The sequence below is a fragment of the Nyctereutes procyonoides genome, unplaced genomic scaffold, assembly GCF_905146905.1.
Source record: "Nyctereutes procyonoides isolate TBG_1078 unplaced genomic scaffold, NYPRO_anot_genome, whole genome shotgun sequence".
In the NCBI taxonomy this organism is placed as follows: Eukaryota; Metazoa; Chordata; class Mammalia; order Carnivora; family Canidae; genus Nyctereutes; species Nyctereutes procyonoides.
The window spans coordinates 14965577-15109755 of record NW_026575043.1 but is presented as its reverse complement, the minus strand read 5'-3'; the positions used below and the strand labels follow the sequence as shown (position 1 = coordinate 15109755).

Sequence of the window (144179 nt, the reverse complement as noted above, 5' to 3'; positions counted from 1 at the left end):
ATATACAACTTTTCTATGGGTCCTAAAATTTCACTCTTGCCCTTTTGCAGTTAATCTCTCCCCCTCTCCCCAGCTCCAGGCAACGGCTGACTGATCTGCTTTCTATCACTCTAGTTTAATCTGTTTTAGTGCTCTCTACAAATAGAATTATATGGTATATATTCTTTTGTATCTGGCTTATTTCACTCAGCTTGCTTTTGAAATTAGTTCATGTGGTTCCATGTAGCAATAGTTCTTTCTTTTGGGCTGGTTCCTTTTTATTGCTGTGTAGTATTTCTTTATGCAGCTGTGTTTCTGCTTATCTATTCACCCACTGGTGGGCATTCAGTGATGTCTCTTATAAATAAATATGAACATTCATGTAATAGTGTTTCGGCTGGCCTGTGTGTTCATTTTTTTCAGGCAAAATCTGGGAGGCCAATTGCTGGGTCTTATGGTAAAGGTATATTTAAATTTATTTTAAAAAGTACTCAACTTTCTCACTTCACCATTTTACATGCACGTTCCAGATGTTTCATATCCTGACCAACAATGGTTATTGTCAATAGTTCAAACCTTAGCCACTCTAGTGCATGTGAAGTGGTTAATGAAATGCATTGTGATTTTAATATTCCAGTGACTAATGATCTAGTCCCATGTGCTACTGACCAGTCATATATTTTCATTTTTGAAGAGTCTGCTCATACATTTGACAAAAATTAGATTGTTTCCTTATCATTTAGGTGTAAGACTGGACTTCCAGCTGCCAGCATTGACATCTCTTTACCTGGAGGTTTTCTCTGGCCTCCAGAGCTGCTCTGCTCATGCACAGAGTCTGGAATGGCAGGATGCCCCACACCTGAGGCAGGAGCACTCAGACAATGACTGCTGGAAATTGGGGTACAAACTCTCCAGCTGCCTTGACCTTAGGTGGGATGATTCTGATACATGTCTTACTCTCTGACCGAGAGCACCGCCATGGGCTTGAGCCCATGAATATTTGAATGCAAATATTTTTGTTCAGACTGATATATGTTTTAAGTAGTTGAAATTTTAAATTTTGATAAAGTCAACTTACAATTTTATTCTTTTATACTTAGTGCTTTTTGTTGTTTTGCTTAAAAAGCTTTCAGCCTATTTCACTACATGGTTATGAAGGTAAAATGTGATCACATACATGAAAGAGTTTGCAAACTGTAAAGTATTATACAAGCCTGAGGTATAATAAGAAGGATAATAGCAAAACTAACAATCACAATAAGTAAATCCTTTAGTAAGGTATAACTCTCAGTGATTAGAGAATTACAAAGAAACACTTCCAATATCAAGAGTTATGAAATATACACTAAAAGTCCACAAAAAAGTCCACAACAAAGTAAGATGGCAAATGATATGTGCCATATAATAACACTAGAGCTACTCTTAATTGAATACTTAACACATACTAGCTAAGTTTTTTATAAATATAATTTCACTTAATCCTTAAAGACTCTTGAGAAGTAAATGTTAATATGTCTTCTCTATAAAGAAATCAAAGTTCAAGACGGTTAAGTAGCTGAGAAAGTTTACATAGAATGTGATAGAACTAAAATGAGACACACAGTTGTATCCTGATTATCCACCGGGAGGTTAGACTGTATGCTTTACAGATTCAGAGGACGGATAGAGATGTGTTGACTTGAAAGCTGATGGAATGCTTTCTATAAGACCTTTCTGAAATGGACCTTGAAGAATATTTAAATAAGAGTAAATAGGAATCCAGTTTTATCAAGAAGGGGATTAATTACAGAAGCAAAAAAATAAAGATAATATGTTCTAGGGACATTGAATAGACTGATTTTACTAGTTTATAGGAGTAGGAGTCAAGGTTACAACCATACTGAACAAGATAGTGCTACATTAAAGTATTAATATATTACTTTAATGTCAACATATCTAAGTATAGTACAAGTGTTAGTTATTAATTTTTATTAATAGTACTTCAAAAATTAATAGTAACCCATGCCAATATACTTTCTATATTAAGTGCTTTCCACAAACAATATATCATAATCTCATATTACATAATGTCCATTCATTTCTTTATTGTTTGTGAGTGTCGGCTCTGTGCTAGGCATTGTTCTAGGCGTAGAGAATATAAAGGTAAATCCAATATTGTCCTTGCTTCCAAAGAATTCACAGTCAATTTTTAAGTGAAAAGTTCTGTTAACAGGAAAAAAAAAAAAAAACCCAAGGTTTGAGTTCTGGAAAGAAGTCAGGGCTAAAAATGTAAATTTTGTAGTTGCTGACATGTGCACAAAGCACATGTGCATTTTATAGAAAGAAAAAGAAGGATAAGATTTCAAAGAGCACCTGGGTGGCTCAGTGGGTTAAATATCTGACTCTCGGTTTCAGCTCAGGTCATGATCTCATGGTCCTGAGATCGAGCCCTGCATCCAGCCCCCTCCTCAGGCTCTGTGCTCAATGGGGAGTCTGCTTCAGATTCTCTCTCCCTCACCCTCTGCCCTCTCCTTGCTCACATGCTCGCTTTCTCTAAAATAAATTAATAAAATCTTCTTTAAAAAAAAAAAGGAGAAAGACTTCAAAGAGGAACCAAAAGCAGTTGGAACCTTTTTAAAAGTTTCTGAATTATATATACTTACATACGTGCACACACACACACACACACACGCACACACAACTATTTTTTGCTAATCTTGCAACAAGGAGGTAATGACAGATGTTACCTTGAGGTCACAAAGCAGTTATTATTATAATATGCACATTCCCTTGAATCAGTGGAGTAATGGGTAGCCAGAGAAATGGATATCAGTATTAGACAGGTGATCAATATCTTTTTAAAGCTTATGATAAGCCTATAATTAAATATTTCTTTTTTATGTTCTTAGGGAAATGTGGATCATTTTCTCAGGACCTCCAGTCTTGAGATAGAAGAAAATAGCTCATTCCCAGAGGTAGAGCTGAACTGTACCCAGTATGTTTGGGACTCATTTCTATTCCTTTAGGGAGACAAATATTTTTATGAGGAATTTGTAGCAATATAATCTTACAATCCACATACTGCATAGCCTTGGGAATTATTTATCTAAGCTCATATTGCAATAGATCTGATTATGGAAAGTTTCTGTGTAAAAGGAGATTTTGGAGCCTTGGAAGCAGCAGCATAACGTGACCTTCAGCCAGGGGTCTTGAAGGTCATTATCATTATGCACATCCGATGAGGGAGTGATCCCCACTGAGATGCTGGGTGAAGAGATGCACAGTAGGGAGGAGAAAGTGAGGACAGAAAAAGCTGGGGCCAGAACTCTATGGAAGGCCCATGATTAGGGGGTGGGAAAGTCAGAGAAGATGGAATGGAACAAAAGATGAGCACAGTCTCAGGAAAACATTGAGTCATAGAAGGCGAGAAAAGAATTTTCATCAGAATCAAATAGAGCTAAGTGAAAGAACATGACAAATTTATAGAAGGTCTTAGATTTGGCTTTTCAAAGTCATTAGTAAAATTTTGGAACACAGTTTATGATCTTAACTTTCTAAGATCACCAAGTCATTTTGTTAGCTGATTTTTTTTGTTTTTGGAAGATTCTGAAGAAAAAATATCAATTTACATATTTACACATCAATGAGGAATAGACATATTTACTACTTAAAGATCATCTTGTAGAGATAAACTTCAGAGAAAAGAGATGAAATATGAAGGCATGCCTATGTTTATAGCAACTGGTAACAAGTTCAGCTGCTTTTTCTATCCAGATACCAATGGCTCCCCTTTGTCTACCAACCAGAGCACTCCTCCTTCCTTGTGTAAATCAAAGCTTTGACTTTTGAGCGTTGTCTCCTAGGACTCTATACCTTCCCAAACTGGGCGCCCTGAGCCCACTTATCTTTCCCACCCGTGTACCTCTCTTACCTTCCACATAGACTTTTTTTGATGCATTTATTCCACAAGTATTTAGATGTCTTCTTTTGGCCCTTTAAGGGAGTTACCATGGAAACTAAAATGGCCATGTGAAACTTTGCATCTCATGGGACAGGAAGATATTAAATAATAGCACATCTAATCTTGTACTATGAGCTGTGTGCAGAGGAAATTGATATAATAATGTGATGATTAAATGAAAGAGCTGGACTAACTTGGAGTTAGAGGGGCATATCCCCAAGAGCTGACGGCTCCATAGGAGTTAGTTTGGTAAAAGGTGGAGAAGTGTCAGAGGCAGAGAGAACAGTGTGAAGGCTGGGAAGGGAGACTGGAACACAGAAAATGAGATGATAGAACAAGATAAGATAGTGAAAAAGGCAGGGACCAGACTGGGTCATGAGTTGGGCCAGAATAAGGCTTCTATTTCCTATAGGTAATTGAAATCAATTGGAGTTTCACGGTCAAATTTATGTTTTAAAAAGTCATTCTAGCAAAATAGACATGAATAAAAATTAGTTTTATATAACAGTAACAGTAAATGAAATTACAAGTAATTATAAAACCATGACTAACTGGGGTTTATTCTTCGGATGCTAGTCTAGTTTGCATGGAATCCACCATACTAACAGGTTAAAGGAGAAAAATCACATGGTTATATGAGTCAATTCAGGAAAAGCATTCGACAAAATCCAACACCCATTCATGGTAAAAATGGTCAGAAAAATAGGAATAAAGGAAAACTTCCTCAAACTAGTAAAGGGTGTTCATAAAATACCTGTAGTTGGGGATCCCTGGGTGGCTCAGCGGTTTGGCACCTGCTTTTGGCCCAAGGTGTGATCCTGGAGTCCCGGAATTGAGTCCCACATCGGGCTCCTTGGATAGGGCCTCCTTCTCCCTCTGCCTGTGTCTCTGCTTCTCTCTCTGTGTCTCTCATGAATAAATAAAATCTTTACAAAAAAATACCCATAGTTAACACCAGACTTAATGGTGAAAAACCAATTCTTTCTCCCTCACATCTAGAGTAAGGCGAGGATATCCCTCTCATAGTTGCTATTCAGCATAGAACTGGAAATTCTAGCCAGTGCATAAGGAAGAAAAGGAACTAAAATGCATATAGATTGAAAGATAAGTAATAAAACTGTGCCTATTTGCATATTACCAATGTCCACATAGAAATCCCAAGGTATCTACAAAACAACTCCTACAACTATTGAGTTCACTGCTACTGCAACATCAACATACAAAAATCAATTGTATTTATATATACTATCGATCAACATAGGAAAACTGAAATTAAATATACAATACTACTTATAATCACTAAAGATTGTAACCTAATCACTTAGGTTTAAATCTAAGAAAACATACATAGAATTTATAGAATTTATGTGCTTAAAACTACCAGACGATGATGAATGAAATCAAACAGATATCTAAATAAAAAGGGGATATATGTTCCATGTTCATGGATAGGAAGACTCAACATAGCAGCAATGTCAGTCAATTCTCCCCAAATTGATGTATAAATTTAATGTAATTCTTATTAAAATCCCAGCGAGATTTTTTGAAGATACAGGCAATATTATTCTAAAATATGTATGGGAGAGGCGCCTGGGAGAGGCAGCTGGGTGGCTCCTTCAGTTAAGTGACTCTTGTCTTTAGCTCAGGTCATGACCTCAGGATCATGGGATCGAACCCTCTGTTAGGCCTTACACTGAGTGGGGAATCTGCTTGAGATTCTCTCTCTCTCTCCCCCCCCCAACCCCACTCTCTCTTTCTCTCTTAAATAAATAAATACATCTTAAAAAAAAATTGAAGGGAACTTGCACCAAAGAAAATATACAAATGGCACATAGGCACATTAAAAATGTTCCACACTACTAGCCATTAGCTAAATGTAAACGAAGACCAAGGTGAGAGAACACTACACACACCTTAGAACAGCTTAAAAAAATGATGACAAGGATGCAGGGAAGTAGATTCAGAGAGAGTTAATCTCTCCTACATTGCTGCTAAAATGGCATGGCCAGTCTGGAGGATGATTTGCTAGTTTCTTATAAAACCAAGCATACAGTTGCACTCCTGGGCTTTTCAGAGAAATGAAGACTTACGTCCACATTAACACCTGTACATAATTGTTCATTGCAGCTTTACTTGTAAGAACCCAAACTGGAGGTAGTCAAAATGAATTCATAGGAATTTTCTTATCCATAACATGAATATTACTCAGCAATAAAAAGGGAAAAAACCATTGATTCTTAACAACTTAGAGCTCAAGGGCATTATGTTCAGTGAAAAAAAAGCCAATCTTAGAAAGTCACATACTCTATGATTTTTAAGGATATAGCCTTCTTGAAAAAACAAAATTATAGAGATGGAAAACAGATCAGAGTTTGCAAGAATTAGAAAGTCTTGAGGCAGACAGTGGAGAGAGGTAGGTATGACTACAAAGGGGTAGCATGAGGGAGGTTTCTATGGTGATGGAAAAACCTTGATTGTTGAAGTGGTGGTGACATCAATCTACACACTTGATAAAATACACAGGATTATACTCACACATTGCACCAATGTCAAATTCCTGGCTTTGACCTTGTACTATGATACAAAATGTAACCATTAAGGAAACAGGGTGCTGAATATGTGGGTCCTCTCTGTCCTATCTTTGCACCTTCCTGTGAATCAATAAATACTTCAAAATTAAAGTTAAATAAAAGAGGCCACTTCAGTTGTTATATTAAGAGACTAAGGGAAAAAAATGGTATAATGATTTTGGGTGCAGGGAAGTGACAAGAGACCTGTGGTCATCGCTCTGACAAGGCTAGTAGTGAGAGAAATGAAGTAAATCTAATGGATGTGAGAGACGTTTAGGTAGTAAGATGGAAAATATTGTTTTGCGGGATGCCTGGGTGGCTCAGTGGTTGAGTGTCTGCCTTCGGCTCAGGGAATGATCCTGGGGTCCGGGGTTGAGTTCCACATTGGGCTCCTTGTGGGGAGCCTGCTTCTCCCTCTGCTTGTGTCTCTGCCTCTCTCTCTCTTTCTCTCTGTTCCTCTCATGAATAAATGAATAAAATCTTAAAAAAAGGAAAGATTGTTTTGCTTATTGTATATGGGAAGAAGGAGAGGACATTGTCAACAGTAACATCCAGGTTTCTGGATGATTACTGCAAGGATGGTGGTGCTAATCAGTGAGCTGGGACATGGGAAGAAGAGGATAGGAGCACAGGGGTTTGGGTGTGGAGATTGACTTAGTTTTAGACATGTTGAATTTTGAGTGCTTTTGAGACAACAAGGTAGAGCTGTTGATGGTCAGAATCTCAGAGTTGAATATATGGGAATCTGTAATATAGGATACTTAAAGCCACATCGGATGAGATTGCTTAGGGAAAGTACAGGAAGTAGAAGAATGAAGTCCTAAGATCTAGTCTTAAGAAAATCCAATGTTTAATAGACTGGGTAGAGAAGTGCAAGCAGACAAAGAATATTGAGGAATTGCCAGAGAAACAGGAGAAAAGCCGGCAGTGTATAATATCAGGAAAGCTGAAGATAGAATGTCTTTCAGGGAGAGAATGCCTTACAGTACCTGAAGGTCTGGGAAGCCTTGTTAGATTAGAACAGAAGGTGTCCCTTGGGTTCATGATATAGAGGTGTCCTCATTGAGGGTCTCTTTCCCTCCCCTGGCACGGTGGAGTTGATTAAGGAGGCAGTGGAAGGGAAAACAATACACATGGCAAAGTATATATAATTTTTCTTGAAGTTTGGCTGTGAAGGGATAGAGAGAGCCTTGGAGGGAGATTTTCTTTTGTTTGTGGTGGGCTTGTTTCAGAGAAATGTCAGTGTAAGAGGACTGAAAATACACACAAGTAAAAGCACATGATTCAGTACTTGAGAAGCTACAGGTTCCAGAGCACAGAGGTTGAGGCATCACAGACCATTTTTTTGAAACCAGAGAGAGGCACTTCTCATTCCGTGATGTCAACCTTTGGGTTGGAATGGTAATCATGGCGCTTGGGTTCAGTCTGTATTCTTCATCTGATTAAATATTCTTTCCTTAAATTACAGGTCAAGAAATTTAAATAGGTTAAAGCAGAGTTAGAAGGGAAGTTGGAATCGACCCAGTTCAGAGGCTGAGAGGACTTGCTCCTCCCAGTAATGTGTGGGACTTGGATGGAAGCCACTAGACTCGCTCTCCTCCCCTACCTTCTCCAGCAGGTCAGCACCCTTCTCTGAGCTTAGGCTTTCTCAGGTATAGCACGGACCATGTGGTTTCGAAGAGGAGGGGTCTTTGGGATAATCTACTTTTTTGTCCATACTGCTTTGAAAGAAAAGATTGTATTTTCTCTGCTCACCAGCTTGTCTTAGGACCTGACCGACCTTCCAGGTAAGTCTGGCCAAGCCTCTAGATTACAATGTGCCAGTCGGCACTGTGGCACCCTGTGTTATACTGAAAATGTGAACACCTGACTGGTTTTTGGGTGTCTATTTAAGAAGGATTGGTGGATCCCTCGTATTTGGGTAGAGAAGCCCTGATTTCTCATTACACCCAGGAAGCCCTGTCAGCAGGGCAGCCTGAGGTGACAGGACAGACACTGTGCTGTACTACTGCTGTTGCATCTGCTGAGACCAGAGGCGATGGTTCTGTTCTTCCACTGTATGAAGAAGAACTCCATTTTCTTGAAAAACCATAGGCTCAATAGGATCAATTCTCTTTCCGCATGCCTTTTTTTGTGCTTGGAACTCTGCCAATTTAAAATCTTCATAAAATTCTCTGCATAGAAATGTCTCCCTCTCTGTTATGCTAAGTGAAATAAGTCAGAGAAAGACAAATACCATATGATTTCACTCATATGTGGAATTTAAGAAACAAAACAGACGAATATAGGGGAAGGAAAGGAAACATAAAATAAGATGAAATCAGAGAGGGAGATGAACCATAAGAGACTCTTAACTATAGGAAACCAAGGGTTGCTAGAGGAGTGGTGGGTGGGAGGATGGGGTAACTGGGTGATGGGCATTAAGGAGGCCCTTGATGTAATGAGCACTGGGTGTTGTATGAAACTGATGAGTCACTAAACTCTACCTCTGAAACTAATGATACACTATTTGTAAATTAAATTGAATTTAAATTAAAAAATTAAAAAACAACTGTCTCCCTCTCTTTTTATGTACCTGTCTGTTGGGTTTTTTGTTTGTTTATTCATTCATTTTAGGGATACTTTAAACAATATATTATGAATTAATCTTACTCTATAACCAAGTTGTAAAAATAATCCCAAAAGTTTTCATATACTCTTCTAGCTTCCACAAATGAAACTATTGTACAAGTATCAAAACCAGGGAAGCAAAAATAGTACAGATAATACTATTAATTAATCAACAGACTTTATTCAAATTTTGCAAGTTGCCACACCTGTGTTCTTTCTATAATCTAAGATCCCAGCCAGCATTCCACAATTGCATTTCGTTGTCATGACCCTCATCTAGTACAGATCCTCATTGTCTTTTTGTTTTTCATAACCTTGATACTTTTGAACCTATTTCTCAATGTGGGTCTATCTGATGTTTCCTCACAGTTGAATTCAAGTTTGTATGCTTCTCCAAGCACTAGGTCTTGGAATTTGGGAGCTGGGATTCATGTACTACTCATTCATCATGAGCCTGTGTTCTTAGTGAAAGGCATGTTCATTTAGAGAAAAAGAATCTGCTTCTGGCTCTACCTCTGGAGCTATAAAATTAATCCTTAATGCAACTAGTACAGCACTTATGGTTCACCTCCTGGGTTTTCATGAAATATTTTCTTAAGGAACATGAACTTTAAGTGTTATATTGTTTTAATGTGCTATTTAAAACAGCTAAGTACTTGAGGGTATCAGTTCTTAAATCCCTATCATTAGTCATCATTAATTCACAAGGAACATAGCTAAATCATCAAAAACTAATGCTTAGCCCAATTACTGGATCAATAGAAATTCTCCAAGACCAAAGTCACCCAGGAATAAGTTCACAGCATAAAACTGCCAAGGCCCAATGCACCAGCCACCAATCATGGGGCATGGAGGGGCTGACTTCCTAAGAGATTTGCAGACTGGGTACCATTACTGACATCTCCAAAATGAATATGTGAAGCTGACCCTGGTCAAGAAACTCTTTCAAGCCACATGAAAACTATGAAAACCATACAAGAATCAGAAGCCCAATTCTAGTTCCCTAGCTTACTGCCATGTCACTCCCTCAAGGAACCTGACCTCACTCATTATTTACCCATTTCTTTGATTGATCCATTTTTTAAATTATGGAGGCTCTATGCCAAGCACAGGATAACTTATGTTGAGTCAAAATAAGTTCTTTGGCCCAAAGGGATAAGGAATAGTGTTCTGGGAGTGGGGGGAGAGTGTGAACAGAGCCATTTGACAGAAGAGAGCAAGAGTTTTGCAAAGACACCACTGCAACTAGATGGCAAGCAAAAAGGAAGGTAACTCTAGAGGGTAGGGAACAGTGAGATTTGAGGGAGTACTGCAAGGAAAAACCAACCAAAAATGGATCCTAGAGCTAAAGGTAAAGGCCAAGATTATAAAACCTTTAGAAGAAAATATAGGAGAATTTCAGTTGAGATTCTGAGTTAAGCAAAAATTTCTGGGATGTGATACTAAAAGATTTTCAACACAGAAAAAAAAAGATAAAGTGGACTTTCACAAAATTTAAAACTTCTGCCTTTTGAAAGATAACCCTAAGAGAATAAAATGGCAAGTCCCAGGATAGCAGAAAATGTTAAAATATTTGTAACCTGAATATGTAAAGAGCTCTCATAACTCAATAATAAGAAAACAAACAACCCAATTAAAAACTGGACAAAAGACTTGAACAGATGCTTCAGCAAAGAATATATACAGGTGGCAAAAAAAAAAAAAAGCAGGTGAAAAGATATCTCAACATCATCAGCCATTAGGGAAACACAAATTAAACCATGAAGAGATAACTTCATACCTATTAGAAAGGCTAAAATTTAAGATGTATTTTACCAAATGTGGCAGAAGACGTGAAGAAACTGTAACTCTCACATTGCTGGTGGGAACGTAAAATGGTGCAATCACTTTGGAAAATTTTGGCCTTTTTTTTCTTTGAGAGTGCAAGCATATGAGTTGGGGAGGAGCATATGGAGAGGGAGGGAGACAATCTTAAGCAGACTCTGGGCTGAGTGTGGAGCCTGATGCCAGGCTTGATCCCAGGACCCTGAGATCACGACCTGAGCTGAAATCAAGAGTCAGACACTTAACTGACTGAGCCACCCAGGTGCCCCTTGGCAATTTCTTAAATTAAAATATTACCTCCATATCATCCAGACATTGCACCCTAGGCTTTTACTCGGAAGAAATGAAAGCACATGTCCATACAAAGGCTTATCCATGGATCTTCATAGAAGCACTATTTGTAATACCCCAAGCCTGGACACAACCTAAATGCCCATCAGCAAATGAATAAATTGTGGTATATCTTTACATCGGAATGCTATTTAGCAGTAAAAAGGATTGCTAAACCATTGATCCTTGCAAAAAGCTGAATGTCAAAATAATTATGCTGAGTGAAAGAAGTCAGACAAAAAGTATGTACTCTGTGTGATTCTATTTATGTAAAATTTCCGGAAAATTATTTTCTGTAATGACAGAAAACAGATCAGCGGCTGCCTGGGAAGAGGCGGGAGTGGGAACGGTTATAAAGAAGAATTACAAAGGAGCATAAAAAAGCTCTTGGCAGTGATGAATATTATCACTACTGTGATTGCAGTGATGGTTCTGCAGGTGTTGATGTACGTTCAAAAGTTATCAAATTATATATACTTTAAATATGTGCAGCTTATCATAAGTCAGCTCTGTTTGATTCAGTTATGTATCAGTTCTATTTTATTCAGTGTGTCAATCTGATCTTACTCTATTGTATGTCAATTCTACTGTACTGTTTATCAAATCTATTTTTAAAAAAGCAGGGGGCAGGGGTGAAGTATGGGTGTCTCAGATAATCTCCCAGAAGGCTAGAGAACTTCATCTGGAGGCTTCACAAGGAACGGAGTCCAAAATCATCTTGCAAAATTGCCTGGCAGTCACCTCACTGCTGGGCTCTAGATGTTGGGTCTTGTACTAGCAGCCCCGGGGTAGGATTGTGCTAGAGAGGCTCCCACTTGAATTGCCGTCCTTGCTGCCTCCTGAAAAGAGATGTAGCTGCCGCTTCCAACTCCAGAATGAATCCTGAGTCTTCCTTCCCCTAACTTTTGATTCAGAGTCTGAGGCTGGAGCTGTGTCATAGATGGGTCCTGGGCCACCGAGTCCTGGTGCCCACACCGTAGCTGAAACAGAGGCCGGGTGCGTGCAAGCATTGCCTTAGGAGATTGGAGGGGTCTTCAAATGCTACAAGGGTAGCCGGATGCTGGGTAGCCAAGGACAGCCAACATCAGGAGTCAGGGCCACTTTTAAGCTTACCCTCTGTGCCCTTTGCTAAGAAAGGAGCTTTTATTAAGATTTCTGTGAGAATCTGATGAGATCATATATGTGGAAGTACTTTGCAATTTGCAGTAGAAGTGCAAGCTGTTATTTTTCAAACCCATAAAACTTTGGAACTGAACTTTTTTTTTTTTTTTTTTTTTTTTGGTCAACTAGAGTCTTAAAAGTCTTAAAAGAGTATACAAGAATTAAATAGCTGAGGGAGAAGGCCCCATGAGCAGACAGTAGGAGATGCCAGAAGACAGAGAAAGGCCTGGGCGCCAGGTGGTGAAGCAACCAGCAGAGGGCCCAGGGAGCGCAGCTCAGTAAAGCTGCCTCCTTGAAGGAAATTCTTTCTATAGTTATTTCTGGAACGTTAAAATACAATAAAGATGAGTGTTTTGGCAAAAGCATTACAGTTCATAAATGTGCACACTTTGAAATCTTACACGTACCTGTTATAAATAAGTTGAATAAAAACACCCTTACAGGTGTCATAAAGTATTTTTGTATGAATGTGTTTGTGTCTGTATATAACACATATTACCAATTCAAATCTGGGAAAATGCGATCATATCCATTCTAACTTAACTGTCTGTTCTACGTTGTTTGGTGCATCATCTTGCATCCCCATCCTCAACAAAATAAACATACACACACACACACAGAGTTTGTTAACACCAATTAAACTGACTAGATGCTTTAATTCCATGTATAATGCCTATGACTTGGTCTTGCTTTCAGTTTTTACTACCATGGTCAACATTGAAAATAAGAGCCTTTAGTCTACAGAGACACACAAAGATCTGACAACTGCATTTAGGCGGTTTTATATCTAAGAGCTCCTGTGATATAGTAACATTAATTTCTTCAGATAATTATTTGCTATATGTTTTTATGCTTTTATTTTTTATTTTTTTGCTATATGTTTTTAAATAGACTTTTGTATTTTAGGATAGTTTTAGAATTCCTGAACAGTTGCGAAGACAGAACAGAAAGTTCCTGGATACTCCACACCCAATTCCTCCTATTGTTAACATCTTATATTAGCATGGTGTATTTGCTAAGATGGATAACGAGTATTGATAGATGATTAACTAAGGTCCATGCCTGATTCAGATCTCTTCAGTTTTCACTAACCTCTCCTTCTGTCCCAGGATCCCATCCAGGGAACCATGTCCGTGTCTCCTGAGGCTCCTCTTAGCTGTGACAGTTTCTCTGACTTTCCTTGGTTTTGGGTGACTTTTACTGTTTGAAGGTTTACTGCTTGGGTATTTTGTAGACAGTCATTCAGTTGGGATTTATCTAATTTTTTTTGTCATGATTAGACCAGGGTTATCTGCTTGTGGAGAGAAAAATCACAGAGGTGAAGTGCCATTCTCATCACGCCATATCAAGACACATGCTATCTACAGGACTCATCACGGTTGGTGTTGACCTTGGCCACCTGAGTTGGATGTGCTCTGCATTGTGCATTGTTCACTCCGTGCTGAAGCTGTCCTTCTGCCATTTATTTTTTCATGATTTTTCCAAAACTTTCTTATGAGAACTTGAAAACACACAGCAAATTTGAAGTTTTAGGTTTTTATAATATTTACATATGTCCCCAACATAGATTCTACAACTGATCTTTTGCTATACTTACTTTATTACATACCTGTCTATCCATTCTGCCATTTTGCACATCAGTTTATCTTTTTTAAACAAATGTTGCTATTTATTTTAGATTCTACCGATTCTGCCCCACAATATGAGAGGAAACAGAACAGACTGTGTTGCAAAGAAACAAAGGGAGAGAATCATACTGGACGTTAAAATCCAAGTGTTAGAGATGTGGTGGCAGGAGCACACCAAAGAGAATAGTAAAGGGTAGAAATTAGCCTGCAATTTAGAAACATGTGGAAAGTCCTTTGACATTATGAAGTGTGTCACTGCAACTACAAAGATTGCCAAGCGATTGCATGGCAAGAAGCTAAGGAAAACTATGGCCCAAGGCCTGTGTGACTTCAGAGCATTTGAAGAAAGTGGAAGAGCATTTGCCAGTTTTGGATAGCAGGAGCGTGTCTCCAAAGGCACTGTGCCAGAAAGACCCCAATTGCATTCCCATTTCCTGGATCCCATCCCCAGCACTAAAGGGGAAATGCTGGGGTACCATATTTTAATGATCTATTCCCCAAGGCAAAGAACGACACAATGAATATCCCTTTACGCTTCTCCTTGTCCATCAGTGTGAGGGTTTCTCCAGAAGAATGGTCTTTGTGTTAGTTTGCTAGAAATGCTGTAAAAAGGCGCCACAGACTACGGGGGGGGGGGGCGGTGTGGGGGGCGTGGGGGGGTGCTTAAACAACACAAATGTATTTCTTACAGTTCTGGAGACTCGAAGTCTGAGATGAGTGTCTGCAGGAATGGTCCCTTCTAAGTGTTGTGAGAATCTGCTCCTGGCCTCTCTCCTTGGCTTGAAGATGGCCATCTTTGTCCTATGTCTCTTCACATGTATTTCCTCTGTCCTGTGTCCAAACTTCTCTTTTTATAAGGGCATCAGTCATATTGGATTAGAGCCCACCCTAAGGACCTCATTTTAACTTGATTATCTTTATAAAGGTTCGATCTCCAAATAAGGTCATATTTCAAACAACTAGGCTGAGAACGTCAACTCATGAATTGGGGGATGGGGGCACAATTCAACCTGCAACTCTTCAGATCTATTTCTTGCATAACCCTTAAAAGAATTTGGAAAAACTATGTACCCGTTACACAGCTTAACACTGATATTTAAGAATTTAAATCATAGGTTTAAAATAGTTCCAAAGGATAAAATTGCTGGCATTTTGTAAATATTAACATTTTAAAATAAATGGCTACTCTTTCAAGTGTATCCAAGAGATTCTAAATATCATAACAATTTGATTCATGATAATAATCATTAAAAATGGGGGATTCCTGGATGGCTCAGCAGTTTAGAGCCTGCCTGTGGACCAGGGCGTGATCCTGAAGCCCGGGGATCGAGTCCCACATTGGGCTCCCTGCATGGAGCTTGCTTCTCCTTCTGCCTGTGTCTCTGCCTCTCTCTCTCTCTCTGTGTCTCTTGCGAATAAATAAATAAAAGCTTAAAAAAATAATCACTAAAAATACATGCATAATTCCCTATGGAATTTTTATATCTTTCCTTTTTCCCCTTTACATTCCAATTCTCCCAGAGTTCTATCTTCATGGAATATATTTTCATGCCAGGAAGTCCCATTTTTGATCACCCTATTATATTGCCTTTTGATGAAATTACGAGTGGAAATTAAAATTTTAAAATGCTTTATTTCCTGGGATCATAAGGCTATAAGGGTTTAAACCTTCTTGTTGCTATTGTTATATAATCGATCAAGAAAACAAAACTGTATTATAAAATAATTGTCCTTTTATAATTTATTGAGCAGAAAAAAATAAAATATTGAAAATGCTTCTCTAGAAATAATATAAATAATGCTTCTCCCTCTAATTAGTTCATATATCTATTGATGAATGGTTTTATACTAGAATACAGATTTCTGTACTGATTTTATTCCTGTCCTCCACTCCATTTTTACAGAAGTAACTGCCCAGAAAACATATTCATAGTAATAAATAAATGGGAATGAAAAGTGTTTGTTATAGCAATATTATCTAATTCTTTGAATTCCATTCAAGTTACATGCCAGATACTATCTGGTCATTTACCATCAAAAATTATTTTTAGTATTCTTCTTGCTAAAAATTCTATTAAATTCTTCTTCAGATTAGTGAGAATTGAAAACCACCTGACATGTGCATGAGAGCTATTCATGCTTTCAAGTTTCAAGAGGGACACCTAGTTACACCAGTTGCTCTTTTACCTAAAGCACCTTGTGTAGAGCACATTAGAGTTCTCCAAAAAAGCAAACTCTAAAATGAAAATGGGTTATCTGAGAGTTGATCCTAGAAAGTATAGCAGAGTGGGAACTTCCTGAGTATCATGTAGAAGGCACCTCAGAACTGTCCCATCAAAGGATGGGATGTGAGGTGTTCATGCCCTTTCATTACCTGCCCTTGTACATGGGTGAGTACCAGAGACTTCCTTAGGCAAAGACTTGGGCCCTTACCACTAGAAAGTGCAGTGAATGCACAGGTGGGCCTTAGGATGCCCAGTGCAACATCAACAGTGTCTGTAATAACTGAAAAAAAAGGTAATGTAACTTTCATTACTGATAAAAATATGTATCTTATCACATTTTATTTTTTTATTTCTAAAAATATTTTATTTATTTAATTGAGAGAGATAGATAAATAGAGCACGTGAAGCAGGGGGAGAAGCGGTGGGAAGGGGGCAGTAGAATGCACACTGAGCAGGGATCCCAACCAGGGCTTGATCCCAGGACCCTGGGATCATGACCTGAGTGAGCTGAAGGCAGACACTTAACAGACTGAGCCGCCCAGGCACCACACTTACTACATTTTAAAACATATTTCATCAGAACCCTGAAGCCGGACATTTATCTCATTTAATTTATAAAAAATATCCTCCATATATTGACAAAACCAATAACCTTTGTCAAACCTATCAGAAAAATACAACATTTTCTGACAACAATAGTTTAACTTCATTTTTGGTTCAAATAAATGTTAATATAGGATTCAAATATCTCATTAGCTATTCCTTGAATTAAATTTGAATTTAATATTGGATAAATATGAAACACTAGCAAACCACTGAGAAATAAATTTCAAGATGCATATTGTAAAGAGATGATTTACATGGTGTAGAGATAATTTATTCACTTTACAATAAGTCATCCAAACAAGAAAAGGAATTGACATGTTGTTTCTCATTATTTAATTTATAATAATGTAACATACTATTTAGCTAATATTGTAAATTATGTTTGGAATGGGGTATATGATTTAAAAAAGCATGGTATTCCTTTGGTAGGTGTGTTTGTGTGCATATATGGATCATTGGTATTCTGCTATGGGGAATAATTAACTCAGAAACCAGTATAGATGTCATAAGTAATGTCATTAATTTTTAGATCTCAGGATAAAACTTGTATTTGTATTTAAAGGAAGAGAAAGGTACTGCTGAAACTCATCTGTGTAAAAAAATAATATAATTTTGTTTTTTTGTTGTTAACAGTAATAAAAAAGAACATTAGGTGTTTATAAATAAAATTAGATGGGAATTAATTTCAACTAGAATAGATGTTTAATGATATGCTGTTATTTTTTTAAAGCTTGCTTTATTTATTTATTTATTTATTTATTATTTATTTATTTATTTACTTACTTATTTGAAAAAGAGAGAGGGAAAGCTGAGTGAGAGAGTACACAAGCAGAGGAGAGAGGCAGAGGAAGAAGAAGACTCCCCACTGAACAGGGAGCCCGATGTGGGACTTGATGTGGGATTAGATCCTGGGACACTGGGATCATGGCCTGAGCTGAAGGCAGACACTTAACCCACTGAACCAACCATTCACCCCAATGAGATGCTTATATAATGTGAATTTTAGCTGCTTTATTAAAGAGCACACACCAAAAATAAAGAAATGATGAGCACATTTTAGTTGTGGATTTTTATCTAACTTACATTAGATAATGAGCAGTTTGGGATTTCCAGAAAAACCTGGCGGACCCATTTAAAAAATCAGAGTCACTAACATATAGTTCTCTGGTTATTTAAAGGTGCTTTTCTTTCTTGCTAATGAAACATTTTAGGCACAAATATTGAGGATGTAAGCTTAACAGAAATACCTGTACCTAAATATGTGAGAAAAGTCATAATTTTAAAATAATTTTAAAATTTTAAGTAATTAAAAATTTTAGCCATGATTTGCTCTCATGAACTCTCCCCACCACACAACTGCAAATAGAGTGGCAATTTTTGACATTAGTCTGGAAATAACAGAGGCAAAATGGTTCAATGAACATGATCATCTCTTCTACCTCTGCACAATGTAACCCATTCTCTCCTTTTAGACCAAGGCTTCACTCTTAACAGAAATATGTATATAAAGACTAGAAGATCGAAGTCTCCATGGTGTTCTAAGGAGTCCCTAAGGAGGCTGCTCTTTTGTTTGGTTACACTTAGGCTTTTGAACTCAGGAGCCATGTCCTGAAATAAGATTTGGGATGGATGTGAGAAGGGCTTTTGTGAACACTCGTAGGCCCTTAGGTCAGTCTCACAAAACCCTCCAAACTGATGAACCCTTCGAATAACCCTGGTGTAAAGACCACCAGATTCCTGGACATGCACATATTCAATGTTAATACATACTGACAAATTGCTTCCCATGGTGTGGTGCCAATTTATACTTCTACCACTTGTGTGTGAGATTTCCCACCACTCTAGCTACCTGCTGACATATGATACCATCAGACTTTGAAAGTTGCATGAGCTTGGAAGGTGGATTTTGCTTTACAAAATTTCCAAATAATTATAATGATTTCATGGGTTTTGCTTTACATGTTCCACATTATTAGTGAGTTTTGGCTTATAGGGTTGTCAGCTGAGTTTTTATGGAAGTAAATCATCCTTAATTCTTTGCCTCATTTTTTAATTTTAAAATTGAATTTTGGAGGTTTTTATATATTCTACATGCTAACCCTTTGTCTGGTTTAGTGTTGAAAATGTGGTCTCTCAATCTGTCCCTGTATCATGACTTTAATTACAGAGTCATTGTCTTCATCGTTATCATTGTCATTTTAATACCACGACTACCACTAATATAATCAAAATACATGGATTGCTTACCTTGTGCCAAGCCTGCTTAAATACTCCATGTGTATTATCTCATTTAATTCTCACAGTAGGCTTATGAAGTAGGGCTTATTATATACCCATTTTATAGATAGAGTAACCGAGGTATACCAAGGCCTAAGGAAACCAATCAAGGTTGTTCGGTCAGGGGCAGAGTCATCCTTAATCACTACACTATCTCATATAACTACATCTTAATATGATAAATACAAAGAGTATTGCAGTGTTCAAGACTTAACTTTGGTATGGCATAAATGGTTTTGAGTTTTATAGTCAAAAGCTATAATTTGCTTCATTTTGATTGACAGTAAGTTCCCACAATGGGTTACACATTACATGAGACCTGTGGATTACAAAAAGGAAAAAGAAAAAGGCATAATCCTTGCCCTCAGAGTGCTGACAATGCAGGAAGAAACACAGGCAATTGGAATACTGCGTGATGAGCACTGTAGTAGGATACAGCAAAGGTTGCTGATAGAGTACAGAGGAGGGGGTTCTAACATGCAATCATGTGTGGTTCTATAAATAATCATATGAATGACATATTGAATGTTCAGTCAATAAAATGGCCTCGTCTCTATCACGTGGACTAATCTTCCCTTATCTTATCCATTCATTTAGACATAAATGTCCTAATGAATATGGTGATCTGCTTGTTGAGATCTTTGGGACTCTGATTTGCCCATGGAAAGTTTAGGCTAGCGTTTCTACCAACATGCCATTTACAGTTTGCTGAGAATGTTGTTGATGTCCTGCAAGCCATTTACCCTCAAGGAATTGGTTAAGTGACATAGGACAGATTTTGGAGCAAGCGAGTCACTGATCAGCACTCTGAAGCTGTTTGTCCAGTTTCCTCTTTATGTCCAGAAGACAGAAGGGTAGTGTGGGCGAGGGGAGCACAGAGCAAGGTGGTGATAAGCAGCTATGGCCACGGAGGTGCGGGGGACTGCAGTGGCTGTCCTGGTGCTTCTTATCGTTTGCCTTTTTCTTCCCTCTTCTCCCCACCCCAACGCTCCATCAAAAGCTGCATAATCTCCTCAAGAAATTAGTGAAGCTTTAAGTTTTCATTTGAGCTGAAAAATGGCAAGCTATTTCATAAAACTGCTGGCACCTCAATTTATTCCTCTTTAAAATGGGAAAAAAAAAGTACTGCTGGACACTAAATGAAACATTTTAATTCCTTAGTGCATTTTGAAGGGAAGAAAGATTAAGAAATGCAGGAGATTACTTTTGCTCGTAAACATTTGTGGTGCAGAAGGGAAAAAGCGCATCCAGCGGTAAAGACATTTGTGACCTCATTCGGGAGCAAATGTTGTTTGATTTGGATTTTTCCTATTATGTCATTCCAGATTGGTTATTTTTAAGCACATCAGCACAAATATTTATTTCTTGGCTGCTAGTTTTTGGTCTCACCTCAGTTGCTATTTTAGCAATTGTCCTATAAAGGGCCAGCTTTGTGATCTCACAGGGTGCTGTGAAAAAGAGAGGCAAGAGTGAGGAGGTAGGCATGATGGCAAGACGAGGAGGGCGGAGGGTCTGCTACCAGGGTTGTTAGCAAGCGCAGGTGAGCGGGGAAAGCAAGCAGAAGCAAAGCCCATGACACTGCTACTGCAGGGGGCTGTGTTGTTTGCCATCTATGGGAGAAGTGTGAGGTTCCTTAAAATGATGAAGGAGTGAGGCTGAGTGATGTTGGCAACAGTAGCAAACAAACAAGAAGGAGCAAGTAACCTTCTTCTCTGGTCATTCCCTGTTGGAAGAGGCAAAGGTGAGGGGGAACTGGCAAAACAGAAACGGGGGTTTGCAGAACCAATGCCAGAATCACAAAGCTTTCACAAATCACCAATCATTCAAGCATGCGTTGGAGGCTGAGAGAGAAAATCTTAATAGCTGGCTCCCTAACGAAGTCCACTAGGATGGAGCCATAGCGGCCCTATCATTTAGTATACCCAGAAGGCACGGTGAGAGTCAGGACAGTAATTAAGGAAGTAGGAGAAGACATATACTTTCCTCAGGAAAGAGAATATTATTTAGTTTCCCTATGAAAATGTTGATTTTTTTAAAAAAAATGCCTCTGTGGGGTGACTCATGCATACTATTGAACATTAATTATTAGCGCATGCAATTATTTAACACGTGTCAGGATGTACCTTCTAGGTTTGCGGTGTTTGCAGCCTAGGGATTCTGTCGGTGGAAAACAGGGCTCCTTTAAAACTAAGTTTTCCACTGTGGCCCAGCAAATCTGTCTAACACTGGCCAGGTCCCTACGCAATTATCTTTTACCATGGCCCATTCTTTATGATCAGATTAGAGACAGAGAGAGAGAGAAAAAGAGAGAAAATTAAAAATATTTTAAAATATAAACACCACATCATCACTGCTACCTAATCCATTTTTGCAATCTCTCAAGAAATTTGGGAGAGGAAGGAAGTTGGAGTCTCTGTCTTTAGGCACTGATTATATAAGGTGAGATTAATTTTCCCATATGTGCATGAAATCCAACTCACGGCTCTGCAGGCATACTTCTGCTTCACGTAAGTCTATTTGCATCTAGCTAAGCACCTAGAGTAGGGTGTTGCTTAGAATAGAAAAAAAAAAAGAAAAAGAAATGGGAAGGTAAGAAGAGAGGTAAAAAAAAAAAGAGTGAAGGGTGAAGGGAGACATATGGGATGATTTAATTCTAGGTTCATCCTTCAGAATGGGTCAACCTATTTGGGTCTAGTCATTCATTCTATCATGTACTGTTTATTGTCATTACATGTCAAGTGTTGTAGGATAGAGCCCGTAGACAACAGGCAGAGAAAGACGAATAAAACATGACACCTACCCTCAAGAAGCTTTCTGTCCCTTGGAGGAGCTGCCTGAGTGAAATAAGTCAAGTGTGATGATGTAAGAACTCTAATGAGATGTACTCAGCGTATGAGAGAAGAGACGAATGGCATCAAAGTCACACTGGAGGTCCGGAAAGCTTCCTAGAGGAGATAGTACTTTTAGTTGGTTGAAAATAAAGGAGATAAGATTTGAGGAAGTGGGATCAATATCTTTTAAGGCACAGGGACAGGAAACAGGTCAGTGCAACCGGAGCATGGGATGAGAGATGGAACGAGAGATAGGAGGAGGTGGGGCTGTCAAAAACTGAAAGATATGGAATTTTCCCCCTACTTACAGCCTAACAAGTTGGCATTGTGGCAGATGACACAAGACTCCTGGGTCAGAGACAATGCACTTTATTATTAATGGTATAGCAAGAACATGAGCTTCAGCATATTTGCACTGATTTCCTTTTTTTCCCACATCTTGCATAAGTGATGTGATAGATCCAAGTGGATGCTATACATCCCTTGAGTTTACTTTGCAGCTGAGGAACACAGATCCAAGGGGACAGCCCTTTCAAACAAGTAGCCAGCTATCAAGTCCCCCACTCCAAGGGAGCAAGCCGAGAAGCAGTGACCATGCTGCACTGGATCTCCTTGGGTCCCTATGTGACTGGTTGCAGGTACATCTCAGTGTCAGGAGATGGATAAGTCTTGCAGTCTGGCCCACTTGGCAAGAGTGTGCAGAGACACTTAGCACCCATCGTTGACTTCCTCTCCCAATGGGGCTGGAGAGCTAAGCAGGGGCCATCCCATGAGGGTGTTTTCAATGATGCTGAGGAATTTGAACTTTGCCTGAAGGGATGTTGAGCCATGGAAGACTTGACTAGAGAAATGTGACGACGATAGTTACACTTGGAAAAGATTACTCTTGTAGCTATGCCTGGAGAGGATTGGACAGCTAGCTGAGACAAGGAAGAAAAGCTAGTTAGGAGGCAGTTCCAGGATTCTATGTGTGAAGTGAAATACCCAAAGTCAAGGTAGTACAGGTAGGGGTGGGGAAAAGTGACAAGTCCAAGGATATTACGTAAAGTAGGATCTGAAACATTTCTGTGGGGTTAGTTTAAAAAGAAAAAAAAAGAAAATGTGAAGAATTTATTTATTTATTTATTTATTTATTTATTTATTTATTTATTTATTTATGAGACACAGAGACCAAGAAAAATCACGAGTGGGGTGGGGCAGAGGGGGTGGGAGAGACAATCTCAGGCAGACCACCCAGGGGCTCAGTCTCAATCTCATCACGCTGAGATCATGACCTGAGCCAACATCAAGAGTCAGATGCCTAGATGACTGAGCCACCCAGGTGCTCCCAACACTTGACAAAAAAGAAAATTAAAAAAAAAAAATCTAACGGGCAATATTACTGATAACTTATTTTGTGTTCTGCATTTCATTAGCATTTTGCATATGGTAGCTCATTTGATCTCATTCTCTGTGAAGTAAATACTATTAATATTGTTATTTTACAGATAAGAAAACACCGCTCTTAGGTGACCGCTTTTAGGCAGCTGGTCAGGTGGTGCTGTTCTCCACTGAGATGAGGCACAGCAAAGGTGGGGCAGGTCCAGCAGGGAAGACAAGCCATTTGGTTTTGGCCCATATTATGAACTAAATGGTTGTGATCCCCCCGCCCCATAAATTCATACATTGGAGTGTTAATCTCCAAAGTGATGATATCAATTAATTAATTTGTTTATTATTTTCTTAAATTTTTATCTATTTATTTGAGAGAGAGAGTGCACGTGTGAGTGGGGGGAGGGGCAGAGGGAGAGAATCTTCGAGCAGACACCCCACTGAGCATGGAGCCTGATACAGGGCTCCATCTCAGGATCCATGAGATCATGACCTGAGCCCAAACTAAGAGTCAAACTCTTAACTGACTGAGCCACCCAGGAGCCCCGATGATATTTAGAGATGTGATCCTCGGGAAGATGGCTAGGGTTTGATGGGGTAGTGAGCATGACATCCTCATGATGAGGTCAGTGCTCCTCAAAGAAGAGGAAGACCAAGAATTCTCTCTCTGTCCATGAGCATGCCCTGAATAAAGGCCCCATGTGAGCACACAGTGAGAAGTTGCCATCTGCCAGCAAGGAGGAAGGGCTTCACTAGGAACTAAATTGCCTAGCCCTTTGATCCTGGACTTCCTAGCCTCTAGAACCGTGAGAAATAATTTCTATGTTGTTTAAGCCACTCGTTACATGGTGTTTTATTATGGCAGCCCAAGCACACCAAGACAGCACAGCTGAATGCATGATATCTGGGAAACATCTGAATGGTGATTCTTAGTAGATATTTGAACACATAAATCTGGACTCCAGAAGGGAGGTCTTTGCTGGGAAAATAGATTTAGAAGTAGTCATTGAGTGGGTGGTAAGTGAAACCATGAATTTGGATGAAGTCATCTGGAAAAGTGGGAAAAATAAGAGGAGCAAAGGGTTATAGGATGAAGCTGAGACAAAGAAACTGAAGGCATCCCATGCAAAACTGCTTTTTTTTTTTTCTCCTTTCCCTGCTTTTATTCTTGCTATGACCTACACCTCTGCCTCGCACAGGCCTTGTAGAACAGGTAGTGTGGGCAGCCCAGGGGGTTCAGCAGTTTAGCGCTGCCTTCAGCCCAGGGTGTGATCCTGGAGACCCAGGATCAAGTCCCACGTCGGGCTCCCTGCATGGGGCCTGCTTTTCCCTCTGCCTGTGTCTCTGCCTCTCTTTCTCTCTCTCTGTGTGTCTCTCATAAATAAATAAATAAAATCTTAAAAAAAAAAAAGAACAGGTAATGTATGCCCTCCTTGTAAAGGTCAAGGAGTTACTGATTTGTTTAGAGTCTTCCAGCACAGTAGAGAATATCTAAGGAGTGGGGTTGTCATAAACATTTTCTAAGACCTCTGGAGATATATGTGTTAAGTGAGGAAGTTACCTCGATGAAACTTTACAGGATGTTCAATCTGTGTCGAGTTGGATGGATATGTGAAGCAGAAATGGCAAAAAAAAAGTGGAAAAAAATGGGGGAAAAAAGTTTTTTCTTTTCCTAAAAATGATGTGGCTCTATATTTCCCTGGAAGAGAATACTGTGGACTTTTAAGATGATCACAGCAAGAATATGCATTCCTCTTGCATATATTGGAAAAATAAAGTGGGCACATGTCCCAGATATTCTAGTTGTGTTTTCAACAGGGCTGGGATTCTTTTTATTTATTTTTTTCATATTTTTATTTGTTTATTCATGAGAGACACACAGAGAGGCAGAGATATAGGCAGAGGGAGAAGCAGGCTCCCTGTGGGGAGCCTGATGTGAGACTTGATCCTAAGACCTTGAGATCATGATCTGAGCCAGAGGCAGATGCTCAACCATTGATCCACCCAGGCACCCCCAGGCCTGATCTAGCATCCCTGGGCCTTGTTCTCCTGAAAAAAAAAAAAATTGAAAGTGAGGGGTTAAGAGAACAGAACTAGCTATCTTTTTGGTCATGCTAAATGTACTATTGTTTTTTTTTAAAGCCTTAGGACTTTGTAAGATAGTAGGAAGCAGGAACAGACCAAAGAGACCAGGCGTGAAGATCCCTCTTATCTTTCACTGCAGTTAATTAACCAGCTCAGGGAAAAGATAAAGGAGAAAGAAATGCTTAAAAAATAAATAAATAACACATGGGCATAGGGTCAAGCAGAGTACTTGTTACAGAAGGAGGTGATTATTATAATTAATGGTGATACATATGGATAATGTCAATTTGTGAAAGCCGTGGTGATCTCATATTTCTTCTATTCTTCTCTCTTCCTCCTCTGGCCGCCTTAACAGGCCTCTGCTAACTCAGCTACTCTTCCCGTTAACCTGGTGACCCTGCTGCTATCTTTGTATTTCTGGGGTGTGTGTGTGTGTGTGTGTGTGTGTGTGCGCACACACACACACATGCATGATTTTAAATAGCTAGATATAAAGCTATGGTGAGAAGTTCTATAGACGACAAAAATCCCAAAATAACCAAAAGGGTTGGATAATGTTCTTAGTTGAATGTAATCCAAAATGCAATCAAGTTCATGGTCTCTTGTGATTAATAGAGATAGCCCTCTCATCTAAGATGAAAGAGGAGGATGCTCTTCCCTTAATATTGACTATTGCACATTATCTAGCCTAGGGAAGGATTATTAAATTTTAAGGTTGGAAGGGTTTTTTGGAAATCAAATTGTTTAACTTTTTATCTCTATAGATGAGAAGGTTGAGGCTTAGAGAGGCTAAATTATATCTCCAAGGTCATAAAGCTGGATGGTGGCTGGGCCAGGATCTGCACAAAGGATTTCCAGGAACTTTACTGTTCCTCATTTCCTGTGGCATACATGTGAATTTCAGAAGAGGTTGAAGACATTATTATGTGTTCAGGCATATTTGAATATTTTTAAGACTCTGCTCTCACTACTATACACTCTTTTTCATGCACAGACGTGGGTTCAAAGACTTATTTAGCTTTTACTTGGATATTCTTGGACAACAAAATTTTGTTATTTGTAGACTATGTATCACTGAGAACCTTACCCCTTTTATCTTTCTATATCCTAACTTTAAAAAAACTTTTTAGGGAGGGGTGCCTGGTGGGCTCAGTCAGAAGAGCCTGTTACTGACTCTTGATCTCAGGATCTTGAGTTGGGGCCCCACAATGGGTTTAGAGATGACTTAAATTAAATTTAAATAAAAAAAAACCTTTTTGGGGGACATCTTCAGGATGATGATGAAGGAAATAATATGGTTAGTTTGATATAAACTCGAGTTCCCGTTGATAACCATGTCGAAGGAAAGATTCCTTGGGAGACAGAGTGATCTCCGAGCTGTGAAGTGGAGAAGAGGAAGCAAAGAACATGCAGGGGGACTAGCTCGACTCTAGAGAAGACTGCGAGGTCTCGGTGGCAATGTCTCTAGATCCTGCTTCATTTTTCTGGAGACCTTTGGTACCTCGCATATTCACCTTTGAAACTTGTTGTTAATTCCTTCTTTTAAATATAGCTATCATGTCCCAGATGCATGTCACTCTCTCTGACATCAAACAGACAGCTCATGTTCTTTGCTGGCATTGTTTCCTACAGCTCAAGAAGGGCCTCCCGTAGCAGGCCATGGGCTCATTAGTCATAATTTCTCACCTTCACTCTTCCTTTCTTCTTTCCATCAGAACCTATAGCACCAAGCATCAAATAATTTATTTTCATGAATGTTTATGTTTGGTACTATTTATTTCCATTTACGTTCGGAAAGAACACAGCAGAAAGTTCTGACGTCAACCACTTCTTAACACTGTGGCTAGAACCAAATCACTCCAGCTTCTCAGAAATTTTTTTTCCTCTCTAAAGCTGGAAAATTTTTACCTGATCTGCTGCTCCGATGAGATAAAGTGAGATAAGCAGAATTCAAAGATGGGCCTTAAGATTCCCACCTACTGGTTTATATTATATACCCTGTTATATATAATCTTCACTCCTTAAGTGTGGGCAAGACCTGTGACTATAATAGGATTTTGCTGCTATGAACCAATTACAAATCAGTTGACTAGGAGTTAATCAAAAGGGTGGGCATGGCTTAATCAGGTGAGCCTTCAAGAGAAGAACTAGAGTTCTCCTACAGGGAGAGGATAAAACCAGAAAGATACTCTTACTAGCTCTGAAGAAGTCAACAGTCATGCCATGAGCTATCCATGGAGGGTGGGCCTGTGGACATGGCAAGGATTTGAATGTGGCTCCAGGGAGCTGACAAAAGTCCCAGCTGGCAGCTACCAACAACACAGGGGCTTCAGACCTACGACTGCAAATAAAAAATTCTGCTGTCATCTAAGGGAGCTTAAAAACAGATTCTTTTCCAGGCGAGCCTCCTAATGGGAATGCAGCCCAGTCAACACCTTGAATACAGTCTAGTGAGGCCATGACCAGAAATCTCAACTAGAGGCTATACTGGAATTGTCACCCACAGAAGCTGTGAGATAATAAATTAGTGTCATTTTAAAGCTAGTCGTTATTATGCAGCAATAGAAACTAATACAGCTAGTCAGTACTGAACACCAAGGGGTGAAGGGTGAGGGGAATGAAGACTCTTTCTTCTCTCCCACTGCCCCCTGCTGCCCCAACAGCAAGGGCACAGGTGTGGTCAATCAGGTGTGCTCACCTGGAACTTTGGATCTGGAGAGAGGGACACAGCCTCAGAGACTACTAGAGGTCAACCCCTGAGGCCAGTGGCAGTGATAGCAGAGCCTAGCACAGATTCCAGACAAGATGTGACCATGGTATGACTGGTTGTGCCACTTGGAACCAGGTCCCTTTCTTTCCTGACTGTTCTCCATGCTTTGAGGCTCATGTAAATTCTGTGAACTGTACCCTGTCCTTCTGATGCATTCCTTTTGGCTGCAACCATCCAGAAATAGCTTCTGTTATTTGCCACCAAGAACCCGGATTATTATAGATCATATATGTAAAAATACGTTGTAAACTATGACAAATACCATAAATGTAATCTATTATTTGAACTGTGTCTCTGCCTTCACTTTTTTTCAGGCTCATACATATGACCTGTCTTCTCTGAGCTGCTATAATTTTTGGTGTCATTCTTCTGCATGTTGATATTCCAATAAATAAGTGTGCCTTCATTCTAATAAATAAATGGAGTAATTTATATGTCAGTCTTTGTGAAAAGGAATGGACTTTACAAAAAAAAAAAACTGAGGCAGAACATTTAGGCACTCAGGGACCATTTCCTGGGAGCTTGAGCAGCTTGTTTAGGTTTAAAGCACTTGCTTCCAGTTGAACTTGAAGGTCAAATGGAGCAACAAGCATCTGCTACTGTGGGGGTCTCCAGGGAAGATGTTTCCTTGACCATTCCTCAGAATGGGCTGGAATCTCAGAAACATATATTCCAATTGGTTCACATTCGCATCTAGGGTTTACATCCTCATGTGTAATGGACTAGAAGTTTGTGCCTTTTTAGACTCCCTGCATTCTTGCCACTGACAGATTGGGAAATCAATGAAACGAGAAATGTTATTTTTGAAAAGAAATGATAAGAAAGCATAGTTAAAAAAAAAAACCACAAAAACCATAAAACACAGGCGTGCCTGAGTGGCTCAGTTGATTCAGCGTCTAACTCTTGATTTAGGTTCAGGTCATGATCTCAGGGTCATTAGATTGAGCCCCACATGGGGCTCCATGCTCAGTGTGGACTCTGCTTGAGATGCTCTCTCCCTGTCTTCCTGTACCTCTCTCTCTCTTTCATTCTTTCTCTCTCAAACAAATAAATCTTAAACACACACACACACACACACAAACACAAAACCACTGCATCCATCAGAGTTGTCTCAGGGGCCTCTGGGAATGGCTGGGGAAAGGGGTGGGATTGGGTGCCCACCATATTCAGTCCTCACCACTATGTTCTTGGATGAAATGTTGGGGTTTGAGGCTATAACAAGTTTGGGAGCAGCTGATCACGAGTCTATGTGTTTTGACTAGCTAATCCCAGGGCCCTTCAATCAATTTATATATGGCCAGCGGGGCTCTGAGGACCCTTTGCCAGAAAGGCCTCTGCATTTTAAGGAAAAAGACTACTACAACCATGACCTCCTCCACTTACCATATTTGCATCTAGTCTCCTGCAAAGGGAAATAAAGTTATTTCCTGTGATTTCCTGTGATCACGAGTCTATGTGTTTTGACTAGCTAATCCCAGGGCCCTTCAATCAATTTATATATGGCCAGCGGGGCTCTGAGGACCCTTTGCCAGAAAGGCCTCTGCATTTTAAGGAAAAAGACTACTACAACCATGACCTCCTCCACTTACCATATTTGCATCTAGTCTCCTGCAAAGGGAAATAAAGTTATTTCCTGTGATTCCCGGTAAGAGATCTCTGGTGAAGTGGAAGTCCTATTTGGGGCTAGAAGCAATCAGGGAGTGAGTGTTGACTGCAGAGCACAGAGTAGGTGGAGGGAGAAGAGGAGTTGGGTGTGGTGCTGTGATGATTGGCTTCCCAGTATGCCGACCTGAGGACTTCATTTAAGTTCCTAAATAAAGAAAAAGCTGTCAATGTGACCTCAATAGAGAAAGCTATAAAAGTATATCAATTTAGCAACCTTGGGTAGCAGTTTATCTGTAACACTTGGAACAGAAATGGGGAGTGTGCCAGAAAGTCAGTGGCCAAGTGACAGTGGGAGGGGCAGAGCGCATGGGTGGTAGAAGCAGCTGCTGCAGGAGGAGCTTAGCGAGGATGGGAAACAGGCCCAAGCACCTCATTGGCTTCAGGCCAGATGGGCTGGGAGCAACGTAAGGGCCCGACTCTGGGCAGGGTCGCATCTGTCCTGACAGATCCTGTTAACCTGAGGTTCTTCACATTGACTAGACATTGATGGTCCATCCGTAGGAGAAGTAAGAGAAGGCAGCGTAGGAGAAGGCAGGGCATAGTCAGGGGACTTGGCAGCGTTTGAGGGCCATGGCATCTATGTGGTCACTTTGTTTGACAGGCACAGGCTTGGCTGAGAATAGGGTTGTGTGCCAATTGCTGTCGTAGAACCAACCTGGCCACCAACCCCTTATGTTGCCAGGAGGTCAGAAGGACTGTGAACATGGCCTGTGATTCAGTGAGGCCTTGTAACTTGGAAATTCCCTATGAAAATGATGCTTTCCCCGAGGATAATATAATTTCAGTGTTTCAAGGCTCCAATGATAACTAAAAAGAGCTAAACAAAGTTTAAATTATATTTCCTGGTTTCTATTTCTATAAAAATGAATAGAGTTGTAAGTGAGGGACTTTACTTTTAGAAAAATTGATCACCTTTTACTTTGTTCATATTACCAAACAGTCAGAGCTATAGCTTTTAAACTAAAAACTTGAAAGCTTCCACGAGAGAACAAAGCATGTGGTATTTGAAAATACTTGGACAAGTTGCTGGAACCTGATGTGATTGGCACCAGATACTTTTCTATCGGACATTCTGATTAGTGGCTCTGGGCAAACCTTTGGTATGGCTGAGAAAGGGAAGATTCTGATTAAGAGCCCACCAATCTACCAGGAGTGACCAGCTGGCCAGGAATTTAAAGAACCAAGGTGTGAACAAGCCACGGGTGATACAATATACATCATGTCTTTGAATTGCCACAACATGATGGTAGGTACTGGTATCCCCTTTTTACAAGTTAACCGTCATATACCTGAGTTAGTAGGTGGTCAAACAGTGATGATGATGATGATGATGATGACGATGAGGATGAGAGTCTACCTATCATGCTTTTCTGTTTATGGAATAAATTATCATTAAGTAAATTATCGTATTTGATCCTCATAGTACATAGATGATGCAAATTTTGTTATGATCATTTTTATTTCTGGTATAAGAAAACTTGGACTGAAACTGCTTTTTTCAAAATAAGCATTGAAATAATACTTATTAAAATAACAAATCAAAATCCCTCCTTCATATACATGACTGGTCTACTGATTTCTGGCTGGGTGACATTAAGCAAACTCCCAAACTTCTCTAAACCTTGATTCCTGGCACTGACTTTCCAGAGTACAAGAAATGAATGTGATTATCCTTGTAAATTGGTTTTTACATTGTTAGGGCTCAATAAATATTAACTACTTAAAATTATCATTAGAGAAAGTTATCATTAGAGATTCCAAAGTCCTTGGGCCTTTTTCATGGGATTTATTTTCCAAAATTGTCAAAAAGGTGGTCATGTCCTTGAAATGTACCATGGCATAATCAAGATAAGCTGGATTGAAGACAAATTGTCTGCTTATACATTTTGTGTTTTTTTATATTTCTCCTCAATATATTTACTCAAGAAATACATAGTTAATGCCTTCTGTATACCTTTCATTGTGCAAGGTATCAGAGATAAGCCAATGAACCGAAACTGGTCCTGCTTTCAAGAGCTTATAGTCCAATGGCAGGCACTTTTATGAATAATCCCAGTACCATGGGGTGAGAGCATTTTGATTCAGCAATTCCACTTTTAAGTATTTCCCTAGGAGAAAAGAGAAAATGCCTCAATATGTATCCACAAAAGTACTTGTATAGGACTGTTCATAGCAACTTTATTTATAATGACTCAAACTATAATTGACCCAAATGTCTAACAGTAGGAAAATGAGAAACCAGATTGCGTTATATCCATACACACTCAAAAGCAACAAAAAAGATGAAATCTGGATGCAAAGACATGGAAATCTTGAGAACATCATGTCTGTGCTGAGGCTAAGAGGCCAGACACAAAAGAGTGCATTCTATATAATTTATATGAAATCCCGTATAGATAACACTAAACTACGGTGAAAGGAATCAGAAAACTGGTTGTCCGGAGTTGGGAGGTAGAACAGGTATTGACTGAGATGAAGGAGCTTTCTGGAGTGATGGAAATGTTTTCTATCTTGATGGATGGAGGTGTGGAATATGATACACATTTAGATGCATTTGTCAGAACTCATCAAACTGGATGTGTAAGATGTGTGCATTTTACTGTATATACCTTCCAGTTTAATACAAAAAATTCCTAAGACCTTTATGTTTTTACACTATTATAAATGGTACTTTTAAAAATCTTATTTTCTGGGCACCTGGGTGGCTCACTGGTTGAGCATTTGCCTTCAGCTCAGAGCATGATCCCGGATCTTAGAATAGAGTCCTGCATCGGGCTCCCCACGGGGAGCCTGCTCCTCCCTCTGCCTATGTCTCTGCCTCTCTCTGTGTGTGTCTCTCATGAATAAATAAATAAAATCTTTTAAAAAATATTATTTTCCAAATATTTACTACTAACATATAGCAAGACAATTGCTTTTTGTATATTGGCTTTGTATTGTCTAGCATTGATAGATTCACTCATTCATGCTGGTGATTGGTAGTTTATGTAATTTTCTCTGGGTCTTGCACATGGTAAACCTCCTTCAACCTTCCATTTCTCTAACTACCCACTTATGTTTCCCATTTGTGTCTACAGTAGGAATAATTTCTTTTGATCTGTCTTTTTGTTCTCTGTAGCTTTGTTGATTCTGCTCTCAAACTCATCCATTGAGTTTTTAATTTGCATTTTTGTGTTTTTCATTTCTAGATGTTCCATTTGGTTATTTTTCAAATCTGTTAGGTCACTCTTTCCCTCCCAAGTTCCTGTTTACTGTGGATATTTTTAATTCTCATTTCTTTAAACATAGCTATTTTATAATTTGCCTCTTGATATTTCAAGAACCTGAAGTCTTTCAGGATCTACTTAGATAGTGGGGTGTTTTTCTTCAGCTGTTTTTTTTTTTTTCCTGCTGTTTATAACTTCTTTTCTTGTGGCTTAGTTACACCATGACTTTGTACTGCTCACTATCTCTGAGACATGATTTTTTTGTGTTTACCATGGCTTGGGTGAAAGAACTCTTCTTCAGTTTTGCATTTGCTTCTGCCAGACATTTGTGCCCAAATGTCTACCTCTCTGTAACCAATTCAAATTAAGTCATGGCTTAAAGTTTTCTGACTCACCCTGGGTTTTTAAGTTAGGTTATAATTTTGCAGGGGGCTGGTGTCTACTAATCAGAGACAGATTATGTGTGTGTGTGTGTGTGTGTGTGTGTGTGTGAGCGTGTGTTTACCCCTCTCCTTTGCTCTATTCAAAATTAAGATACTTATATCTTGGGAAGTTTTTTGAGGGGAGAGGAATAAGTAGTTATCTTCAGCCTGAGGGGTTCTTCTTTTGGGATTCTGGGTTAATACAAAAGAGGTATCTAATATTAGCTTTTTGACCCAGTAGACACTAAGATTTGACTGCTGTCCTTCTTACCCCGTAAGGTATTCAAAAAAGGTTACATATGTCCCCAGCATATGTCTTCAGGACAAAAGGATTTTTTTCTTTTCTTGCCTTTTTAGGTTCTTGGAGTCTCTTAGGCCTTGGCATGATAATTTCTTATTATCTTATTGCTTTGATGTTTTTAAAGAGATTAGAAAAATATTTTTCCATTATTTTTAGTTGATTTTAGCAGGAAGTTTGGTTTAAATGGCCCGACCCTTTATTGTTAGAAATGGAGGAAAATGAAATTTGAAATACTGTTTAGTAGGCTCTTTTTAGTAATTTCTAGGTATTAAAAATCATCCTCTAAATTGGTAAGTTTCACTATGTAAAGATTTAAAATTCTGCATGGCAAGAAATAAAGAACATAAAAAAGAAAGACATCATCAGGAAGAAGAAAAATAGACATTCAACGAATAGGGAGAAGTATTTGTGACTTATAGTCTTAATATATGTAGAGCTCTATATTTATGATTGATTGATGAATAACAAATTACCCCCAAGTTTACAAACTTAGAACAACAACATTCCTTACCTCTCAATTTCTGAGTTTTTCAGAATATAGGAACAGCTTAGTTGGGTGGTGTGGCTCAGAGTCCATCATAAGATTACAATCAAGGCTGCAGTCAGTTAGGGCTATGGTCTCATCTGAAGGCTCAGCTAGGGCTGGAGGGTCTCCTTCAAAAGTCGTTCATGTGATTTTTGGCAGGAAATTTCAGTTCCTCACTGGCCACTTGCTGAAGGCACCAGTTTCTCATCACATGGACTTCTCCATCAGCAGCTGGGTGACTTTGCAGCTGGTTTTGCCCCAGAATAAGTGACTCAAGAGAGGGAGTCACCAAGAGAAGCCAAATGTATTTTACAAGCTAATTTGAAAATGACATACCATCATTTCTGTCAAATACTACTGGTCAGTGAGACCAACCTGGTATAGTGTAGGAGATGGCTATGAATGAAGGTGGATACCAAGAGGTGAAGGTCATCCAGGGTGTCTCGGACGCTATCCGCTACAAAATCTTAGAGTTCAATAAAAAAACCCCACATAGAAATATAAACAAAAGATATAAAAGTCTGTGCATATAAAATACATATAGATAATACCTATTAAGAAACATCTGAAATGTAAAAAGGTGTTCAGTCTCATTCAAAATAAGAATAATACCAATTAAAACTATATCAAGATGCCATGTCTACCCATAAGATTGCATAACCCACTGTAGTGTTGAAGATTTGGGGAAATAGGCTCTCATATTTTGTCAGCAAAGGTAGACACTGGTGAAATCTCTATGAAGAGTAATTTGGCAATAACTATCAAGAGTAAAAATACACATTTCCTTTGATCTGACAATTCGACTTCTAGGAATTTATCCCAAGTATATTCAGGCAATGTGTAAAATGATGCCTGTATGAGATCTTTATTGCAGCATTGACTTATAATAGTAAAAGATTGGAAACCATCTGAATTTCCATCTGAAGGGAACTGATTACATAAATTATGGTAATATACATATAATGGAATTCTACGCATTTCTTAAAAAGGAAGGAGGTAGGTCTCTACACTGACTTAGAATTTTCTCCATCATATACTGAGAGATGTGAAAGGAAGGTGCAGAACAGCATGTTGTCACTTGTGAAAAAAACATATATGTATGTGCTTGCACATGAAGACAATATCTCTGGGAGTATATGCAAGAAATTGGAATTATAGTTGCTTATGTAGAGGGGAACTGGATAGCCAGGGAATAAGAGTATGAGAGAGATTTACTTCTTACGTGTTCATTATTGTACATTTTGAATTTTATAGTGTGTGCACTGACCACTCAAAATAACTTTTTATTTTTTTAAATTTTTTTAAAAAGATTTTATTTATTCATGAGAGACACAGAAAGAGCTGAGAGAGAGAGAGAGAGAGAGAGAGAGAGAGAGAGAGAGAAGCAGGCTCCATGTAGGGAGCCCAGTGTGGGACTCGATCCTGGGACTCCAGGATCACGCCCTGGGCTGAAGGCAGGTGCTAAACTGCTGAGTCACCCAGGGATAAAATAACTTTTTAAAAGCATATTGTATCAACTGAAATGATGGTGCCTTAAACTAAGCTAGTGTCAATAGAAACAAAAGAGGGTATTGGTAGGACAAGGTAGATAACTGCATTGATGAGGGAGAGAAGGAAGAGTTAAGAATGGTGCTCAGATTCCTGGTACAGGCACCCGAGTGGATAGGAGAGAGAGAACCTAAGAGAGTATCTCTTAGAAGAAATTTCTGTAGTTGATAAAATTATCAAGTTTTATTAAGAAAAAACCCCCACATTTTTAAAAATTCAAGGCTCTTCTTTCCTTTACTGTACCATGAGCTTCTTGCAATTAGAGATTATACTTTAAATGTCCCTGTATCTCTTACAGTACCTGCTATATATAGTGTTTGGCTTGTTATAGATACCCAGTAGATATTTGTTCGATAAATGTCTGCAAATGAAATTTGTAAAAACATGTTTCATCCTTTCAGAAGGTAGATTAAATAATTGCCCAGATATGTGCAGAGTGAGCATCAGAGAGATTGCAAATAGAATACTTTGCCCTCTCTTTACCCGAGGGTGAAGGGGCGCAGGTGCAGAAAAGATTAAGTTCATGCAGCAAGTTGCTAATTGGAACAAGGCATAGAACTTTCAAAACGCAAGATAATTTGTTTTAGTATCTCTAAAAAGGGGGAAGAGCCAGTTTAGCCACCAGAGGGCTCTCATCATTCCATTTAATTGTAGGCCTAGAATTATTCATGAGCTAAAGACAAATGTAGTTGAAGACCAGCAGAGAATAGATATCCTCCCCCACTCCATTAAATTTATACTACCATTGTAAGGACATCCTGCCAAGTCATCTTATTACAAGATGAGGGAATTGAAAGTCAGCAAATGTGCTTTAAAGACTGCATTTCCAAATGTCAAGTTGTCTTGTGTTAATTGAAAACTGAATTTATCTCTAGTACCCTGTAACACAAGGACTGCTTGGAAGGTTTTCCCATATGTTGGATGGTAAGAAGGAGGAAGTTGTAAAAGGGTTGCGTCTTGAATGTAAACCTATCTAAAACAGTGATGTTTGTTGAAATTTTAGTGGTGCTTTATGAAGACTTAGAGGGTTCTAAAAACTAGAGTTACTAGAGTCTATGCATTTATGATTTTTCATTACTTTTCCCATTTTTATTCTGCTGGGTCATATGTAATGGTCTCTTATTTACACTTGAAGTCAGAGAATTATTGAGACCTTCTTGTTGATTTTGTGAAGTCATTCAGACAATACGTTAGTGTCCCTCTCATTAAAATCTTCTGACCCTGGGTGCCCTCATCGGCTGCTTTGTCCTCTGTGACTTACCACTGAATCCGCCAGGATCACACATGATAACCTATAAATATCCTTCGTTGGGTTAATAGAGCCTTTGAGTTAAGGGAGCAGAGAAGGACATGGATGGTTATTGATTTCCAGACACTGGGCTGTATTCTCAGTCCATTACGACATTCCATCCATACATTACAGTGACTCTAACACAAGCTACATATTGTACCGTCAATTTATAGATAAGGAAGCCTTCCTCTGAAGGCGGAATGAGTCACCCAGAATGGTAAATTGCTGTGGAAATGGACTAACCGAATTTTGCCTGCCTATAGAGTTCATGCTCTTTCCAACATTGAACTCAGGCTTTGGGCCTTTCTTTATCTCTGGCTACCACCCTCTCTTCAAGCCATTCAGGGATCTTTTGTGGGGCTTTAGGGCATTCTATAGCTCTCACAGTGTCTACTGGAAGTATGGTTTAATAGTAGTTACAGCAATAGTGCAAGGTCCCTCCCCAGTGTCCTCCCAACTGAAGGGCACTGTCCATCAACCATAGAGGACATAGGAGACAGTGATGAGACCCCTGCAGGTCTTTTGCAATAACTGCCATGGTTTGGCCATGGCTGCTTTTCCCATTCCAGCTACTAATGGCCTCTGACCCTGGGACTGCCTACCAGTAAACACAGGTGGGGTTAATGGGGCACCAGATCAGTACTTGTGCTCCTTCCTGTGAACTTGACGTAATCGACCACATGCATTGAGCTTGTGTAATAATGAGCCTCACTCCCAGGAGGAAGGCATAGTGGCTCATGGTTAAGAGGACCAATGCTTATGGATTTGCTCTGACTCCTTCACACCTTCTCACTCAATTCACTGGAAAGCAATGTTATATGAACATGATGGTAGTATGAAGTCAGTTGTAAGATCTGTAACCATAGAGGACAGTGGCCTTTAGCACCTCAGTCAGGAAGTCACACCTAAGACCACAGCCTTGTGAGAATCATTAGCACAAAATGATCGGGAATACGTGCCAGACACAAATCTGCACAGGGAGTCCAGCTCCAGCCCCATCTCAGGCAGAGCACTATGAAACCCCAAGTCCCTTCAGAGTCATGTGTGGAACAGTCTTGCAAAATAATTTTCAAAGCAACACTCCAACACTAGGGTTTTCTTTCTGAAATCTGTTCCACTGAACGGGCTCATCTGAGGGAGGACAGACTTTGTTTCCTTGATTGGATGATGTGGGATTTCGGGAGATTCTTGAATGGAGGGAAGAGAGGGAGTTTGGCAAATGGAAGCTGAGGGCTTATTATAGGCCTGTGAGTCACAGGGACTGCAGGCAAATGATTTAGAAAGTGGGGGTAGGCGTGAGGCAGGGCTGGAAGGCAGACCCAGAGAAAGGAAGCCAGGCCAGGGAAGAGGAAAGGTAAAGCACACTAGTCAGGGTTCTCCAGAGAAAGAGAACCAAGAGGCTGTGTCTGTGTGCATATTTGTGTACATATACACACCTATATATGTATACCTGGGGAGGATTTTTAAGTAATGCGCTCATGCTATCATGGAAGCTTGCATGTCCAAAGTCTGCAGGGTGGGCCAGCAGGCTGGAGACCCAAGGGAAAGGTCATGCTCTAGCACTAGTCCAAAGCCTGACCTTTGGCAGGATTCCCACAGGAGGCTCCACCAAGTTCTAGCAGCTTGGGCTCTTTTATTGTCATGGAAATGCATTAAAGGGCAGCCTGGGTGGCTCCATAGTTGAGCGCCGCCTTCAGCCCAGGGCGTGATCCTGGAGACCCAGGATCAAGTCCTGCGTTGGGTTCCCTGCATGGAGCCTGCTTCTCCCTCTGCCTGTGTCTCTGCCTCTCTCTCTCTCTTTCTTGTTCTGTCTCTCTCATGAATAAATAAAATCTTAAAAAAAAAAAAAAGAAGGAAATGCATTGAAGTCTGAAGTAAACGTGAGAAGGCCCAACCACAGAGCTCTGCAGAGGCCTCTGAACCATTCCCAGAGCCTGGTCCCACACCCTGCCTCAATGTTACATCCAAAGGGACCAGACAGTCAGTCATGCTCTCAGATTTGCTAAGCACTAGGATGGGTGGACTCCAGAAGAAAGCTTGGAAAGAAGGGTCTTCCAAGTGATGGTCAAAATAACCTGAAACTTACTATATTCTTTTTTTTTTTTTAAGATTTTATTTATTTATTCATGAGAGACACACGCAGAGAGGCAGAGACACAGGCAGAGGGAGAAGCAGGCTCCATGCAGGGAGCCCGATGTGGGACTCGATCCCAGGACTCCAGGGCCACACCCTGGGCTGAAGGCAGGTGCTAAACTTCTGAGCCACCCAGGCATCCCTGAAACTTACTATATTCAGTCAGACTTCAGTTGCTCCCATGTACAAGGAAAATTCAAGAATTCCCATACATCAGTGTTTCCAACTTTGGCTGTGCCCTGGAATGACCTCGAGGTGCTTTTAAACCTCCCAATGCCTAAACTATAGCCTAGATGGATTCAGAATCTCTGGAAGAGGGATCTGGGCAGAAGTGGTTTTTTTTGTGGCTCCTCAGGGCTCCATATAAGCAGGTAAGGCTGAAGAGCTCTGCTAGACCCCTCCAGTAGTTCTTCATATTTCCTTCCTTCACCTCATGCCTTGGCATTCTGCTTAATGTCCACTTAACCTATTTTGGGGGCCATTCAAGCTACTAGGCATTGGGAAGAGGGTTTTCTTGGGACCTGAGCCCTTTCTATATTGCCTCAGAAGGTCAGAATGAAAATATTTAGCATTTTGACTTTGAGGAGACAGAAAGAAGGATTGACCTTCTAGACATCATGAGGGAACAGAAGCAGGATTTGGTGAGATCACATGGCATAGAAGAAAGGGGGCAAGCATCGGAGCCAACTAGACTTGGCTTAGGCTTCATCCTTCTTGGATAATTCTTCCTTGGAAACCCCATCAGCCTCACTGAGCCTTAGTTTCTTTATCCTTCACATTAAGATAATAATGTCTACCTTGTGGGACTGTGAGGAGGACTAGAGATAAGGAACAGCAAATGGCCATGTGTAGTAGGTGGTATAATCACCAGTGGTATAACTTATTGGTGATTGCTTAAATTAAGACAAGCAAGTAGGAAGAATTAAAAGATGGAGTTTGATATCCAATGACCTCTGACCCCCAACCCCCTCATTTGTACAATAGGGATAATGTTCTGGGTTGAATAGCCTCCCCTTAATATTTATGTCTGTCTGGAACCTCAGAATGTGACCTTGTTTAGAAATAGCATCTTTGCAGATGTGATTAGTTAGTTGATCATCTTCAAAATAAGTTAAGTGAGAAGTGATCATCTCCCCTAGTCTCATAAATCAAAAACAAAGGAGAACAAAGAGACCACAGAAGCCTTGGAAACAGATGGGCTTGTGGCCCTGAGTTCCTGAGTTCCTAGGCCCTGACTTCCTGAGGCCCTGAGTTCCTAGGAGAGGTGACTGGTTTCCTGGCCAACAAAGTATACTAGGAACAAACTTTCCTTCTTAAATCCCCCAAGTGAAGAGCCTGATCTTCACTAGAAAGGCATTCCTTCACCCGATTCTACCATTGGTGGGGAGAGAGCCTGGCATCAACATAGTGCAGGTGGATTTAACTATGGGGCCTCATATCTTTCTCCCCTACGCACTACCCCTGAAGCCAAGGAAGGTACACTAAGACATGGGGGACAATTTTGTGGTGGGATGGTTTGAATGAAATAATTCTGTACTCGGGGGAGCCCTAAAAGCAATGACTGATGTCCTTAAAAGAGAAATAAGAGGCGGATTTGGGCAGATTTCAGATTCCAACTATGATAAGAGACACAGAGACACAGAGAGTAGAATGTCATATGAAGATGGAGGCAGAGATTAGAGCACTGCAGCCACACACCAAGGATTTTCAGGGGCCATCAGAAGGAAGGCTTCTTCTCTAGCCTTCTGAGGGAGCCTGGTGTTACTGACACCTTGATTTCAGACTGTTACCTCCAGAACTGTAAGAGGATAAACGCTTGTTTTTAAGCCACCTACTTTGTGGTTCTTTGTTGCGCTAGCCCTGGAAACTGGGAAGCAAATACAGATAATAATAGCTCTACCACTTATAGACTACTGCAACTATAAACGAATTTATATTGTAAATATATTTAAATTTAGGGATGGTAAAGGTAAAGTTTAGGCTAAATGTTAACTGGGATTATCCAGATGCTGGATAAACAGTCTGGCCTGATGTCAACTATCTCTTGGAAGGTCTTTCAAGGGTGACCATATGAGAGATGAAGTACAGTGACAAATGTTAACTGGAGAAGGGGGCAAGGCGAGAGGCAGTAAGGCAGTAAGTCAAATGCAAGGGCTTCGGACCCTGGGCATGTCCACCCACCAACAGGGAACAAGGGTTGGCTGCCCTCTGATTGCAGACACACAATCACAACCCTTTGTAACACATACAGAGCACATTCACTCACTAACAGCTTAGAGACTTACAGGTTCTCATCCTCAGAGACCCTGCATCGCTATCCCAGAGTCGTGCTTTCAATCTCTTTCCAAATAAGCAACCACAGGACCAAGATTTATGTACATGTGGCATTTTCATTAAACCCCTTAGAATGCACAGGAATCTCCCTTTATGGTTGTTAATGTAGTCAAGGAAGTAATCTCTGTTTTAAGTAATCCCAGAGTCTAGTATGACTCCCAGGTGGGCCCCTAAGAGTTCATCTGTGAGTTAGAAGGACTTTTGGCAGCAGGTCTTTTCTTTCCCATGATGTGAATTTACCCAGAAACCTCCATTGCTGAGTAGGGAGACCATGATTGAATTGGCTGCAGACCTATCTCTTGGCATCTTCCTCTTGGCTTAGTGATATGGAAGGGCACCAGAAGGTTGAAATGGCCACACACATCTAGTAGAGGAAAATACAGGCAGTACCAAAGCAATCTAATTTAAAATAAAAAGAATTTTACTTAATCACAGGACTTCACAAATGGCAAATTTGAGATAACACATGTATTTAAAATGACAATGTGAGTGGACTTCAGAATATACTTAGTAAAATTTTCCAATGGAATAAAACACAACATCTTAGATTGAGAGTTTTCAGAGTCGCACACCAGATTCCTGCCAAGGTAAAAGTCATACAGTATTTGTTTTCTTAACTCAACTTCATCTAACTTCATAATTTGAATCTTAATAAAATTAAGTGTTGAGTGAAAACAAATCCCTACAGTGTCACCAAATGTATCAGCTCAGGCCAGACTTAAGCCTTCAGCGGAAGGTTTTGTAAGCTCTTGTAGTGGAAATGTTTTTTCTCTTCTTCCTGTCTGCATCTCAGAGGGGCTGAGTCTAGCAGAGCAGCTGCTAACACAGTGAGCAGGAGAAGCAAGGCTTGCTTCTACATTCCCACAGATGCTGCAGGAGGAAAGGCTGTAAACTCCTAGTGCCAATCCGAAGGGTCCAAGTGGTGACCACCATGACCTCTGTCCTCAGGCCACGCATGCATGTGGCCCAGACCATGCACATAGCAGGCACTTGCTCAATGAATGAATGAATGAATGAATCCTACAGTATGATGGAGTGCTATGTTGTTCAGCTTATAGGTTGTAACCTTACTGTTGGATTTAGAAATCAGTGTAATGGTCAAAATATATTTCAAGTAATAGAATAGAAAATAATTAGAAAATAGTGGTCTATCACACATTAAAAGTGTGTGTGTGTGTGTGTGTGTGTGTGTGTGTGTTTCTATGGAGTCATGATGTAAAACGTATTTCCACGGTATCAGTCAGGAAAACCTTTGGTGGAGTGGAAACTACTGGGGCATGTGTGTTGGATAGATCTAGGTTTAAATTCCCATGTCACCAGGAGACACTGAACATGTTACCTAAATCTGAGTGTTGAATATGCATTTAAAGCCTGTTGTATATCACGCACTGTGTTCCGTGTAGGGGATGCAGTGGCGAATAAGGCATGCTGCTAGCCCTCAAAGCAGCTCAGTGTACCTTTAGTAAGTGTCCATTTTCCCTCAACATTTCAGGAGGTCTGGGACTGGTTGAGAAGATGTGTGGGTAAGAAGGAATCTCGGGGGGGGGGCAGGGGGGGACACCTGGGTGGCTCAGTCAGTTGAGTGTCTGCCTTCTGTCATGATCTTAGGGTCCTGGGATTGAGCCCCAAGTTGGGTTTCCTGCTCAGCTCAGTGGGAATTCCACTTCTCCCCTCCCTCATCCAGTTCCCCTTGCTTGTGCTCTCTCTCTCTCTCTGTCAAGTAAATAAATACAATCTTAAAAAACAAAGGAGGAATCTTGGGGAAGCTCAATCTAGCTGAAGCTCTTCAAGAGCCAGTGGAAACCATTTTTTCCCTTTGCCCTGCCTCCTCTTTCTAAGAATGGTGGCAATCCAACACTAACTTTCTCCCCAGCTCTAGAGCAAATTGAAATTCCTGTAGTGCCAGCCAGACAATCAAGACTGAAAACTTCGAGAGTGGCATGTGCCTCCTCTTTCCACTACTCCAAAGGCATGCAGAATTTTGTTGACCCACTAGTGGCCAAGATCACTCTCTAGCTCTCTTTGGGGATACACTGACCATACGCCCTCAGAGTGGGATGGAGAGCCAGGACACTCTCTTGGCAGCCCACAGAGTAAAACATTGTGAATCAAGCAAGGTTTGTCCTTGGAGTCTGCAGCTGACCCTTTCTGAACCTATTTATTTTCTTCCAATATTCTGTTTCACTCTGCTACGCATACCTTTCCCCATATTCACTCTTTCTTTCGAGTCATCAAATATCCTTCACCGATCATTGAATATGCCTGAGTGTATGTCAACAGGTCACCTCTTTCATTTGTGTAGGAAATGGGTCTCTCCATGTCCAGTGGAATGCTTTATCCTTGGGGAGGGATTTTTTTTTTGTACATTAGTAAGATATTTGGAGTGACAGTAAGAGCAGAGACCCTTTCCATGGTCCCAAAGAGTCATGCCATGGAGTGACTGAAGAAGTCTCAGTTAAGATGAAGTAAGAGTCAGACTAGACCAAGTCTTAATGATAAGAGCTATTATCTATAAGAAAGGGCCGACCAGGCACCTAAAATAAATTCTGATGTAAACAGGATTTGTCTTCAGTGCTCCTCCTGCACCCACTTCTAAGGATAAATCTCCCTGATTTGGATTAGTACGCTGCAGGCACTCTTTGGGGTAATCAGGGCTATCCAGTTGTCCAATCTGGAGCTCCCCCTGCATGCAGTCTTTATTCTCTAGGCCATTCCTCATAGGTTTTTCCTCTTTATCAAAATTTGTACTATGTTCCATTCTGTCAATGTGCTTTCTACTACTAGGTCCCATCAAAGTATAACCTGATCACCACTGTTAATAGGATTCTGGGATTTAACAGGGAGAGAGTGTCTTCAGAGAAATGGTAGCTCTCATGTTGACACGCTCAGCTTCTGGGAGAGGGGGAAGATCATTGGTGATGAAGCCTATAGAATTAAGAAGCTGTAAGTAACCCTTGAGTCAATTCTCTGTACATATTTCCAGTACTCTCTCATGGTGCAGAGCTTGGCCTTGTTGGGGATACAGACAACTCGACATGGCCCCTGGTCTCAAAGAGCTTGCAGCCAAGCAGGGTGGGATAGAGAATCTTAGATGCCACAACCACTTTAAATAATCTTATTTACTCATGGTAGGTATTAGCATGGGACTTTAAAAAACCAAGCCCCAGAAAAGGAAACTCTTTTCCCCCTGGTTTCTATATGCATAGTGAGGGGTGGAGGCAGGATTTGAATTCAAATCTCCTGTGGCTTTGAATCCCATGTTCTTTCCAGCATCTCAACTGCTATGAGAATAGAAGCCAAGAGGCTGGATAAAGGGGAGAGATGCAAGGCTGGGTGGCACAGGCATGGCCCACTCAAGGGTGTAGAGATGGGATTGAGCCTTGTACCTTGGAGAGCTAGAGGGAGCTTTCCGGAGACTGGGAAGTAGCACCCAGTAAAGTCTGAAGCCACAAAGAACTTGTTTTTATGACAGCATCTAGACAAAGAAAGGTCTATCCAGGACAGGACACCAGTTTAAGGAAAGGCTTGGAAATAGGAATCAAATCATGCTGGAGGCCAAAACAGTGGGTCCTTGATTAAGGGGATGAAAATTATTCTCTGGGGCCCCCTGCTTTTTTACCTCATCTCATTCAAGCCGAGGGAGGGTGAGCCAGTGCAGGAGAGGGTTTCCCTAGTCTAAGGGACAGGAGTTCTGCAAACCTGCCCTTGCCCACAGCCAGTATCTGGAACCACTGCCTCGGAGAATGATGATCAGGGTCCCCCAAGGTGAGGGGCTTTTTCTCAGAAGTCCCTGATGACATAGGCTGCAACCTTCCCGGGAGGAAGGGTGAGGGAGCCAGGTGCTTCTCCCTTCCCTTTTTGGAATCCAAGCTAGTTTCAATTTACATAACACAGCTTAATCCACAGAAACAGGAGCCAGGAGGCAGGTTCTTTCTCTCTCTCTCTCTCTCTTTTTTTTCTCTGCTCTGAGACACGGAAACCTTTATTTTCTCCCTACACCACAAACCGGTGCTGTTAAATAATATTGGATAATTGTACCTGTCGTACTTCCCATATTGTGCTGAGGAAAAATAATTGCTGGTTTTCTGCTTTGCAGTTTAGCTGTGACTTCGTCATTTGACTCGGAGCATGTCATTTTCTCCCATTTTAGACTGTGTACAGTCAAACTGTGTGAAAGGACCCGCGGATAGCAGCCCTGCGTGTGTGAGTGGGCGCGGGCCTCATTCAGCAATGATTTCTAATTTATACAGCATTGAAAATCCACAGCTATAAATAAACAGTTCTGACTGGCTTTGCTGCCTACTCAAATGCTCTATTAAAAAAAAAAAAAAAGAAAGAAAGAAAGAAAAGAAAAGAAAGAAAAAGAGCCACCAACTGCATGAGAAAGGAAAACAATGTCTGGGTATGGATTCTGGTTTCTGACACTTGGGTCTGGGAGGGAGAGGCCCAGATTTGGGAGGGGTTCAGGGCCCAGCCAGGCGGCCTTCTGGGAAGCCCGGCCTCCCCACTCCTCTCTCAGCCCCCCCCCCCCGCCCCACTCCCCACGTGCAGGCGCCACGTGTCTGGGGATTACAGTATATGAAACTAACTTCCTGTTATGACAAGTGTTGCAAGCGAGTAGGTGCAGAGGAGCTGAAAATGCTTTGAGAAATGTATGACCCATTTGAGGAGAGGATGGGGCTAATGAATTGTTGAGGCAGACAAGATAAGTCTTCACCCCAAATTGAAAATTGGGGTCGCATATGAGATAGCAACTCTAGAACATATGGCCCAGTCCACGAGGCACTGGAGTTGCTCTTCTCTCGGCCTATGTGGATGAGAGTGTCCACCACACTGGGGTCCCTTGACCACCACCACCTTTTATCTAGCCTTGAGATGTACACGTGTCTTTACTTTTTTTTTTAATTTTTATTTATGATAGTCACACAGGGAGAGAGAGGAGAGAGAGAGGCAGAGACACAGGCAGAGGGAGAAGCAGGCTCCATGCACCGGGAGCCCGACGTGGGATTCGATCCCGGGACTCCAGGATCGCGCCCTGGGCCAAAGGCAGGCGCCAAACCGCTGCGCCACCCAGGGATCCCCGTGTCTTTACTTTTTAAAAAAACTTTCAGATGACCAATTACTGCTCTGCTCTATAATCAAGAGATAGGAAGATGGGTTCAGGAATCGATTATGCATGTGACCTTGGACCAGTCATTTCCCTTCTCTGAAGCCAGTGACATGCTAGAGCCAGCTCCTGTGGTCCTTGCAAGGACCAAGTGGTTATGCATATCTCTTCCCAGCTCTGTATTCAGTGGCCTGTTGGCATCTTGAAAAAAAAGGTGGCGGAGTGTTCCCACCACGGACTGGGCAAACACTAAATCAGGGCCTTACAATTTTCTCTCTTTCTGGGGGGTTGGTTATTTTAGACATTTACCAGCACACCAGTATCAGAAACTCAGTTTCCTCATTTGGGAAATGAGGACATGATACATTTTCTACTTATGAGATTCTCGGGAGGATAGAGTGAGATCATGGGAGTGAGTGCAGTTTGCCAATAGCATGACCCTAGACAAGTATTATTGCTGACTATCTCCCCGTGCGATTGGTATGGCCATCTAACCACTAAGGACCTAGCCTTCTGTAGGCAGCCAATCCTACATACCTCTTAATGTTTATTTAGTGTGTTTAGTGTTTGTTGTAGATATTTTGCTGCTTCTCCTTTCTTAAGCTCCAGTCGTGCCTGGGAGCCACCTATGTGCTGGTGATTCTCAGGTATTACTTGCAGTGGAATGGATCCTGCACGATGGTCAGTCATACAGAAATCAAGGTCTAAATTGGTTCCAGGGACCATGAAGCCACAAATAGAATTCTGAGCCCTCATCCCAGCCAAGAGCTTTCTATCACTCTGAGGAGTATGCAGCCTCAGTTATCTTTGGGGTGTGGAAATTTTGGGTGATCCCCTGTGGTCCTCGCATTTGGGGAATTTCCACTGTGACAACTGCTTCTGGGTTTCTGCTGAGAGCAGGTGCTTGGAGCAATCAAGCAGCAGCAGGTGTAGGAAAAGAGGTGCTGTTCCTACCTAGTTCAATCTGAAAAGAGTTGCGGCTCATATTTATATATTAGTAGATATAGGGTTAGTGAGATGGTGGGTTTCTGGGTGCCTGTTCCAGGCTTCTTGGGGACTGCCTGCCCTATTGTGTCAGTCTGCCATTTCCTCTGATTTCTCAAGACTGTTCTTGGTATTTCTAAGGTTTTCTGGTCTTGGAATAGATATGGCACTGTGGCTGGTCATACAGCCATCAAAGTTGAATGTGGTTCCAGGAACAGTTTTTGCCAAATTTTACCCATTTTTACTAAATTCCCTCTGCATGCTGTTAGCTTGAGAAGCCTGAGTACAATTTACTTTGCTGCCTGGACCCAGTTCACATGGACCTGGTGACATACCACTAGACTCCATGTTTATCCACGACTAGACCTGTTATCATCCATGTTCTTTACAAAAATGTGCCTGTAAATAAAGACCCAGAAAAACTCACGAGGAAGATCAAAGCTGGGTTTGTGAATCTGCTTGTTAATCACCTAGCCATCTGCTTTGTTAAAGTACAAGCGAACTCAGCAAAGTGCTTTGTGCCAAAGCATTTTCGGGGGTTCTCAAGGTCATGTCACTTCCCATCACTTACTCCCCAAGTAAGATGTACTTTTATTTGACAAACTCATCAATATTCCAATGGAAGAGATTTTGATGGTGATGTCACTAAGTCCCATATTTGGACCTGCCCTGAATTCTTGTTCACAAGAGGCACAGATTTCCCCATATTTTTTAGAACTTACTTTCTCATTGCCCCAATTACTTTGCTCTCCTATCAGGTGGACAGACAATTTAACTTCCGTATAGCACTCATCTCCCTACATCTCTATCTAGACTGAGGAAAACAAAACAAAACACGAGCAATCCATGAAAATAACTAGTTGATAAAAATACTTGTTTTTAGGAAGGTTGGGGTCATTAAAAATTGCAGAGGATGGGAGTTAGAAGATCTGGGGGCTAAATGCTATTGTCTTGGTTCTGACATTAGCTCTTTGGCTTCATGCAGGTTACTTCTCAGCTAGGTCCTCAACACCCTCTTTGGTAAGGTGAATAGTTTCAGTGATCCTAAATTATTTCCCTCTTTAAACATTCTCTAACCCCGAGTTTGTGCAAGGTTCCTTTGCCTTTGGCTGGATTTTGACCACAGAGGCCAGACGAAGCTAACAGATTCTGAGACAGCAGTTATTGTTTTTTGCATGTCCAGTAAACTTTGCAAAAAAACGAAGAGTCCCCAAATTATTCTACCTTCATAAACACTCTTATTACATTTAAATGTCATTCTCTGTCCTTTCTACCTTCCTATGTTGCTCCACCACCTCCCTCAACCAGAAAAAAGCAAAACCAAAACCAAAAACTCTCATGTTTTTTTTCCTCCTTTGTTCTTGGAAAATGGCCTGTGATCATTTCCTCTTTTTCCTTGGCTGCATCGCGTCACCTGTATGATGAAGAGAGACAGACATCAGGCTCCAGGGTTTCTATAATGGGTAATTTTGTGCAAGCAGACATTCTCCCTGAATTGGGGCAGTAGAAAGTTGAGGACACTTAGCCCAGGGCAAGAAGATGTACTTTACAAAGTTCTGAAAACCTAGCAAGCACCTCTACAGAAAAAGCAAGAAGCAGCTCTGTTAACCTTGCTTGGTGCTTGACTCACAGCTAGTTTGTTGACTGATGGTGCCTTTGCCTTCATGGGCTTCTGCAGGTCTATTGTGATTGGTGTTGCTCTTGGCCAAGTGTTTAAAAGCTGTACAGTACCCATCAACAAACTCTGAGATTGTGCAAATGGAGACGAAGAGACATCAAATTAGAGAAGAAATAGAAGAGTGGATATTCACCTAATTAGGGTTCATTTTATGACCTCTCCCCAAATCAAATTATCAGCCCAAGTGGAAAAGTACTGACATGTTGATTAGATTTTAGTAAACTCATTAGAAGGGCTTTCTTCTACTGAAATTATAGCACTAGATTTCTAGAATGACTTCCGTTCAGCCAACAAGTTGGCACCTCTGTATTTATTGATCATAAATCTTTGCATAAACTCGGGAATTTCTAACACTTCATTAATGCATTATCCTTTCCACCTGCTGTAAATGTTTTCAATCCTACTTAGAAAAATTTTCTCAAATCAGCCTCTCCTTGCCCACTCCAGAGCCCTGTTAGTTCTGGCTTGATGCCACAGCAACCTCATGCTCCTACTTTCATGCTTCATCCTTCAAATCCTGCCCCCTCCATCAGTTATGCCTTTAACTATCTTCTACTAATTTTATTTTGCTAGAATTTCCCTTCTCATAGGTTGTAGTGACTGATGATTAGAAGACTCCCTCATCACACTGATTTTCTAGGACAGCCAACTCTTAATCACACAGCCCTTGGGGCCATCCTGTATTCATGCCTATCAACATTTTTAAGGACAGTCCTCTCTCTTCTTCTTCTTTTACTCATCCATCCAGATACCCTCAGTCACTCCAGGGAAGCCTTACTAATTTATCTAGCTTTACAGGCTTCACATCATTTTCATTTATGCTCCCTCTTATTTTTCATTTTTGATGTGGATTCTTTCCTCCCCTGTGAGGTCTTCTGTACTTTAGGCTCTAAGTACAAGCCCAGAACCTTCTCTTTTCTGAAGCATACACTCATTGCCTATAATAAATCCCTTTCCTGATAAATGACACATTAATTCCTTCATTTTAAGAGCTTGGGCAACATCAACTTCTCAACTTTGTTGAGTCTTGCCATCCTTCTGAAGGCTCCTAAAAACTCTATGCTGCTTACCAACCCCCAGCCCCTCAAGTGTAACTGTAATCACAACCACGCTCCTTCAACCCCAGGTGCCAAGGACTGGAGAGTACATCTCCATTGAAGAAACACAACAGAAACTGAAGGCATAGAGAGAAGGACCCCAGGAGTGGAAGTGGTGGCAGGAAGTTCTTTTGTGAGAGGAGAGCAGGTGGCTTCTTCCCTGAGATCAGAGTCTCCCACATCCAACACTAAGCAGCTAGACAGAGAGCACTAAGACATTTCCACGGACCCACAAATCCATTAGAGAAGGCATCATCCCAAAATGTGTCTCTGGGTGGACTTCCAACAGTCATTTCTTCTGTAGTGAGTTACATGGTGTGAACATCACAGAAATCATATTTATCTTTTTGTTTCTAGCTGGTGGGGTCCTGAATTTTCCTGGAGTTGAGCAGTCTCTGGGCTTCTCTGAGTCCTCAGAATCTATCTCTGGCCATGATTCCACACTACATGGCTCGAGATTAAGGAGCTGTGGACTCAGTAATAGGTCATATTAGCCTAAACAAAGTTCACAACATGAATTTCATATTCTAACTGGGAAATAGTGTTGTTTCTTATCCCTCTTTTCTTCATAGAAAGGCAATTTTTCTAGTGGAATGCCTCCTAGTTGGCAGTTAGGAAGCTAAGTCCATCCCTGATTCATTTTAGTCCTTTCTTTATCCTGTGTTAGATAGTACCAAGAAATAGAGATATTTTAGGCCAAACATTTAATGTTTGTCTTGTGCAAGATCCAAACGTTTTCTGCTGTCATGGCAAAAAACCCATTCTTTTAATCAACATCACTATGGATACCATATGTAATTATATTCCTTATTATTCCAATAGTCAGAAAATAGAGTAAGTAGAAACATTATACTCACGAAGATTTACACCTATGTATCTACAATCACAAAAGCTATTGCTGCTAGACTTTGAACTGAAAATTTGAAGAACATTTGCCTAGTTTCCGTGGGTTGGCTTGGAAAAGGGTGAGAAGGCAGATGGTTGGGGAGATATGAGGTGTTAGAAGAATGAGATTTGAACATGAATGAGTAAAAGTTTCAGTGCAGACATAGCAGGAAGGAGATGGAGCTGAGGTTCTGGCTGGAGAAATCCTTGTGGGAAAAAAGGCAGTGAAAGAAGGAGAAGAAATAATCCAACATGGACTCTGTTTGAGTTGAGGGAGATGAAATTAGGGCAAGAAAGGCAAAAAGGAGATATATTTCTGCTTCCATAGAACCATGCTTTAGAAATACACATGGAGTCATCTCCTATAAGAGTCTTTTGTTGTGAAATGATCAGGGACAACATGCAAGACAGAAAAAAAATTAAATTTCTTCATGGATAAAACCAAAGAGGTAGACTAGATGACCTCTAAGCAGCTTTCAACAATAAAAATCTCCCTTTAAAAAAGTGTGGCCTAGAGAAAATAGTATTAAAGGAAGGTTTTAATGTCATTCTGTCTAAGCCATAGACACAAAGTCACTTGGTTAGACTAGAATTTTCAGCTTATGAACTCTCCTTAGGAGGGAAAGGATTTATGGTCTCAGGCCCTGACAAAGGATAGCCTGACTCCTGGCACATGTCCCTCAGGAATGTTAGAAGAGGGGTCATGGGTCAGAGATAAGCTGATTGCCTCTCCAGCCACACCTACATATAAGACGCCATGCCATGGTGGCCTGGAGGTGCTTATCTCCCTTATGTGCCTGATATATATTGTGTGTTTTTCTTCCTGAGGAAGAAAGTCTTGATATCAGCATTCTTGTACCTTATCCAGGAAGAGAGAAAGAAAGAAAGAAAGAAAGAAAGAAAGAAAGAGAAGAGGGAGGAAGGGAGAAAAGAAGGAAAGAAGGAAGAAAAATTCAGTGCTCAAGAGGCAGACAAACAAGGAAGAGTATACTGGAACCCTTTGATAGCCCTTTTTCCCCCAGTCAGGATAGAAAGACTGTATCTGGGGCATCCCTAGGAGCTCAGACATGGTGTGCCAAGCTTACAATGATCTGCCAGAGACTGCTTCCCCTTGCCCAATTCTACTATTGTTTGAAATCTATGTTCCATCTAACTCTGCCCAAAGAGTAGAAATTGAATCTTTTTTGGTGGGTATGTGGTCCCAGTAAGTGACCCTGTGCTTGTTCAGCCCTCTGTCCCATGACACATAAAAGTTAGCACAGGGAAGGGAGTGAGATGGTGAAAAGTCATGCATGGTGGCTCTCTGGAAACTCTTAAGAGCTTTGTGTGTCATAGCATCTTCTTGAAGACCATCAGGACCTTCCCGAGAGCCTGATAGCATTTGTCTCACTGATACATGGGCCCAGATCCATGCTTCTACGCATTCCTGAAGTATGACACCCAGTATCCGAGTTCACATTTGCTTATTGATGTCATCGCTTATTACTGCCTTTCTCACTCCTCTCTGACATGACACATGAGGAGGTAGAAAGTGTGTAGACATTCAGCGAGTGTGGCCATCACTGCCACAGACTAGCAGCATCAGAATCTTTGCGTGTACACATTAGAAGGGTGGAATCCCACACTATACCTTAGATCTATAAGGTAGATAAGAATCTATATTTTAACAAGAGCCTCATTTTAACAAGATTTGGAAGCACATACAAGTTTGGGAAGTGCTACTCCGAGATTGTGGCTCTTGACAATCACTGCAGATTAAAATAACGGGACAGCTTTTAAAAATATCAATGCCAAGTCCCCATCTCCACATATAAGGATTGAATTGGTCTGGGATGGACATGAGAATTAGTATTTTTAAAACTCCCTCAGTGATTTTATAATGTGGAGTAAAGGTCAAGGACTACTGCTAGAGAGATACTTACAAATTAGATGGGCCTTGAATGATATTTCTTGACCACTTGGTACTTGGATGGTAATTCCTAACCAGACCACACTGTGTCTCAGGATTTCAGAAGCAGAGATTCCAATTAATTCTAGCCTCAATTAATCTGACCTCTTAATTTTTCAATAACTGCTCCCTCTCTGTCAATTTTTACTCTGCTATGTGATTGTTGCTCTTCATCGCCTGTCCTAACACACATCTCTTTTTCAACAGCTCTCCAAACAATATACCATAGCATCACCATCTATGCTCCTTAACCTCTCTGCCCGATACTTTAATCTCCAACCATTATAGTCACTCCTTGACCACTGTCTCCAGAAGCCTTGTGCACAAAGTCCCATTTAATGCTTAGAGAGGAGAGCTCTTAGATACCCTCTGTCTGCATTGATTGATCCATTGGATAAGCTAATGGATACTCGAGAGTGAATGATGAATAAGACACATTCCCAACCCTTACAGAACTCAGTGTCTTGTGTAAAAACCTATGTCCATGCAGACCATAGGAGGCTTGCTGAAAGAGGTGAGTTGATATGATTAAGTGGGTGTGAGACAGGCAAAGACTGGGGGCGGGGGATGTGAAAGACTGAAGCCATGGAAGACAGGGACGACATCAATGGGTAAAGAAAACAAGCAGCTGGTGGTGCTGCTGGGGCACACATTTAGAAAAAAGAGAGAAAAGCCACAGCAGGGTCTGGCTCACAGAGACCCTGTGTGTCATTCCAAGAGTTTGGACGTTCATCTGTAAACTGGGGAAGATTTAAAGTGTTTTAAGCAGAATAAGACATGGGAAAACGTGCTCACATAGATAGCTCTGTTTAGTTTTAGGTAATTACAGTATTCACTGCAACTGGAATGTTAAGTGGTCTAATTTCTCTTTTAATTCTTACTAGACCTTTTATAATTATGGTCCATTTAGAACTTAACCCGTTTATGATCCTATTCTGATGCCATATAGGACTTCTGGCCCAATCTGTTCTTTAAGGAGTTAAAAATCTAGAGAGAGGAGAAGGACGCATGGCCACCTACATGTATCTCTGCCACTCACATTAACATAAGCATTTGCATATATGACAGTCCACATGCTGATGCTAACTTATTTGCTCATTGGGACCTATTGTAGTGAAAAATTGGATATAGTTCTTAACCAATGAAGCTTACTTAAAAGATCTTTGTGTTAAAAATAATACTAAACTTGGTTGAAAAAGTTTTTAATTCAACGGATGTCTAAAAGTCACTGTAGAGTAACAACTTAGAAATTAATCATTATTGAATTCAACACAATTGTTTTAAAAAGTTATTGTTCTGTAAGCTCTGAGTAATCACGTTTCTCTCTGCAAATTTCAAATGGATTACTTTCTTCTTTCTTTCTTTTTTTTTTTTAAATATAGACTCGGGGAAGGCATCAAAAATCCTTACCAAGAGCTTCAAGGAGCCAAACTAGTTAGAATTAGATGTCAACACATCTAAAATGTCAACACATTTTTCCCCCCTTTGGATAATTTCCTGTGATTTGGAATCCTGATTTGGGGAGTAAATTTTAGTATTTCAATTTTTTTTAAGTGTTTGCTTTCAAGGATATTGCCTTTGAGATTTCCCCAACCCGTTACATTCTCCAAGGGTAGAAAACATGTGAAAAAGCCAAATTGCATGCTTATTTCCCCAGGGTCTCATTCTCCTCTCAGAAATATGTCACGTTTGTTTTTTGTTTTTTTGGGTTTTTTTGTTTTTGCGTACATGGGCTTATGTTTTCACACCAGTTCATAGATTGGGCGGAAGATGCCACTTGTGCCATTTCTATTTTGATAGAACAGAATGGCATGTGGGCGTGTGATGTGGGGGACTGTGTGTGACTCTTGCTTCCTTATATACAAAATCGGGGTATACTTCCTGCACTTCCCTTTGGGTAGGGAAAAAAAACATGATTATTTTGCAACCTGACTTTTTAATACCTACCATTTCAACAAAATAATATTCTGGGGGTGGGGGTTGTGGCGGAAGCAATGAAGAGAATAAAATCTTCCATTTTAAAATCAGCTGAGTTAAGAAGCAACATGATTCCAGCTACTTATAATTAGAAAGCTTAGCTTGCTGACATATTCACTTTGCCCAAGACCCTGTTTAAATGACAATTCTCATCTCAAGTATAGGATGTGAATTTATCTGGTGAATGTTTTACTACGGGCTAGAAGCAACCTAATGGGAGAAGGATAGGAGACCATCTGGGAAGGCATAGCTGAGGTTGGAAGAATGAAGAGGTTCATCTGGATCCCTATCCTTCGAAAAAGGAAACTTTGACACTAGCAGCTGGTATCCCTCAGTCCCTCACTTAAGGGAAGAAGACCCTGAGTTCATTTTTTTCATGCTGGGGATGATGACACCTTGCTCTCCGGGTCCTGAGCTCTCTAAACAAGATTATTTTTAGCCTTGAAATTAAATGAGGTATTGGTTGGGGGAGGTGGGGACATAATTTGATGGGGTCCTTTGAGAAAATTCAAACTTTCCCCAGGCCTTCACTTTGCTACTTTGGTAGGACCTGTCTGACTGAGTCCTTTGGACAAAGGCATCAAGCATCACTGCCTTCTGCTTTTGGATAGGTTTCTCCTGTTTCCAGGAGGAGTGGAGAAAGTGTAAGGAAGGAATGTGTCTGGAGGTAAAAGAGAAATAAACTGACCCCATTTCCAGTGGTTGAGTTTCTCTCCAAGTAGATAGATGCCAGCACTAAAGATGTAGCTGAGAGAGAAGAAGGCTGTTAGACCCACCGGGCTGAGTTTGGCAAACACAGGATACACCCACGTACCCGTGTCAGAGTAGATCCATAGGACCCTGCAGAAAATGACAAGTCACAATAATTAGGATGGCGGGGGCAGGTTGGTGGTGGAGCCATTTTATCCTCAAGATCAATGGGGTTCTGGAGCCCAAAGTAGATAAAAAGAAGCCATGGGGATCATTTGTCAACAGCTGAGGTGCTTCACAAACCTACAAAAGTGATTCTTTTCTGGATAAATAGACTTGATTCAAAGAGACCTCCTATTTCATAAGCAGGGCTTTGTGATTTTACCTAATCTTATTAAAATTCAATGTTGGTGAAAGACTATGGGAGAACATCAAACAGATCATCAGCCAGAGTATGTGAGGACATGAGTTCTTCCTTTCCCTGAGAGGTATGACCTGCTGAGACATTGAGCCTGCTAAGAGGGCATCATTTGCTGGCTCTTAGCCAGACAAGTGGGGTTTGCTTTTCTGTACCTAAGAGTCAGGTGCAGCTTTTCATTAGCCCTCTGAGTCTGTGGGGTAGGAGAGACAGAGATGGAGCATTATTGCTCAATATGCCTTTTAGAGGTAGGCGGGGTTTGGCTGTCAGCCCTGATTTCAGTTCATGAATAGAGCTGTGGATAGAGTGTTCAGGAGGAAAGGATGGATTTACAGGAGGCTCAGATCCTGCTCATGTGAGGATAGAATATAAGTCAGTTCTGGAAGCCAAGAGAAGGAAAAGAAATGCTAGGAGAGGAGCCACGATGTCTAAGCAGAGCCTGCAAATGCAGTATGCTGGAAACCAACTGCATTGGAAGATGCCAAAATCTGAAATAACTTTTAAAATTAAATACGGGTAAGATGATATATCAACTACAGTTTAAAATTGGTTAAGAGGACAGAATCTGGAAGCAGCCTTCTATGATCCAAATCCTAGTTCTACCACCTATTAGCTGTCTTACCTTCAGCAATTTATTCAGCTTCTCTGTCCCTTATCATCATATGAAAAGTGGGGGTGCAAACAGCATACATATTATAAAGCTGTCATCAGGATTAAGGGAGTTGTTAACACATGTAAAATGCCTGGTCCACTGTGCCTGGTCCATTGTGATCATTTAATAAGAGTTCTAAAGCTTCTCTCTTCTTAGGCACGGCACAGGGGGCTCCTAGCAACCTTCCTTTGAAGCTCCCTATCTCTTATAACAATTAAGATATGCCAGGTCATACTTCAGAAACAACATTCAAATTTGGATACCTCTGGTTATCAAAAGAGTTCAGATGGAAGAATAAAATTCTGAGCTTAATTAAACTTTCAGAAACCCAAGTGTACTCTTGGTTGTTTTAAATACTTCAGATTTGTCAAATGCTTATGGAAGAGACAAGGACTAATATGAAGCTCAGGACTAGGGTGAGGTAAGGGGGGCACCTATGGTATGAAATTTAAGTGGCCATCTCTGTACATCAGAAAGCACAATCAATCAGTTGAAAAGGAAACCTAAGGAATGGGAAAAAAATGTTTTCAGTCATATGCCTGATAGAGGATTAATATCCATAATATACAAAGAACATCCCCAACTCAACAACAGCAATAAAAAACTAAACAACCCAATTAAAAATGGGCAAAATATTTAATAGACCTATTTCCAAAGAAGATATACTAATGGCTAACATGTGAAGATACACAACATCACTAACCATTAGGCAAATTCAAATCAAAACTATGAGAGATAGGGCAGCCCAGGTGGCTCAGCAGTTTAATGTCACCTTCAGCCCAGGGTGTGATCCTGGAGACCCGGGATGGAGTCCCATGTCAGGCTTCCTGCATGGAGCCTGCTTCTTCCTCTGCCTATGTCTCTGCCTCTCTCTCTCTGTGTCTCTCATGAGTAAATAAATTAAAAAAAAACTATGAGAGATAACTTCAAACCCATTAGGATGGCTACTATCTAGAAAATATTATGTGTTGGAGAGGTTGTGGGGGAATTGGAACCCTTATGCACTGTTGGAAGGTATGTAAAACAGCTTAATTGCTATAGAAAACAGTGTGGCAGTTACTCAAAAAAATTAATTTTTTTAATTTAATTCACAGAATTACCATATTATCTAGTAATTCTACTTCCCTATATATATATATATTCTCAAAAGAATTGAAAGCAAGAACTCTAAGAGAGTGTTGATAGGCGCATTATTCTCTATAGCTAATACATGGAAGCACCCAAGTGTCCATCTAAGGATGAAGAGGAACATAAAATGTGGTATAGATATGCAATGGAATATTATTAGACTTTAAAAAAGAAGGAAATTCTGACCCACACCACAACATGAATGAACCTTGAGGATATTCTTTTAAATGAAATTAGCCCGTCACAAAAGAACAAATACTGTGTGATTCCACCCATCTGAAGTACCTAGAGTCACCAAATTCAGAGACAGAAAGTAGCATGGTGGCTGTCAGGGCTTATGGGAAAGAGGGAATGGGAATTTACTATTTAGTGTGTACAGATATTTGGGGCACCTGGGTGGCTCAGTCAGTAAAGCATCTGCCTCTTGATTTCGGCTCAGGTCATGATCTCAGAGTAGTGAGATCCAGCCGTGCATGGGCTCCATGCTAGGTGTGGAGTCTGCCTGAGATTCTTACTCTCTCTCTCTCTCTTCCTCTGTTCGTCCCCCAACCACACTCTAAATAAATAAATAAATAAATAAATAAATAAATAAATAAATAAATAAATAAATAACTTTAAACAGACTTTGCCTCACCTTGTTCATTTTACACTGTGCTTATCTATGGTGATAACTTCCTTCTTGGAGCAGACCCTCTATCTAAATTCTTTCGGGCAGTTGGGGGAAGGTCAAAGTTTTTTCCTGAGCCTTCTGTTCCTTAAAAATAATCAGCCTACATAAAGACTTCTAACTCTGGGAAATGAACTAGGGGTGGTGGAAGGGGAGGAGGGCGGGGGGTGGGGGTGAATGGGTGACGGGCACGGAGGGGGACACTTGACGGGATGAGCACTGGGTGTTATTCTGTATGTTGGTAAATTGAACACCAATAAAAATTAATTTATAAAAAAAAATAATCAGCCTAAAATAGTTCTCATGCCAAAGAAACACATTTTGGGTGGGAATTTTCCTGCCCCACATTATCATTACTAAACCAACATTGGGATCCTGTGACATGTGCATCACATGGGCATGTACGTGAGAAGGGTATCCACAGCACTTCTTTCCTGTATGGCTGCTTCTCATGACAAGCCAGGAAAGGTATATGGGACAGAAAGTAAATCCCCAGGGAGCTGGGGCGAGGAATTTGGGGTCAACAAGGAGACCTGAATGCACTCCAAACAGATTGTTTTAATTAGTTCACTTTGTTTACTTTGTATACTAGAAATTAGGGCTTCCTGGTTTCCATGCACATTTATATAAGATAGTCTGCAAATAAGGACATTCCCCTAGAGGCCTGGAAAGTTTCTCTTTATTTACTTCATTTTTGTTTCCTTCAGCATAAGGTTCCGCAAAGGAAAGTTCCTGAGGTAAGTTAACGAAGTCTGTAGCTTCACAGAGAAAGTGCAAAGAAAGTTATAGGTGTGTTAACTGTCAGCGGAAAAGTAATGAAAACACAAATATGCTATCAGGCAAGAGTGCAATTGTTTCGTGCAGGGCAGTCAGTGAGAGGCCTGGGTGAGGAGATGCTTATACTCAGGTGGGCTCACTTCTTTATGGCTTGCTGAAATTTTGTTGAGAGGAGGAGGGCAGAGGGAGAGAGGAGGAGGAGGAGGAGGAGGGAAAGGAGGGAGGGAGGGAGGAAGGAAGGTAGGAAAGAAGGAAGGAAGGAAGGAAGGAAGGAAGGAAGGAAGGAAGGAAGGAAGGAAGGAAAGAAGGAGGCCAAAATGGAATTTGTCACTGTCTTCTTAGTCAATATCAGCTCTTCCCAGACCCACGTAAGATCCCATGAAACCACATCTAAATGTCCACTGTATTCCATTCCAGGCCCCTTCATCTGGAAGAGTTTCTATAATTGTCTACTTGCTGGGCTTTCTTGCACCCTTCAATCCACTTTCCATACCACAGGCTACCAGTACTCCAGTAATCTGCTCATGGCACTCGTCTGCCTCCAGGGAATCCACACCAACCCCCTTAGGAGAATACCCAAACTCCTTTACCCAGCCTACCTGGTCTTCCCTGCCCACCTGTCAGCCTTCAGGTCTACAGCCTATCCATACTGGATCCTTTTCTGTTTCTTAAACGAACCAAGCTCTGCAGCTCTGGGTCTTCACTCATGTTGTTGTCTCTGCTTGGAACACCTCTGACCTTTTCACTCCCTGAGACACGCTTCTCCTTGCTCTGTGCCTAGCTGAACCATACTTACAATTCAAGTCTCAACTTAAAAGTCCATTTCTCTAGAAAAGATTTCCCAAAGATCCTGTAACACTCACTCGGTTAGGTTCTTGTGCCACTTACTTCCTTTACCATGAACTTTCCTTTGTTGCTTATTTGACTGTCTTCCTCAGTAGCCTGGAATGGGACAGGGATCGTATCTATTATGCACATCTGTTTCCCAAGTGCTGGGAAGATGGCAAGTTCTTTAGGTATTTTTTCTTTTTTCAAAGATTTTATTTATTTATTTATTCATGAGAGACACAGAAAGAGAGGCAGAGACACAGGCAGAGGGAGGAGAAGCAGGCTCCATGCAGGGAGCCCGATGCGGAACTGGATCCCAGGATCTGGGGATCACGTCCTGAGCCAAAGGTGGATGCTCAGCCACTGAGCCACCCAGGCGTCCCAAGTTCTTTAGATCTTTAAATGAATGGCTCTTTGTGGTGGTTCTACTAGCACCCATAGTTCCATTTAGCTGCTGTTCCCTGTGGCTGCTGCAGAAAGCTCTCAGTTGCCTGATCCACCAAGAACACTGCAGCCTCTGAAATTCAGATGGATCCATGGTCTTCCAAATTCTAGTTAATCTATTGCTCACTTCATTATTACTTTGAAGAGACCAATACTTCTGTTCCTCAGTTCTGAGAGCAATATTATGTGTCCTAGAGCCATCTGCCATGTGAATCTATGTGAGTTAGGCTGGGCAGGTATAGACTGGCAGCTAGAAATTAATCTTTTATAATTTTCTCATCCTAAATCCTGCAGCATCCAGCAGTAATCATAAAATCCATATTTTCTTGTCTCGTCAGTACAATAGCAGTGGAAGTCTATGGGTTAGGGACGAGTCGATAACGAGGGGTTTTATGGGCTTTCTGCATGTAATTCTTAAAGTGCTAACACTCACGCTCTCTTTCCCTTGCCCAGCAGAAAAACAGAATTAAAGGACCCATATTTTCAGGCTGACTTCCTACAGAAGCATGTCAGATGGTCACAGTTGCATCTTCTGGCCATCAGATGGCCAGAAGACAGGGACAACCTGGATTCACATTTTGTAAAGAAATGCAACAAGTTAGCAGATTTCCTACAAGGAAAATGTCCCTGACAACAGCTGGGACCTGGCGATTCCTTACGGTAGGGACGGGGGAGCCTATTGTTGCCTTTGCAAGGCACTCCCATGTCACCCCTCTGCTCACCTGCCCTCTCAGGCTTTGTACTCTTCTCTGCAAATAGCTCCCAGTCACACATGTGAGCAATGGCACGTTGAAGACACCTGCCAGCCTTAAGCTACAAAAAGGACTCCTGTACCTTCTCGGTTTGCTACCATCTGATCATTCTTTGCTACCTGGCTGCTCCCCTTGCCCCCTCAGCCCCTTGGGCGAGGGCATTACCTCCTCATTCACTTTCCACCTCTCCCTCTCTCCTTGTCTCCCTGGCTCCACCCTTCTCCCCACCCTATCTCTCTCCCCTCCTCCCCCTTCCGTCTCTTCCTCCTCCCCTCTCTCTCTTCCTCTTTCTCTCTTCCCCCCTCTCCTCCCCCCTTCTCCCTTTCTGTCTCTCCCAGCTTCCCCTGCCTCTATCTCTTCAGTAATCTCATCCCACCAGGAGGGTTCCCTCTCTGGATCTCCACTGTCCCACCTCTCTTGGGAGGGCCGGGTCTGAATGTCCAAACAGTTCCTCTAGGCTAGTGGTTCCCAACCTTGGCTGAAGATTAGAATTGCCTTGGGGACTTTAAAAGGACTTTAGGACTTATCCTAAACCAATTAAACCAGAATAGGACCCAGATATGGGATTTTAAATGCAATCTTTTACTTATGCCCTGAAAGTATGCTTCTGCTTCTATTAGTGCACCCACCATCTTCCCAGTCCAACAGCCAAAAATTCATAGAATCTTCCTTGATATTTCCTTCTCCTTTGCTCATGGCATGCCAATGACTCCACAAAACCTGTTCTGTTCCCTCCACAATGTGTCTCAGAGCTGCCCTCTGTACTGACACCCACAGTATCATTCTGTAGGTTGGTCTTGCTGCTAATTTCTCCAACAGGCATTCTGGTTGAGAGAGAGCTGAGGTTTGCTCAGAAATCATGAGGACAGCAAATGGCCATGTCCTCTCTGGCTCCCCCATTTTCACCTGCTTCCTGTCTGCATCCTGGCTGGCCCTGGATTCCAAGTGCTGATAATAAGGGTGTGTGTGTGTGTGTGTGTGTGTGTGTGTGTGTGTGATCTTCACATTTATTTCACATATTAATTTACCTGGGGGTTAAGATGTACTGTGGAAAATGGGGCTGGGATTCTGATCTCAAGAGTCAAGGTTGTGCAACTATGATGCATCCAGACAGCCCCAGACCAAGGTTGTATTTATCCCCAGGAAAGAGTAACAGGGGCTCTGGACAGGAACTCACCATAATGCACCAGTGGAAGTAGGGGCTGATCTGGGAACTCAGCTTCGTGTATCTCTCTGGCAATTTTTAATGTATCCTAGAGGTAAGATATCTATATGTATAGTACACAGGTGAGTGTGTATGTCAATGGCTGTATAAATTTAGTGGATTGCTACACCTGAGGGCCCAGGCAGCTTCGATGTCGGAGCTCACCTGAGTGAGCATAGTATAGAAGAAAGGAACGATGGCTCTTGCCTCATGGGAACTGTGCTTCAGGAGCAACTTTACAAATATCTCCCTTACTGCTGGGTTATAGCTGCATGTCTCCATGATGCTTGTCCTCGGTATGCAATACCTTACACACTAGCAGAGACACCTATGGCACCTGCAGACTTCTGGTCTACTGAGAGCAAGAGCTAGGACTGTTTCAGTGGCTGGTAGCAGTGCTCTACTGACACAGGGCATTAGCAGCCACTAGCAGGGTGGGTCAGCAATGGGGGTGCCAAGATGACCTGAAAGCAGAGCCTGGCGGAGGCACTGGGCACAGGAGGCTAGGTATTTAGGTCTTGTGACCTCTCGGTCTGCATAGGTGTCAACGTGGCAGGTGTGAGCACTCACATGCTTAGAGAAGAGCGCTCTTAGAGAAGAGGGTTCTGGCCACACGTAACCAGGGAAAGGGTGCTCTGAGTATCCAGACACCGGCTGACACCAGAGCTATGACATAACTGTGGACATGGGGATTAAACTCCCTGGTAAGAATATTCCAACTAATTTTTATTTGTGTGTTATTTTATTCTATTTTGCTTCCCACATTTTGCTGTTCTGATGCGTTTTAAACACCACTGTCAAGGCAGCCTTTTTACAGCAGAATTCTCTAGCCACCTTACTAATAGCTCCCACTTCCCCTCCATGCTGTAGAAACAAATAGTGACAACCAAACCTCACATTGTCTACACCGTGTCTAGCCTCTAGCCTGCTGTCCTGAGCCTCTGGGGGTGGGCAGTGGTAGGACCACTTCCCCTTAGCCTCTGTCACCAGCAGGTCAGGCTCTAGGGAGGTGCCGACCATTGCTCTACCATGATCTGTGCTCCTTCGGCCTTGGGACCATGTTGTTGTTCACTCTCTCTCCCTTTTGCCCCTGCAATCCACCAGTCCTCCAGGCTCAGGATCCAACATGCACCTTTCCTGAGGCCTTCCCACACCACCCAGCCAGACATAACCACTTCCTCCTCTGTGTTCCCGCAGCTTCTTGTATTGGCTAAATGTCATCCCTTCCCGTCTTGTGTTTTTATAGCATGTGGCTCATCCCCCCCCCCCTTATTAAGTACAAAGCCCCCTCATAGGCAGGGGCTTGGCCTTATATAATTTGGCTTTTCCCAGCAGGAACAGTCCTGCGTTAGGGGAAATATTTGTTCCATGAAAGAGTGAATCAGAGCCAGCTGTAGGAATATTTCTGTTTTCCTGATTCTCACCATGACCTCAGAGAGAGCTAGGTGAGGTATTTAGGGGTGAGAGAGAAGGGAGCAAGGAGCAAGCTACTGCATTTATAGGTGAGTAATGCTTTCCAAAGGAAATGAAAGATTTACAGTTATTACTACTTTGCGAAGCTTTATTTTCCAACTTATGGGCCAGCCCTCCAATTTTGCAATCTGAAAAATCACAAAAATCAAGTGCCACATTCGAGGCAGTCCCCACGGTCTTGGCTATTTTTGGGTCGATGTAACGTGGTTTCGGCAGGGCAGTGCTTCTCCAGCTCAGAATTATTGCCTTTTTCTCTGACTCATGTTTGTTTCTCACGCTCACTCTGGCCTTGGCCCATATTCTTTACCTCATTCCTGCGAGGCTGTTTCCCTATTTGACCATCCAAACTGGCATGCCTAACAGCTGGCCCATGGCCACTTCCCTAAAACATCTCCATGGATATGCATGGTTGGTGGAACTTCATTGCTGGCCATCTGTGGCTGTGAGGGCTCATGGGCCCCAGAGCCTTGCGTAGGGTTGAGGCAGCAGGCAGCAGAGTGTGAGATCCCCCAGCCAGGAATGATGGGCAGAAGCAGGGGAGCTTCGGTGTGTAGGGCAGCACATCAATCTAGTTGCGTCCTTCTAGTAAAAATGGAGCCCAATGGGCCAAATGTTGATTTAGTGCTTCATCAATGACAAGAAAGTCCAAATCCCAAACCACTTTGGCTCCCTGCTGGGGCCCACCCAGTCACGTGCTTGCTGGTGACTGGTCTCTGTCCTCTCTCTACCTTGCTCCATTGTATCACTTTAACATCCAATCCAAGCACAGAACTGGGAACCATGACATCACAGAAGTTTGACCATAGAAATGAGGTTAAGCATTTTTGCATGCTTCTCCCTGCACCCCACCTCCACTCTACCTCCCCCACACACACGTTTCACAGATGTGTTTTGCACAAATGGGGAGCTGAACAAATACCCGGCCGTGTGGATATCATGGAAAGTGAATTGTACTCGGAGATAGGAGCCCTGAGTGTAAGTCCCGCTCTGATCTTCCCTAGCCATATGACCTTGGGTGTGTCGTTTATTCTGCTGAGGCTTCGGGCCTCCAGCACTGGATGACCTCCAAGTCACCTCCACCACCACTCACCCTCTCTCATTCCAATTACAGATTGACTGAGACTGTCAACCATTGGCTAATGTCAATTCTCCCGAGTTAGCACAAATGCCACAATAGGCCTCCAGGTCTTGTTCTGCAATTACTGCACTTCATCCAGAGTCATCTTTCCAATCATCTTTCTTATATAAGCCACATCATTTCACTCCTCCTCCTAAAACTTTCCCACAGAGAAGCCCTCAGTTTCAAAGTCCAGACTCACTGATGTGAATTGATGATCTGGCTTTTCCTTGTCCTCCAGTTCAGCCCTCCCCTCAGCAACTCCAGCCCTATGCAGATGTTGTTCCTTCTGTCTGGTGGTCTTTTTCACATATCTTTTGACTGATTCCTTCTCATTCTTTGGGTCTCAACTTAGACATCAATTTCCTTTAGGAGCTAGCTCCCAACATCCTTCCTGGGCACTCATAGTACCCTGTGTTTCCCCCTCCCTCTCTCGTCCCTTAGTTTGGGCACTCTCTTCTCTCTCAGACAGTCCCTAGAGGCAGCGTGGTGCCTTGCACATCACTATAAATCAGTCGCTTTGCACAGTGCCTGGAGCTGATGAATAACTGAATGGACACAGGATGCACTCATACCAGACCCCCATCTCATTACGCCTCCTTTCTCCAACCCCCGTTTCCCTCATTGTCAGATCGCATGCCCAGGCACCAACAAGCTAAGCCCTCTTGATGGCTTCTTTTCATCTTTATGGCCACCATGATTTCTCCCCAAAATACCAGTGGCTTTTGGTGGTCTTTTACCCTCTTGGTCTCTGAAGATAAAAGAGCACAAGTCAGATGTGGCAATCAGAAGACCAACTGCCAAATAGTTAGGCAGAAAAAGTTAACAGACCAAAAAATGCTACCTAATATACTAACTCCAAAAGTTACATTCAGAGAGGAAGACCAAATCAGATGCAAGTCCACACAAAAAAACAAAAGCATGGAAATTCATATGCATAGTCAGCATGACGCTACCCTGCATCTGTTCCATGCATAACAACAACAACAAGATATCTTGATGTATACACACTCTTACCAACCCCAGGTTCCAGATATTCTATCTTTAGGGATTTATTGCTTTGGGTTAAGCCAAATATGGCAAATATATGGCATGTATTCTACCACTCTCCATTCTTACACTATTGGCAGATAATTGCCGATGGATGACAAAACTCTTTTTTGGTAGGGTCTCAGAATCCTTCTCAACACTGTGCTCCAGGCATCAACTGCCAGAAGGTTCCTAACTATCGCCTACTCTCTAAAAGTATCCTTTGTTAAAATGCAAAGGCCCAAGACTGGAGAACAGCATGGATCACTGGAGTCTTGGGGTAGATTTAGGAAGCAAGTACTTTCTTTACTCAAGAAAGGAGAAGCAAGAAAGATTTGGGCACTCGGGAAAGGAGAGGCACAGAAGGGTGGGACGTGCATACATTGCAGGAGGAGAAAACACAAGGGAAGAACCATCAACTGAGTTCTGGGCACAAAGCTTATAGGCTTTGAAACAGAAGATGGTGAAAGCCAATGAAACAAGCATGGCGAGAGCCCCAGTACTTTGGATTGTGTTCTGTTTCTGGCTCCCATTTCTAGCAGAGTCCTATCCTAAATTAAACTTCCCCCACATAGGGAGGGGTTGGGGGATTACCCAGATTGTCAGATGTGAACAGTTTATGTAAGTCTAGACTGGAGAAGGAATATCATGATTAGCTTCCATCTGTAGGTATAATGCTTGGCATGCCCTTATCAGTAGAGCAAGGGCATGGTAGTGGATGAGAAGGCGCCAGAATTGAGAGGGGGTTTCCAATCATCAGGTGGAAGGCCACACCTTTTCCCTTGATTACAGACCACTGAGCAGCACTCTGAGTATTGGTGGCTGAATAATGAAATCTAGGCCAGCTACTTGAATTACCTCTCATGCCTCTAACTAGGCTGTTCTGCAAGCCCCCAGGCAATTGCCCAAATGCCCTATAGGAGCTCTTGTGCCAAATGTTGATGCAAATGAGCCCATAACAATACAAGCAGACAGGATGGGCCAGACCTAGCCTGATCAACCTGACAAATGCCTTTTTAGATGGAATATATTTGGGTGCTTCAGATTATTCATCCACCCAAACATTTTACTTTTTTTCTTTTTTAATTTTTTTCCCATTTTATTTTTTAAAACTTAAATTCAAGTAATTAACATATAATGTATTATTAGTTTCAGAGGTAGAGGTCAGTGATTTAGCAGTCTTATATAATACCCGTGCTCATTACCCAAGCTCATGTGCCTACCTCAATGTCCATCACCCATCCTCCCCACTCCCCCCAGCAACTCTCAGTTTGTTTCCTTTGATTAAGAGTCTCTTATGGGTGGTCTCCCTCTCTGATTTCATCTTGTTTTATTTTTCCCTCCCTTCCCCTATGATCCTCTGTTTTATTTCTTAAATTCCACATCTTCATGAGATCATATGATAATTGTCTTTCTGATTGACATATTTTGTTTAGCATAATACCCTCTAAATCCAACCACGTCATTGCAAATGGCGAGATTTCATTCTTTTTGGTGGCTGAGTAATATTCCATTATGTATACATATATATATGTAAATACATATACATATATGTATATGTGTGTGTATATATATATATATTTATATATCACATCTTTATTCATCTGTTGATGGACATCTGGGCTCTTTCCACAGTTTGGGTCTTGTGGACATTGCTGCTATAAACATCCAAACATTTTAATTGCAAATGAAACCAATGATCAGTATTCTCTTGGGGAAAGTAATAAGCGTAGCTTTGCAATGATGACTTCTTCATGAAGGGGAGAGAGGAGCACGTGACTTCCTGCCTGAGCATGGACGCCTGTGTACTCTAGTACATGTGATATTTCCATGAGCATCAACATCAAACAATAAGAATCTTTCCTACCTAAAAATTTAGTAATGGTTAAATCTCTGCTAATGCAAGATAAAGGCATTCCTATAAGACAGTATGCTTCTTCAGGGGCATCCCTCATAGTCCTGAAGGAAGAGCCTAGGTAGATTATCTGTCTGCAATTCTCACCTGGTGATGTACATAATGCTGGCGCCAGCCAACACAGTGAGGCCTTTCTTCTTCCGGGGATAGCAATGTGGCCTGAGCATGACTTCCACCAGTGAGAAGGGCAATATGGATGTGTGCTGGAGGAGAGAAAATGATAAATGATAAATCATAATGTTAGGCTGCCCCAGCTGTCTTCTATGTCCCTAATTTTCTCTTTCCTCTCTAATCTACTTTCTTATGCAGCTACCAGATGAAACTTCCTTTAACTTAGCTTAGACTATGCTCTCTAGATGTCCAAGGGCCTACAGTGGCTCCCTATTGCCTACTGTGTTGGCCCAAACTCCTTTGGCCACCAAGGCCCTTTGCAATGGGCTACCCCTCACCACTCCCCACGCCCTCCGCTCTCCTCTTCCAATACACATGCATGCACACTTATACACCCACACGTACACACTTACACACACTCATCCACTAGAACTAGGCTGTTTCCTTCATTCTCCTTTGTACTCAGCGTACTTGTTCCCACTCTCACACTTTTGTTCATGCCCAACGCTCTTTGTGGAATGTCTTCCCTCCCTGTATTCTAATCATTCGCGTTCTTCACAGCCAACACAATCTTCCACAATGCTGTCCCTGCATTTTCCTCGTGCTAATTTCTTTACTCAGTACGACTGCATTTCTATCCTCTGCCATGTAGTCTAGCACTTATGATGTGTATTCGTAAGATCTGGAGGTGGGGTGAGCAGAGAACACTGCTGACTGGGAGCATCTAATAGTGTTGGGATTTTATATTTTTTACACTTATAGCTACCATTCCTCTTTCATCCCAGTCCCTAATTTCCTCTGCTCTTGGCAGCCTCTTGCATCTTTAGCCTCCACCTGTGAACTCCATCCAGTTTCCATTTCTGAGTCCCAAGGCAGCCATGTCAGCACCTCAGTTACAATAGTCGCTGGGAGTTCAGAATGTCCCAGAGTCCATGACACTGTGCACCCATGCCCGGCTATGTTGCTGGGGCCCTGGGTGCTGGCTCTGGGTGGCCTCTGCTGTCAGTCCTATTCGCATTGTGCTCAGAGGCATCCCCAGGAGACCACAGCTTCTACTTACTCTACCTAAACTAGCTAGGGTGAAGTCAGGAGATCAAGACCCTCAGAGAAATGTGACAAGTTTTTATGAGACAGGGGTGCAATGAGAAGGAACAAATTTTAATAATAGGACTCTGCTGGGCAGAGAAGGCCTCCTGGGGCCCCAACAAGGCTGCAGGTGGGTAGCACAAAGCAATTGCCCTTGTTACAGGTCCCAGGTACCCACATTTTAGTAGCAAAGCTTAGTGAACAGCATTACAGACAAACCACAGTTTTCACAGACTTTTCCAAGATTGGTCCTGAACATACTGACAGGATGCATGTACAAGTGGCAAGGTGTGTAGGCCAACGGTTACACCCTGTACCTTTCTTTGGTCTGAAATTAGGCTACAGTTTCTGTGGCTCTCCCACTAATAAAGGAGCATAGTGCTTAAGGGCACACGCTTTCAAATCTGACCTTGTACTAGTTACTGAATCTGTTTGAACTTCAGCTTCCTCCATTATAAAATGGAGAATCGTCCTCATGTCATGGAGAGTAGGGCCTTGAGGGTTGAGATTAGAATATGTAAAGGGCTTAGTCCTTGGCCCCTGAGAACTTCAAGTGAACATTAGCCATGATTGTCACCATTATCACTGATTGTCCTCCTTCATCTCCTTGGTGGCCCAGTGTAGATAGAGAGGGGTGAAGCGAAGTCCTAGGATGTCCATAGCACCACCAGGGGCTAGGACGCAGGCAGGCAGGCAGCTGGAGCACGGTAGCAGAGCAGTCCCTGTGGCCACCCTGTAGCTCCCTCCCCAGCCCACAGCTGCCCCTTCAGAGGCCTGGCCACACGCTGCAGCTGACATCAATGTGCTCTTCATCCAGAGGCCACTTCAGGTGGTGAGAGGTGGGGCTGTTTGGCCAGCACAGCCAGCTGCCTCTTTGCCTGCCTTCATTCTGATGCTACCAGGAAGATCCCACTTCTGTTAGGAAGCATTAACAGTCCCATTACACTGGCCATTGATCTAACAGATTTTATTAACCTCGCCCATAGTCAGCAGCTTCAGATCTCTACATTAATGATCATTGGAAAGAGAGTTCCTGTGGAATAATGTAGGGTGTTCACATTAGGAGCAAATAAGTTCATAGTGATTAATGCTTTTACAACAAATAACTCAGGAATGCATGACTGGTCACCTCTTCTAGAAGCCTGCCCTTTACAAGTGACATTCAATTGGATTTCCAAACGACTTCTCCCTGATGGGTTCTGGGAAGTTTACTTCAGTGATGTCATTAGTGACGGGCCATATACTGTGGCTTAGTACTAGCTAAAAGGTCTTCAAAAGAACTGCATTTTTTTCATCTGGGCTGGGGGTAGGAGGAAGACCACAGTCTGAGAGCTTTCTAAACACTGGGCTAGCGTGATGAGCCAAGCGTGACAAAATGAACCTCCCGGTATTTCAAATGTACTGGTATTTTACCTCATGTTCATATCAACTGTATAACCTTTGTCAGGCAGCACATATTAAAAAAAAATGGGGGGGAAGAAAAAGATCAGTAAGAGAAATATCAAATATGCTTTCTGCTTCCAAAAAATCTAATAATTAGGCTGGGATTGACACAAATTAGAATGCTGCCAAAAATTACTGAAAACAGTGACTCATTCTGTATTTCAATTAACAGTTTCTCAGTTTCCCTTATAAACAGTGAAGCTGACAAAAATTAATTATCTCAGAGGGGGTAAAATATTTCCTTCCAGAGTAAACAAAACATCATGGGCTGAAACAATAGTATGTGTGAATGGAAACGATGGAATCAAATTATCTTTCCTTGTCAATTAGCCATCATTTTGGTAGAAATTTCTTTAAGTGTCTCATTCCAGATTCATTGGTTAAAAGGACAGGGTTGCTCTTTTCCCATCCTTTTCTACTAAATTATGCTTCTTCCTCCTGTCCTTGGTATAAATGCCTACTTCCCATCTGGATATCTTGGAGATGGAACTCTAAGTATGAAGTAGTGATTTAAATATTAGTATAGTAATGTGCTTTAGATACCCTGGATGTAAAATAGCCTTGTGCATAAGTACTGGAATTTACCAGCCCGCAGAGCATTCCTACAAGGTTACATGAGTCACGATGTGAAACATAATGAGCGCTTATTTTTACTCACCTCATGCCTGTAGGTACGTAGCTGTTATAAACAGCTTCCCTGGTTGGAGGCTAAATGTATCACGGGATGCATTTGCCTGACTCTTGTGAAAGAGACCAGCCTTAATCCCTGAGATAACCCGTGGAGCCAACAGTTTTCCATCACCAGTCAGGCAGGCTCCCCAGACTAAATCCGTAAGCCAGGATGGTCACACTCTTATCTCTAAGATCCCCGGAGGGACCAAGAGCATTTAATCTTCTCCAATGAATGAAATTCAGGGAGGCTCCATATTTTAAAAATCAGATAATCACATTTAAAAATATGATCTCTGCCTCTTTCCTTGATTTCATTTCCTTGTCAGACTACCCCTTGTGTTGATTTGAGAAGACGAGATAAAAAAGCCAGCTTCGACCTCCTCAGACTGGTCAAGGACTTTCTCCTTCAGCTGCTGTTTCTCAAAATGAGCTTAGCACAATAATCACCCACTTGGTGTTCGTCTCTAACTTTGTCTCCACCTCTCTGTTCAGGCCATGCTTACAAGAATCAGTTCCTTACATTGACGCTTTCCAAACTGAGGTCCTTTTCCCCAAGTCTCTAAGACAATGTCTTTGGTTTGTTTGTGGGGCTAATGGATAGATATTGCAAAATAAAGTTTTATTACAACAGCAAGATCTCATTTCTGGGGACTTTAAGGGTATTTTTTACTTACTATACCTGGAATATAATCCTATTTATGTATTAAAAAATGAAAAGCCTTTACAAAATCTCTTCAGGGGCAAACACATGGCCAAAACATCAATTAAAACTTAAATGTAAATACAACAGACATAAAAAAGGAGGCAAAACAATCCTTAATAGAATGCTCTTATACTCAGGCTTGTCATTACACTGCTGGATCATGTTCCATAAGCTCGAAAACCACATGTGGTAAAAACACACAGTAATAATTGTTTTGTAAATCCCAAGTTTTGTAAATCCCAATAAGACCATCTCTGATTTTGATAACTACCATTCCTTTGCCAGCTAAAAACTTGTATTTCATTCCTCACCACTGTAGTTTCTACCTCTAAAACTGACAGATTGGGACAATAGTGAAGGTCTTCCTGGGAATATTTTGTGTCCAAAAGCAGAGAAAATCTGTATTCTCTATGACCCCTTTGTTGCTACAGTTATAATTTTGCTTTAAGCCCATTTGATACATGGAAATCCAGAAATGTAGACATAGGCTATATTTTTTATATGCCTGGGGACCACTCTTTTCTTTTCTATAAATTTTTCCACCTACACTACCTGCAGGAGTCTTTTCAGCCTCAAATACAAAGAGTATAGAAGACACTATGATTAGATTTGTAAGAATTCCCTTTTCCACTTTCTAGAAACTCAAGTGCACAGGTTAGGCACCACTATAATTAAAGAGCCAATGTTCAAATGCCTGGGGCAGGGGGTTGGGAAGATAAGCCACCCACAGAAAGAGCCACAGGCTTCCCTTTGATCTTTACAGTCTATCTAAGCAGGCTGGCACAGCCCAGCTTTGTACAAATTCAGAAAACAGAAGTTAAAAACCAATAATCTTATTTACCATAGAGGAGTAGTAGTTTGCAATTTACTCTGAAAGATACCAAAAATAAGATGAGTTCATGGATGGGAGGATGCACAGATTGGAGATAAAACAAATTCAGTTAACTCTGGATTGTAGGATCTAAATTGCAGATAATCCAGGGGATCACTGTAAAATTCTTTCAACTGCACTTGGTTTGAAAATTTTCATAACAAAAGGTTGGGAGAAATGTGAATAGTCTTTATAAACTGACCTGGAAAGAGGAGTAAATGCTCCACTGGGCTGAGGAAGAAGAGTAGGGTGTTACTTATGAACTGGTCTGTGAATTGAACAGGTGGTTAAATGATAACTTAGTGGATCTTTTAAAGAGTGTTTCTAAGTGATTTCTTACTTACTACACTGTTGTGCTTTGAGTTAATATGCAGTGTGGTCAACATCTCAAAGCAGTATTCTTCTAACAGGAAGCTGGGTGGCTTTGACAGCATACAGTCTAGTGAAGAAGTGAGTGTTCATATTTGATCCAGTTAAGGGTAAGACAAAAGAAAAGACCTGGAATCTTAGGACCCTACAATCCAGGAATATATTTGCCTTTTTCTGTCTTCCTCTCTCTCCATACCTCTCCAAAGCACCCAAATCCCTTCCTCTTGTTTAATTCTCTCTGGCCATAATAATACCCTAAACACCTGCTGTAATCAATGCCTCATTCCTTCATGTCTTATATCCAAACTTGATTCACTCCTCCCTTCCAATTCTTCCCACAGCTGCCCAGCCTTTGATCTCCCCTGGCATCACCTCCCTAGCTTTCTCCTACGTTGGTACATACTCAACACTACAATTAAAACCTTCGTAAAACAAGTGTATGTTGCTACTCCTGTTCAAGGATCTTCTGTGGCTACCTGTTGCCTCGGTCCACTGTCTACACACCTTCCCTAGTCTCATCTCTCCTTCTGATTTTCCACTGTGTCTTAACAGGCTCCCCCTCTTTTGACTCAAATCAGTCTCCTCCTTATCCTGGTCTTTCATTCTGTCCCCTTCGCTAGAATTCCTTCTGTTTTCCACTTACTGAGCTCTTTAATTCTTCTCTCCCAACCAGCCCTGCACACCTCTGAGATGCCTCACAACCAAAAAGTACACATTAATGTGAGAAAATGTAAAAGAAAGTCAAGGACCCATAAAAAACAATGAAATGCAAATAAGCCAACCAGAGGGCTGCTGTTATTGAGATCCAAACTTTGCAATAGGTTTCCGGACAGCCAAAGTAACAAGTATGATGGAATGAACACAGTCCCTTTTTTTTGTTTGTCTGTGTTTCGGGGAAATCAAGCTTTTCCACTAGTATTTTCCACTGATAGGCGGTGGCCCCACAACAACAGTTCAGAGATCTAGGTTCCATAAACTGATAAAAATCTGAAGGCAAAATAATAAAATGCAATCTCTAGAAGGAAATCCTTCCAGCAAGGAGGTAATTGTATAATTATGTAGGCTTCTGATGATCAGAATAGTAGATGGACTCCAGAAATACCATTTCCCCCCTGTTGGGTTTTTTTGTTTGTTTTCTTTCCCATTATGAGTCAGACAACAGCCAGTATTTTATTCTCGGTTTAGAGCCTGGAGTGGAGGTATTATACACTGTTGATGACACAGAGATCTAAATGCTTGGAGGAATTCAGACAATTGGGCAGCCCCTCCCTGCAAATAAGAAGCTTCACCAAGGAAACCATGCCGTTTCTGCGAAGGGAGTGCCCAGCCCTTCCTGCAACCTCTGGGGCCCGTCACATCCATACCACACTGACGTCACATCCTGCCTTTGCACGAGATGCTCACGCTCCTGACCTTCCCACAGCTCTTTGGGGCTGCACTTGATGTTTCAGTGCTTAGTTATGTTCAGTTTTACTTTTTATTTTTATTTATTTATTTTTTTAAAGGAATAGGGAGCTTTATTTTTTTTAATTTATTTATGATAGTCACACACACAGACACAGAGAGAGAGAGAGAGAGAGAGGCAGAGACATAGGCAGAGGGAGAAGCAGGCTCCATGCACCGGGAGCCTGATGTGGGATTCGATCCCGGGTCTCCAGGATCGTGCCCTGGGCCAAAGGCATGCGCCAAACCGCTGCGCCACCCAGGGATCCCTGGTTTTACTTTTTATGTTGTCAATTTAATTTTTATGTGGTCACCTTTTTCTCCTTGTCTCATCAGATTATAAACTCTTTGAGGGTAAAGCTCTCATCTATTTTTTTAGAACTCCTCCTCTGCTTGATAAATGCTTTTGGACAGATTTTCGTATTTGAGCTTATGTATTACACAGTAGAGTTAAGTCCTTAATGCAGCCCACAGAGCCCCTGATGATGTGGTCACCTTGCCCATCTTATTTCTATGCCCTGCTGCTCCTACCTAGAGCCTTTACCCCATCTTCACCCCCTAATTACTCCTCCTCCACCCATGGTTCCCTCCCTCATCACTGATACATCACACACTTGTCCCTCCCCTCCATCAGCCTCCTCCAACTTCTCCACACCTTACAGGGCTCAGCGTAGATATCCTTACCTCCAGGGACCATTTGCAGCCATCCTGAAACCTCAGGATGATGCCCTTCCCTGGCACAGCTGGACCTCTCCTTGCACATCTGCATCACAGCATCACATGCTTGCATTCACCAGATACTGACTGAACAGGATAGAACCAACTGGAGGCTTAGAGCTATCCACATTTCATCTCCAGTTGCCCAACACAGCACTCGATCTACTCTTCTCACTTACTATTTCTGGCCTCAGTGAACAAGTCAGTGAAACAATGGAGTCGGGCAGCAGAGGAAGAGGCAGTCTACCATCTCGCCTTAGAAGACAGTCTGGCATTTTGGAAGAAGCCAGTGGCTGAAGGTTGCATTCAACTGACCCTGTCAACCATGTACCATGTTGTGTCCGTGGTCGCAGGACCACATCAATCCCTCTTTAGGCTGATCACCTTTATCCTTTGCCCTGGCTATCAAGGGCACCCCAAATGCTGAAAGTGGGTGCTGTGGGTCACAGGGAAACCTGTGAGTAAATGTGGCTCTGGGAAACAAGCTCAGGCTGTCAACTGCAGACTCAATGAAGGGGAGTCACCACCAGCCAGGAGCCAGCAGCCCTGCAGGAAGTCAGAACATAGGGAATCAGCAGAGGCTTTTCTTTGTTCATCTTGGGATCTGCTGGCCATGGTCCTCCATTTGGAGATCAGGCCAGGTGGAAATCCCCCAGGTTCTGTTCAGACCTTCTTTGTATCTCCTCCTCTGTATCAGTGTGTAATTCGCCCTTCCTCCCTGCTTCTGTGGCTGGCTCCAGATAGCACACATGGAGACTTGTTTTTAAGACATAGACAGATGGGCAGCTCTCTAGAAAGCTGCTCCAAGTTGGAGGAAGGAGACTGTTCTTTTCAAGAAAGAGAAAGTTTTAGAAGCATGAGAATCTGCTCTTGCTTTAAGAGCCTCGGTGTCTCAGGGCACCATCGCTTCCCCTCAGATATCATATCATGATGGCAATAAAGGATGCAATGTGTAGGCAGCTGGTTTCCCTGGGAGATAACAGTGATTCAGGAAAGCACCCTGTGAGCACAAACTCCAGGGCAAAGTTCCAAACTCCCCACATGACTGATCCCATGATGGACGAGCTTCCACAATTTCTCCTTCCTGCATCTGGCTCTCCCTTGCTGACCTATCAGGGTATTCCTAAAGGGACTTGCCAGATGTTCTGCAAGAGTGGCAGTTGCTCGCTGGTGACTTTCCCAAACACAAGTAGTTGGTTGGTTTATTGGTAGTCTATAGGTGGACAAGGATGGACACATGAGCTCACTGCAACTGGGATCTTACCCTCAGAGGAGGAGGCAGTTGGGAATGGGGCATGGGGGTAGAAGAAAAGGGAGAGGCTTGCTTGGGAAATGCCCTCACTCAATATCCATCAAATAGCCCATGAGAAGCAGTGATGTTTCTGCAATCCAGTCAGTTGGAAAGTAGAAGAAGTATATTGAATTCAAAGAAATATTAATGAATTTCAACATATATTTAGTATAACCCTGCAGTGTCACACTGGGGCTGGGTGAGGTCTAAAGAACAATATCGTGGAGACTCTCTTGGAAGTGTTGAACAAAGTGAGGTGCACTGGCGGAGCCCCCAGAGTTTATAGTGGAAGTCTTTGTTCCCTCTCTCTTTTGGGAGGCTCACTGGGTGTAAATCTTTCTGACCTAGAAGACTACAAGGTTTCTCTTCAGCATCTCTTATGGCATCCCAAACTGTCTTATCTTACCGTGTGTCCCTCTTTCTGTTTTCTTGCAGACAAAAATTCCTTTTGATCCCCTTTTATTAGAAACAGATCATTACAAAGCATAGACTAATTTTTCAATGACTTTTTTTTCTTGCTGAGAATTTTTTTTTAAAAAACAAAACAAACAAAACCAAGGATTATCAAACTGAAGATGTTCAACAGAATGGTTGATATCAGTTTCGTACTCAGAAGAGAAATCTAACTGGAGACAGATTTGGGAGTCATTAGAGTATAGCTACAACTTTTCTGAGTAGCAGGAGATAAGATAACCCAAAAAGAGTAGGAGAAAAATAACAAATCTAGGAGTAAACACTATTAAATAACAGTAGTTAAGCCAGAGTTTCTCAATGGTTTCACGAGTGCAAGAATAGATAATTTTTCTTTGTAGAGGGCTGCCTGTGCATTGAAGGTGGTTAGCAACTTCTACTAAGCTGCTACTCCTTGGCTTCTGCTCCCTTGATGCCAGGAGCACCCATCCACGTCCTTTGTGACAATCAAAACCGTCCTGGGTATTGCCAAGTAACCCCTGGTGAGTAAAATCAATTCCAGTTAAGAATGCCTGATTTAAGTAATTAGCAAAGGAAGAGTATCTTGCAGAGAAAGTTGACAAGGAGCAGTTAGAAAGTCTGGAGGTGGGGACGCCTGGGTGGCTCAGTTGGTTAGGCCTCTCCTTTCAGCTCAGATCCTGATCCCAGGGTCCTGGGATGGAGCCCCATGTCAGGCTCCCTGCTTAGTGGGGAACTTGCTTCTCCCTCTCCCTCTGCCCCCACTTGTGCTTGCTCTCTCTCCGTAGTGCGCTCTCTCAAATAAACAAAGTCTGGAAAAGAAAAGAAACTCTGGAAGTAAGGTAAAGAAGGAAAGGGAATTTTTTGATAAGTATGGTTGAATGTGTCAAGTGTTGAGAAGGTATTAAGGCATGAGCCCCATCCACCCAGTACCTTTCCTTTACTAAAAGATATGCACCCTGGTTTCAGAGACCAGAGGTTGCAATAAGGATCCAGGAGCTTATTTCTTGTGTTTCCAAATTGCTTTTTCTTCCTTGCAGGTTGACCCCCATGTTTGGTTCTTTGTACTTTTGGGTTTTAGCCTTTTATTCATGGTAATCTTGGACTTGGACCTTAGAGCCCCTGTGCACTGGGGAAGAGTTGGCATGGAGTCATCTCCACGGCTGCCCCTGCCCTCTGTTCCATAAACCCCAAGGGTGGGTAGAAATTAGAACAATTTTCTAAATGCAAAATTTGGGAACCAACATGCAGGACAGCTTGATGGTAGTATGCTTGCTCAGAGCCCCCTACACCCCTGGGAACACAAGCCTGTGGCACTGAGGCAATCTTCCCATTGCCAAGAAACTTGCTTCACTTCCTTATCGCGGTTTTCTTAGGAAAAACAAAACAAAATTTCTCAAAAGGTCACAAAATTCCTTCTTACCACTGGATAGTAAAATGTGGCTTTTATGAGTTCCTAGATGTGTTTTGAGAGCTGCCCAAAATACACAAGCTTTTATTCCTAACTAGTTCATACTAGGAGAACTCTCTGGAATAACCCTCTGAAATAATCCTGCACTTTTTGGTTTCCCAATTCAGACCAAAAAAACAAAAACAAAAACAAAACAGAACAATAAAAACCCACAAAAGTTTTTTTGTTTTGTTTAGCCTTTAAATCTGAATTTTCACTGGTAAAATCTGTTCCTATTAAGGGAAGTGAAATACTAAACTCTCCCGCTGCCTTTACGAGGTTTTTTTTTTTTTAAATTCTGCCTTCAACATAAAAAGACTCTTGATTACTATTGACATGTTCAAATATTAGGTTCCATGGCAGCCACCAAAGAACTTGTTCTATTTCTATTGAGGTTCTACATTTGTGGGTTCACTTTTCACATATGTATACTAATGTACCCCATTACTAGCCACTCTGCTTGTCAGCAGAAACCAGTGGTTGGATCTCTTATCAAACAAGCAAGCCCGGCAATGAGAGGGTGGGGAATTGGCCTCTCCCACATTTTCACAGAATAGAAAGAGGCTGTTTTCAATGGATTTTCTTTGTTTTTTTCTTCAACCTCCTTTCCTTCATCTAGTTACTTCCAATATGGTCATGTCTTCATTCCTCTTAGTTTCAGCCTCTGCCAATCTCCTTCCTGGATTCAATGGCTTTTTTGAACGCCCTTTGGCTACATGAATACTCAGTTATCTACCATCTGACAATGGTGTTAACAGAGGAAAAGTATAAGCCTGAAAACGTTGCTGCTAGAGAACAGCCACCTTCAAACCATAGTCCCGATTAGGGAAAAAAGCAAAACAAAACAAAACAACCCAGTATCTTTCCTTTACTAAAAGATATGCAATTACCATGATTCTGTGCATCTCTTTGAACATAAGTCAGTCAGTAGTATATCGGGGCTCAAATAGAACCACCAAACACACATGGATATTTCAAGGCATCAGTAATCCCTCTAGAATTTTCCCCACTCACAGTTTTCTGAACAAAAGAACACCTCACAGTTTCAGAGCATTTAGTGCCAGCCTCCTAAAGTCTTCCTTTCTGCATCAGCACACCCCACTCTGCCCCTGAGGAGGGAACTCTGGGACCAGTCAAGGGCACAGAGAAGCTACCAGAGTAAGAAGTGAAGAGTTCATTCATTCTTCCATGCAATAGTCTTTATTAAGGGCCTCCCTCATGCTAGGTGCAGCGAGAGGCGCTAGAATTAAGTGGTAAACAGGGGCACCTGGGTGGCTCTGTTGGTTAAGCATCTGACTCTTGATTTTAGCTCTGGTCATGATCTCAGGGTTGTGAGATTGAGCTCCATGTTGGGCTCCACACTGGGCATGGAGATGCTTAAGATCCTTCTCCCTCTGCCTCTTCCCCCAAAAAGGTAAAGGCATGTGATCCCTGACCTTGTAGATCTTATAGTCTAGTCAGTCTAGTCAGCAGGATTTTCTTTTTTTTTTCTTTTTTAAGGATTTTCTATAAACAAGTAAAAACCACATAGATTCCAATCATGATATATGTTATGAAGGAAACAAACAGCAATCTGCAGCCGAAGGAAAGGGAGGGGGGCATACTTTGAGTAGGGTAGACAGGGAAGGCCTTCCTGAAGAGGTCATTTTTAAGCTGGGACCTAAATGATAAGAGTGAGCTGTGAAAGAGCAGAAGAACATTTCTTGTAAAGAGGACAGAGCATGTGCAAAGGTCCTCGTATAGGAAAGAGCTCCACAAGGGTTACAGGCTCAGAGCAGAGGCCAGTTCATTACACATGATAGGTCACAGGAAGAGATTTGAGGATCATTCTAAGTGGAACAGAAAATCAGTGACGAGTATTAGAAGGGAACAATCAGTTGCCATCTATTTTGCTGTTATATATAGAAGGTGGAGAATGGAAGCAGGAAGACCAGTTTGGAGGCAGTGAGTGCTTTAGATGAGAAGAGAATATGGACACCAAGGTGTTGGCAGTGGAGCTAGAAAGTGAACGGATTTGCTAAATATTTTGGAGGTAGAATGGGCACAATTAGCTAATGGATTGGATATGAGGATGGTGGGATGGAAGGAGTTGGCAAAGTCAATTGCTTGTTTGTCTTGAGCAATTGGGAGGATGGCGGCTCCATTTTCTGAGAGGGAGGAGCCCAGACCAGATTCGGCAGTGAGTATAACATGTTCACTTCTCAGGACACTTTGACCCAGACGTGTCTGTGACACGCCTACAGATACGTCTGCTGTAACAGCTGTGTAAGGCAGGCCATTGAGATGCAAGTCAGCAACTCAAAGGAGGGCTGGGCTAGACACTGGGCACATGGGTGGAGATGGATGTTTTCCTACGGAAAGAGTACTGGCAGGATGGTGGCCCAGGGCCCGCCTGGAAGAACACGATCATGTACAGGGCAGGTAGAGGTCACAGCAGAGAGCTAGTTCGTGTGGTATCAACCAAGCCAAAAAAGCTGAGTTTCAAGGAGGGAGAAGTCTACTGTGCCAAACACCTGCTTAGAAGTGAGTAAGTTGGGGCAAAAGCAAGAGCCCTGGGTTTGACAACACGGAGATAGTTGGTGACCAGAAGAAGAGAAATGAGCAGAGTAAGCATAGATGATGCTTATTATGAGTCTGGGGCAATGCTCTTGGGCTCTGTTCCATTCAGAGAGGCTTACCTGCTTCTCTTTCATGTGGCTTGTATGCCTAGAAGAAACTCCTAATTAGCCAACCCCACCATCACCCCCACAATCCTGGTTAAGTATCAGGGCAGGGCTCAGTAAAGTGAAACCATAGCTTGAGGTTTGTCTTTGTTTCGGGTGGTAGGGAGAAGGGATGCTCCTTCCTTTCATCCTCTCATAGAGTGGTTGTTCTGAAAGACCTGAAGCCAGAGTATAGGTCTCAGGAAAGTGGCCAAGCAGCAGGCTGCCATCCTACCTCCACAAAGGACAAGATGCACCACTCTGATTTACAAGAATAGAAGGGATTAGGAAATTGGCGGGAGGGGAAGAAGCAGCACCTAGGTTGGCAAAGTCTTCAAATGGGGGCATTCACAGCTAACGGAGGCTCAGAGGAAAGCTGGGGCTTTGGGTTTTAGTTAAATCGCTCAGTAGGACATATCCCAGTTTGCAAAGGGGACTTGATTTCACCCCTCCCCTGGTGAAGTGGTCTGGATTCTTCTGTAGGTCTTTGTGGAACTCCATTGATGTTAATGGGAAGGTAAATCGAGCAATCCTGAGAATGTAAAAACCTAGCCCTGAGCATGACTTATAAAAAAACTAAACAGCGTGCACCAGAATATAAAGAAACACACATTTGTGCTTCATTGTCACACTGCCCAGCATAGAAGGCAGACAATTTGGTCACCTCGAGGGATCACTTTATGATCAAGAGCCTTTCCTTAATTGCCAGGAATGTCTAAGGGCCTCTCCTCCAGGGACACTTGCCTGGATTAGAAAGGAGAATCCTCCACCAACCTCATCTATAATCGCAATTTAGTATTATTAAAGAGCAGCCAGTGGAATAAGCCCTAAGGCTCTGGGCCTCGATGAAGGCATGAACAAACTGGAGCTGAATCCTTCATTCTCTCTCTTTGCTTATGCCCAGTCATTTCAAAGGAATATTTTATTCACCTCAAATGCATCCTGACCTTCCCGTGTTGCCTCTCCATTCCCCACATCTGACTACAGGATTAACTGGAATAATTCAGTTAGGGGTTAGTTGCATCATGTAGAGATTTGGGCCTTCAAGGACAGTAGAAATGCTTTCAGGGAGGGGGAGGCGGCGGGGTGGGGGTAATTTAATCGTGCACAAAGGCCTGTCCACCATAAAACACGCCTATATTCATTGGTGTGAACCCATCCCATGAGGAGTCCTGTGCTCACGCTTTTCTCTATGCTTCGGAAGAGCACCTGACCATGGATTCAAATTCTCATCAGTGTAGTTTTTTTTTTTTTCTCCTCTTCACAGCTTTTCTTCTTCTACTGATGCAGAAGCCATGCACTCCATTTCCATGTGGCTATTTTAGACATTATAACGTGCTCATTTAATTTGGTAGCGTATAATAGAAGTCATTATCTCTAGTCCTTCCCCCCCTCCACAATCCAAGCCTTCATTCCAACGTCCTTCTCCCAATTTACATTCTATTTTCATCTAGCATTTTAACTCATTCTTTTTTTAAATCACCAGAAGTCGAACAAATTGCTTGCCGTTTGCTTTGGGTATCTCCGACCTCCCTTCTGAGATCATTTTCCTTCTTCCTGAAGCATACCCTTGAGCCTTTCCCATTCCTGAGGGTCTGTGGGTGATAAAATTTGTTTCCCTGTGTCTGAAAATGTCTTTGCCTTCTCTCTGTTCCAGAAGATACTTTCAGGGAATAAATAGGCTGGCAGGTTTTTTCTTCAAGGCTTGAAGCTGTTACTTCACCGTCTCCCACCTTCTTTGTTGCTAATGAGAAATCAGCTATCGGTGGCCTAACAGTAGTTGCTATTTGGGAAATCCATCTTGTTAATCTGACTGCTTCTAGCATCTTCTTCATGTGTAAGGTGTCTTCAGTGTCACACAAGGGGCTAGATATCTGCCCTTTGTCCTGTGTGGCAATTTTTGGTACTTCTCACCTCTAAGGGTTAATTTTTCAAAAATTCTAGGAAATGATCAGTGAGTGACTCTGTCTTCAAATATGGCCCCTACCTCCCTCTTTTTGTTAGCTCCTCTTTTGTTTTATTTTAGATTTGGGGACTTCCCATTACTTTCTTGTCAGTGAATCAGACATTTAAAAATATTTTAAAAATATATTTTATTCAACATTTTAGGTGTTTTGTAGTGTTTGTTTTGGGCTACCATTTCATTCTACAGCCAGAAACAAAAGTCACTCAAGACTTTGTTTCCTTTGGATGGATAACTTTCTCATGTAAAGGGTGTGAGCATGATTTGGAAGGAAGTGGGAATCATATGATCATGTATTAGCCAGGATCCCGGGAGGAGCACAGAAGCCCATTGAGGGATTCCCAGGAGGAAGGTCTTAGAGGCATAGGCAATTGTTGGAAAGGGTGGATCAGTAAAGAGTCAGAGAAACTTTGCTAGAAAGGGTGATTTAAGCGAACTGGCTAAGAGGCTGTGGCAATTCTCCTAAGTCTCTGGAAGCTGCCACCATTGGTTCCAGCTGCTGATAGTACAAAGTTTGTGATTCCTAGGTGCTCGTCCAGCAGCCATAGCTAACCTTGTGTCTATTTTCCCACCCAGCTGTTTTCAAGTGCCACTAGAGAATAATGGTTTGTTCTCTTGCACAACTCATGAGAGTGCCCCTCATTGGCTGACTCTCGCCTGGAACCATGCTGAGAAAGGGATTCTAGGAGCTGTGTGTGTGGTTCTGGGCTTATCCCTTGCTACACAGAGGAGGATAGGAAAGGAGTAATGGTGATTCCAAGTGGACAACTATTTGGCATGGGTCCTTATGTATCACTGAAAGCTTCACATTGCACATACATTACTTTCTTTGTTCCTAATAGAGTCACCGAGAAAAATAGGAAACACCTTTTTTTTTTTTTAAGGAGTATCAGAGAAAGGGATGAGACAGAGCTAGAGTAGAACATAGAACAGTCTTTTAAAAGTAGATTTATTTATTTATTTGAGAGAAAGTAAGAGAGAGAGGACACAAGAACATAGGAGGGAGAGGGAGAGTCTCAAGTAGACTCCGCACTGTGTGCAGAGCTGGATGTGGAGCTTTAGCTCATAACTCTGAGATCATGACCTGAGCCAAAATCAAAATTCAGGAGCTCAACAGACTATGCCACCCAGGCACCCACTAAACACACCTATTTTAAGGAACCCAATACCCAGAGAGGCTTATTAACTTTCCCAGAATCACACAATAAGACAATGACAGAAACGGGGCCAAAATTTTTCTAGTACTTAAAGGTAATTCTTTTCACAAAATCAAAAATTAACTTGTAGGAAACATCTGAGATCAATCATTTTTGCAACTTAGACACAGAGCAAAGATATTTTGCTTCCATTCACCCTAAACTGACCTTTGAGGATCAAGCTCCAGCACCCTTTTTTTTCCTAATACTTTATCCCTTACAACTTTTCAGCAAAAAAAGCAGCTTAACAGATGTGAAGATAGCAAATGCATCCCCAGATGATCCATTTCCCGATGACCTGAACTTGAAGATGTCTCGGATTATCTGCGTCATGCTCTAAAAGTCACCATCTCAAAAAAACAAAAACCAACCCACAAACATTAAGTCCCATTCTCCCTGGATGTGCAACTCATATCCCAGTTGTCAAATATCATTTGACAAATGTTTCTTAAGCACCTTTTGTGTCAGGCTTACAATTTCTGTGATCATCATGATATTTTAATGCTACTAACTCTGACATTATTAGGTTAGCAAAGTATTTTAAAATATGTCAGTAAAACTATGCATATTAATTAAAATGTTCCCACATATAAGCTTTATACTAACCTCCCTGGGCTGATGGTAGACAAAAGACTTTTATTAAATACTATTTGATAGGTTAAGTATTTTAGTATCTCTGCCAATCATTGCTATAAATGCACATTGAATAAAAATGAATAAAAGAATACTTATGAATGAAATGGGTGAAAAGGGGAACTATCACTATATAATTGTCTATTAGTCATATGTCCTAAGACAATAGCAAAAAAAACCAGCATTTTCAAGCAATGGCCACGACCTCTTGCCACTTATATAACATCAGGTTTTCATCCTGTTTTTATTTTTTTTTATTTTTATTTTATTTTATTTTTTTATTTTTTATTTATGATAGTCGCACAGAGAGAGAGAGAGGAGAGAGAGAGAGGAGAGAGGCAGAGACACAGGCAGAGGGAGAAGCAGGCTTCATGCACCGGGAGCCTGACGTGGGATTCGATCCCGGGTCTCCAGGACCGCGCCCTGGGCCAAAGGCAGGCGCTAAACTGCTGCGCCACCCAGGGATACCCCATCCTGTTTTTAAACATTCATAATTAGACAGCTGATTCTTTGAGTGGAGAGATAGGGTGCAGGCCAACATGCCTATAGATTTTTATGTTAATGGAGTCTTTTTAATGGCATCCGTGGCATTTTCAGTTGTTTCCTCTATTCAAAGACTGTGAATATATTCACAACTGGAAAGGAAGGTCCAAATGTGCAAAAATCCACAAATGAGAGAAGTCACTGTCTCTCTCTAATTATGCAAAAAATAGGGTGTCCTTAGGGTACACAAACTCTTAGACAATTGGCAAAAAAGATATACTTTAACGATGGGAATATGTGAAAAAATGGCACCGAAGCATGAATGAAAGCTTTCAGAAGTCTACGTTGTTCCCACATTTTGATAACTCTAGCTCCTCACACATGTGTGTGTCTTACAGACTCACAGGGCCCAATCCACCTGCCCAGCCCTCACTCCTGGATTTAATTAATGTAGTCTTATGTGGGCAGAAATCAGTGGAATAAGAAGCTGCTATGTTTTCTAATATTCTCCATCATAAGTGAGAAAGGCATTCACGATCGGTAAGAAAAACAATCTGATTAAAAGGAAAGTATATTCAACTAATCATAGAGCAGACCCTACAAACCATATCTGGTCCACAAATATATTGCCTGTCTTAGCAGAGTCCTAAAAACTGTGAGCCTGTACTTTTAAATATGGAGATATCATTTTTTTTAAAAGGATTTCCAACTTGGGTTTGTTTGTTTTTGTTTCGTGGGTTTTTTTTTTTTTTTTGGTTTTTGGTTTTGTTTTTAGTGACAGCTACCCCTTTAAACCATATAAGACTACTCCCTACATTTCCACAGCACTGAGAGGATTTTCTCCTTTCTCACTGTCCTCGTGCTTAAGAACTGCTCTGTTTTCAAAGATGAGAAAATTAAAGTGAAATCTAGCGAAGCCCAGAATCTCTGCGAGGTCTCTTCTGACCACCTGCTTCCCTCAGTTCCCTTACCCGCCCAGCCCCTTCAGACATTCACATTTGTCACTTTGGATTGGGACTTAATTTGCCCAACAGCAGTGTACCATGAAGGGTGAGATCTAGAAAACCAACAGTAAGAGCAGAGTATTCATGCAACGGTGAACTGAGCCTCACATTGGCATCAGTGCTAACCAATCTGCTTCTGCAGGCCTGGAATCATGTCTCTTATCTGCATCTTGGTTTTTATTTAGAAAGAAGCTACAACAATAACAAAAATGACCAAAAGCAATTTTTAAAGATTCTGTCCCTCAAGAATGTCTTATTTTTAATTCTGATGTGCTCACAGAAGAAAGGTCCATGAAGATAAGCGATGGCTCATATTGTAGGACCTGAGACTTTTTGGGGACTTGGGAAAGTCTCCCAGTGTGAGGATCAGTATTGGGATGCCACTGTGTAGGGAAGTTGTGTAATAAATGATCCATGTGGCACATCTGGTGATTTTAAACTTTCCTGGTCAGGACTGAAAATGTAACCCCCAAGGTTGTTGGATGGCGGGCTCTAAGACTGCTGCATGTCCGTGCATGTGCCCAATTACAGATAGACCAGCCATTGGAATTTAGAAGGGCCACTGTTGGGTGCTAAGCAGAATACAAAAAGCCCCACAGGCACAGAAAAGGGCAAGAAAGCCCATATTTGCTAAATTCTTAACCATGTGTTAAGGGCACATGACCCATATCACAACTACACCAGGTTGTCTCCCTAAAAACAGGCTGTAGCCAGGAGAGCCAGGGTGGCTCCATTGGTTAAGCATTCAACTCTTGATTTCAGCTCAGGTCATGATCCCAGGGTTGTGGGATCCAGCCCCTGGTTGGGCTCTCCGCTCAGCGGAGAGTCTGCTTAAGAGTCTCTCTCCTTCTCCCTTTGCCCTCCCCACTCTCTCCAAAAGTCTTCCCTGTCTACGCAAATTCACCCAGTTTCTCATGCTAAGTATCAAGGTGGTGATCTCAGATTCTTTCCTTTGCCTTACCCTTTAATCCATCAGCAGGGCTGTAAATTCTACCTCCAGAATACTCCTACAGTCCCTCCATATATGCCATCTCCACACCTACCTCCCTGGCTCAAGCACCAGGACTCCCACCCAGATGCCTGCATCCTAGATGGTCTCACCACCTGCACAATGTTCTGCAGATGGCAGCCGGAGTGGGCCTCTCCTGATGCAAAATAGATCATGTCACACCCTGGTAATGACTCTGCAAAGCCTTACCATGGCAAGAAAAACAGGATCCTCAATCCTCAGCCTGGCCTCCACGGGACTCCAAGCTCTCACAACCCCACCAGCCTCTCTCCCACCTAGTTGGCACCTCTCCCTTGCTTTTCTTTCCTCCAGTGCACTGACTTCTTTCCCACCCCAGGGGCTCACATATGTGTTTACCTCTGCCTGAACTCCTTTTTGCCCTGTCCCTACTTGCTAGCAGCTATTCATCTGCAGAGAGCCCTTTTTCTGACCCACAAATCCACATGAGGCACTCCTGTTGGTCTTTCTCCTAGAATACTTAGTTTGTTCTTATGCATTAATTTGGGAAATTGTTAATATCTGTCCCCTTCACCAGACTATACAGTCCATTAAAGTGGGGGTTATGTGTGTATCATACATCATCTGCCCCCAGACACAAAGCACATGACAGACATGAACTGGACACTCAGCAATAATGCTTTGCTTCTATTCAGACTTCCTAAGTAATCCCTCCCTCAAAGCACAAGAGCATGGCAACAGGATCTGGGGTGCCTGGGTGGATCAGTTGGTTGAGCGGCTGCCTTTGGCTCAGGTCATGATCCCGGGGTCCTGGGATAGAGCCCTGCATTAGGCTCCCTGCTCAGTGGGGAGTCTGCTTCTTCCTCTCTCTCTGGCCTTCCCCCTTACTCATGCTCTCTTTCTCAAATGAATAAATAAAAATCTCAAATGAATAAATTAAAAAAAGATGATTTAATTTTTAAAAAAAGGCTACAAGTATACACTCCATGTTCATGAATCGCTGAGCACAAAAGCAGGATCCCCACTTTAAGCAAAGCCTTTACTCACACTCCCACAGACCAGCAGCCGTCTCACGCGGCTCAGTGCTCATGGGCTCCCCAGGGAAAGAGCTCTTTCGTGTCCCCATATGCTCGCTCCTCCTTAGCTTTACTCTTGGGTGAAATGTTAGAGAAAATGGTTGAATCTTGTGAGCACATGAAGGTGAGAAAGGATAAGTAAGGCTACCTATAGAGGGACAGAGTCAGCAAGATTTAGGAATTAGTTGGCAAAGCAAGCACCTATATACATGGATATGCCCATCAGATTGTGAGAAGGGGGATGCAAAGGCAGGGCTGAGAAGGCAAACCTCAAGACAGAGAGAGTCTGAGAGCTGGGAATCCATGCGATGATGGGTGTGTGGTTTGTGGGAAGTGGAATCACCATCTGGGAACCTAGACTGTACCCTGCAGAAATATTCCACTGCCCAGTAATGCAAGGACCTGGCAGTGAGAGAGAGATGGAGGACTTACACACACCCGAATTTCCAGTTAGCCACAAGGGACTGCTCTGCAGGCAGGGAAGATGCAGAGACCAGGAAAGGGGGTGGGTGCTGGTGGAAAACCCATCAGCAGCTCCCTGCTCCAGGTGAGGATGGGGTTCCACAGCCTCCAAGGCAGCCAGAAATATCGTGGAGCTTTCCCGTGCTGACTGTAAACTGGCAGATGTTCCTTGGAAACTCAAAAAGAAGGCTCTCCTTCCTGGGCTTGCTCTTGGACATTTTCACTTCTGTTCTGAGATCATGGGATGTTAGCTCTTTCCTACCCACTTAGCTATTTTTTCCTTTCTCTTGGTATTTCAGAGGGCTTTAGGATCTTCTGTCATGAGTTTCTCCATCCTGGTTATTCTGCAACATAAAGTCATTCTTCTCATTGATGGGATTGCACATAGTTGCTGTGGAAGTGAGGATTAGTTACGTCACACAGAAGGGGAGACTCCACCAGCACATCCTCAAGGGCATGGAATAATTTTAATTATCCAAGTTCCTTTTTTAAAAAAAAATATTTATTTATTCATGAGAAACACAGAGAAATAGGCAGAGACCTAGGCAGAGGGAGTAGCAGGCTCCCTGCAGGGAGCCTGATGCAGGACTTGATCCCAAGACCCCAAGATCATGACCTGAGCCAAGGGCAGACGCTCAACCACTGAGCCACCCAGGTGCCTCTAATTATTCAAATTCCTAATAAGTTCTTATCATTGAAAAAAAAAACTTTGATCTTAATTTTGAAATTAGGATGTATTTTCTAATGGGTATTCTTCTATTTAGAAAGCAGCCTATTGATAGAGAACCACCAGATAATGGAATTGTGAAAACAAGCCACTCTTCACACAAATCAAAGTTCTCTGAATCAGGAATTAAAAAAAAAAAAAAAGTAAACTTTGGCCATTCTGGCTTCTGCTCTTAAGAGATGAAGAAAGTGGGCACTGTGATTGCTTGGTTCTAGTTACATAAAACTGTGTATAGACTGGTAATCTTTTGGTTGTTCATTACCCATGATCTCCTGTTTACCTTAAGACTTCCTGAGGGGCAAGAGGGCTTTATCGTCCTTCCTCAGCTAACTCTGCTTCCTCATCCTGGCTTAGGTTCTGATTTCACTGCTGAGACTTAAGCATTCAATTTCTCAGTGTTTTCTACGTGAATGCCCTTGGAAAGCCTAATCCACTTCAGATTAGGAAGTGAATAGAATAAATAAAGGGAGAGCTAGAAATGCTTTAAAACAAGAGGACAACCCATAAATAACACTACAGTGATTAAACTTGAAAAAAAAAATCCAAGGAAATATCAGGTATGGTCAATGACTACATTTTTTTCATTCTTGCTCAGGACCTCAGCAACAATGCTCGGGAAAAGGATCTTTTCTGTGGTACACCACCAAACCAGCCATTCAGGACTTAACTGGTATATCTCTACCTTCCCTAGAGGCACAGAATGAGTTATTTCCCAATATCATTTTCTGGTCTGTTGGTGGTCATATTTTCTTTCTGACATGAATCTAGTGTAGAGTAGAAAATTGCCAGAGAAGATTTTAGAATGTAATGATACAACAGATTTGAAGAAGGAGGAAGAGGCCCGAATCAAGGAAGGTAGGCAGATCATAGGTGGGAAATATAAGGAAACCAATTCTCCTCTGGAGTCTCCAGAAAGAATGCAGCTCTACTGATGTCTTGATCTTATCTCAGAAGACCCATTTTGACCTTTGACCTCCAGAATTATACGATAATAAATTCGTGTTGTTCTAAGCCTTTAGGTGTATGTTACTTTGTTAAGCAGCAATAGGAAACTAATGCATACAGCATTACCAAGGCTCTGCCTCCTCTTGCCACCACTCCATCAAACTGCCCTTGTGCAAGTCTCTCAATATCACTGAAGTCAATGGAAAATTCTAACTCAAGTCATCTTACAATGTCATCATACTTGACCTCTCAGTAGCTTTTGACATGCAATACTTCCTCTTTCTTGAAACATTTGTATGCTTGACTTCTGGGAGACCAAGGGTACTGGGCTTCCTCCTAACTCATGGGCACCTCCTCCTCAATCTCCCTGGTGACAATGCTCCTGCTCTCCCTTCCAGATACAGGAAATGGAATGTTTTCCATTTTTAAGGCTTTGTCCTGGAGGTATCTTCTCCAGTCTTACTTATTCCTTAGGTGGTCTTATTTAACTTGAAAAGAATTATTATAATGAAGACAACCAAGTTTATGGCACCAGCCTGGAAATTTCCCCTATGCTTATATGTACACTTTGCCTCTTCTGCACCTTGAGTTTGTTGTCTAATAAGCATCTCAAACATGTCCAAGCAGAACAAAATTTCCTGTGGCTGCCTCCCTCACTTTATCCAAACCTCTCTGAAAATATCAGCTTAACATAGAGACATCCCCTCAGCTACTCTGATTGCCTTATACCGTATAGACCCACTAGTCTACACACACACACACACCGTGCTGTCCCCTCACCTTGCTTTAGTTTTAGTTTTAGTTTTAGTACCTTCACTACCTGACATCATTAATTCTTTATTCATTTATTGCTTATTTTCTCCTCATCTTCTCTACTAGGATATATACATTCTCCACAAGAACAGATTTCTTTGGTTTGTTTGCTTTTGCATCCTTAGTGCCTAGAAGAGGGCCTGGTACACAGAAGGCACTGCCTCATGCTACAGTTAAATGTCTTGCTTATTATTATTATATATAATATATATTATTATACATATGTTAGCTCGTTATATATTATATAAAAATAGAGATAATAATATTATGGGCTCCCTATAGTCAGATAACATTTGATAAAAATGGTGTCAATCAAGGTATGGTTTACAAAGGTATTTTTTGAGAAGAGCTTATTTCCAACTATCTTACTGTATAAGAGCTACATGGTTTTTGTCAACTTTGAATTGAGTTCAAGTATCCTCCAACGGATCTCGCTTACCACTCTGTGAGTGACATGGGCTGGGGCGCTCTATCAGCAGGACATATATCAGCTGGCGTCTTATGTCTTATGTCTCAAGGAAACAGAGGTGGATGGGAGGCAGAGTCTCCCGTGGGAATCTTGACCAGGTCCCTCTTTTTTTTTTTTTTGGATGTGGACTTTCTGGGGAATAATAACACAGGGGAAAGGGGGTTGTATTTTTTTACTGCCACATATGTTCTCTCAAAGATACTGCAAAATACAACCTCTGCTTTTAGTATGTTAAAAGGCTGGGTGGGAATATATATATGTGTGGATGATATAAAATATCTCTAGATGTAAAATATCTCTAGTTTAAGCTTCTTGAGGTTAGAAAACCAACGTAAATTGTTCAAGTTGCCCCCAAGGAAAGTCCATCATTTCTTTTATCACTCCATGGATGTTTCTCTTATCTCTCCATAGAGATGAAAACAGCTCTATGTATATCATAATGGCTTTTAAAAAATAAGTAATTCTTGATTTTGTCTTTTGGATTTGAACTGAGCATTAAAATCATCTGGGGGTCCTCTCTTCAAGTATATGCTCAGTTATGTCAGAAGATCTTAACCCAAGTCACATAAATGGAATCTATAGATTCATGGATTTCCTGATTCACAAAAAGATTTATTCCTAAAGGCTGAAAAACATTGAGCTACCAATAGATGTCTAGATGGTGGATCTTCCCAGCTCAAAGGGATGGCTGGGATGGGGAATCAGGAAGGCATAGGGAGTAAGGTGATAATTTGTAACAACAGAGGGTGACCCTTTGGTACTGACGTGCCCACAGATGATCTTCTTTACTCATCAGAATTCACCTACCTCTACTTAGCAGTCCAACTATGTCACAGCAGGTTTATGGGTAGGAGAGAAAAATCTGAGATTGGGTCTGAATTTAGGGAGAGACAACATCTTGTATGCAATGAATGAGTAAGGAACTGAAAGGGGTAGAGTTTCACTCTCTCAACATTTTGACTCCTTTGGGAGGGCCCAAAGGCCTTCTGGATTGTTCAGTCATGAACAACGTGTCAGTCACAGCCAGGCCAGGACACAGGGGGCATAGAAGCCCTCCTCCTGTTCACATCATTCATTTGGCAACAATCACGCACTGCAGCATAACACCTTGTATGGCAATGTTGTATATTAGTATTGCTATTTTATTATTTCACTTTGTGTGTGCATACTAGGCTCAACCAGATTTAAGGGTGCTAGAAGCCAAAATCCTTGCCAAATATTGATCATGGTGCTACACACACAGTTGGTACTTAATTATTTTTTCAAATGAATAAATAAATGACAATGCATGAAATAAGTAAGAAGCCGTATCTGGCACTTGCTCCACTTTAAAGAGTCAAGGTAAGGCCTGTCTTTTAAGAGCAGGTTATTTGGAAAATATTTCCATTAATATCAATGAAGGCTTTTCAGGTCTAAATTTCTGTGACCATGGATTGAGAGTTTTATATGATGATAACATATATACGCCATCCTTGATACTTTATAAAGTGCTTGCACACATGTTCTCAATAACTATACTATTTTCAAAAGTAGAGGGGCTGAGGGGGTTCTCTGATCTATTTCAACTGTCCCTGGGGGGAACCTGAGCAATTTAGGTTGATTTCCAGAGGAATAAGTTCCCTAGCTCCCTTCGGGTTAAGATCTGATGGTTTCCTCAGTTACCGAGTCCTCTTCCTGCTATTTAAATCTGTCTGCTCTGGTTCTATGTTTAGTAGTCATTTAGTTAATACCTGGGGAGTTAATGTTTTCCTGGCAAGACCTGGAGAAATACTTTGCTGTTCTTCCCCTTCGTTCATGAAGACTGGAGAACTGCTTAGCAATGAAAGAGGCAGGTTGATCTACTTTAAATAAGGCAGCCTGGCTCTCATGGGAGTTCTTAGGGCACCAGTCAATTACAGCCTGTAATGGTGAATGCAAATATCTCACTGATGTTACTATTTGGTTTGAAAAAAAAAAGCAAGGATAGAAAAATGTCCATTAGAGATGACAGTCAACTTTGAATGTCCCTAATTCAATAATGAGTCTCCAATGAGCTAGAAGGATCAGGCTGGGAGAGTTCCAAAGACCTGATGAATCATGAAGGTTTTAGAACCACACTGTGTCAAAGAGGAGAGTGTTATTTCTTAATTTGACAAATACTACTCATTAAACCCAGGCCAACATCGCAAATGGCAACAGGAAAGATATTCCAAATCTAAGGCTAGAATAGTAAACATAAGTACTGTTGTAAAATGAAAGAATCTTTTAGGCAAGTGTGACACTGGCTATGGACAGCAATAATCCTTATATTATGGAAGAGAAAAGGAGGGAATTCCTCTTAGAGCAGGGCCAGCCACAAACAGAGGCAACTAGCATGAAATGTCCTGCCTGACTGCCCATCGTCACTTTGGCTGCCACAGTGGTAGTTTCCAGGTATTCACTCCTTTGGATTGTCATGAAAGGACAGTGTTAGAATGCAGAGTTGACAAACTGACCCAGTAGTAGCTATTTCCATATTCATTCATACTGGTATCCAAGAAATTAGCCTTGAGGCAACAGACCAGAGGGATTTAATAGGAAGCACAGAAAATGTGCAGAGTAAGGGATGCAATCTGGGAAAGAGGGATGGGATGCAGTCTTGAAGATGCTGGGTTTGGAGCAGAACAAAAGGAAGCATGGAAATTTAGAGGTGACCATGTTACCAGACACCCAATGCCAGTTTTGCTGATGCTGACATTTTTCCATAATGGCTCTGTTGGGAGTTTCTCCAATTAAATGAACAGAAACACAGAAGAGTCAGCGTCTGACCCGTGGGAGTTTGCTTCCTCCTCTCCTCTTTGTCACCAGTGTCACTCCCTCATTGACTCTGGCCCTTTTTCTCTAAAGGATTTACTTGGTTGACCATGGGACAAGGAGCAGAGTCAACAGAAACCCTCAGATGGTGAAGGCACAAAAATATCTTAAGACCCTCGTTGTGCAATATCCGCCTTGCTAATTAGTTCACAGATATGATGTACACTGTCCAATTATCTGCTTCCAAAATTACCAAAAATCCATATGGCTGTTTAGCAAGGTCACAAATGCTGGGCATCACCATTACAACTGTTTGAAAGAAATCCAACTTCACTTCTATGTGGAAAATGGAACCCTAGAGAGGTAGGAAGCTTGTAATGGTTGTAGGAAAACTCCTACAAGAGCTCACAAAGCCATGAAAAAGGTGTTCGATATAGGTGTTTGGATCCAAATAGAAGACACTTCCTACACTCTGCCTTAGTAACATCTAGTTCAGTCACTTGTCCCAAATCACTTCATTTTCTTAAGCCAAGTTTTGGCTTATTACCATACAGATGGGGATTCTGGATTTCTTTTTTTTTAAGTGAGAATTCTCACTTTGCTATGTTAATCAAGCAGAGTGACATTCTTTTTGATTGCCTGGTGAATTATGAAACCAGATCAAACTACAGATTTTGTACTTATTGTAACAAAAAGCAACGAAGAGTGAGTTAGACTTGGATTTCAATCCAACTGTCCCGTTTATGAGCTTGGTAGCCCCAGGCAAATCACTGAACCTCTCTGAGCATTTTATTTTTTTCTCATTACAAAAAGGAGGATATGGTTGTCCCCTAAATAAAGTTGTGTGAATTAAATGAGCTCGTGTTTGAGGAGCAAGCTTAGCACAGCAATTAGTGCCATTGAAAAGCAGGAATATTCCCTACATGTGTGTCTCAGATTAATGTTAATGGGAATTTGGGAAAGTGAGGAGGTGGTCTGAGCAAAAGAAGGTGGTGGGAGGGGTCCCTGAGAGGAGGGACTTATAGTTTTTGGTCCTGAACTATGAGTTAGATCAGAACTTGGCTATCTTTGTCAATAATCAGTATCTCACTGAGTACATATTTCAAGTGAAAGTACAAAAATAAATAGATAAATAATAAATAAATAAAATGAAGGTACGTTTTCCTGGAGGCAGGGCACATGAGGGGGTGTAGACTTAGTGGAGTTGCTTTTCCAAATTGGTAATCATGTGAGTTTCATTTTCTCTCTTGTGATGTCCCCTGTTTTTTTAAATGTCATTTGCTTTGCAGAATCCAAGACCTTCTTCTGAACTCCAGACTAGTATGAAAATGCACTTGTAAATATTGAGAAGTTGAGCTAGGACTTTGAATGATTCCTGCATATATGCAGTGCCAATGACTCAGACTTCCTTTTTCATCCAAAACAGGGCCACCCGTGTGCCAGCACTGCTTGTCCAGCTCATTGTTACTGGCATTCAGATACCAGGGACCTGAATCTCTCAGAACAGGTTTTGTTTACTCTTCAACCCCTCAAAAATAAACACATGACTAAAAAACCAAATGGGAATAAATCCACAGAGACAGGTAAAGAATGAGTGCATTTGTGATGAATGGTCTTAGAAATGTATTAGCTAAAGAGCTGCTGATAAGCTAGGAGATGTTCTTTGGGTGCTGGGATGGAATTTTTTTAAAGGTGGCTTGACTTCTTTCCTAGATCAGAGTTTTATTATATGTTATTCACTGAAGACTACAGCTGACAAGAAGTTGCCTGTCCTTACTATTGGGTGTTTTTTCAATGACTTTAGAAGCAACTTACAATAAATGTTGCCTGGACATCACCTCTACTTGCAGTGACTCCAATTATAATAGCTGTTTTTGTTCATTTTGTATCCTCACTGTACTCCTTTTTTTTTTTTTAAGATTTTATTTATTTAGAGGGAGTGCAAACCAGTGGGAGCAAGTGGGGAGAGACAAGGAGAGAGAGAATCTCAAGCAGATTTCCCAACATGGAACTCGATCTCATGACCCTTAGATCATGACCTTAGCCAAAATCAGGAGTCAGATGCTCAACTGACTGAGCCACCCTGGCATCCTCTTAGAGTACTCTTTAAATAAACAGTGATGGGATCGAGAGGGAGGAGTGAACAGGATGCTGGGGAATGAGAAGTTTGGAAATGTAAATAAAGCATTTTGGAGTTCTCAGTACAGAAGCTGATGCCATCTCTGTTCAGTTACTGAATTTGCCCTTTACTCACCATTGCATGATTCAGCCATACTGGAAAGATACCATCTAGGACCTTAGGGTAAACAAGCTCTCGATCATAAAGAAAGAGGATCCAGAATGACAAAAATACAAACTGGAAAATATAATACAAAAATAGCGTCATTAGTTTGTTTTCCATAGAACTTTCTAAGTTAACCAAGGAAACATGGCAAAATAAAAATAGATACAATCAGTCTTAAAGATATCCTATAGACACATCATAGAAATGTAAAATGAAGACAACCTTCCTATTGAATTAATTGCTATGTCCACTCTCTGGGGATTCCAGAGAATTGGGAATCAATTATTTGTCCTTGTGGCAGGCAGGGAGGATATAGATAAACAGGATTCACAGACCATTAAGTCATTTTATTTTAACCAATGACCTCTCTAGTCTAAGCTTTCACTGGGAGTACTGAGATCAGCCACATTGGGGTGGTTTGAGTCTTACACTTCCTTGCCCACCCTCTAAGTAGGCATGGCAAGGGGACACAGGGACACTGGGGGAGGGCAGAAGAGACAAGCTCTCAGGATAATCAGAAGCTAGTTAATGAGAGTTGTATCTCCCCCTTGCTCAGAGCTTTGGAATGATCCTCATCTGCTCATGCCCCTTGGCTGTCTTGTCAAAGTGTCTGTCCTCTGTGTTACAAAGTCAATGTAAAGGTGGGGAGAAAAATCACCATTAATTTTCTAATTTTCTTATCTTCTTACATTCCAAAGGCTCAATTTCTAAGCCTTAAAAAAATGAACACACTCCAATGTGACTAAAAACCGGGCCTTTGTATTTATGGGGGTGGAGGGAGAGGTATCCTGCGAAGTACAACTGGAATGCCAGGACTTGCTCTGTTATCTGAGAACCTGTCAGTGTTTGGGCAGTTTCATTTTGCACTTAAGTTTGAAATTTCAATACTATAGGATGCAGGACAAGGACAGGCAGAGGGAGGCAGTCATTTCTAAGCATAGCCAGTGTTGGGCAGCCGACAGGCTTCATCCCAATTTGTTTCCATTCTAACCAATGAATGAAAACAGGAGCAATGTCATCGAGATGTGGGCAGTATCAGCAAATCCACTTGCTGTCGCTGGCAGATGTCGTGCTTCTTTCCAGTGTCCATTCATTCAACAAAATGAATTAGGCACTCACTGTGCACCCCACACTAGATATTTTGGACAGACTGTCTTGCTCTCTCCCCAATTGTCTTTTCCATGAGCCAACTCTGAAGTTCTCATACCCCTCCCCGCCCTTTTTTATGGTTTCCACTTGTAGAAGTAACATATGCTCATTGTAGCAAGTAAAAGAAGATGTATAAAAGGAAAAATGACTCATCTGTCTCCCCAGCACCCTGCATTCCCAGGACTCTGATGGAGCCAAGGCTATCTTAGTTGTAGCTTGATTAAGAAAGATCCTTCAAACTTCCCCATTAGACATCCATAAGGATCTTGAATCAAATGTTTACAAAGATAAAAAGGCAGTGATCATTCTGGTCAGTAATGAGCCTTATTTCTTGATGACACTGGGCAACATGGTGCGGTCCTCAGACAAGACATTCATGCAAATGCAGTTGCTCAGGTTCCCAATAATCGGCACCTGAACAGCCTTGCTACCCAGGAGAAGTGTTGTTTATTTAAATGGACAAGTGTATTCTATTACTAACACATCTTTGTGACTTACTGTGGAGATTGGAAAAGCCAGCGTGGTAAAAAGCAGGTCTCTGAAGGTGGTCATGAACTTAATGTCTTTCTCTCCCTTAATTCTTTTTAGCACATCTTCCACGCAGGCGACCCCGAAGAAAATGGCCTGCAAGAGCTAAATTCATTACAACAAATGAGGGCATTTTCATTTGCTTTAATTAATACATTCTTCACTGACGTAAAGCTCCATCCCTCTGGGAGCAATGTTGATTTGAGAAGGAGGGGGCTGTTGGCTGTGTTGGTTGAGAGCCAATTTAAGAGCTGGTCTTCCAGCTCAGTGGGCCCTGACCTTGCTCACTAAAACTGATTGAGTAAAGTCGTTTAGGGGATAATAATGTGTACAGTATTTAGTGTAATGGACTCAAGCTAAAATGGAAACAAAATAAAAGAGTCAGCTTAAAAGGAGAATGTAATGAGATAGATACCTTAGCTGCACGGAGGTGGGCAAAACCAAATAAACAAGACAAGGGCAAAGAGCCAGACACAATGGTGGACATGTTCTGACATCTTCCCAGGAAGAAAAAAAAAAAAAAAAGTTAAATCCCCAGTGCTGCAATCTCATTAAAGAAGCCGGAATCAGGGTCGAGAGCACCACAAAGGAGCTCTGTGCTCTCGAGGGAGATGCACAAAATGGTGTCTTGCTTACCTGAGGGAGAAGCCAATGTCCTTCTTTGATTGAAACAGGGTACCTGAAGCCCTTGCAAAGAAAATCTGGCTAAGGGAGTGATTTAAATCCACAGGGATAGGGCAAGCCAGGGGCTCTGTTCATCACTAAGTACCATGAGATCCTTGAGGTGAGGAAAAAGAGAAGTAAGGCCTTTTTCCGGGGAAGTAAGACCAGATAAAGGCAAACTTTGCCCATTCTTACTCTTTTGCACAAACCTATGGCTTCTGATTGAAAGCTTCGTAGGTCACAATATAGAATTAGGGTTGGTTTTAAACTGTGCTTGCATTAGATCTCATCCTATTCCTTGAAAGCTCTGGGTTGGTACAAAAGGGGCAGTCAGGACTCTAAGAGTATGAGTTCTGGAGCCTACGGCATTGCTTTCAGGATGGATCAAGTTGGCTGTTGAGAAATGCCCTCTGAGGTCTGGACTCCCAGAAAAAAAGTTCTAGCAGAGTTGGCCTTCTGCCACTCTAGCCTGATAGGGTGGGTGACGGAGGATCCAGAGGTGAATTAGGCCAGCGACATGCCCGCCTGGGTCCTCAGACCAGCAGCACCAGTGTCACCCCAAAACTTGTGAGAAATACAAGACCTCAGCCCCACTCAACTATAGAATCAGAATCTTTGAGAGTGGAGTCCAGGAACTTATTAACAAACACTCCAGGTGATCCTTATATATGCTAAAGTTCTGGAATCACTCACTGGATTAGACATAAATTTATCACTGAAAATTCCTACTGACTACTCAAAGCTATGATAACGGACTTTCATTGATTTCTTGTTATGTGCCAGGCACTGATCTAGGTTTCTAATTTCTCATAATAACCTTATGAGGTAAGTCCTATTATCATGCTCTCTCACAACCCATTTTACAGATAAGAAAACTGAGGCACAGAGACATGAACAAACTTGCCTCAAGTCTCATGGTTGGTGAATGGGGATTTGAAACCCAGTCTGGGTCTTGAGTCAGACTTTAAAAAAAAAGTCGAGTTTCTAAGAACAATTCAGATAAAGCACTGTGGGCGGTTGGAAGAAAGACAAGTATCTCCAGGTGGGAGACTTAAAAATGACTTTGAAAAATACTGATGTCCAATTTTCAACCTATGCCCCCAGAGACTCTAATTTCCTAGGGGTGTGGCCTGGACTTCAGAATTTTTAAAAATCCTCCCAGGTGATGCTAATTGAGACAGCTAGGGTGGAGAGCCACTTACCTAGAGGAGCTTCCATTTGGACATTTGGATCTGGCCTTCCCAAGAGAGCGGAGATCCAGGGAGGGAACCCTTCTGATGGGATGAGCTTGGAGAAAGAGAGAGAGAGAGAAAGAGAGAGAGAGAGAGAGAGAGGTGGAAAGTGAGGGACAAGACCCCTCAACTAAGGGTCATGGGGGGCAAAGGGGGCAGCAAGGTAGCAAAGAATGATCAGATGGTAGCAAACTGAGAAAGGTACGAGAGCCTCATGGTCCCTGAAGGGAGGAAGAAGCTTTGAGTCAGAAGGGTGGTTCCAGAGAGGGGTGGGCAACAGTTTTGACATGAAGAGGTGGCCACCCCAATACTCGTCATCAACTTTTGACATTCAGCCCCCAGGCTGCAGAATTTGGAGCAGTCTTTTGCACATGGATGATAGAGGAAGTGGCCTCCTCCCACCACTCCCCCCCCCCCCACCCCTGCCTCAACTGGAGCAGCTCTCCTCTCACCCCAGGTTTCACTTCCAGCTGTTCAGGCCACAGCAGGCAGCTGCTTTAGTTAGGAAGGACAGGCATGGGGCCTAGGCCCCAGCAAAGAGGCCTGCACTCTTCTATCAACATAGCAATTAATCACGTACTGAGCACTGAGAGCCTGCCAGGGTTTCTGTCTTTGGGGAGAGGCCGCCTCCACCCAGCATGTGAAGTCCATGTGACTGCTTTCCTTAGCAAGAGCGTCCCAGAGTCACCATGAGTCAAGCTCATCCTAACTTTCTCTGACTTCTCCCAGTCAAAAATGAGGAAATTGGATTAGGGGAGAACACATTACTCAGAGCCTCCCCGGCTCCCCCTTCATCAATACAACTTTTCCCCATGCCTCAAACTTGCCGACACCTCTCCCTGCCCAGCCCTCCAGCCCTCCAGCCCCGCCCCCATCCCCACCCCCTCACATGTATACGCCAACTGTGTGCACCTTGTCCCCACTGATCTCAATGTGTATTGACATGCCATCATCTGTATCAACAAGGAATATTTGTGGAGCCCTCACAAAGGAGCTCAGGAGGGAGGCACTAGGGTGTTGCCAAGAGAAATAAATAAGCCAGAACTAGGGCAGAGAGGAGCCGTGCAGCAGAGCTGGAGGGCAAGGAGAGGGAGGTGCTATGAGCTCAATCAATGGGGAGCCTTCTTGGAGGGCCTCAAGGACAGGCTGGTATCAGCTCACCCAATGTGACACGGTCTGCTCATTCTCTCAGGACAATACAAAGAAATGTCTATAAAAACAAGCACAGAAAGAACAGCCAAGGGAGAAAATGGTAGCTATCAGAGACTGAACTGTGTCCCCCACACCCTCCTCCTAATTCTTATGTTGGAGTTTATAACCCTCAGTGTGTGTGGTTGGAGATAGGGTCTTTAAAGAAGTAAAAAAGCTAAAATGAGGTCAGTAAGGGTGGGTCCTAATCCGATATGATTGGGGTCTTTCTCTGAAGAAGAAACTAGGACACAGACTACACGACGAGTGAAGCAGGACCATGTGAAGACGTGGGGAGAGGAAGGTGGCCGTCTGCAAGCCAAGGAGGGGGCCTCAACAGAAACTGACCCTACTGATTCCTTGATCTTGGACTTTTAGCCTCTGGAACTATGAGAAAATAAATTTCTGTTAAGCCATCCAGTCTGTAGTACTTTGCTATGGCAGTAGGAGCAGACCAACACAGTAGAGCATTAAGTTAGCAACAACCAGCCTTCTTTTAAGAATCTTACAAAATGACTGTCATTTACATTTTTCAACTATTTTGGCTGCCCAGGAGAGCAGAGCTAATAGCTAATGCTATCCTCTCGATTAGGGTTTATTTCAGAGCTACTGCTCTGTGATTTATCTCCTACCAATTCTTTTCTAAGTTTGTTTTTTCTTTGTGCCTTTTTCTGAAATGCTGCTGGTCTAAGTTTGTTAGCTGGCTTCCGTGTTTGCTGCTAGCTAACAAATTTACCACCTGGGAAGGCTGAATTACATTTTTTATAAGTAGTGCAATTTAAGAAACCATCGCTAAAGGAAATTTTGTTTTTACATTCACGTGTCATCACAAATTCACAAAAATCTTGAAATTATGGAAACTTCGCCTTTCTAAGTCATCGCGTTAATTTCTTTGCCTGTAAGCCAGAACCTTCTTCAACTATCTCAGGAAATGAGAATTTCTTCTATTTAAAAAATAATTCCAGAGAGGGAGATTCCACAAGTTTCCTGAACAAGACATTACAGATCTTATTGGATGAGTCAAGCCATCCAACGCCCAGCCCAGCTCTGTGCCTGACTCGAACAGGCTGGGACTTTCTTAGGTCTTGCCTTCAAAATGATGCAAGACTTGCAGTGGGAGATGATTCCAGAATAAAACAGCAAATGGAGACCAATTGTGGTGAGTATTTTAAATAACTGCTGCGATGATGAGGGTATTGGTATTTGGGGACAGGTAGAGGAGACCTTTGCTAAAATAGATCTGCACTATATATAATAGACTGTTTCAAGCATCGTTCATGTGCATTTAGCTTACATAAGAAATTGAGATAAAAAAACATAGAAGAAATGATATGAAGAATATAAACTGGCATGAAGAGGAGGGGGAAAAAAAGAAACCACTAACACTGAAAGACAGGTTGGAAGAAGAATTCTAAGAATGCTCATCCAGGGCTGCGTAGCTGCTGATGACTGGCCTCAGAGTAACAGCAGGATGGCTGTGGGGAGACTCCCTTACAGGTGGGATGGGGTTCCCTAAAAAGTGCTTCAGACCAGGTAGACCCATGTTCTGGTCATTTATTCACGTAATCAACATTCACACGGTGCCCGTTAAGGTGCCAGAAACTCGGAAACTATTACACATAGTACAGGCCAGGGCAGACTCTGTTCTCACATGTTTTTATTCGGAAGAAGAGAGGATAAAGAGGAGGAAGAGCCTTTTCTGTATGTTTACTATTTTACATCATGTAGGTCAGGTTCCTTGGGAAACAGAACCAGATTCTTAGATCTGCCTGTAGAGTGTTCACCGAGGCGTGCTCTTGAAACAACTGTGAGAGAGAGGGAAGGAGGGGGTGGGAGCAGGACTGAGCAGCAGGAAAAGATGAAAGACAATGCAGTTGCATGGAATCAGCTGGTCCCCAAAGGAGCTCTAGAGCTGAGCTGGCTCTTCAGAATTGTCCTAGAGCCCAGCCTTTCTACTCCAAATCAACTAGTCATTGGATGAAGCAAACCCAAGGAGAGCCCCAAGCCTTGTCGAGGGTGCTGCCTTCTGCTAAGGGCATTTCTGGGACAGGACCTCAGCTGTGAGTCATCAGCAGCCAACACTCCTCCCAGGAAGTGTGGCAAGAATACCTTGATGCTGGGGAGATTGGGGATTCTGGGGGCCCCATCACAGGATCCACTCCATATGAAGATACTGAGGCTCAGAGATGTTAGGTAACTCACTCACGATCACACAAGTGAACAGCAGAACCAGGAATCCCCACCTCCCCTCATCGCCAGCAGCCTGGCTCCAAAGGCTGAGTTTTCAATCACCGAGCTCTATATGGTGCGTGAAGAGCCTACCAAAACATCGTGGGTTCAGTAAGTTAGTTATTTTATTTTGGGTGCTGGTGGTGACAATTTCCTGCCATCAATTCTCATCCTTTCAGCCAACTGAGAGCTGAAAACCGTGGGCTTAAGCATTTTTTTGTGAATAGACAGTGAAGTGTGTTTCTGACTCTGTTGAGCTTAAGGGTTCCACAGAGTAATGTATTAACCTGATGATGGAAATTAAAGGTTGGCCTCAAGTGAGTCCTGTAACATAAATGGATCCTCTTCTCATTATTCGTGAGCTGCATTTGGAGTTTGGGCCAATGGAGGGTCCTCAAGGATTTCTCTTTCCCTGGCCCTGCTATGCCATCTCTAAGGACCTATGTGATGAAGTTGCTGTTGTCAGGGTGACAGCCTGAGGAAAATGAGGTCAGAGATGCAGGAGGCTTGGACAACTTCATGATAAATGGAGGGTAAGGTCATGTCTTTGTCGGTTAAGGGGGGAGGGGCCCACCCAGAATCTCCCTTGGAGATCCCAGTTATGTGGCACAACGTTTCAGGAGGAACTTTATTTTAAAAAGAGGAAAACCCGGCAACCTGCATAAAGCCAACAAGCTCAATTGTAGCTAAAAGTCCCCTCTAACCTCCACCTCCCAGTTTATGTTCCCTGAGGTCAGGGGCAGTCCCCTGGATGGAAATGGAGTCGATAGGAGGGGACACAATATTTGTGGAAGTCTCAGGCACTGGAAGCCTGAGCTGACAGGAACAACCTGAGGATGTCCACAGCACTGCCATGTCTCCACACCCAGCTTCAGGGGTTCCCCATTCAGCACGACTCACTGTTCTCTGCTTGAGCCTGCCAACTCTACTCCCAAGACTGCCCCAGTGCCTGCAGCCTGTACCTGCACAGCTAACAGTGGCTCCACAGTGGCCAACTGCTGGCTGGGAAGCTGGAACGTGCACCCTGCAGAAGGAGATAACCATCAGTGAGCTGGGTGGGTGACCCTTGCCTGGATCCATGACCCACCAACTGATATTCCACTAAATCACTTTGTCCTCTGCATGACCTCCAGTCAAAGGTGAGATGACTAGAAGCTCACCACCACCTCCCTATCTTCTCTCTTCATCATCCAGTGTGTGTAGCATTCTGAGAGCTTCCTGCATGTTGAGTCATGAATCATCATGGCCATTTTGTGATGACTGCTTTTATTTCTATTTGGCAGTTTTGGAAACATGAAGTACCTAGCCCAGGATCACAGCCCCTGGAGATGGTAGAGCTGAGGTGCCATCCCAGAGACTCATAACCCTAGACTCATGCTTATAACCATGAGGCTACACAGCCTCTCCCTCCCAACAGAGAATTGACTGCCTCTTCCCTGGGATCGACGTATTCCCTCATTAGCCTCAAACTCACTTCTCCCCTTGCTTTTCTTTACTCTTCTCAGGTACTGGGCAGGAACTGGCCACTGTGACCAAATCTCAGTGGCACCCTTCCCACTCTACCCCCTGACACCAATGCTGTGTGCCTTCCCTTTGAAAGCCCTATGAAGCTTCAGGAAGAAAATAGGGATGATCAGAATGTCGATCTGCGCTAAGGTGAGTTGTGCTCTTGAAATGAGGCATAACTGATATTCAGCCAAATAAAAATTAAAACTGTTGAAAGAGAGGATGGTAAATTTCCTGGAAAGCAGGTCAGGGTACTGACTTCAACAAGTTTAAATACACTTACGAGTATTACAGCAAGTTATGAGACTTAATCATTAGGAAACAGAACCATTAAATCAACCCATGATACCTCAAGAGCAAGAAATGTTAAGGCCCAGAATCTCACCTTAAGTATCATATTTGGAATCTATATACTTTTTAAATATTTTATTTATTCATTTGAGAAAACAGAGAGAGCACAGTTTGGGGAGGGAAAGGGAGAAGCAGACCCCCTACTGAACAGGAAGCCCCGCTCAGGGCTCAATCCCAGGACCCTGAGGGTCATAACCTGAGTTGAAGGCAGATGCTTAACTGTCTGAGTCACCCAGGTGCCCTGGAATCTATCTTTAAATTGATCCCCTGAAACACAGTCAACCCATCTTCACCAACTAGAAAACTTTGCATTAAGTCATACTTTCAAGATGACACCTAACAGAGCCAGGAAAGGAAACAGCCACAGGTGAGCCCCTCTCTGCTTGTTTCAAGAGCCAAAAGATGTCAGAAGAGATAATAGTGCTCAAGAAGGCAGAAGACACTGAAGGTCAAGTGCAGTCAACCTACCAAGTTGCTCAGTTTTTCTTCCAGGGGTCCTCCTTGCCAGCTACTAGGGCAACTACAATGAAGAATCATAGAATGTCAGGAGACAAAACTCCTGCTTTAGAGCCATTTACATGTTAAGACTCACATGTGGGTGGAAATGAGAAAATAATACTATACATAAATTAGATAAATAAGCAGAGACTGAGAGATGCTGTAAAAACTCAGGGAAAGGAAAAATAAAAGTGGGTTGGAGTTGGTCAGCAGAGATTCTAAGGAAAACATGGGATTTTAGATGGTCTATGAAAGTGGCAAGGCAGTGGAGAGGCAAGAAGGCCTTCCATCCAAAGATGACATGAACATGGGTAGGGAGGTGATGGCAAGAAGCCTAGAGACCGATGCTGGAGAAAACACAGGCCTTCCTGAGGAAGAGACCAGCTTTTCTGGGAAGAATAGGGCCTGAGGGCTGAGTAGACATGTAAGCTCTTAAGTCAGGAGTGTGCAATTACTTCTATAAGGTAGGAGAAAGCCACTGTGGCTTCTTGAATAGCAGAACCATCCTGGGCAAGCAAGCTCCTAATGTTTATAATAAAACCAAACCCAACCCAGTACTTTGGGAAGATTAATCTGAAACCTGAGAGATAAATGGATGGATGGCTAACAAGAGGGCGATATAGAGATCATCTCAGTACCCAGGTACAAATTAATAATTGCCTGTCATATGGGATAGTAAGACTGAAGAAAGAATGAACCTAAGGGGGAAAAAAACCAACATAGGATTTGGTAGCTGATTCATCAGGGAAGAGAAAAAGAGATTAATGTTTGGAAAGAATAGTCTTTGACAAGATAAATGGCTTTTTCCATTCTTGGTAATATGAGGGCTCTGGGGCATGGAACTGAGAATGAGAAAGTCAGGGAGCCAGTTCGTGGGAGTAGGTGGTAAGTCTGTTCTCAGCCACGCTTACTGTGAGGTGGGACATCCATACTGGAATTTGGATTAGATTCCATCAGCAGTCCTGGCTATTGGCACTCTGCCTTTTCATTGACTTTTTAAATATAAAGCCAATAGATAGACAAAGCTGAGGTTTTTACTACATTATTCTAGCTCCACAAAAGCATTTCTTTGTGGTTTTCTATTTGTGTGTTTGTTTCATAAAATCCCGTGACTGAAAGAAGTAGTCACCTTGATAGTTTCAAGGACACTAGAGCTGCCCAAGCTTGAAGCTTTCAGGCCAAAATCAAAAGCCAACAAAAGGCCAGAGAGAAGGAAGCAGAACCTCCAGGTTGCTTGGATTTGAACCTTCTGAATTTTTTTCTCCTTAGCACTTCAGAGTGTCAATTTTTCTGATCTTGCATAACCTCTGCTTAGGATTGTGATTCCAAAGGATTGGAATATTTTGCCCAGTTTCTGAAATCAGACGTTTTTATGGCACCCTAGGTCTTAGTTTAAAAAAAAAATCTCAAACATTAATTAGCATCCCCAGAGGATGTACTATTTTTAACTTTTAACTTTAATATTTTTACATATTCCCAAAACATTTTCTAAAAACCTATTTTTCTCCCATTCATTCACACTTCATTCATCAGAATGTGGTCAGCTGGGCTAGAGAGACAAGAAGGAATCAAGTCATAGGATTGGTTGGTAAATTGTTGAAAATGTGTATTTGCCATTTGGTTGGGTGATTCATCCTTTAAGATGGAGCCTGAGCCTATAAAAAATTGAAGTGGGATCTGAACATGGCAAAATGTGTTTGCTTTTCTTAGATAAATCTGTTAGTCTGTGCTGGAAAATGGCATCGTTCCCCCATTGGAAATTGTGCTTCCCACGCAACATACGCCACCCTGCCTTCCCTCACAGATTTCCCCAAGCAAAGTTCAAATTCTCGCTTGTGTTTGTAGTCAGTCCCATGGTGAAACCATTAATTTAGTCTTTCCATTTGAGCTCATCTGAGAAGAGCTCCAAGATATGACTCTTTTCAAAGAGTGTTTAACAATTAGCACAAAACATAGCTACCGAAAACCTCTGAATTGGATTTCTCGGAGCCAATTGTCAAGTCAAAAAGAAAGCCAAAACCCAAAGACAATGAAGAAGGAAGACAAAGGATGGAATTTTGTATTTACCAAAAGTCAAAGGTGATATGTGTAAAAATGCTAATACTAGAGACTAAGAGCTTGCTTCCTGGTACGTTCATATGGACTTACCAGATTTAGGAATGTCAAGTACTTCCAGTGTCCACCATTTAGAAAGATTTTGGATTTCTGCTGGTCCCCTCCTTGCTGTGAGATGTAATAATTGAGAAAAATATACCAGCTCAGAACAAGGAAATGGTATATGCAGGTACAAGTCCTCGTCATGGCTAGCTCTGACCAGGGAGCCATGGATGACTCAGGCAGCTTTCCTCTGGCGTCCTTCCTTGTGCGGGTCACAGCTGAAGTCGTATAAGGCATGCCCGAGAGCTGTAAAACACCCCCTCTGGGATTAGGAGTTCCCGCAAGACCGAATTTTGCTTCTCTCATAGGCTCCCTCCCTGATAAACTTGAGAGGCAGGATTACTGTTGGTTTTCAGATATCTTCATTTAGATAATGACAAGTAATCCCCAGATCTGCATAAGTTTCAGTGTTTTAGGCTTTGAAGAGGGGCAGGGGAGAAGGTAAAATCTGTACTTTGCACTGCTTGCCTGGGGTGGGGGTTAAGGGGCCTTATTGTGAAACAGCAATAAACTCTAATCAATACTGTCAGGGCCATATCCTCTTTTCATTCCTTTTTATCTGGGCAGAACAAGGAAGTTGGAATAATACTTCTTGAGAGATGAGGGTCAGGTTGATAGAAGGAGACGAGAGATTATGGGCACATTTATGGTACAAAGGGAGGTGAGTAGAAAGGGAAAGGATATTATAATCTTGCTCCTGAGGTTTCTAGGGTCCTATATAATCTGCAAAAAACTGCTCCTCCAGGGAGCAGCCCCAAAACTTTTTTTCTTTTCCTTTAGTTTTTTCTCTATACCCTAGAGAACCAAAGGTTACCTAGGGCTGCCCCAGATCATTTACATGGGTGTTTCTGTGCCCTGAGAAGAAGCATAGCAAGAGGTCTGTGGCCAAAGAAGCATAGGAAGAAGTATGTAGCCATGACCCCGACATACCTGAGTTTAGACATTGCTGGGAGAGAGTGAGGGTCTCTGCATTGCCTCAGAGAGTAAGAAAACGTGCTTAGGCTGGGCAGAGTTTGCAGAACCTGGCCCTGCTCAGGCTCGGCAGAAGGCACCTGAGAGAGTGCTAGAAGTGTGATGCCTTGTGACATCACCAGCTTGTTTCCCTGGGCAACTGATTCAGAGGGTTCTGAGCAAAGCCCCAAGGGAAAGCTCCCAATGTTGTTATGTAAGTCTGGAGCTGATGCTGTTTGATGATTTAATCAGGGCTGACCAGTAGTTGGAGAAAGAATTACAGGCTACATACACACGGAGGGCAAGAGAAAAGCAAACCCACCTCCTAAGAGTCATCAGACCCCAGACATCAAGAATTCTATATGGTGGCAGGGGTGGGGAAAGCAAACCTCAGCCAGCAGTAGAGGGTCATCATTGTAAGTGTTCCCAAGGGGAGGGATGATCTGGCAAATGGTGACATAAAACTGTACACAATTCCATGGCCTAGGTTAAAATTACAAATACAGCAGTTCATGCTTTGACAGGGCATATTATGTGACAGGCCTTGCTCTAAGTGCTTTATAATATTAGCTCATTTAACACTCTAGACACCCACACGAAGTAAGTACTATTATGAACCTCATTTTCAGATGGGGCTGTTAAAAGCATGCTCAAAAAGTAGTAAGAGACAGAGCTTCAGTGTGCACTGACCATAACGAAGCAATGTTTGTTCTCATGCCCTCAGACTGCCTTTGTGATGTCTCTCCACTTTCCGCTGACCCTCTTTTATTCCTCTATCTCTGCCATGGGGAACTTCTCTCAGGAAAGAATCAGATCTGTTTTGAAACTTGGTGCACATATAGGTTATTGTGCTATGTTTCCTGCGGTGTTTTCATGGTACACATCATTATAGATTAGGGGTTTGATACCTTTTTACAAAAATCTCAAGCAGAATTCTGCAGATGGGTAAGGATTTGGGGCAAAAGTGAGAAAAGACAGGAAGACAAAGACTCAAATATCTGGAACATGTATACCCAACCTGGAAACTGGCCTTTTAACACCTGGATTTTTTTTTCCTGCATTAATCTCAATGCCCATAGATGAAACCTTTCATAAATATTGATACAGTTGGGGCATCTGGGTGGCTCAGTGGGTTAAGTGTCCAACTCTTGATTTCATTTCAGGTAATGATCTCAGGGTCATGAGAGTGGGCCCCACATCAGGCTCTGGTGCTGGGTGTGAAGCCTACTTAAGATTCCTTTTGTCCCTCTCTCTCCCCTCCCCTCAAAAAAATATTGATACAACTATTTAAATTTATTTGTAAGTTGTTCAGTGTTTGACATTGGAATCCACTTGTTACCATTTTAATGAATAACATATCTATCTATCTGTCTATATTTAATTCAATATATTTTCTCATAAAAATTTCCACAGAAATGTTGTCTAAAGAGAATTCTACCTTGTGACCATGATCACACCACAGTTTGTATCTCTAGTTGAATAACTGATAAATTTTCATGAAGCACTTTGGCCATCTGTCACCTGCTCTGAGACCAGGTGGAGCTTTGTGGAATAAAGATAGTGTCACCACTTAGCTGCACAATATTACAAACTAATACATACTAAATCTGCTATTAGCCTGCCTTTCTCCACTCTTCTAGTATCTGGAGGCCTCATGTCATATTCAGGAGAAGAAGAGAATTGTTTCCTAACTTAATAAAAAACTGACAGAAATACACTTTTTTTTTTACAGGAAACACTAAAAATATAAAATAACCATATTTCACATTTTGAATTGAACAGATAACTTGACTCTTAAAAGCAACGTTCTTGGAAACTCTCTACCTTCTGGGAGTTTAGAACATTAACCTTTAATTTCACAAATAATTATTGAGGAACTGCTAATTGAGGAGTACTTACGAGGTTCTGTGGATTCCCTGAGGAATAAAAGAGAGAGAGAGCGATAGCCAATCCCTGTCCTCATGGAGGTTTTATTCTAGTTAGGGAGATGGACATTAAATAACAATACAATTAGGTGTTAATTCATAATTATGGCAGTTTCTGTGGAGGATAATAGCGCGAGACCTGGAGTGGTCTCTTGTAAACAGAGCTGTCCTCCCAATACTCCTAACAAGCTCTAACCATCCTTCCCGATCTTTTTTGAGAGCTCCTCTTTCTCTGCCAGCACTTTATGTGCTTGTGTTTCCCAGGGAGCTACTCCAGCCCTCTGCCCTTCTCCCTATATACTTACCTTAGTGATGCTGCTCACTATCACGGTTTCTGCCACGACTTTCCAGTCTATAATCACAAATTTTATATCTGTATTCCCAGCCCTCTCTCCATCCCCACAAAGCTTCAAACGTATCTTTGACTACTTGTTGCATATTTCCTGAATGAGTCAGATGTACTTTAAACTCAAGATGTCTAAAATGAATTCACTAGCTTGCCCCAAATCTGACCTCTTGTCTCCATCCTCTGTCTTGGGGGGATGGCCCCCTTGTCCAGCCTGGGAGCCTTCTTTGTCTCCTCTGTATCCCTCACTGCCCAAATCCTGCCAACTTCATCTCCCAAATCAAATTCAAGTCAATCCTCCTCTTGCTATTCTGTCTATAGCTACCCTAGTTCAAGTCTTCCCAATCTCTTCCCAGTTGGTGCTGTCTTCCAACTGGTTTTCTGGATTCTAGTCTTATCCCTAATTCCATTCTTCCCTAGATGAGGAAGTGAGTCTATCCAAAAAGCCAGTCCAACCATATCCCTCTCCAGCCCTTTAATGTATCAATATCATGTACAGGAGAGCATTTTGATGTTCCTCCAACCACACCTGGCTAGGTCATGCACCAGTGCTTTTGCTCCTACTGCCTCCTCTCCATGATGGCCTCCTCTCAACATGTCTTTGATTGGATATCTGATAACCATCCTCTAAAATGCAGCTTAGCAGTTTCCTTCTCTAGAAACCCTTCTCTGAACATCTCAACCAAGCCATGTTAAAAAAGAACTCCCTTCTAGTCTTCCTTAATACCCTGTGCATCTCTGCATGTTTCTTGCTGATTATTAATGTCTTAGTCCATTCCGGGTGCTACGACAAAAATACCATAGGCTGGGTAGCTTATAAACAACAAAAACTTATTTCTCACACATCTGGAGTCTGGGAAGTCCAAGGTAAAGGCACTAGCAGATTCAATGTCTGCTGAGAGCTTCCTGGTTCACTCATTGATGGTCATCTTCTTGCTACATCTTCACCTGTGGAAAGGAATGAAAGATCCCTCTGAGGACTCCCATGTAAGGGCAATAGTTCCATTAATGAGGGCTCCACCTTTGTAGTCCAATCACCTCCTTCAGATCCCATCTCCTAACACCATAACACCATCACTTTAAGGGTTAAGATATAAATTTTGGAGAAACAAAACGTTTAGTCCATAGCAATTCAAATTGAATATCTTTCATGAACTGTCATCTCCCTGGGCTCAGAGATGGTGTTTTTGGATTCTTAGAGCCTAGCATAGTGCTGAACACACAATAAAAACTTAATAAATGTCTGTCGAATGGACAAATATGTATATACCAGACATACTTGTCTACTGAGCCTTATTATAAAGCCAGCTCATTCATGAAAATCTTACTATCTAATAAAAGCGTTCAGTTGCTGGTTTCTGGTGAGAAGCTGGAACACTAAGATGAGTAAGGCATAACCCAGGCCTTGGAGGAACTCATAGTCAAGTGGCAGAGACAGAAATCTAAACTAAAAAAATCATAGCACAATGTGATAAGTACTATAATAGAGGTATGTATAACCTATTAATGGAACCTAAATTATCTTGCACATTTTCTGTCATTCTAACTATACAGGAGATTGACTTCAAGATAAATGCATTGAGTGAATCATCAGAAACCCCTGATGCCATGTAGGAGAAGATAAGGATTAATGTGATCTCACTGTGTAAAGTAGCCATGGCCACCAGCAAGAACAATGATTTTGTCTAGTAGAGATTATAACCCATTCCTAGGCCAGTCACAAAATGAGGAGGTACAAAAAGCAGGGGCTCAACCTGGGCTCTAGTTTACTGTGGGATGATCAGCCATCAGCCTCATTGGGGCATTAGTTACCTCGAGTGTGAAATGGGACTTGGGGTACCTACAGTGGTGATTATCTTGCTTCCTAAAGCCAGGACATCTACTGAGCTAAAGGAGCATTTACCAAGCCTGGCCTCCGAAGGCACTAGAGGGAAGCCCCAAACCCATAGGTATACACCAACCCCCACACATACCATGGAGCTAACTAGAGCAGAAGGTGTTGAAAGATGCTCTGTGGTGTTGGCTACAGGTAGCACAGTGGTGTGAAGGAAATGATGGCAGAGCTCAGAATTCTTGAGGTTATGTTGAAAAAGTTGATAAGTATGGTTTCATTTTGGCTCAAAAGAGAGGCCCCTCCAGCTGCTGGTGCTAAACAAACAACTAACCAATAAATCCCAATCATTTTAAGCTTCAAGATAGGTCAGCAGGACTTAGCTGCATTCTACTTAGCCTCTTGCACGGAGCCAAAGTGGCTCTTTCCCTTTAAAGCTGGTGTACGTCCACATACTTTATAGGTTCTCTTAACTTGCCCATACTTCAGTAAATAGTCCCATCATTAAATTTCCATCTGAATGGGCTAACTTTTCCTGCTGGAATGCTAACTGGTGTAGCTAACCAGACTATGAGCTCCTCCTAGGGAGTCTGATACACCTCTGGAACCTCAGAACTATTCATGGTTGCAGGTAAATACCAGATGTTGGTAAAGATCTGTTGGCAAGGATCAATTTTGGTATTATGGTATTCTTAATATCGAACTAGGGAGCTCTCTAATCCTTGGGTTTCCTGATAATTACCATCCTTGTCACTCAGAGCTGTTTTCATTTCCCTAAAACCCCTGCTGCCTCTGACCCAGTATACCTCAGTGACTTTTAAAGGACCTCTCCTCAGTAAAAGGTAAGTGATTCTGGAAATAATAAAATGTGTGTGTGACATCCAATTGGAGTCAAGGTTCAGGGGAAATAGGCTCTTATTTTCAGTGGATTTTGCATCCCTACGAGCCTTTGTCCATTTGTTGTACATGCAGCTGTGAGTTAGAATGAAGCGTTTCACCCATTGGGTTATTGATGACACACCTCAGAACATTTGCTTTTCTCAGAGGTCTCTGTGACTACTCTGCTTTTTAAAAACCAGAACACTCATGGAAGGCCCCTTCTGAAATCTCTTTGGTGAGAACATGGGTGGGTTTCCAGCCACCAATCCAAGCCAACTCTAAAAGGCAGAGGCATCTATCTTCTTTGAGAACTTTACTGGCCCACCACTTTGCCTATTGCACCGGGAAACCTCATTCAAACCTGCCTTGCTCTTTGCTCTTGGGGTTGGTTTTCACCAGAATACAGTGTTCTGTGCTGATCTTCTCATATTCACTCAGAGGAGCAAAGTTGTCCTTTGGCAGTTTTCTGAAGATCCATTTTTAGTGGAGAGGCCAAAGAACTCTTCCTGTTTACAAGCATGAAATTGACACATTGTTGTAGAAGTTCAAAGCGGGAAAGAACCGTTTGAGGTCAGTTAATTCAACCTCTTCATCTTTCAGAGAAGAAAATTAAAGCTCAGAGGAGTTAAAGGACTTACCCCAAATCACAGAGCTATTAGTGGGGGAGCAGTGACTAGAATACAATGCTCTTAATCAGGCCAGCAAGCTCTCACTATTTCTTGAGTTGTTTTTGTTTTGTACCCAAGCTCTAGAATTTTCAGGTGATTTTTTTCTTGCTTGAATTAGCTTGTCACTTGATTATATGAGGTCTGATGAAGTTATTAAAGAGAAAACATCTTCCTAGAAATGGCCTTTTCAGCCTCTGAATCAGATTTCACATTTTTTGCAAATACCATGTTAATCAGACATGCTCAGTTTCTCATAAGAGAACTCAGATATTTTCAACAGATTTTTACACCCTGAATTAATCGGCGCAATTAAGAAACACACTCAGTGCTGACCAGCAGTACATTCTAGTTTCAATCTTTTGAAATTCTCATGTGAATTTCTGCTCTCATGGGTAATTCACCCTAAGATCAGCAGTTAAGCTCTGGTTATTTTATTTTGGCAGTCTGTATAGAAATATGTAGGAGTCATGTACAGTTAAATACGTAAACTACTCTTTGATTTGCTGATTTTCTAGCTAATAATTATATCATTTGCTGAACGAAGGTATTGACACCCCCAATAATAATTATGGATTCAGGTATTTCTCTTTACAGCTCTATCAGATTTTTCTGTGTGTATTTCAGACTATTGTTTGGTACATACATCTTTAGGACTGCTATGTCCCCCTGGTGATTAATCCTTTAATCATTATGTAATATCTTTTTATGCTTCTAGTAAGTTTTTTTTTGTTCAGATAAAGTCTACCTCACCAGATATTAATATTACAATTCCTTCTTTTTTTAAATTGATACTAACATAGGATATATTTTTAATCCTTTTGTTACTGATCTATTTTGTTGAAATTAAAGTGAATTTCTTGTAAATATTAATATTACAATTCCTTCTTTTCTTAAATTGATACTAACATAGGACATATTTCTTAAGCCTTTTGTTGCTGATCTATTTTGTTGAAATTAAAGTGAATTTCTTGTAAACAACATTGATGGGTTGTGGGGGTTGTTGTTTTTTTTTTAACTCACTATGCCAATTTCTCTCTCTTTTTTTTTCAATCTCTGTCCTTTAATTGGTATATTTAGACCATTTGCATTTAAGGTACTTGTCTACTATGTAATTATTTGTTATTCTTTGTCTCCTCTATTTCTTGTACCTCTGTTCCTCCTTTCTTGCCTTCCAATCTATTAGTTTGAACATGTTTTAGTGTTCTCTCTTGATTGAATTATAGTGGTTTTGAGTGTATCTGTTTGTGTAGTTTTCTTAGTGGTTGCTCTGGGAATCCCAGTATATGCACGTGACTTCCTAGAGTCTATTGGCATTAACATTTTACCATTTGAAATGAAGTGTGGGCTCCTGGCTTCCACTTTAGTCTCTTTGCTTTTCCCTCTTTTAAATATCATAGCCTTAAGCATCAGATGGTGTAATTTTTGTTCTACTCATTAAATACAATTTGGAAAGCTCATGAGAAGAGTTAGTCTATTGTGTGTACGATACTTTTGCTCCTTACATTGTTCTTTCATCCTTTCCAATGCTTCGAGTTTCCTTCTGTTATCATTACCTTTCATCATGAAGTACAGTTGATCCTTGAACAATGCTGAAGTTAGAAACATCAATCCCCGTATAGTCTGCATGTAGTGTTTGACACTCCAAAAGCTTAACTACTAATAACCGACTATCGACTGGAAGCCTTACCAACAACATAACTGTCAACTAACAAGTATTCTATATATGTCTTATATGTGGTGTTCTTACAATAAAGCAAGCTAAAGAAAAAATGTTAAGAACATCAAAAGGAAGAGAAAATGCATTTATAGTACTAGTTATATAGTTGTTGAAAAAATTCTGTGTATAGGTAGGCTGGGCCAGCCAAAGGGGCAGCAGTGAGGCTGGGCCTGGCCCACAATGGTGACATTCTCTGCCTGCTGGCCTTAGCTTGGTAGAATCAGCTGTTGTTGGGCCCACGGGTGGCAACAGAGGTCTGGAAGAACACTACAGTTGCCCCATCTACCCAGAAGTAGACCACCAGCCCGTAGCTATTGGCAGTTGTGGCTACTCATGAGTTCCCGAGGTTCCAGGAGGCCATAGAGCAAGGGCAGCTCATGGGGAGAGCCCAGGAGGGGTCTGAAGCTCCCAGCTGCCCCTGCACCTTTCAGAGACTAGTTCATGGAAGATAAAGGGCAGAGGCATCAGGGGCTCAGACTTCTATAGAATGTGGTGCCTGCCCTCTGGGCTGTTCCTTTGTTTAGCCTAGCCTCCCTGCTGCCAATCCCAAGCACTCAACACAACCATCCTGTTGGCACACAGGGAAACCTGCAGATCTTCCTGGTCCTGAAATCTCCAGGAGCTGCTGACACCCTTATTAGGCCTCCCTGGGTACTCGGAGGGCAGCAGGTGGGGCCTCTGCATCAGTCCTCTTTGATCTGATCCTGTAGAGACTCAGGTACACAGTTGCAAATAAACACTTTGTGGCTTTTGCTGTCAACTCTTTAAAAAAAAAAAATCCACATTTAAGCTGATTTAGGAAGTTTAAACTGGTATTTTGCAAGGGTAAACTATATTTCCCTTAGCCATTTTTTAAAGACAAGTCTGCTAGTAACAGGATTCGTTAAGTTTTCCTTCATCTGAGAATGTCTTTATTGCCCTTTCATTCTTGAAGACTTTTGTAAGATATAGAATTTACTGTTGACAGTTTTTGTCTTTCAGCACTTGAAAAATGCGCAACTTCCCTCTGGCCTTTATGATTTCAGATGAGAAATCTGTTTTTATTTGAATTTATGTTCCTCATGGTTGATGTGTTGTTTCTCTCTAGTTGTTTTGATGATCTTGTCTCTAGTTTTCAGAAGTGTAATTATGATGTGCTGTGGCATCGATGTTTTTGGACTTATCATCTTTGGAGATTGTTCAATTTCTTAAATGTCTTTCACCAAACTTGAGAAATTTTCAGCCATTATTCTTTTTGAATATACTCTTTCATTCCAACTCTTTTTTCCATTCTTCTTCTGGGACTCCCATGATATAAATTTGGGGATTTTGTTACAGTTCCCTGAGGCTCTGTTTATACTTTTTCTAGTCTGTTTTCTGTTTTTCATATTGAGTACATTCTAAGTTCATCAATTATATCCTCTGTTATCTCCACTTTATTATTGAGTTCATCCAATGAGGTGTGTGTGATTTTTAAAAAATTTCTGTTATTGTGTCTTTCAGGTCTATAATTTCATCTTGGTTCTTTTTAATAATTTCTATTTCTTTGTTGATATTTTCTATTTTTCATTTTTTTATGAGAATTGCAAATTCATTAAAGCATTTTTACAATAACTCCATCCTTGTCAGATAATTCCAGTATCTGTTTCATCTCTGTTGTTGGTGTCACTTGATGACCATTTTTTCATTCAAGTTCTGCTTTTCCTGGTTCTTGGTGTGGCCAGTGATTTTTTTTTTTCTTTTGTATCTTAGATATTTTGATTACTATCTTAAGAGTCTCTGGGTCTTGGGATCCCTGGGTGGCGCAGCGGTTTGGCGCCTGCTTTTGGCCCAGGGCGCTATCCTGGAGACCCAGGATCGAGTCCCCACATCGGGCTCCGGTGCATGGAGCCTGCTTCTCCCTCTGCCTGTCTCTGCCTCTCTCTCCTCTCTCTCTCTCTCTCTCTCTCTCTGTGACTATCATAGATAAATAAAAGAATTAAAAAAAAAGAGTCTCTGAGTTTTATTTAAATCTTTCATTTTAATCAATCACTCTGTTTAGGTTTAGCACTCAGGTCCTGGCTTGACTTTTGTAAGCTATGGTTGCTGGTAATTAATTTCTTCAGAGTTTGTAATGCCTCTTTGATGTGCTTTCTTTATCCAGTGGACCTGGAGCTCCCAGAAGGATAAAAATATCTCCAGACATTTCCAAAAGCCCCTTGGGGAGAATATCACCTCCAGTTGAGGAGTATTGCTTGACAGAAGTCAGAAGGATTCAATGTTCCCCGTGTGGGACAGATCATGATCCTATAGGAGGAGGATATATTCTCCCCCAAAGTCTTACGCACGAACTTCAGAATCCCAGTCTGTGTTTGTGTGCACTAACTCCTCTGGCCTGGGATGAGGAAAAGGCTTTATTTGCCTCTTACTACATCTGCTCAAACTTGTACTCAGGGATGATATACTGACAATGCTTCCTATAATGAAACAGGATCTGATTTCTTGTAAAACCCAGCTCTCAGGCTAATCTAGCTCCAAACAAACAAGTGGTCTTTATTATGGAATTACAGCTATGAAGTTTCAAGGTGAAATCCTCTTAGCATTACATATATATGTATGCATATTTATATTTTCTGCTTTAAGACATGCTGCCAAAGATTGTTATCAGATACATCCTTTTTGCTTGTTAGTTGGTTTTCTTATTTCTACATGACTGAGATGACATCACATGACCTTTTGAAAGTTTTTGTTTTTCTGCCTGGAAACATAGGGCAGTGTTTCATAAAAGTGAGGGAAAGGTTGCCATGCTTTAAAAAAAAAAACAAAAAAAAAAGAACAAAAAAAAAAAACAAAAAAACAAAAAAACCCTAACGTTAAAAAAGAAAAGGAAAGAAAATGAAGGAAAGGAAAGGAAAGGAGAAGAGAAGAAAAGAAAGAAGAAAGAAAAGAAAGAAAGAAAAGAAAGAAAAGAAAAGAAAGAAAAGAAAAGAAAAGAAAAGAAAAGAAAAAGAAAAGAAAAAAGAAAAGAACTGCCAGATTGCTTATTGCAGAGTTGAGTCATTTGGCCAAAAGGAGTTGTTTTGGCTAATCATTTACTCAGCTGCCCTCTGAATAGAAATGCCATTCTCAAATTGTATGAAAATTAAATGAAACCTCACAGAATACTTGTTTACCAGATTAGCTGAAGTTTAAGGTCAAATCTGTTGGCCTCCTTGGCATTTTCTACATGCCAAGAAGTCTAAATTATTACAAATTAATTATTCAACTGGAATTGCTTCACATTATCCCGTTGGTGGAGGTGCCTCTATGATCACTAAGCAATTTCCACCATTCTCCTCCAGAATGTTTGTGACATTTGGGGCTACTGAAAGTGAATCCAATTATGTATTGGATAAATCACACACCAATGCAAAATAAACTTAGCTTCTCTCTCTTACTTTCAACAAAAGTAGATTTCTTTGAAACATGGCCTGCTCTGGATAAGAATGTTTTATGGACTGTGAGCTCCTGGAGACAGAAGTAGAGCTGGTTCTCAGCCGATTGGAGGAAATGTCTCCTTCTGGCCGTCTTCTCTGACACCAGCCCTTTGTATACTTGTCTTAAAGAGGCCTAAACTTTTGTCCATGATATTCTACCGATTTCCTTTCTCTGTCCCTTTTCCAAGAATCAGAAGGAATCTTGATAAAAGGATTTGGGAAAGTCCTTATAGGGAATAAATGAAACATAGCCACTTGTCTTCAAGGCTGTCCTCAAACCATAAGGCCTCCTTGCCAATGAACTTACTTGAAGTGCTGGGAAGCTAACTTTTTTTTATATGTTTTTGGAAACAATAATTACTTCACTGAAGGTGTAATGATCTTCTCCCCCATCATAGTAGTAATGTAAAAAGAGTTTTTACATAGTTTTTTGGCTCATTGGTGACGTTAGTGTGAGCATCTCTGGTTCCATTGATCTGGCTATAACTTTGAAGGTGAAGACTGGCTCAGGAGCTCAGAGAGAATGTACTGGGTCTACAAGCCCTGGGATCCAGGGCCAAAGAGAAAAATCCACCCCTTCGTCCTGGCACTGCTATTGTCCTGTTGTCTGCCATCGGTGACATCATTGTGGGGACATGACGAGGAAGAGGATGACAGAGGAAATGTCTGCAAGCTGCTGGATGATTTCAATGGCTCTCAATTTGCTTTCTGTTATTTTGGTGAGGCTGCCTGCCTGCCTGCAGTCAAATGTTGGCTTCTAAAGAAGTGTGGCCTCCAAAGCAAAGTGAGGCATATTATCTTCGAAAGGTGGCCAAGAGTGTGAGCTTCAAAATTAGTGTGCCCTACTTCAAATCCTGGTTTCTTCCCACCTGTATGCCCATGAACAAGTTAATGAAACTTTCTGTGTCTCAGTTTCTTCAGCTATAAAGTAGGGTTAATAATAGTGGACAATTCATAGTGCTGCCATGCAAGTGGAATGAAGCAGTCTTTGCAAAGTTCTGAGGATAGAGCCTATAAGGTGGTAAGTACTCAATAAGCATTAGGCCTTATCATAGAAAGTACTTGCAAAATGCCTGTGCTCACAGCCACCACCTGATCAGAACGCCCATCTGGACCACAAGGACCTTACCACCAGGAAGTACATTTGTAATAGCAACTTTTGCTGCATATTTTATGGGAGTGGCATGATAGAGGTGCTGAATTCATCAACAGGCCCTCCTTTGCAAGCGGCCTGAATTCTTTCCAAAAAACTTTGATGGGAATGATTTTCAAACGTATTTCAAAATTCTCTTAAGGGCAACATTAATTTTTAAACTAAAGAGAAGTTGTTACCCTTGACCTGGGGCTTTCCATTCAGACTGTAATGACCTATAATTTCCCAATGCCCCTGCTAAGTTTGTTAGGAATTGAAAAGAGCAACTGAAATTGACCTAAAGTCCAATGTTTGTGAACTATCACTACCTCTCACTCTGAGAGAGAAACACAGAGAGAGATTGCGAATGCACATGTGTTGGGGGGGCAGGTTTGTGTGGGCAAGGGAGGGTAGGAGGAAAAGCAAACAGTATTGAGCTGGTGTCTTTGTTTTAATCAAGGGGAGTGCTAAGTGATTGTCTTCTAGCACTCCCCTTGGCAGCACAAATACTAAAATTGGAATAATGCAGAGAAGATTAGCATGACCCCTGTGCAAGAAATATCTCCTGGTAGCAGAGAGAAGTATAGAAACAATTCAAGTGTGCCTGACTGTTTACTAAATTTTGAAGGTTGAGAAAACTGATTTTGAATGCATAGCCCAGATATTATCTAGAAAGAAATATTTTCTTCTAAAGAAATCAGGAAGTAGGACTATTGGTTAATGATGAAGGCCAACATGCATAACCCTAATAAGCCACACAGAGGCCTGTGGGGGGAGTCCTGGGAGTTGTCTATGTTTGGGAGGTAGAGAAATGGCCCTGCCCTAGGTACCTCAGAGTTCACAGACAGGGAAGAAAAGAGGAGACACTGCTTAGCCCCCCCAGTTCTCTGCCCTTCCACCTCATTCCCAGCTCAGCAGGGTGACCCTGGGAAGCTGAATTATGGATCCTTCACCAGCCCCACACAGAAGAGAGTCTGGTATCCATGCCCAGAGTTCCTGAGAGAGTGCTCTGTGAGCCTCCTCAGTGAGCTCCCATTGAACAGACCACAAAAGGACATTCCAGCCTCTCATCCTGGATGGGTGCTATGGACTCAATGCCAAAATTCACATATTGAAACCCCAATCCCAAAGGCGATGGTATTCAGAGATGGGAGCCTTTGTTTGTTTGTTTGTTGTTTGTTTGTTTTAAAGATTTCATTTATTTATCCATGAGAGACACACAGAGAGAGGCAGAGACACAGGCAGAGGGAGAAGCAGGCTCCATGCAGGGATCCTGATGTGGGACTCGATCCTGGGCCTCCAGGATCAGGCCCTGGACTGAAAGCAATGCTTAAACTGCTGAGCCACCCAGGCTGCCCCTGATGGGAGCCTTTGAAAGATAATTAAGTCATGAGGATAGAGCCCTTATGATGGGATTGGAGCTCTCATAATAGAAGATACTGGCGAGAATTATTTTCCTTTCTCTGCTCCCTGTCAGGTGAAGAGACGATGAGAAGATCACCTTCTGGAAACTAGGAAGTCAGCTCTAACCAGACACTGGATCTGCTGGCACCTTGATCTTGGACTTCCAGCTCCAGAATTGTGAGAAATACACGTCTGTTGGTTAAGCCACCTGGTATTTTTGTTACAGCAATCTGAACTGTTTAAGGCAATGATTACACCCATTCCATCTTCATTCTGTTTTTTTTTTTGTTGTTGTTGTTTTAGGTGGGAAGAGCTTCCTGACAATGTGAGACATGAAGATGGTGGATCCATTTAACCTGGTGTGGACTGAGCCTGGGTGGAGGTTAGAATTAAGAGTGCCTTCAACTGCCTAAGGAAAGGAGAAAGATAAGGAAGGATATAGAACTTATCCTTTGGAAAGCTAAAACTGTAATTGCTAGACATTGTTGGACATTTAAAATTATTGTAACATATGATTTTCATTAGTTTCTTAAAACAAATATATCATCCATATAAATAATAGTAAGTGCTAATTTTTATTATGCACATCAGTGGCCCAAGCAGGTACCAAGCACTTCACAGGTATGCTATCATTTTTTTCTTTCCTACAGACCTCTAAAGCAAGTATTATCATGCCATTTTATAATTCGAGAAGCCACATCTAAGTATATGGGTGGCTAAATAACTTGTCTAAGGACATGATAACAAATAGCAGAATTAGGACTTAAAGTCATTCCTATTTGAGTCAGAAACCCACTATCTGGGGGCTCCAGATACTTTCTTTGCAACTATTCCATAAATGTTAAATAATTCCAAAATAAAAAGTTATTTGAAAAAAATAAAAACCATTATCTAAACTGCTCTACTGTTCTCTTTCCAAATAACTTATGAAAGTTTTGCTTTGTTTCTATGTTAAATTTCCCAGAAATTTTGAAAAATAGTGTGTTATATTTTCACCTAGGGATCCTTGTACTCTTTCATGTAAAGCACTTAGAAAAGTGCTTGCCACTTGAACAGGTCTCAATAAACATTCATCATCATCATCATCATGCTCACCACTGACTTCACAAATAATCATTTATCACATTACACTTTAAGAATCAGTGTACATATTAAATTCCTCCACTAGACCGTGGATGACTCAAGAGTAGAGACCATAGGAGGTGATCACTAACATTTTATAAAATGAATAAATCCCTGTGCTCACAATTAGATCTTTCAGCAGTGAATCATCAAATCGACAGGTAGTTTGTTTCTGTTTCTAACTTGCCTTTGCCCCTGGGGGCAAATGGCTGTCTTCTCCATGATCTTGGCCACCTTTATAAGAAGAGAAACCCCGTTGCTGCATCCATCTGATGCTTGTGGTAGGCATGCAATTGACATAAAGCTGCACGTTCCAAAAGTAATCTTCCTCCAGCATGTCCTCCCTCAACTCTAACTCACTTAGATCCAGTCATCTTCTCTGCTATGCTGTGCATTAGGGGAAATCTACACATGGGAACAAAATTAATGTGACCTCATGCCTTTTGGACACAATTTAAAAGGGGTCAGATTGTCTTTTCTTGCTGTCAGGTGCAATGTTTCTTATGCCATGTCCCCATTTTCCATTGACTGCCAACACTGTTTATAAATTTGTGGGATCTAGGAAGAGTGAGGGCACAGCTCCAGAAGCCTGATGCATCAGGAAATGTGAACTCTGGAAACAAAAGTGTTCGCTGTGGCTTTGCTGAACCAGCACACTCTGTGTGCTCACTGAGATGGCAGGCCCATCACATGTTTGCCCGGCCAACTGGTGATGACTAGGGTGCTGCTTTAAAAGATGTTAGTTCTAGGTAATTGCAGGAAATATCCTCTAGCTCAGCACTATTCAACAGAACCTTCTGCAGTGACAGAGATTTATGTATCTGTGTTGTCTAATAAGGTGGAGTGGGAATAGGGAGCCACCAAGGCAATTGCAGTATTGGGTAAAACCATCTCAGCTTGATTACAGGGTGAGCACTGCTCAGAAGCATGACCTTTGTCAGAGGATGGGGAAATGGAGGGCATGGGGTTGTGAGTAGGGGTGTAGATGTGTCACCAGGTTGTTGACATATGAAGTGAAACACTTGGAATGCGTTTTCCTTTTCTCTATCTTGTCTTGAAAATGTCTATTTTCAATAAGCTAAACAACCTGTTAGAAATTGCGCCTTTTCAGTCTTATACCTCGAAAGAGGTATATATATATTTTTTGAATTCCTGTCTCATTAACAACTGTGCCATTTTCCCTCCTGAAAAAATAAAAACAAAAACAATTGTTTAAATTGGATGTCTTGGTTCATGGTTAACAACGAGACTTAGGGCAGGTATGACTCTTGGTCCCAAGGTAAAATTGTTACTGGGGCATCAAAAAAAAGCATCAAGCATCACATGACCTCCAACTATACATTTTGCTATTCGCCACAGATGATTTATATAATTGGGAAGCTGAAAGAACATGGATAATTTACTTCCTAGAAACCTCTTTATTTTATTTTTTTGAGTGAGAAAATAAGTGCATAAGCAAGGGGATGACATAAGGAGAGGGAGAGAAAGAATCTTAAGCAGACACCATGTTCAGTGCAGAGCCAATGCAGAGCTCAACTGGCTTGTTCCTATGACCCTGAAATCATGACCTGAACAGAAATCAAGAGTTGGAAGCTCAACCGATTGCATCATTCAGGCACCTCTGCTTCATAGAAACTTCTTAAGCTCCAGCAAGTTGACCCTAGGTAAGGGAGCCTATTCCTTGAATCCTAAATACATCTAGAACTGTCTATATCCCAGCATAAGCACAGGGCACTGTGTCCTGAAGGTAGGAGCCTTGATCTGCTCATTGATAAGAAGAATGATAGGTATTGTCAAAATAGAAATAATACATTATTTCAAATATAGGTTCTTCATATAGTCCTATTGCAATTTTAAGCCTTCACCATTTTTCTTTGTTTTAAGGCATGACTTCGAAAAATCAATAAGCATAATTAGTCAGAAAATCCAATTTCTTTCTCCATTTGTTATAGAAATTAATTTGGCATGCTACAATTTGAAAAATAAAAAGTATGCATGTACTAACCATATTTTGTATATCTAACCCATTGTGTTCAATTGGGTCCTGTGATTATTTTGAAATGCTGCCTACAATCTATGTTATTTCAGACCAGGAGGGCTTTTTTTTTTTTTTTTCATTTCATATAAGACATATCCTCAAGCATAAATTTGCTATTTCTTGCTCTTGGAAATCTTGTCAGTCCCAAGAGAAAAGTATTCTGGAGATCATTCTACATCAAACCCATGGGTTTTCTGACCCAGGATCCCTGAGATTTGCTAGCTGGGTTCAATAGGAAGATCTAACTCGAAGGCCACACCATCTCTAGATCTAGAGGTAAACCCATTGTACTGCCTTCCTTCCAGGGACTCCAGGCTACCCCACCAAATCTCATCTCCTCTCTCTTGTATGTCTTCAGGTGGCTTTTCATTTCCCAAAGGCCTATCAACTAATCTCATATCTGGTTAAATAGAGAGTAGAGATAACTGTTGGGCTTGACTGAAGGGCACAACACAGTGGTCAATGATTCACCATCAGCTTGCGTGTGTGCGTGTGCGTGTGGTGGGGTACCTTTTCTCTCTATCCTGTCACTGCCACCTAGAAATTTTGCCACAAAAAACTAGATACCACACTGTATAAACACCTGGGACACTGGGAAGCAAGGCAGGCCAGGCTATAACAGATGGCTCTTCATTGATTCTTCCTCGGGATATAGGAAGAATTTTCCGTGATTGTAAAGAAGATAATAAATGAGAGGTCATCTGCTCTGCTTTGAAAGGAACAAGGATGGAGACAAAGAGGCCCCTTCTCAACCTCAGGGCATGTCGTGTTTCCAGGATGACTCACTGTATTCCTGTGGCTGGAGCCTGGAGACCCACTGCCGTCTCCTACCTGGATAGGTGAGTGGGGCACAGCCCAGCATGGGTGTGTGCACCAAAGCAGCAAGCAGCAGATCAAACCTGACCTTGCTCTAATCTGTACCTCATTGGGTTCACGTGGTGGTGGTGGGGGGGACCCCTTTTTGGGTCACTCTGCAGTGGAGCCTGCGACACCGTGTGTACTTTACCAGGGGCCTTCTGGCAGCAATGGCATCATATTGATTGGCTGAACCTGTGAGTGATTTCAGTGGTTTAAAGTTTAGAACAGTTTTGGCTACATCAGAGAAGGGGAGTGGTACCTGGGCAAGTCATCAGGGGAAAGGGGTGGAAGTGGGGAAGGTCTTTTACCATTTTGGAAGACACATCCTGCTGACACCTGCTTGCTCCACAGTTTCTGTTCTCAGGTTGATTGGGCCGAAGTGCTCATGATCAACACCTAAGGGGGCCAGGAAGCACATTCACCCCATAGGAGTTTGATAATGAATACTCAGTTGAGTATATTTTGAAAACAAAAGGGAACAGGATATGTAAGTTGGAGAAACCCCCCAACTGGAAGCTGAAAAGGCGTTCCACTTTTGGATCTCAATTTCCCTAATATGCAGGAAATTCTCCCCTTTCCCCCTCCCTGTCTCTGACCAAAGCACTCAGTAGCATTAAACCTCTTCCCGTGGTTCCACACCAGAACTGTGATTGAGCAGATACCTTGGCAACAATTTATTGGCCCCCAAAGTAAAGTTTCAGAAACCCAAGATGCATGCAGTTCTTAGGAGCTGTACAAACCCGGTCCCCGCCCAGTCACGATGAGTCCCCTCACCATCTCTGGAGGTCTGCATCTCCACGGAGTGATGACCGTGGGATGCCGACTCTAATGTGGGACAACTCCCCTGGGGGCTACTGGAGTCTTCCAAGAAGCAGAATGCAGAGCTGGTGACCAAACCTAACCTTGGTGCACAGGGGATTTCCAGGCCCAGAGTAGCACCCAGCTCTGTCTAGGTGATCAGAAGTGTAAGTGGGCACGGGCAGCCTCGTGATCCCGTCCCCGGCCACACATCCATCTCTTCCTCCAAGCTAGTTATCAGCCTGGGAAGACAATCACCTGCAAGCTGTTTTTCTTATGATTTGACTTCAGATCTGTGTGTTTTGGGCACAACGGCTCTCTTCCTGAATACCACCATCGTGAGACTAGGGATGGATGATGAAGAGCCAAGGACTCCCTTGAGGATTGATGGTAACTCATGTTGCTGATTGAAAAATAAAAGAACAGATAGGTGTCTTTGGTTTGGAGAGTCTCTGAGGCTGTTTGGCTTTGAGGATGCCATCAAAGGTGAGCCGGCCGCATACCTGACTGATGAGTGGTGACAGTCTTGGTTGCCAGGAAGTACTGTGGGTGTGGTTGCTGGCAAAAGCTTCTTTCTTTCTTTCTTTCTTTCTTTCTTTCTTTCTTTCTTTCTTTCTTTCTTCTTTCTTTCTTTCTTTCTTGTATTGTGAGTAGGACTTCAGAGGCAACTCTCTCCAGAGCTAGCATCGCCCACCTGGAATGGAATGTGCAGGAATAGCATGACGGAGGGAGTGCATGTAAGTGTGTGTGTGGAGGGGGCGGGGTGCAAATATAACACAACAGGTTTCTATCAGTAAAGCTAAGAACTGGTTTTCCTTTTAAAAAAGAGCTTAATTGGGGGAGCACCTGGGTGGCTCAGTCAGTGAAGCATCTGCATTCGGCTCAGGTCATGATCCCAGGGTCCTGAGATCAAGCCCTATGTCAGGCTCCCTGCTCAGTGGGGAGCCTACTTCTCCCTCTGTCCCTCCCTCTGCTTGTGCTTTCTCTCTCTCAAATAAATAAATAAAATCTAAAAGCAAAATAGCTTGATTAAAGTATAATTGATATATAACAAACTGCACATATTTAATATATACAGTTGGGTGAGTTTGAACACACACAAGAATTTGTGACACCCTTACTGCAATCAAGGTAATAGACTTACCCGACATATTCCCCCCAAGTTTTCTCATGTTCCTTAGGCTTTTTTTAGTGGCTGTTTGTGTGTGTGTGTGTGTGTGTGTGGTAAAAACATTTATCGTGGGATCTACTTTCTTAACAAATTTTAATACCATATTAAAATTATGCTGTGCAATACCATATTGTTAACTATAGGCCCTTTGTGATACAGCAAATCTCTGGAACTACTCACTTAGCATAACTAAAACCTCATACCTGCCAAACAGCAGCTCCGCATTTAGAACTGACTTTTCTTCAAACCTCTATATTACAAGAAGTTATAAGAACTTTGGGATTTTCTTCCATGAAGCAGCATGACTTAACAGTGGTTTTCAAACATTTTTTAAAGCACTGGAAGCCTCTTTTTTTTTTTTTAAGTCCTACGCTTAAGCCCCAAATTATAAAGAAGATCAAAGGAGAGTTGCTCTGTTAGGAGTGGGTGCTGGCCCCTGGAATCCAACCCTGCTACTGATCTTCCTGTTTCTAGTGAGCTTGACCCCAGAAACACCCACATTGGAGGCCCCAAATCTTCCCAGAACAAAATTTAACGAACCTGTAGGTAAGTAGGCAGAGGTCTGTCGGGCCTGGGTTTGGATCCTGTCTCTGCTGCTTGCAAGCCTGGGGACCTTCAGTCATTCATTAACATACCTGCACCTTACTTTCCCTCATCTGTAAAATGGAGTTAATAACTCTTATGTTGCAGACTAGCCACAAGGATAGAGGAAAATGCAGCTGAGGCATCCAGCACCACATCTGAAACATGGAACCTTTACACAACTAATTGTGGCTGTAATTATTTCAGGGTGACTTTGGGATGAGGGCTACCTACCCGAGGACATGAGAGAGAGAAAAAAAAATGACAGCAAGGAGACTTCCCTTAGGTCAGAACTGTTAAGGTTATTGCTATCCTATTTGGTACTCCTTTCCCCAAAGCATCTAAATGCTTAGTGTGGTATCTTTTCTTTAAAAATAGGACAGTTGGGGCACTTGGGTGGCTCAGTGGTTGAGCATCTGCCTTTGACTCAGGTCGTGATACTGGAGTCCTGAGTTCGAGTCCCACATTGAGCTCCCCACAGGGAGCCCGCTTTTCCCTTTGCCTATGTCTCTGCCTCTGTCTCTCTGTCTCTGCTGAATAAATAATAAAATCCTTTTTCTTTAAAGGACAGTCAAGAGAGTAAATAGGCAACTCACAGAATGGGAGAAAATAATTGTAAATCACAAATTGGTAAGAGTCTAATATTCAGAATATTTCAAGAACTCTTACAAGTCAATAACACAAAAGCAAAAGCAACTCAATTTAAAGATAAGCAAAGGAGCTCCTGGGTGGCTCAGTCAGCTGAGCATCTGTCTGCCTTCCACTCAAGTCTTGATCCCAGGGTCCTGGGATCGAGCTCCACATTGGGCTCTCAGGGAACCCCTTTCTCCCTCTGCCTCTGCCCTTCCCCCTACTCATGTGCTTTCTCTCTTTCTCAAATAAATAAATAAATGAATAAAATTAAAAAAAATAAGCAAAGACCTTGAACAGTGATTTCCCCAAAGAAGATATACAAATGGCCAATAAGCACATGAGAAGATGTTCTCCATCCTTAGTCACTAGGAAAATGCAAATCAAAGCCACAGCAAGATATCGCTTCATAGCCACTAGGATGGCAATAAGTATACAGAAAAATAGCAAGTGTTGGTTGCAGCCTCTATGGAAAACAGGTGAGCAGTTCTTGACAAAGGAAAACATAGAACTGTCATATGACCTACAATTCCTCTGTTGACATGTACTCAAAGGAACTGAAAAAATACATCCAAACAAAATCTTGCACACAAATGTTTACAGTAACACTATTCACAATATGCAAAAGGTGGGAAGAACCCAACGTCTATCACTTGATGAATGGGTAACCCAATGGGGTCTATCCATGCAATGGAATATTATTCACCCATAAAAGGAATGAAGTACTGAGATGTGCTACAACATGGTTGAACCTTGAGAACAATATACTAAGCGAGAGAAGCCACACACAAAAGACCACATATTGCATGATTCCATTTATGTGAAAGATCCAGAAGAAGCAAATCCATGGAGACAAAAAGCAGATGAGTGGTTGCCAAGAGTGGAGGAGGTGAGAATGGGGAGTGACTGCTAATGGGGACAAGTTCCTGTTAGGGTGATGACAAAGTACTGGAACTAGATAGTCATGGTGGTTGCACAACATTATGATTGTACTTGACGACACTGAATTATACATTATTAAAATGAATAAAATATAAGTTTGCTGTTATATATGTTTGAACACAATAAAGAAAAAAAAACAGGACAAGTGTCCATCCAACCAAAATACAGCCAGTGCATTTTTAAAGCAATTTTGAAGACTTGGGTTTTTTTTTTTTCCTTTTTTCTTTTACATTCTAACATGGACACAGCAAAACAGAGCCCTGAAAAGCCAGGACATTTGTGCTAAGAAAGATTCACTCTTGTTTCAGGGGTACTTCCTTCCAAAAGGCCAAAGAAAAATGGCCTGGAAAATATGAGTGCCCACTCCTCTTTCAAAGGATGACCTAAAAGGCAGAACTTCCAGAAGCCCAGCCAAGAGCTCAGCAGGGCATGACCAAGCACCCCAGCTCGTTGATGTGGACATGGCTACTCTCAACTTAGTCAGAGATACCACAGTTCAGGTCTTGGCTTGTCATGTTGCCCATTAAACCCAGAACCCGTTCCCTTGGTTCCTTCCCCTAGGAAGGGGACATGTCAGAAACTGTAGTTTCAGGGATACTCTTCAGGATTTCAAGTGAGATCAGCTCCAGGGCAGGTGTCATGGAATCCGTGGGCTGTGTTTGGCCCAGATACCACCCCTTTGGCCACTTTTGCTGTAGCTATTATTTTTAATTGGTGGGGGCAATCATTGTACCCCTTTGCAGAGCTTTCATCTGAGTATCTTAAAGCTCTTTACTTCCATTCCATTCCCTTGCAGGCCTTTGAGCCATGATCGTCCTTTTACATTCCAAGCTGGAAAAACAAAACTCTTGGTGAGGCAAACTCCCTTCAACCAAGTCAAAGACACCCCTTTGCGAGGGAAGCATCTGCTTGCTCACCTGGGGTGATCTTACTTCACATCTGACCTTTACACTCGAATACTTGTTTCATTCTGAGCCAGCCAGGATTTGATTTTGTTCCTCTGTCTTTAGTTACTTCTTGCTTTATCATTCAACAGCTTACATAGAGTCCAACACTCCATCTTAATAGTACCGATTGCCAATACACCATCAGAAACAGAAGTAATGACTAGTGAAAGACGTTGGAGACAGATGGGGGTTGGGGTGCATGAGGACCAGTGGGAAAGAGGAAGAGAGCCACCATATTAGCAGAACTGAATTCTGACATTCCCAGACTGCCCTCAGACACATACCAGACCCCAGTAACCACAGGATCCCTCTGATTCGACTGTAGGGAGGCACAGAGCTGGCTGCAATGAAATAACTAATCAGTTCTTTCCTTCCCACACCCATTCAGTAGTATGGTGTGTTGGCACAATGCACAGTACTTGTTAACCACTCCAGGAAAAGAAAGAGCCACTCACCCTGATTAGCTGTCAGAACTAATTTTCAGCCATGTTATTATATGGTAAAGAAGAAAAAGGAAATCCAAGGAAACTGTGCTTAAGGCCAGTGCCTAATCAGGTTTTTTCCCCTTCATCTGTTTCATACAAAAGCTGCCTAGAATCACTGTGTGAGCCGTTAGGTTCCTCTCTTCAAGTGTTAATTAAATGTGATATTTTAAAAATATACACTCCTTTCTCCAGGTAGAACAAACTGAGCCCTTTGTAAATGATTCAATGCCCATTGGTCCCCCTTGCAGCTCTACTTCATTGCCTTGTCCTTTTTATTCCCCTGTTGGGCCACAACTCCAACAGCAATAAGTATAGAGTAATTATTTCTGCCAGAAACGTTCCCCCTTAAAGGGGCTTGCCTTATTTTGGTTTTGTGTATGTATGTGCTTGAAAGAAAGGCATATTATAATATCAGGCTTCTTTGTTTTCCCTCTTTTACTACCCACTGGTTCTCCAAGATGTCGTTGGCAAACACAACACCATTTGCTTTTGTTCCCTATACAAATATTTTCCACTTGAGCCCTGTTTCTTACTTACAACTGCTGAGTGTCTAGCTATGGAAAGCAACTGTTCTCAAGTAGTAGGTTGAATGAATGCAGCCTGTGCAGTTTTGATTTAGGAAATATGTAGTAAGCTTTGGCCTGAAATGTCTCTGACTCTGGAGCAGCTTATAGTCTCTTGGGTCTTTGAAGGCAATTCAAACCGTAGGCATGTGTGTGTAAGGTGGGAGTGGAGGGCAGATGGGGAGACTTGGAAATCCAGTGAATTTGTCTGTTCCAACCATGCAATTATCTGCTCGACACTGGTTAAATACTTGCTATTGGTATTGCTACTTCTAAGGAAGCTGGAACTCAACCTTGTCTTCATAAGATAAAACAAGTAAGTTTTGTATCATGCCAACAGACAAATCACATTACTGTCTCTTACTCTGATAAAACCACCAGTTTATTTTACAGAGTGCCCAGTTCTTGCCAGAGTTCATTGCAACATGGGACTTGAAAAAGTTCTCACTGTCCTGGTCAAGGTCATCTAATAAAGCTTCTGATCCCACACTAAGCTGTTATAACAAGGGGCCGGGCAATTGGGAGCCACAGGTCTGGATAACATGCTCAAGATGTTGCCTGCTCCTTCCAAACCTTCTGCACTCCCTAGAGAGCCTCCATTTTAATTGGACCATGCTACTGTGACTTGTACCCCCAGAAGAGTGGTCTATCTCTTATCCTAGCCCAGGTTCTACCAACTGTTTATTTTTAAAGCACTGTAGCAAATCAAGCAATGATTTGTTAATTTGTTCCCATGAAGCTCTTGATAGGTTTAGCCAAACTTCCCAGTACTCTCAGAAGTAGACGGCTAGGTAGACTTTTGGGTGCTCCATCCTAATGGGATTCCCCATTTCAAGTGTACACCTAAGTATGCAAGACTTGCGGGCACGTGCTGGTGGGCAAGGACTGGCTCTTTCTCCCTGTGCAGCCCACAATGATAGTCTCTTGCTAGGAGGGAGGAGCACACAAAATGTACTGCTCTGGGTTAATACACTTGAGATGCCCTATTCATTTGTGCCAACTAGTACTTTCATTCAGGTAGTGAAAATGAACTCTGGTCCTTCTCCACCCTGTACGCTGATTAGGAATATATCGAACCCACTGAATAGGAATACACCTCTATACAAGAGGGCTTTCAAAATCTCAGATATCCTATCCTTTATTTTCTTAAAGTGATATAATGTTTTTCCTGCTACTTTGAACAATTCAAGTGCCATGCAAGAGGACTTTTAAAAAACTTCATCATAAATTACACTTTTTTAATCTTCTTCTTATTTTTTTTTTAAAATTTAAGTTCCATTTAGTTAACATACAGTGTAATATTAGTCTCAGGCAGGCATATAATATAATGATTCAGCACTTCCATACAACACCCGGTGCTCATCACACTAGTGTACTTCGTTTTCAAAGGTGTCTAAAACGTTCTATAGATCTTTTGAACTACTATCTTACCATTCTGTCATCAACAGGTGGAGACTATTTCCTTCCCCAACCCTTCCCCCTTGCATCTAGGATGGCCCAGTGGCTTCTCTTGACTAATATAATGCTGCAGAATTACACTGTGTACCTCCAAGGTGAAGTCTTAACTTTGCTTTTACTTTTTGGAAGGTTCTTCCTTGGAATTCAACCACCATACTTGTAGGAAGCCCAAGCGGACATGTGGACTGGCTCACATGGAAAAGAACTGAAGCTCCCAGCTGATCTACCAGATAGCTACCAGCACCAACTACCAGTCATGTGGCGGAGAGCATTTTGAACCGTTGAGCTGTCCCAGAACCCCTGCAATATCATGCAAAGGAGAAATGCCCAAATTGTGGGAAGTAACAAAAAATCTTTGTCACCCACTAAGTATTGGGGTAATTTGTCACTCAGTAATGGATAGCCATAATAGGTCCTTTAAGATCTTTCCCCCCACCCCAGATTGTGTGTGTGTGTGTGTGTGTGTGTGTGTGTGAACTGATGTAAAAAAGAACTATTATTATATATTGCATTTATCTAATGTTTTAATATTTACTACTTATATGGCAATTTCAATTTCTAGTAAATCTCACAGTTTGGGTAGGGAGAAAAGTGTCATTCATTCTGAAGTTGAAACCCATTTCTTGGGATGCCTGGGTGGCTCAGGAGTCGAGTGTCTGCCTTGGGCTCAGGGCATGATCCCGGGTCTGGGGATTGGGTTCTGCATCGGGCTCCCAGCGAGGAGCCTACTTCCTCTGCCTATGTCTCTGCCTCTTTTTGTCTCTCATGAATAAATAAAATCTTGAAAAAGAGAGAAACCTGTTTCTTTAATCATTTTTGCTCTGCTCTTCACACTGCTTCAAGAGCAAGCTCTCTAAAATACAGAACAAATCGTATCAGTTTCTTGTAAAAAACTAAATGTTCTTCATTGATTGTCTAATAGACTTCTTATTCAACAAATGCTTTTATGTTGAATTGAAGGTTAATTTTCCAATACAAAGATGCTGTTTGGAGTAGAGATTTGTTAGAACAAAATAATCATCCCTGTGTAAATGCTGAGGTCACTGATCCCAGAAACAGAACTGGAAATCAAAAGACATAAGAGACAGTTCATCTTTAGGTTAACATCGAAGAAAAGAATACCTAGAGATTTATAATGGAGAATTCAACGGTTGGGGTGGATTTTGAACAATGGAGTAGGGCACATTGGATTTGGATTCTTAGAGGCCAAGTTGGACTAGTGTCTAGACAGATTGTGGTTAGAGGTACTATATTTGTTTCTAGAACAGAAAAAGATGAAATAACATACATGGGGCTCAAACTCATGTACAATTGATCAAATGAAACATCCACAGTGTGAGAAAGATGATGCTAAAAATTGTCACACATTTGTCCTTTAACAATACCGAGTTATCTAAGCAGCCTGGATCATGCCTTGCATCCCAGATGTGGGCAGCCTGTGCAGAAAGAGGAGAATCACACCTGTCCAATATGGTGTGTTTCTCTTGGACCTAGGACACCCAAAAAGGGAGGTAGAAAAAGGGGTCATTTTGTCATGAAGGGTCTGAATTTCTGAGTCCCAATGCCCCAAACAAAGAGGTTAAGCTTCAGCACTGAAATCCTTTCCCCAAATCATCACATATGTGCAGTACAACCTACGGCTCTTCATCAACCACCCTGATATTTCTAGAATATAAATGTGTATTCCTTGAGCAAAAACATTGATTCATGAAATTATTTGCATAGGATGGCAGGTAGTAGCAGGTTATGGGGTATCCCAATATCTGAAATCATGCCATTTGGTTTCCTGACCACTCTTAAGGGAAATTGGGAAGAATAGAAGGTGAAAAGAATACAGAAGTGTTTTTATTTAGATAGAGACATCTTAAAGACAGGCCCTGAGTGGCCTATTCAGCTCTCTTTGGTAAAGGATGCTTATTGGCAGGTGAATGAAGTCAGAGGCAGCTTTCTTTCCTACTCCCTCAGGGGTCTTTGCAATCCTCTTCTCAACGCTTCCCCAACCTCTACCGCTACCAGTTATCTTTTGTTCAAACAAAAATCAATATTGCTTATCTGCGAATACCACAAATAGTATTTAAGCTACATAGGCTTTCAAAAAAGCCATATTAGCTAGGACTCCCAACATTAAAAGGAGCAATGAGTGTTTATTTTATTTAGGGATCTTCAAAAAGATTCACATGAAAACAATGTCTTTCCCCCTCTAAGAGAGTATTGAGCAAAGATCCATCTGCCCCATAGAGGCTGAGATTCTGTATCACTAGACTTGGATAGGCTGGAGGGATTTAAGTTTGGGGATTAACTACAAATAAATTATACAAAATTACAGTGAGCTTGCATAATATTCCTCTCAGGGACACGTCTATCTCCTTAGGTCACTCTGGATTTGGAGCCTCAACTGAACTTCCCTTCGTCTGGAAACAGTTATGTTGGGTAGCAGTACTTCTTGTATTTTAATGCACTTACAAATTACTTGAGATCTGGGTAAAATGCAAATTCAGTGCCTGAGATTCTCCATTTCTAGCAAAATCTCAGGGGATGCTGATGCTGCTGGTTCATGGGACATACTTTGAATAGCAAGGATGTGGTGAATTTACTCCATCGTCAATGAGTCAAAAGACATGGGTTCAATCCATCTTCTACCTGACTTTGTGCAAGTGACTTAATCTCACTAAAATTCTGAGTTTTCATCTATAAAATGAGAAATAACAACATCTTCCCCAAGATATTGTTTTAAGAGTTCAACAAGATGATCAAGAAAGCATTTTATGTTTACATTGGTTAGTGATCTTGAGGTTTGCATGGACTCTCCACCAAGCATGTACAAAACAGCTATGGGTTTTTCATAGTAGAACTGAGAACTGTCCCCATAACTGTTTCCTTTGTTCTCAGTGGAGGGCTAAATGAAATTTAAAATTGATCATAGTGACAGTATTAGAGGCTGAGACCTCAGCCCCTACAGAATACAGCGGGTCTCCCTCGTGATTTCTGAAGAAAAGCCAAAGATACCTATTTCCCTTTTGATTCTATTTCTTATTAAAGGGGAAGGATGGAAAATAGAAAGTGTTATTTTTACTGCGATATTAGAATCAATGAATTTATTGGATAGATGGAACAATTTTCTCCTAGCATCAAAAGTGATGGCATGTCAAGACCTTTGAAATCTCTGACACTAATTACAGGTCTAAGACTCTATTATACTGAAGTTTCATTGTTGAAAAAGACCTTTTAGGCCACATGCTGATCATGTTGGACAGGGAAAGTCTTATAATTCATCCAAATAAAAATGGCCTTTAATTAGGTCCTGGCTAGTTAAGCTGGGTTGTAGCTAAGTGTGAGTGCTATGATAGGGAGTGCTTGAATAAAGGTCAAACAAAAATTATATCTCCTGTAACAATCATTAAACTCCCAAAGTAAATTCATATTAAGCCCCTTGTGATGTTCTGTAAGGTTTCTCCAAGTCCTTTTTCACTTTGGTTTTGTGCCAGAAGTAGATGCAGATGCATCAGCTACCTCGCAAGGAAAACCTGTTCTCACAAGTTTTATCACACCACTTGGCAGTGAAAAAGGCTTGGGTAGAGGCTGAGAACTTTCACATAGATCCAGAAAGCTTGGGAATTCAGCCATTTTGACTTACTGCCCACCACCAGAAAGAAACAGGCAAACTCTGAATGCCAGGATCTAAGATTCCCCTAATTAGAAAAAGAGAAAACTCTGTAAGATCAAGATTTCTTTTTGGGGCAAATGCCACAGACTATTGCAAAGACAGATCACTGCAGAATAGTGAGGGATAGTGAGGGAACCCAAAGTTGCCATGGCTATCTACTTCTACATCCCCTGGCCCTTCTTCTCCCAACCTCCACTGGCCCAGAGTAAGTTCCCTTGGGACACTGTACCCCCTGGAAAATGCCAGAAAGGGGAGTAGGAAGAGGAATTATTTTTGTTGGGCCATTCCATGCACTTGGGAGTCCACTGTAATTAAAGAGTAAACAATGAAGACCATGGGATATGTAACTGGGAATCTATTAAGAATGTCTTCACATTACTCACAAGTTAATAATTTCCCCAAGAGTGGGAGTTTCTTGAGGATGTTCGCAACTTATTTTTAAACCTTTTAGAGTTTAAGAATAACACTTGCAGTTTCTCTTTTACTATTTTCATGGTACTCAAAGGTTTCAAGCCCAGGCATTTTAGAACCCACCCACTTTCAGAGATGTAGACAAATTAGGTAGAAACACACAGGGAACTCTCAAATGCTTTACAGAGCTTATCTGGAACATGGGATATATATATATATATATATATATATATATATATATATATATATATATATACATTTCCTAGACCTCATGATATTTATGGGACAATGTATGTTGATTCCATTGCAAATGTGAAATGGTAGCATGTTAATTGTATATAACCTACAGTGATGTCGCCAAGCTATCATCATTGCTTATGCATATCATCATTGCTTTATTATCACTGCTTTTCATAGTTGGTGCTGTCAAGGGGGATTTTCTGAGAACCTATTAGGTGGTTACCACTGCACTAGGGACTGGAAGGGAATTATGCCATCAGAAGGAGTGGACCCTCCCTGACTGATAGGAGAGGCTTCTGAAAAATTTTAGCAAAAAACAGTCATGTATTTGGATCTCAATCAAATGTGCCCATGTTCCCAGTTTACTCAAAGGGAAAATAAAATCACTGAACTTGCTTACCATTTGTTGATTTCACAGATAATTTTATTCCAAATGCTATTAGGCCTAATGGACACAGAAAGATAAATATGCAAGGTGACTAAACGAATGTGAATCCGTTTGCCCACTAAAGAATGGCACACACACACACACACACAAAAAAAAAAGAATGGCACACAGTAAGAGCATAATAAATGTTAGATTTTATCATCATCACCATCATCCTTATTTCTATTTCCGTTAAGAACCTCTAAATTTAGTAGGATAAATGGTATGCACACAATTGTAATAAAAGGCAGGAAGTATACAGATTAAATTGTTGATGCAGATAAAATGTTGTAGGAATCCAGGGAAATGAAAAATAATTTCAGATTGTAAATAACAATTTGAGATGTATGACAACAGAGCAGCTCAATATGGTCATTCCCTCAGTATTATGCTTCTGAAAAGACCATCAAGTAAGATATTTGTAGGAAGTGATGGTCAACTTGTAGAACCCCAAGTATTCCTGATTTCCTTAGTAACATAATTGTAACTCTGTTCACCATTAATTGATTGCAATCTTATGATCTCTTTACATCTTTTGTGATATGATCATTAAAAAGGGATTCTTCAAGCCTGTTTGCCAAGTGTCTTTAGGTAGTAGAATAACAGGATTTAGTAAGTAATTCTGTGGTCACTCTATTTTTATCTTCATGATTTTGTAAGTTTTAATTGTATTATAAACCTCTCTGTAGTCTGAATAAAGAATTCTAGTATGTTAATTGTTTTTCCTAAAATAATGATACAATCGCTTTACTCTTGGAATGCCTGCCCATGTGTCTCTGTGCTTCTCCATTGTTATTTTTAAGGTATGACAACATAATGGCACACAGAATTCCTCTGTATCATGCTCAAGCTCAAACACTGTGATGCTGTTTCAATTCTATTGCTGAAAATATTGCTAAAAGAAATAATATTCAGTTATAAATTGGTGATGGCTACATGTGAAGTTGCCTTAAAAAAAGACATAATTAATTTTCCCTCACACGTCCTTGTTACACTGTGTGTTCAGGAATATGTCAATCACATTACTGGTTGAGCATGATTTATGTACTGAGCATTGTGTAAGGCACTGTAAGGGTTACTAAAGGAGAGTATGGTGAGCCCCCTGCCCTTCAGAAGTTCCAAATCTACCTGAAACAATAAGAAACATAAGAGGAGAACACATGACCCAATATAATCTATAATAAACGTTCTACAATAAGCTGCAGGCAGAAAAAGCTTTTAAGAGTTCAGAGAGTAGAGAAATGAATGTTGGCCAGAGTAGTTAGGTGAGGGGCATGTTTGGGGGGCTGAGGAGAGCTCTTTTGGTCTGCATTATAGAGCAGAAATGGCCTCTTGTCATGCCTCCCAGTACTTAAGAGCCTTTAGAAATAAAAATCACAAGTGGGCTCCTTGTCTAATGAAGAACATCCCGTGTGTCCTCATCTGTTTTCAAAGGAGGCGACTATAAAGAATGGAGCCCTGTGAGTGCTTTTATACACTCCATGTTATCCTTGAGCAGAACCAAATGATCAATCGCCTTTCCCTGAGGAAAATGTCTGAGTTATCTCGTCAGGGAAGATGAAAGTTTGCTGTCATCCTCATACTTGCCACAAAGGCAAGGGGAATATTTCTCAACTGAAAGGGAACAGGTCTGGTCATATCCTCAATATTATTGTGCTTAAAAAAAAAAAAGTAACATCACACTTGTGCCCTTTTGAGAACATGCCTTGATGAAAAGTCACACAAACCAACAATTTCACAAAATCATCAACTGTGTGTTTCTCTTTTCATAAATTAGCCTTCACTACAATACAAATTAGTCAGAGCAATAAAACCAGGTTGAAATCAGTCTGGCTGGTCCAAAGATTAGCATTTCAGATTTAAACCTCTTACTCTCTTCCAGAGGAAGATTTCCTGGGGCCTTCCAGGGTCATGAACACACCAACCCAGGACACTGCCACGAGCAGAGGATGATTTTGTGACTAAAAAGACATGACCTGTGTAGCACTGACATTGGTGGAAAGTTCTCCCTTTGCTTGCTGTGGCAGACACAGAGCAAGGAAGGGTCTGGAACCATAATGAGCACTCAGGCAAAGAAACCTGGATCAAAGCTTCAAGGCCCAGTGGAAGCCTCCCAGTGGCTCTTTGGTAGACTCATTCACCCAACCACAACTCTCTGAATACCTATGAATTGCTAACCACCTCTTTAAGAACCACCCATGCAGAAATAAATAAAGCCTCACCGCTGAGCTCTCTCTGTCTGGGGAGAGCTGGACATGGAAATCATCAGAATGCAGCATGGGAAGAGCTACAGCAGTGTTACAAACCAAGCATCATTGATCTCGGCAGAAGGTGGGACTAACTCTGAAGGAGGTGTGATGGTGAAGGCAACTTTTGAGCCCCTATATCTTGAAAAGTTAGTTGGAGTCCCAGTGGAGAAATGGAGGAGAAACTGGAGTATTTATGAAATTGCAAATAGTTTTGCATGGGTGGAAGGTAGCGTCTAGGGGGCTGGGTCGAGGAGCTTGTGGTAAGAGTTGGAAAGCAAGCTGTCAAGTTGGACTGAAGACAGTCTCAATGGGAACTTTGATGCAAGGCTAAACTTTGGGGTCAAATGGAGGATCTTTGGAGGTGTGTCACTGAGAGAATAGCATGATGAATGGGGAGTCTTTTTTAAATTTTTTTTTATTTTTTTTTTATTTATTTATGGTAGTCACAGAGAGAGAGAGAGAGGCAGAGACACAGGCAGAGGGAGAAGCAGGCTCCATGCACCGGGAGCCCGACGTGGGATTCGATCCCGGGTCTCCAGGATCGCGCCCTGGGCCAAAGGCAGGCGCCAAACCGCTGCGCCACCCAGGGATCCCGGGGAGTCTTTTTTAGACACCAAACCTTGTGGCAAGGGATGAGCAGGAAGTGGAACTGAGCCTGTAGGAGAGTTCTGAGGCTACTAGCTCTTAACCGGAAGGGTATGTGAGGGAGCATGCGTGCTCTGGGCTTAAACGACCAGTCTCATCAGCAAGAGAAAGCCTACCAGCTGATTTTTTAAGGCTCTCCATAGGTCTTAATCTGTCTTTCCAATCTCATTTCCCTTTGCCAGCTTGGTATCGCTACTAGCAAATTCCATGTGGTACCTGTTCATTCAGCCATCGCTTAGTCACTTCAACACTTACTACTCATCAAGTCTTTACTGAGCAATTACTACATGCCAGACACCGGAGCTAAAAAACACACCTAGTTCTCCCCTCTTGGAGTTCAGACTGTAATGGAGAAGATGACATTTAAACCAGCAATTAGAGTTGGGTTTAATTCACTAGGGCCTACTATAAATACAACATTTAAAAATCCATAATTTGGGGCCCCTGGGTAGCTTAGTCAGTTAAGCATCCCACTTTTGATCTCAGCTCAAGTCTTGATCTCAGGGTCGTGAGTTTAAGCACCATGTTATGCCCCACACTGGGCATAGAGCCTACTTATAAATGAATGAATGAATGAGTGAATGAATGAAGGTCCACAGTTTTTAAGGCATGCCAAAATCATGCCCTTCAATTCTCCTCTGTATTGCCCAATGCCAGCCTCTAGTTATTGAATGAAGAAATGAATAAATGCAAAGAGATCTCATTCCCACAGATTGCATGCCCCGCTCTGGCTATAGGGCTCCTATCTTTTCATCTTCCTTCATAGGGAGAGGCAGTTTAACATAGTGGGTGTTTGCATGCCGGAATCGGGGAAACCTGCTGAGGTCCTAGCTCCTATCTCTTCACAGCTGGGGGAAGTTGAGCAAATTCCTTAACCTCCTTGAGTCTCAGTTTCCTTATCTTAAAAATAGGGATGAAAAAGGCTCCCTCACGAGGATAACATATAAAGGATTATATATAACAGATTAAAAGGATTTAAGATTTAAGGATTAAAATATTAAATTAAAGGATATATTTTAGTGCCAGGAACAGAGGAACACAGTTAAGGGGTAAGTGTGGTGGCTCTGTTGGGTCTACCTGTGTGAGATTTCTACCTACAAAAGACTTGAACGAGGTTCAGAGTAAATCTCTGACTGTGCCACCTCTCTACCTAAAACTGTAAATGACTCCCTATTGCCTTTTTTTCTTGGTATATCATTTAAGGCTTTCCATGAGTCCCAGTCTGTCTTCCCAATCTCATTTCTCTTTGCCAACTTCGTGTCACTACAACTGCTCCCAAGACCTCTCCACTGCAGAGAAGCCGGGATTTCCCTCTGATTTGCTAAGTTAAAGCACACAAGATGTAGAGGAGCTTATGTGGTAGCCTGGACCTGTTGCCCATCCTTTTCTTGCTCTCAAGCCTCGCAAAACTGGCTTAAAGAGAACATGGTAGGTCAAGTAGACTAGCATACTAAATGCTGCCTCTAAAATCTGAAGAGTACCACCAGCCTTTGTGCCTCTTTCTTAGCGGTAGGGGGTGCAAGATGATGCAACTTTGCTTTTACCTCAAAAGGAACACCTCAACATTGGCCAGACCACTGGGCCCCTAGAAACTCCACCATTGGTGTGGGGTTCTACTCTGTGCCACGAGAGGAATGTACCCCAATAAAGAGTACTCCTTTAGCCTGGAGCTCTAGA

At 41.7% G+C, this 144179-nt stretch overlaps 1 protein-coding gene and 1 non-coding gene across 2 annotated transcripts; one reads left to right on the top strand and one right to left on the bottom strand.

Moving 5' to 3' along the window:
• Positions 1-48200: 48200 nt before the first annotated feature.
• Positions 48201-109381, bottom strand: ADTRP (androgen dependent TFPI regulating protein). Its single transcript, XM_055322889.1, has 6 exons — positions 108977-109381; positions 99132-99266; positions 97455-97556; positions 68491-68606; positions 55998-56149; positions 48201-49138 (listed from the first exon to the last, which is right to left on the bottom strand). Exons 1-6 carry the CDS (start codon positions 109289-109291, stop codon positions 49104-49106), a joined length of 855 nt encoding a protein of 284 aa, XP_055178864.1. The 5' UTR covers positions 109292-109381; the 3' UTR covers positions 48201-49103.
• A 12972-nt stretch (positions 109382-122353) lies between these two features.
• On the top strand, positions 122354-122462 carry LOC129508446 (U6 spliceosomal RNA). Its single transcript, XR_008664184.1, has one exon. It is a non-coding gene; the product is annotated as a U6 spliceosomal RNA (small nuclear RNA).
• Positions 122463-144179: the final 21717 nt, after the last annotated feature.

Excerpts from the sequence above, each read along its gene's own strand:
- ADTRP (XM_055322889.1), bottom strand. The coding sequence starts at position 109,291 with ATGAGAGAAGCAAAATTCGGTCTTGCGGGAACTCCTAATCCCAGAGGG. Across the intron at positions 99,267-108,976 it reads ACTTGACATTCCTAAATCTG|CTCTTGCAGGCCATTTTCTT; the intron begins GTAAGTCCATAT and ends TAATGAATTTAG. Across the intron at positions 56,150-68,490 it reads AGCATTATGTACATCACCAG|GGTCCTATGGATCTACTCTG; the intron begins GTGAGAATTGCA and ends CATTTTCTGCAG.